The sequence below is a fragment of the Bos javanicus genome, chromosome 6 (assembly GCF_032452875.1).
Source record: "Bos javanicus breed banteng chromosome 6, ARS-OSU_banteng_1.0, whole genome shotgun sequence".
Taxonomy (NCBI): Eukaryota; Metazoa; Chordata; class Mammalia; order Artiodactyla; family Bovidae; genus Bos; species Bos javanicus.
In genome coordinates this window covers 7,230,117-7,341,394 of record NC_083873.1, presented here as the reverse complement: position 1 = coordinate 7,341,394, position 111,278 = coordinate 7,230,117, and the positions used below count along the sequence as shown (strand labels likewise).

General features: G+C 39.9%; 2 protein-coding genes, 1 long non-coding RNA gene and 1 other non-coding gene across 6 annotated transcripts; 2 read left to right on the top strand and 2 right to left on the bottom strand.

Annotated features, from left to right (window-relative positions):
- Nucleotides 1-20,140: 20,140 nt before the first annotated feature.
- On the bottom strand, nt 20,141-27,580 carry LOC133249223 (peroxiredoxin-1-like). Its single transcript, XM_061419298.1, has 2 exons — nt 27,283-27,580; nt 20,141-26,446 (listed from the first exon to the last, which is right to left on the bottom strand). Exon 2 carries the CDS (start codon nt 20,934-20,936, stop codon nt 20,343-20,345), a length of 594 nt encoding a protein of 197 aa, XP_061275282.1. The 5' UTR covers nt 20,937-26,446; nt 27,283-27,580; the 3' UTR covers nt 20,141-20,342.
- A 103-nt stretch (nt 27,581-27,683) lies between these two features.
- LOC133249224 (uncharacterized) lies at nt 27,684-28,725 on the top strand. The gene is made up of 3 exons (XR_009736877.1): nt 27,684-28,100; nt 28,348-28,392; nt 28,577-28,725. It is a non-coding gene; the product is annotated as an uncharacterized LOC133249224 (long non-coding RNA).
- LOC133250141 (small nucleolar RNA SNORA24) lies at nt 28,151-28,281 on the top strand. Its single transcript, XR_009737251.1, has one exon. It is a non-coding gene; the product is annotated as a small nucleolar RNA SNORA24 (small nucleolar RNA).
- Nucleotides 28,726-30,315: 1,590 nt separating the features above from the next.
- Nucleotides 30,316-107,399, bottom strand: PRSS12 (serine protease 12). 3 transcript variants are annotated; one of them, XM_061419297.1, is made up of 13 exons: nt 106,695-107,399; nt 91,648-91,786; nt 87,240-87,418; nt 82,725-82,875; nt 75,610-75,788; nt 72,856-72,997; nt 69,675-69,871; nt 63,699-63,840; nt 55,333-55,538; nt 52,282-52,360; nt 51,290-51,412; nt 34,521-34,801; nt 30,316-32,035 (listed from the first exon to the last, which is right to left on the bottom strand). In XM_061419297.1, exons 1-13 carry the CDS (start codon nt 107,182-107,184, stop codon nt 31,728-31,730), a joined length of 2,616 nt encoding a protein of 871 aa, XP_061275281.1. In that variant the 5' UTR covers nt 107,185-107,399; the 3' UTR covers nt 30,316-31,727. The 3 variants fall into 3 exon arrangements, with proteins under 3 accessions (XP_061275281.1, XP_061275280.1, XP_061275279.1); XM_061419296.1 differs by lacking the exons at nt 87,240-87,418; nt 91,648-91,786 and having other exon boundaries at nt 30,318-32,035; nt 34,521-34,648; nt 106,695-107,391; XM_061419295.1 differs by lacking the exons at nt 87,240-87,418; nt 91,648-91,786 and having other exon boundaries at nt 30,319-32,035; nt 106,695-107,389.
- Between the last annotated feature and the right edge of the window lie 3,879 nt (nt 107,400-111,278).

The window sequence follows — 111,278 nt, the reverse complement described above, 5'->3', positions numbered from 1 at the left end:
GAGAATTTAAGGGCCATTTCTCCCCATCCAGTGCTACTACAAGTTCCTGCTATTTTGTCCTCAATTTATTGTCTACACAGTTCTCTATATATTCAATTTCTTAACAAAAGTCACAAAAATGTATTCATTTATTTATTAGCAGGTGAAATTTATTCTTGCCCTCCACTTCCACCTTCTTCCTTTAATCCTGTACTTATCTTACTCATTGAGTTTCTATCATTTCTCAGTCTATTCCCGAAAGTTATAGACACAAAGATTAATAGATCACTAAAATTGGAACCTGCTATATTTTCACTATCCCCTTTTTAGAAAAAGAAGAATCATGAATAGTGTCAGTGTTTAAAAAAGACATCCACTAGCCAGATTCAGGTCAAATATTTTATTTGCCTATCAATTCCTTCCACAGAAGTTAAAGCAAATTTCACAAATTAAATACTCACAGTATAAAGTCTCCAAGATATTGCTAGGAAGAATGTATTTACCCACACTTTTTCATATAGAAAACAGAATTAAACTGAATGAAATGTGAAACATTTCCAAAGCACCCAGGATCTGTGACAAATCTTACATAAAACCGTCTATATCAAGCTGTTTCTTGGTTATGAGGGAATAAATTAGGTGTAGGAAATGCCTGCTGTCTGCATTTCTGATGCCAAAATGCTCTTCTTCAAATCAGTAAGTGAAATGGAAGGCAGATCTTGCTCTTAAATATTATGCATAATTTATACAGTTGGACCAGAAAGATTGGTCTTCTTTTCTCTATTTGGTAAATACTATTCTCAATCTGAATTTTTCAGTTTCAACCAGTTTAAACAGAAATGCAAGCTCAAAATGCGATATACTCTTAGGGCTACAGTGTATTTTTTTAGAACTTAATTTATGTCTTTCAAAGTAAACAAAACTTTTAAAAACCCACAAAACATATACTATCAAAAACAAAGGGTCTGCTTTACAGACATATAAATAAATTGACAAATTTAAAAGAAGTTAAAGACTCTAATTTTAAAAACAATAAAAAGCTATGAAAATGTAATACTGACCAATTTTCATTCCCACCTGGGACCAACTTGATGAAACCATGTTGCTTCTATCCCCAATTAAGGATACCCTAAGTACAACTGGAATCACAGACAGAATCGACTGGACTAATATAGATGTTGGCCCTGATATCGGTGCTTAACCAAAACAACACTGAGTCAGTCAGTTTTCCTTTAGGGCCTCAATTTCCCCATCCTTCAGTGGAAGAAGCCAAATGAGATTGTTGGTACCAGCTCCTTCCCTTGTTCCATTTTATCACCATTTATTATGACATGTGGCTCTCTCTGTCTCTCACATTCTGCTACAGGCAGGAGCCACAAATTATCTAGGTGGGAAAGCTGGAGGCAGGAGTGGGGTCTGAGTATTTCAATCCCTCCTCCCTCACTTCTGTTTGGAGAATACTCTGGTCTGCTTTTGGCCTGTGGTAAGTTCAGCAGAAATCTATTTTTAAATACATTATTTAAGGCCACAAACATAACCAAAGGAACAAAAAACAAAATATAAATACACACTTTAAAAAAATAGGAAGATGCCCAAGACAGTAAATGAGTTAAACATTTACACACATCAAAGAATAAGGGTCTAAATGAGCCAAACCTCTCGTCCTTCGTGTGTGAACCTACAGAGGATGCTTCAAGTTGACAAACCAAGATGATAAGGTGAATGATAGTTGGTATTATGGAGGCAATCAACACAACTCAGATATGAATGGTTACTTACCTTTCATAAATGGGGCTGGAGTGCAGGACCAGGGAGAGGCATTTGAGTTTTCATTTCCAAGTGCATGTACTACTTAGTACCAACAGTAACAGAAATAATCTATCAGTTTTTAAAAAATAAATATAAATATTCAGGCCCAACAGTAATTGGCAACTGATTTTAGCATCAGCTGGTGGATGTTATCCAGGAGACTAACTGGTAGGCAAGACCTCTGTGGCGATACAGAGCCTTACTTAGTGCTTACATGGCTCTCAAAGCAGAGTCTGTGGTCCCCCGGCAGACCCAAGTCCTTTTCAGGGAATCTGCATGGTCAGAACTATTTTCATAATAATACCAGCTTATCATATTCCCTTGTCATTGTGCTGATATTTTCACTGTTTTTGCAAGAGTAATAATGGGTCAAACTGCTGGTGCTTTAACAGAAGTCTCCTGGTCACTGTACTCCCCACCATCACACACTCATTTACAAAGTCAGCTTCAGTTAAGAAAACATGCAACAAGGCAGTAAGAATTATTAATACCATTCAGTTTCATCCCCTCAATACCTATCTTTTTAATATTTCTCTGTTCAAAATGTGACACATACCTGGAGTACCTCCACCATACACTGAAGTAGATAGCTGTCTCAAGGAAAAGCACCTGAGCCATTATTTGAGTTGCAAATTGAACTTCTTTTTTAATTTATTTAATCTGACAAAAACTACTCGCCTCACTCATAGAACATCATTTTGACTTAAAAGAATGGCAGGAACTACGATTATTCAAACTTGAGAATTTTAAGACTTTTATTAATGAAAAAAGTGAGCCTGTCACTTTAAGAAAAACAATTAACAATAAATAACAGTATTTATTGCCAATGATAAAATTTGAGCTTTCAAGTGAAAATTAGAATGTTGTAGATCTTGTGTCATTACTTGGAGCTTAACCACATACTATTATTTAAATACTTTCTCTGATGAGACTGATGGTGATATTAACAAATATGATCTTTTAATATTATATATTAAAATGTACCAATGTTTGGCAGATCTGAATAGTAAATGAGTATTTTCCAAACAACTGATGTATGAGGTTACAAAAATCTTTATATGTAGTGCAACCATTATAATGGTAAAACACCCATTCTTAGGCAAGATACCCTAATAGTTTTTAATGTAGCAGAGTGTGAAAAGGTCTTTGATTTGGTTTCAGATTCCACATTACAAATAGCCTCTAAGAAAATACCACTTGTCAAGTTTTAGCATAGTATCAAAGAAAAATATCCACAATTACCTGAAAGGCTATAAGCATACACTCCCCTTTCCCAAACACATATTTGGGTAAGCTTAGATTTTCTCTACACACTTCACCAAAAGCAACATCAAAACAGACTGAATGCAAAAACAGAAATCAGAATCCACCTGTCTTCCACCTAAACCTCTTCCAACAACACAAGAGAAGACTCTACACGTGGACATCACCAGATGGTCAACACCGACATCAGATTGATTATATTCTTTGCAGCCAAAGATGGAGAAGCTCTATAGAGTCAGCAAAAACAAGACTGGGAGCTAACTGTGGCTCAGATCATGAACTCCTTATTGCCAAATTCAGGCTTAAATTGAAGAAAGTAGGGAAAACCACTAGACCATTCAGGTATGACCTAAATCAAATCCCTTATGATTATACAGTGGAACTGAGAAATAGATTTAAGGGATTAGATCTGATAGACAGAATGCCTGATGAACTATGAAATGAGGTTCGTGACATTGGACAGGAGACAGGGATCAAGACCATCCCCATGGAAAAGAAATGCAAAAAAGCAAAATGGCTGTCTGAGGAGGCCTTACAAATAGCTGTGAAAAGAAGAGAAGTGAAAAGCAAAGGAGAAAAGGAAAGATATAAGCATCTGAATGCAGAGTTCCAAAGAATAGCAAGGAGAGATAAGAAAGCCTTCCTCAGTGATCAATGCAAAGAAATAGAGAATAACAAAAGAATGGGAAAAACTAGAGATTTCTTCAAGAAAATTAGAGATACCAAGGGAACATTTCATGCAAAGATGGGCTCAATAAAGGACAGAAATGGTATGGACCTAACAGAAGCAGAAGATATTAACAAGAGATGGGAAGAATACACAGAAGAACTGTACAAAAAAGAGCTTTACAACCAAGATAATCATGATGGTGTGATCACTCACCTAGAGCCAGACATCCTGTAATGTGAAGTCAAGTGGGCCTTAGAAAGCATCACTATGAACAAAGCTAGTGGAGGTGATGGAATTCCAGTTGAGCTCTTTCAAATCCTGAAAGATGATGCTGTGAAAGTACTGCACTCAATATGCCAGCAAATTTGGAAAACTCAGCAGTGGCCACAGGACTGGAAAAGGTCAGTTTTCATTCCAATCCCAAAGAAAGGCAATCCCAAAAAATGCTCAAACTACCGCACAATTGCACTCATCTCAAACACCAGTAAAGTAATGCCCAAAATTCTCCAAGCCAGGCTTCAGCAATACGTGAACCGTGAACTTCCAGATGTTCAAGCTGGTTTTAGAAAAGGCAGAGGAACCAGAGATATCCAACATCCTCTGTATCATCGAAAAAGCAAGAGAGTTCCAGAAAAACATCTATTTCTGCTTTATTGACTATGCCAAAGCCTTTAACTGTGTGGATCACAATAAATTGTGGAAAATTCTGAAAGAGATGGGAATACCAGACCCATCTGCCTCTGGGAATACCTGAGACGCATGGGAAAGAGATGGGAATACCTGACCTGCCTCTTGAGAAACCTATATGCAGATCAGGAAGCAATAGTTAGAACTGAACGTGGAACAACAGACTGGTTCCAAATAGGAAAAGGAGTACGTCAAGGCTATATTGTCACCCTGCTTATTTAGCTTATATGCAGAGTACATCATGAGAAACACTGGGCTGGATGAAGCACAAGCTGGAATCAAGATTGCTGGGAGAAATATCAATAACCTCAGATATGCAGATGACACCACCCTTATGGCAGAAAGTGAAGAGGAACTAAAAAGCCTCTTGATGAAAGTGAAAGAGGAGAGTGAAAAAGTTGGCTTAAAGCTCAACATTCAGAAAACGAAGATCATGGCATCCGGTCCCATCACTTCATGGGAAATAGATGGGGAAACAGTGGAAACAGTGTCAGACTTTATTTTGGGGGGCTCCAAAATCACTGCAGATGGTGACTGCAGCCATGAAATTAAAATAAAAGTGAAGGGATGGAAAAAAGATGCTTCATGGAAATAGAAATCAAAAGGAAACTAGAGTACCTACATTTATTTAATGTAGAAGACAATAGACTTTGAAATGAAGGCCATAATAAGAAGCAAAGAAGGGCATTACATAATAAAGGAATCAATCCAACAACAACAACAACAAAAAATAAAAGACACTCCTTAAGGAAAAGTTATGGAAACTTAAGGAAAGTTATGACCAACCTAGATAGCATATTCAAAAGCAGAGACATCACTTTGCCAACAAAGGTCAGTCTAGTCAAGGCTATGGTTTTTCCAGTGGTCATGTATGGATGTGAGAGTTGGACTATAAAGAAAGCTGAGCGCTGAAGAATTGATGCTTTTGAACAGTGATGTTGGAGAAGACTCCTGAGAGTCCCTTGGACTGCAAGGAGATCCAACCAGTCCATTCTAAAGGATATCAGTCCTGGCTGTTCACTGGAAGGCCTGATGCTGAAGCTGAAACTCCAGTACTTTGGCCCCTTCATACGAAGAGCTGACTCAGTGGAAAAGACCCTGATGCTCAGAGGGATTGAGGGCAGGAGGAGAAGGGGACGACAGAGGATAAGATGGCTGGATGGCATCATTGACTCGATGGACATGAGTTTGGGTAAACTCCAGGAGCTGGTAATGGACAGGGAGGCCTGGCGTGCTGCGATTCATGGGGTCACAAAGAGTCGGACACAACTGAGCGACTAAACCGAACTGATCTTCTACTAAGCCAAAGATTAAAGAGATTTACAAAGATGTAACACAACATCACCCTTTTCACTAACTTTTTTGTTTTGGAAAACAGTTATATTTTATTAAAACTATGACCTTGTTATGGGTTTGCTCTTGTTCTTAAACGAATTAATATTTTTGGTTCCTCAGTTTGAATTTCTAGTACAGTAAATATTGATAGATATAACCTTTATAAATTTTGGAGTCGTCAATAATTTTGTAAAATGTAAGGGCTCCTGAGACCAAAAAATGTGAGAATCACTGGCATAGAAGTTGAAAGTAATTTATGTACCATAAGCCAAAACTTATGCCATAAAGTAATAGGCTAGAAAGAAAACAGATAGAAAGCCAGACTATACCTTCTATCATCTTCCTATTCCACTCCCAGACTGGACGTTGCCTGGCTGGAGATGAAGAAATACTGGAAAGGGAGAAGAGAGGCAAACATGGGTGTGAGTTCAGGATGAGAGATTTTCTCTAAAACTGAGGCTCCAAGAAGAGAGAAAGCTGTGTCCTACTTTCCAAATAAAGGTTTGCCAAACAGCAACCTCCTCTGTGTGCTCTGCCCACTAATGGTTCAGGAACAAAACAGTGACATGGTGTTCTAGGCATGCAATCTAAGACTGCACAGGTCCCACAGTGGCTCAGGAGAATATATAAAAGTTCTCATTCTCCATGGGAAGCTGCAGAAATCACTAAGAACGGGCCTTTTGGATCCAAAGGGACCGTAAGCTAGGACCAGGAGGACATCTAATGACCTGTGCAGACTGATGACTGCAGGATATGAAGAGCCCAGACCATGGATGCCAGAGCCCACTCACCAAAGGCTAAACTTGATGAGACTCATCCAGTGCCAGCAGAAGACAGATACATCTGAGGCCCGGTGTCACCTTCTTCCTCATGTCCAAGATCACCCTGACGAGAAAGGAGAGAAACATTCTTAATTTGGTGTTTCTATTGCTGTCCATTTGCTAAGTCGTGTCCGACTCTTTGAAACCCCATGCACTGCAGCATACCAGGTGCCCCTATACTCTATTGTCTCCTGGAGTTTACTCAGATTCATGTCCATTGAGTCAGTGATGCTATCTAACCATCTCGTCTTCTGCCACCCCGTTCTTTTGCCTTCAATCTTTTCAGCATCAAGGTCTTTTCCAGTGAGTTGGCACTTTGCATCAGGTGTCCAAAGTATTAGAACTTCAGCTTCAGCATCAGTGCTTCTAATGAATATTCGGTGTTAATTTCCTTTAGGATTGACTGGTTTGACCTCCTTGCAGTCCAAGGGACTCTCAAGAGTCTTCTCCAGTACCACAATTCAAAAGTCTTTGGCTTAATTCTTCATTGTTTCTAAAACAGAATTAAAAATCCCTAAAGTGATGAAATAGATCTAAAATGGGACAGTCATTGAAAACTAAACAAAGCTACATTTCTGCACAGGTTGTAGATTATACCCACTGTATAAGCAGTCTATCCCAGGTTCAATTAGCAACAATGGAGATGCACAGAAGAACAAACAGCCAGGGTCAAGAGTACAGCTAGACTTCCTCAGTTAGGAAGAGGAGGGATAGGCATGGTGATTCACTAGGCATGAGTGTGCAGATGGAGCACACTTGCAGATTTTCATCTTCCTAAGAAATAAGCTGTTCCGTCCTATGGTGGACACACCTGGAGAGTCATGCCCTTGTGTAATATTGCCCTGAGTGTGGGCTGAACCTGTAGCTATGTTGGGACAATCACTCTCTTGATTAGCACACCCCACATTCAATCTGTCAAGACACCAACTCCTTAGCTGCTCTGAGATAACCTCTTCTTTAACTTGGATATCTTCCCTGCTTCCATCTCTGTCCTAATAATCTGTCAACTCTATACCCAAAACAACCTTTTTACAGATTAAGTACTCCTGTGTTAAATATCCTGCAGCAGCTCTCCTTTCCAGAGTTTGAGGTCTTCCGTGACCTGATGTTCATTGCCTTGGAGATGACGGTTCGCCTCGCACCTCCCTCCCTCTGTGGCAGCTGCACCGGCTTCAGTGATGACTAACATACAGCCTCTGTGCTGATGTTCCCTCAGTTGTCCACATGGTCAGCTCCTACAGTTTTTCTGAGTCCCTGCTCAAATATCATCTTTAAAAAAAAAAAAAGCCAGCACCAACAACCTTACAGAAAATTTCACTTCCCTCGGTTCTCCTGATTCCCATTTCCCTGATCTAATTTGTGTTTTGCCATAGTACCTATAATCTTATAACTAATTGTTTAGCTTACTGATTTAACAGCATTGTTGTCTTCTCCTACTCAAATAAACTTCATGAAGGCAAATGCATTTGTTTTCTTTCATCACTGTATCCCCACATTTTTGTGTGCCATCTCTGACATGTAATAGGCACTCAATAAATACTTGCTGAATTAATTAATTTAGCAATAAATGGGGAAGAATAAAGGCAAAGGATGATAGTTTTAACATGGCATATTTTCTTCCATTTAAGCCTTAGAAAAAAGTATAATTTTTACCAATCAATAAATTTGGTAAAGATATATATTTCTGCAATCATGCAAAGACTTTAAAAAAATGTCTCTCTTCTAAATAATAAAAAACAAGTTCAGATTTTAAATAATAATGAATTTCTAACAAAGAACTAAAATTAGCAAAGTAACTTTTTAAAATATAAGATGAAAAAACACCTCTAGCCTTTAAGTAGTGTTTTATATTTACTAAACTATTTGTATAAATTACCTGAACAATTATTCTAAAAGGAGATATTGCTAGCTTCCTTTATAGATGAAGAAACAGGTATGGAAAGGACAGATAACTAAACCAATGTCACACCAGAAGCAAAGTCAAAAATTTAAGATTTGAGCTCAGATTTAAATTTACCTTATACCTAATATCATTCTTCCTCCTTTACAACACATGGCAGTTAGAAATGGGGACCTCAGCGAGACTACACTCAAATCCCAGAGCTAACCTTGGGTTAATTATATTATTTTCCTGTGCTTCAATTTACTCATCAGTAAATGGAGATAATAGTACAATTTCATTCAATTGTTGAGACAAAGAAATGAGTTAATGAGCACATATAGACTCAATAAATATTAGTTATTACCATTATTATCACTATTATTATAATTATTACCTCTAGAAGGTGATAATAACAAATAATTGTTCTTTTCAGAATCCCTTTAGTGTCTGCTCATAGTTCCATCTTTAGACCTCCTCAGTCATTACTGTTCAGTACTTTAAAGAAAGATGATTGCTCATTATTAGAGAAATGCAAATCAAAACTACAATCAGATATCACCTCACCCCTGGTCAGAATGGCCATCATCAAAAAGTCTACAAACAATAAATGCTAGAGAGGTTGTGGAGAAAAGGGAACACTCTTGCACTGTTGGTGGGAATGTAAATTGATACAGCCACTGTGGAAGAGGGTATGGAGAGTCCTTAAAAAAACAAGAATAAAACCACCATATGACCCAGCAATCCCACTACTAGGGATTTACCTTGAAGAAACCAAAATTGAAAAAGACACGTGTACCCCAATGTTCATTGCAGCACGATTTACAATAGGTAGAACATGGAAGCAACCTAGATGGCCATCAACAGATGAATGAATAAAGAAGCTGTGGTACATATACACAAAGGAATAATGCTCAGCCATAAAAAACACATTTGAATCAGTTCTAAAGAGGTGGATGAACCTACAGCATATTATACAGAGTGAACTAAGTCAGAGAAAGATAAATATTGCATACTAATGCATATATGTGGTATCTAGAAAGATTTATTTGCAGGGCAGCAATGAAGAAACAGCAATAGAGAAAAGACTTATGGACACAGCAGTGTGGGAAGGGAGGAAGGAGAGGGTAAAATGTATGGGGAGAGTAACATGGAAACTTAATTACCACATGTAAAACAGTCAATGCAAATTTGCTGTATCACTCAGGGAACTCAAACAGGGGCTCTATAATAACCTAGACTGGTGAAATGGAGAGGGAGATGGGAGGGAGGTTCAAGAAGGAGGGGACATATGTATACCTATGGCTGATTCATGTTGATATTTGGCAGAAAACAACAAAATTATGTAAAGCAATTATCCTTCAATTAAAAAATAAATATTTTGTTTTTAAAAAGGAATGATGAGTATTTCAAAATTTTCATTGCTTTTATCAAATGTACTGAATTCCAGGGATTTCTTTCAGGACTCTTCTGATTTATAAGACATATTATCCATTTGTATAAATTACCATAGAAGTAAAAGGATTTTAAATTAAAGAAATACAAAAGCCATTTCTCTGATATTAATTCTACTTGATTTTCTATAAATTTACTTGGAAAGAATAAATAAACACCTACTAAAACATCTTATATAATAAACTGGGGTATTTTCATACCACGTAAATTCTTTCATTTTCATTTTTAAAAAGTGTTAAGATTTTTCTAGATTCAGCTCAAGCTAAAATTTTTCAGAACATTGCATGAGTCCTGTCAGTTATTTGAAGATCAAATCAAAGTTACTTAATATAGTCCTTAAAGTCTCAAGAAGATGTAAACCTCTGATATTGAGATTTAAGACAGTGAAGATCTATTTCAATTATAAACATGGACTAATAGCAATCAGTTCCAAAGTTTGTCACAAAATGTTCTCTGTAAAATGATTTCCGTTATAAAAACTTGAAATATATTGCCACAGGAGGGAAAGAAAACTCTCAATTTAAAACTTTTGGCAAAGACAGAGGTAAGATATGCCCCAAATCAAAAAATACATTTTTGCTTTAATATACGAGCTGGAAATTTTCCTTTTTAATGCTGTGTATAATCTCCAACAAATTTTTTTTTCACTTTTACCATCACAGTTTCCTCATTCAACAAACACTCACATTCACAGATCAAGTATTGCTATGGATAAGATGAATATGATTACATCCTTGTCCTCTGGTAAACTGAGCAAAAATACTTCATTTCTCCAAGAGAATAACTCTCCACTTCCATACAGTCCAGATTAAAAATGTATCAACCTAAACACTTTAGACAATAGGTAATAAATTAAATCTCTACTTGATTAATATAGTATTTTTAAAACCCATACATCAAATTTGCATATAAAAGTGCACAATATTTCAATTATATTCTTAGAATCTGCATCTGGGAAAAGTTGTTCCTTTTATAAGGTTTTTAACATTCAGTATGGATATTTACTGTATAAAACTGAAGTCCAGAGGGTAGGTTTGTAGAGCCATTATATATTCTGACATTTTCACATTATTATCCACACATTCAATAAATGTATAAACACTTATGTGCAATAATAAATGAATGTATTTAATTTTAAACATACTAATTCAAATTCTTTTCCCATCTAGGTTACTACAATGAGTAGAGTTCCCTTTGCTAGACAGTAGGTCCTTGCTGGTTATCTATTTTAAATATAGTCGTATGTATATGTCAATACATGTATGTATGTATATAACTGATCACTTTTGCTATACACCTGAAATTGAAACATTGCAAATTAACTATGCAGTGTATGCATGCTCAGTCATGTCTGACTCTTTGCCACCCCATGGGCTGTAGCCCGCCAAGCTCCTCTGTCCATGGGATTTTCCAGACAAGAATACTGGAGTGGGCTGCCATTCCCTTCTCCAGGGGACATTAACTATACTCCAATACTAAAAAAAGAAAAGAAAAAAATAAATAAAAACTAGTGTTAGACAGACTTAATAGGGTACCAGTGCCACCTAGTGGCCTCTTAAAAAAAAGAATGCTTGGCTTTTTCATCCTATTAAGTTTTACATAAACATAAAGCTTATCTTTTCACTGATACAGGTATTAATAATATTTAGAGCACTAGAGTAAATGTTTGACATCACAAACATCTATAAAGTCTATTATAAGAGAAAATAAAGGAAAACAAAGAGAATTTTAGCAAGTGACTATTTTCAACTTACATTAATGTCAAGTATATAAGCATTAGCTATTTTCTAAATATTAGCTTATATACTATAAAACAGTAATAAGATCTTTTAATTTAATATACTATATTTATATATTATGTATTAAATAATTTTATTTTGCATAAAGGCATGCAAGTAAAAAAAAATTTAAGGCCTTAATTAGTAAATAGATTAAACCATAAATCAAGGATTACATGTTGTCTGTCTGAGAAGGAAAGAAAAAGCTTTGAGATGTTAAATATTTAATAAAACAAGAGTGCAACATCTCACTGATATGCACATTTCTACAACCAAGGCAAGCAATCATTCTTGAGGTGATGGAGGCCAATTTAAGATCACTGAACGCCCAGCAACTCCAGTTTGTCATCCTAACCAAAAAACGTCACAGCAGGTTTCTTGCTAAACCTCCCAATATATGTGTGTGTTATAGATATTTCAAGTCATTTACTCCGGTGCCCCGCCTCCAAAATTGACTCACCGTCACCTCAAAATTCATTCATCCTATTTACACTTTCAGTGATCCTCACTCGGCTCATGTGTTGTCATCCCTCTTCACCTAGCTTAAATTTCATGGCAAATTAAGGTGATCTATTTTTTTTTCTTTGCCTTCTTATACTTTGTTTACTTTTTTGGCAAACCTCAACCTGAGTTAATTCCAACTGTCTGTCAGCTTTACACCTACACCTTTGCAACTAAGCTTGCTGTGGAAAAATACACAATCGTGCTAGTTTTTTATTTGTGCGTGCTAAGCCAATTCAGTCGTATCTGGCTTTTCTGCGACCCTATGGACTGTAGCCCATCAGGCTCCTCTGTCAGTGGGATACTCCAGGCAAGAATCAGAGAAGGCAATGTCACCCACTCCAGTACTCTTGCCTGGAAAATCCTGTGGACGGAGAAGCCTGGTGGGCTGCAGTCCATGGGGTCGCAAAGAGTCGGACAGACTGAGCGACTTCCCTTTCACTTTTCACTTTCATGCATTGGAGAAGGAAATGGCAACCCACTCCAGTGTTCTTGCCTGGAGAATCCCAGGGACGGTGGAGCCTGGTGGGCTGCCGTCTATGCAGTCGCACAGAGTCAGACACGACTGTCACAACTTAGCAGCAGCAGCAGCAGCAGCAGGCAAGAATACTGCAGTGGGTTGCCATGCCCTCCTCCAGGGGGTCTTCCTGACCCAGGGATCAAACCCAGGTCTCTTACGTCTCCTGCATTGGCAGGGGCTTTCTTTACCACTAGTGCAACCTGGGAAGCCCCCAGTTGTTGTTGTTGTTTTAATGCATTTAAATTCATTACAAGAACTGAAGTGAGCCCCTTGTGTGACCCAAGAACCCTGCTACATTTCTTAGTCTATTCACACTATCTCCTAACTATAACTTCTCCTCTCTCCTCAAATATCCAACACTCCCTCCCTCATCCTCACACTCCGTTGATGACCTTGCTTTGTATTACTCTGAAAAAAGGGGGAAAATGAATAGAAGAGATCATTCAAAAGTTCACACAGCACATCACTCACCAGTATCTGTACCCTCTTACTCCTGCTTCTATGGATGGACTGCTTGAACTACCATTTAAGCTATTCCTGCTTCCTGCACAAGATCCCATCTCATCAACCAGGTAATTCACCAGCTCTCTCTTGCATAACCAGTTTTCTTCATTTCTACTGGATCATTCCCATCAGAATACAAAGACACTTTCCATTCTCCCATGCTTATTCTCTGAAATACTGTCCTATTTCTCATCCCCTTTATAGTATAATTCCTCAGATGAGTCATCCAAATTCATGGTCACTGACTGTACTCCTTCCATTCTGAAACTATTCTTTTTTTTTTTAAATTTTATTAATGTATTGCTGATTTACAATGTTGTGTTAGTTTCTGATGTGCAGCAAAGTGACTCAGTTACCTATATTTTGTTTCTTTTTTTCACATTCTTTCCTATTATAGTTTATCACAGGATATTGAAGACAGCTCCCTGTGCTATACAGTAGGGCCTTATTGTTTATCCATTCTATTTATAACAGTTTGTATCTTCTAATCTCAAACTCCCAATCCATCTCTCCAATACCCACTCCCTGCCCCATGGCCACCACAAGACTCTTCTCTATGTCTGTGAGTCTGTTTCTATATGAAACTATTCTTAACAAGGTCCTATTCTTAACTGACCTCCACACAGTAAATCCGACGGTCATTGCTCAACTCCCATTTTACTCGTACCATGAGTACCATCACTCCCTTTTATTTGAAAACCTTTCTCAACTTTCAGGATACCACATGCCTCCTTACTTCACTTCTCAATCTCCTCACCTGGCTCCTGATAGTTTTCCTGGTAGATAAATGTGGACATGCCCAAGGGCTCACTCTTTGATACTATTTTCTGTCTATATGTTGTCCCCTGATATTAGCATCTTGTGGCTCTAAGTGGCACTGTGACAGTTCCCATATTTGTTCCTCCAGCCCAGATCTCTCCCCAGAACTCCGTACTCATATAGTGAACTCCTCACTCAACAATTAACAATTCTATGTGAATGTTTAAATCGCATCTCAAACTTAACACATACCAAACTATGTTCCTGAGTACACCTCCCCTCAAACTTGTTACTCCTTAGTCATCATCTCAGCAAATAATCGAAAATCTTGGAGCCATTTTTCTCATACCATCCCCTTTCTCTTATATCCTGTATCCAATCTGGCATCAAATACTGTCCACTCTACCATAAAAATACATCCAGAGTTGAATCATGTATTTCCTCCGCTAGTACCACTTGGCCAGCATCACTCTCATCTGAATCAGTGCACTAGCTTAACTAGTTTTTCCTGCTCCAACCCTATTTCCACCACTGCTCTTTCTCTGCTCAGTCATTGACATGACTTTTCAACAAGTAAATCCAAAGTCATATCATGTCACTTCTCTATTCAAAACTCTCCAATGGCTACCAAATTTCCTCAAACAGAAAACCTAAAAACTGAACAATGACTTATAAGGCACTAGGTAGCTTATTACCTTTCTAACTTCACTTCCTACTTCCTTACTCCACTCCAGCCAAACTGATCTTGTTTCTGTTCCTTGACTTTACCAAGTATGTGAGTTATTGATGGCTGAATAGCAAATTACCCCCAAACTTACTCACTTAAAAAAACCTCATCTCACACACTTTCTGTAGGTCAGGAAATCTAGGTATGGCCTAGCTGGATTCTCTGCTTCAGCGTCTGTCACAGACTGCAATAAACAGCTACAGCTATAGTCATCTCAAGGTTCAGCTTGTTTAAAGATTCATTTCCAAGCTTGCTTACCTGGCTGTTGACAGGATTCTGTGAACTATTGGTCTGACAGCCTCAGTTCCTTACTGGATGTGGGCCATAGGTCATTCTCTGTTCTTTGCCACATACACCTCTCCAATACAGGATTAAGAGAAAGAATGGGGCAAGACACAGGTCAGAGTCTTTTATTACCTAACCACAGAAGTAACATCTCAACTCTTCACCACTCCAGGGAAGGGAACTGCAGAAGGGAGGGAGACGTGAATGGGGCTCACTGGGAGCCTGGGACAAGGGTGTCCATTACACAGGTTTGGTGCCACTCAGGGAGCACTGGTCGCTGAGACCATTCTTCCAGATAGCAGCATGTTTCACTCCCACACCTCCTTCAAGTCTTTGACCTAATGTTACCTGCTCAGTGAGACCTTCCGTGAACACTCTTTTTAAAATTACAATTCCTACCCCTCAAAGACTTTTCATCCTCTTCCTTATTTTTCTCCACAGCACTTATAGACTTTAACATCCCATATAATCTACTTATTGTGGTTGGTTTCTATGCTGTCAACTTGGTTAAGCTGGTAGAACATTTTCACTTCCTTCCCTGCAGAGTTCTGGGATAGCAAGAGCCACAGAGGCGTTCTGCCTGAGATCTGACAGGTGGAAGCGGTCATATTCTTTTACACCAGGAGGGCCGGTGCAGGATACAGGGCATTGCTGCACATCGCGCACGCTGTCGCCTCTTCTGTCAGCTCATCTTGTAGGTGTGGGGCAGCAGCCAGGTCCCGACCTTCAGCTCCAGGGCTTCCCTTCCAATTCAGCAACTCCTGAGTCTGTGACAAAGGACTGGCTCCTCGGGCAGATCACCTCTGTCTTCAAAGGTGAACTGTGGGAATCAGGGAGAAAGCAATGCAAATTCCAACCCATTCCCACAGGTCCCAGCTCATCCTTGAAGTCCCCTCCACCTAACTATTTGTGATTTGAATTTGGGCAGTAGTCCTGCTCCTCTGACAACTCCAACATTACTTGGTATCTTTTTTCTGCCATTAAAATCTATAAGCTCTGCGAGTAAAAACTTGGATCTGCTTTGTTTACTGCTCTTACCCCAGCACCTAGAACAGGGCCTATGTATGGTATGTAGTAGGAATTCATTACACATTTACTAATGAACAATTCTTAAAATTATAAGGCACTAAAAATAAACATCAAGGGTGGCAAGAAAAGAGAGAGACTGGTAGATGTTCTAGAAGAAAAGCTCCTGTAAAAAATAAAAACTGAAATGTGTCTTAAAGGATGGATATGAAGGAAATATCATCCACAGTATGAAATAGCATGAAAAAAATAGAGAGGAGCATGCTAAATGTAACAGACATTGTATGCTGCCCAGGGATGAGGAAGTTGACCTGGGTAAGGCATTACAGTCTCTGTAGCAGGTGACTAACGTGGAGAAAACACAATTTCATTAAATTTAACCTCTCAGGAACATACTCACTTGACTGGAAAGGGGGAATTAGAAAAGTGGGGAGACAACACAGATATGTTGTCTTAGATTAGCAGTATGACAATAGAGAAAAGGTAGATGTAAAACTGTAAGAAAAGAAAAAAGGTTATAACATTATAACTATATAAATCCTTTAGTGCTGTTTGTTGACATATCTGATTCTCCTCCTAAACACACAGCATGGTTCCACTTGCCCACCCTTTTGAAGTTATGCATGGCCATGCAACTTGCTTTGGTCCCAGAAATATGAAGCAATGTGACAAGGCCCACTTCAAAATGGAAGCCTTTAATAACAAGTGTGATTGATTCTCTGCCTTCCCTTCTCCTTTCATGTTGCCTAGAAACATTACAAACGTGAAAGTCTCACTGGTCTGAGTCCGTAAATGGCCAAGAGCATGGCGAGAAACAAACCTTTCTGATTTTAAGCCACTGAGACTTTGGACTGTTTGTAACTGCAACACAGCCTCACCCATTCTGATTGTGGCAGCTTTAACTTAGGTTGACAAACACTTGCATTTCCCTCTTTAAGAGATGAAGCTTAATTTCCCTCCTTTTTTGTATGAGCTGAAGTTAATAACTCACTTCTAACAAGTGCATGCTTGTGCGTGCCAAGTAGCTTCAGTCATGTCTGACTTTTTGCAACGCTATGGACTATAGCCCACCGGGCTCTTGGGATTCTCCAGGCAAGAATGCTGGAATGGGTTACCATGCCCTCCTCCAGGGGATCTTCCCAACCCAGGGATCGAACCTGAGTTTCTTAAGTCTCCTGCATTGGCAGGTGGGTTCTTTATCACTAGCACCACCTGGCAAGCCCTTTTTAACAAGTGATAGGCAATGGCACCCCACTCCAGTACTCTTGCCTGGAAAATCCCATGGATGGAGGAGCCTGGTAGGCTGCAGTCCATGGGGTCGCTGAGTCGGACACGACTGAGCGACTTCACTTTTACTTTTCACTTTCATGTATTGGAGAAGGCAATGGCAACCCACTCTAGTGTTCTTGCCTGGAGAATCCCAGGGACGGGGGAGCCTGGTGGGCTGCCGTCTCTGGGGTCACACAGAGTCGGACACGACTGAAGCGACTTAGCTTAGCTTAGCTTAGCTTAGTGCTTAACTTCTCAGACTAGCTCATAAAAAAACATTGGGACTTTTTGTCTCTCGGATCACTCATTTTGGGGAGAACTGAACTGCTGTAACTTGAGGACACTCCAGCAGCCCTATGGAGATCCACATGCTGAGGGTTTGAGTCCTCCTGCCAACTGAATTCACTTGCCAAGCTGGAAGTGAGCTTGGAAGAGGATCCAAGAGGATCCCACAGCCCCAGCAACATACTGACTGCAACTTCTACAGAAGTTGCATGAGATGATAAGAACTCATTGTCTTAATCCACCATGCTTTAGGCTAATCTGAGACTCAGCAATAGATAACAAATATGTTGAATGATATAGAAACACACTAGAAATTGAAAATGGAGGATAAAAACAGGGGCTCTGTGTCAATCTACAAGGGTGGGATGGGGAGGAAGATGAGAAGATGGTTTGGGAGGGAGGGCACATGTGTGTACCTATGGCTAATTCTTGTTGATGTTTGACAGAAAACAGCAAAATTCTGTAAAGCAATTATCCTTCAATTAAAAAAAAAATACAGTGCAAAAAAAAAGTCAAAGATAACTCCTAGGCTTTGAGCTTGGAATAACTTGAGAAAATTGTGATTATCACTGACTGCAAGTTACTCAATTTTATTGTAGTTTTGAAGCAAGGGACATGTTTAATCAACAAACATTTGCTGGAATCTTATAAACATTTAGGGCTTCCCAGGTGGCGCTACCTGTAAAGAACTTGCCTGTCAATGCAGCAGACATAAGAGACTCAGGTTTGATCCCTGGGTCTGGAAGATCCCCTGGAGGAGGGCACAGCAGCCCACTCCGGTATTCTTGCCTGGAGAATCTCACGTACAGAGGAGCCTGACTGAAAAAAACAAATGCCCAGAACCGAAACCAATATTTCAGTAAAGATAACGGAGAGGGAATTCATTACATATTTACTGATGAAAAATTTTTTAAAATATAAGGCATTAAGAATAAACATAAGGGTGGCAAGAAAAGGGAGAGACTAAGAGATGTTCTAGAAGAAAACCTTTTTCATCTCCTCTTGTCTAGATACTATACATCTTTTACAATTTTGTTACCAGTAGTATCACACTGCTCGGAGAAGGCAATGGCACCCCACTCCAGTACTCTTGCCTGGAAAATCCCATGGACGGAGGAGCCTGGTGGGCTGCAGTCCATGGGGTCACTAAGAGTTGGACACAGCTGAGCGACTTCACTTTCACTTTTCACTTTCAAGCATTGGAGAAGGAAATGGCAACCCACTCCAGTGTTCTTGCCTGGAGAATCCCAGGGACGGGGGAGCCTGGTGGGCTGCCATCTATGGGGTCGCACAGAGTCAGACACGACTGAAGTGACTTAGCAGCAGCAGCAGTATCACACTGCTAGTACACACCACTTGCAAGTTTAAGTTTCCTAAGTATTTTAATGTGAAAATAGACTCACAGGCCATTTCCTGACCATATTTTCTCCCACTTATCTCAACATTCATATGAGAGATGTGCACTTATGTAAATTTTGTTTCCCTGATGATTACCAAAGTTTCTACACTAAAACCCTAAAAAGAAAAAGGAAGTAGTATAGTTGAAGAATGAGTATTCTATGACAAATGTAAATACAGTTCATGTATCCAATGCAGAATTTAAGTATTTTCCAACCATCATTTTACCAATCTAACGGCTCCACCTCCATTCTACCTTTAAAATCCTTAAACTTTACTTATAATCAATTTTTAATTCCTCTATTACCACATTCTCTCTCCTGAGAATTCATTCTAAGCCTCAAAGATTGAATAGCAGCTAAATTCATTAGGTGTGATCTTGAATCCCCTCAAATAAATGTAGAAATATTGCCATCTTAGCCACAAATTTCACACAGAGGAGAGAAAACATCACAAATGTGCCACTTCTTAAAATGAAAATAAAATAAAAATAAAGACTTTTTATCAAGCTTTATTGTAAAAATAGTTTCAGATTTACAGAAAAGGTTACAAAAATGGTACAGGGAGTACCCAGACACCCCTCATCCAATATCCCCTATTGTTAACATCTTATAATAGCATGTACAACTAAGAAGCCAGTATGCCTGCAGACTCAGTCACTAAGTCCTGTCCAACTCTCTGCAATCCTATGAACTGTAGCCCACCAGGTTCCTCTGTCCATGGGATTTCCCAGGCAAGACTACTAGAGTGAGTTGATATTCCTGACCCAGGGATTAAACCTGCATCTCCTGTATCTCCTGAATTGGCAGGCGGATTCCTGACCACTGAGCCACCTGAATGGCACATTACTAATAACTAAAGCCCACACTTCAAGTTTCACTAGTTTTCCATTAGTGTCCTTTTTTGGCTTGAGGATCCCACATTGCCTTTAGTCATTACATCTCATCTCTTCTGGTGTTTTCCAGACTTTGTTTTTCATGACAATGACAGCTTTGAGCACAGTTTAGGGAATCCTAAAGTATGTCCATCAATTTGATGTTTTTTCTCAGCTCAAGTTTAATAAAACTACAAAAGATCAAAAGTGATACCCTACTACTGCACACATCAGCTAGCCAGCTCCAGAACACAGCTCAGGCCTTCTTCAGAGGAAGAAAGGCTGGCCTCCCAACCCCTGCAGGAAAGGCCAGTGCTGTCCCACACATCTGGACCAAGTAAAGTGTGTTTTCATGACAACAGTACAAAAGAGGTTATGTTCTTATGGCCACCTACTGCAGCCTGGCCCTAAAATGGCCCAGCACTCACTTCTGATTAGAGAAATATTCTTTGCTCTGGGCATCAGGCTTCTTGGTATCACCACCAGGCTTCCAGCCAGCTGGCAAGTCCCCATATGTGTCAGAGACGCGGAAAGGCCTGAACTTTCAGTCTCAGTGTCTCATCCACAGAGCGGCCAACAGGAAGGTCGTTTATGGTAATCTGTGGTAAGATACCTTTACCATCAATAGTAAAAAGGTTCCTGAATGAGAAGCCCTCATCAGCCTTTAAGACCCCACAGTACTGAGCAACGGTGCGCTCGGGCTCTGATATCAAGGGAATGTGCATGGCCCCCAGCCTTCCTTGTTTCTTGGGTATGTTGATCCACGCCAGGTGACAGAAGTGAGAACCCAAAGAAGCACCAGTTACTTGGTAGTTGAGTTTCTTAAATTCTTCTGCCCTATCACTGAAAGCAAGGAGCTCCATGGGGCACGCAAAGGCGAAGTCAAGAGGGTAAAAGAAGAACACAACGTATCTTCCTTTGTGGTCAGACAGACTTATATCTTTGAACTGACCATCTGGCATAATGGTTGTAGTTTTGAACTGGGGGGCAGGATGCCCAATTTTCACATTTCCTGAAGACATATTGCTATCGGCAGTTCTCAGAGAGAAACCACACAGCCCAGTTAGGAGGAAGACACCCATCAATTTGATTTTGGCTGATGCTTTTCTCATGGATAGACTGAGGTTAGGGCTTTGAGGAAGAATAACACAGAAGGAGGTGAAGTGTTGTCATCATATCTTATGAGGGTTCACACTAACAATATGACTTATCAGTGTTGCTGACATTGCTTACCTGGCTTAGATAGTATTTACCAGATTTCTCTACTGTAAAGTTCAAGCTAGTTTTAGAAAAGGCAGAGGAACCAGAGATCAAATAGCTAACATCCGCCGGATCATGGAAAAAGCAAGAGAGTTCCAGAAAAACATCTATTTCTGCTTTATTGACTATGCCAAAGCCTTTGACTGTGTGGATCACAATAAACTGTGGAAAATTCTGAAAGAGATGGCAATACCAGACCATCTGACCTGCCTCTTGAGAAAGCTATATGCAGGTCAGGAAGCAACAGTTAGAACTGGACATGGAAAAACAGACTGGTTCCAAATAGGAAAAGGAGTACGTCAAGGCTGTATATTGTCACCCTGCTTATTTAGCTTATATGCAGAGTACATCATGAGAAACACTGGGCTGGATGAAGCACAAGCTGGAATCAAGATTGCTGGGAGAAATATCAATAACCTCAGATATGCAGATGACACCACCCTTATGGCAGAAAGTGAAGAGGAACTAAAAAGCCTCTTGATGAAAGTGAAAGAGGAGAGTGAAAAAGTTGGCTTAAAGCTCAACATTCAGAAAACGAAGATCATGGCATCTGGTCCCATCACTTCATGGGAAATAGATGGGGAAACAGTGGAAACAGTGTCAGATTTTATTTTTTGGGCTCCAAAATCACGGCAGATGGTGATTGCAGCCATGAAATTAAAAGACGCTTACTCCTTGGAAGGAAAGTTATGACCAACCTAGATAGCATATTCAAAAGCACAGACATTACTTTGCCAACAAAGGTCCGTCTAGTCAAGGCTATGGTTTTTCCAGTAGTCATGTATGGATGTGAGAGTTGGACTGTGAAGAAAGCTGAGCGCCAAAGAATTGATGCTTTTGAACTGTGGTGTTGGAGAAGACTCTTGAGAGTCCCTTGGACTGCAAGGAGATCCAACCAGTCCGTTCTGAAGGAGATCAGCCCTGGGATTTCTTTGGAAGGAATGATGCTAAAGCTGAAACTCCAGTACTTTGGCCACCTCATGCGAAGAGTTGACTCATTGGAAAAGAGTCTGATGCTGGGAAGGATTGGGGGCAGGAGGAGAAGGGGACGACAGAGGATGAGATGGCTGGATGGCATCACTGACTCAATGGACTTGAGTTTGAGTAAACTCTGGGAGTTGGTGATGGACAGGGAGGCCCGGCATGCTGCGACTCATGGTGTGGCAAAGAGTCGGACACTACTGAGCAACTGAACTGTACACTGAAAACTATAATACATTGATGAAAGAAACTGAAAACACAAATAAGTGAAAAGATTGTCCATGCTCATGGAGTGGAAGAATATTGTTATAATGTCCATACTATGCAAAGCAATCTATAGATTTAACAGAACAGAGATCTCAGAAATAACCCCACATATACACAGTCAGTTAATTTATGACAAAGAAGCCAAGATTATACAATAGGGAAAGAATAGTTTTCTTCAATAAATGGTGTTGAGAAAACTGGAAAACCATGTGCAAAAGATCAAAAGTGGGCCACTATCTTACACCATACACAAAAATGAATTCAAAATGAATTAAAGACTTGAATATAAGACCTGAAACCATAAAACTGCTAGGAGAAAAAAACAGGTGGTAAGCTCCCAGACATCAGTTTTGGTGATGATTTTTTGAACCTGACCCCAAAAGTAAAGGCAACAAAAGCAAAAATAGGCAAGTTGGACTACATCAAACTAATAAGTTTCCTCATAGCAAAGGAAACCATCAACAAAATGAAATGATAGTTTATAGAACAGGAAGAAATATTTGAAAATCATATGACCTGATAAGGAGCTAATATCCAAAATAAATAAAAACTCATAGAACTCAATAGAAAAAAAAATCCAATTAAAAAATGAGCAGAATATCTCAATAGATATTTTTCCAAAGAAGACACAAACAGCCTGGAGACACCTAAAAAGATGGTCAATATCACTAATATCAGAAAATGCAAATCAAAAATATAATGAGGTATCACATCACACATTAGAATGGCCATTATCAAAAAAGATAAATAACAAGTGTTGGTAAGAATGTGGAGAAAAAAGAGATGTCATGCACTATTGGTGGGAATGCAACTGGTGTAGCCACTATGGAAAACTACATGGGAATTCCTCAAAAAAATTAAAAATAAAGATGGAGTGTGATCCAGCAATTCCACTCCTTGGTATTTACTCAAAGTAAACAAAAACATGAACTCAAAAAGATGTACCGCCATGTTCATTTCAGCATTATTTTCAATAGCCAAGATATGGAAACAATCCAAGTATCCACTGATGTATTAATATGAATGAAGAAAGATGTGGTGTATACACACACATGGGATTATTAAGCTATAAACTAGAAAGAAATCTTTTCATTTGTGACAACATAGAAGACCTTAAAGGTATCATGCTAAATGCAATACATAGGAGAAAGACAAACATTGCATCATCTCACTGATGTGTGGAATAAAAAAAACAGATTCATACTATAAACTGCCAGTTATGAAGCAAGTCCTGGGGATGTAATGTACAACACAGTGACTATAATTAATAATACTGTACTGCATATTTGAAAGTTATTAAGAGAATAAATCTTTAAAAATTTCTCACTACAAGGAAAAAAAAAACAATTTTATAACTGTGTATGAGGATGATGATTAACTAGACTTACTGTGGTGATGATTTCACAATATACACAAATATCAGATTATTATTTGTACAACTGAAACTAATATGCCAACTACAGGAAGGAAAAAAAAAAACAAAACTAGATGGAAAGACATCCAAGATGGAGAAAAGAGCATAAACAAAATATAAGAGCTCTCTCTCATTCATTCAGTGTTTTTGCACCGTAACCCAATGGAAACATTCATTTTAAGATCTTCAGTAAATTTCCATAGCTTAGCATAAATGGGTGGTGCTTAGTCTCCCCAAAATTCATTATGCTGATGTCCTAACCTTTGGTACCCTAGAATATGACTATATTTGGAGATAAGATCTTTAAAAAGGTAATTAAGATTAAAAGAAGTCATCAGGACAGACCCTGATCCAGTATGACTAGAGTCCTTCTAAGAAGCTAAAAGAATACAGGCACAGAACAAAGACAGAACTATAGACCAATGGAACCAAATAGAAAGCCCAGAGATAAATCCATGCACTTATGGACACCTTATCTTTGACAAAGGAGGCAAAAATATACAATGGAGAAAAGACAATCTCTTTAACAATGGTGCTGGGAAAACTGGTCAACCACCTGTAAAAAAATGAAACTAGAACACTTTCTAACACCATACACAGAAATAAAATGGATTAAAGATTTAAACGTAAGAGCAGAAACTATAAAACTCCTAGAGGAAAACATAGGCAGTACACTCTGACATAAATCACAGCAAGATCCTCTATGACCCACCTCCCAGAGTAATGGAAATAAAAGCAAAAATAAGCAAATGGGACTTAATTAAACTTAAAAGCTTTTGCACAACGAAGGAAACTATAAGCAAGGTAAAAAAGACAGCCTTCAGAATGGGAACAAATAATAGCAATCAAAGCAACTGACAAAGAATTAATCTCAAAAATATACAAGCAGCTTATCAATACCAGAAAAATAAATAACCTAATCAAAAAATGGGCCAAAGAACTAAACAGACACTTCTCCAAAGAAGACATACAGATGGCTAACAAACACATGAAAAGATGGTCAACATCACTCATTATCAAAGAAACGCAAACCAAAACCACAAAGAGGTACCATTTCACACCAGACTGCTATCAAAGTCTACAAACAATTATGCTGGAGAGGGTGTGGAGAAAAGAGAACCCTCTTACACTGTTGGTGGGACTGCAAATTAGTACAACCACTATGGAGAACAGTGTGGAGATTCCTTAAAAAACTGGAAATAGCACTGCCATACGACCCAGCAATCCCACTGCTGGGCATACACACTGAGGAAACCAGAATTGAAGAAGACACATGTACCCCAATGTTCATCGCAGCACTGTTTAGAATAGCCAGGACATGGAAGCAACCTAGATGTCCATCAGCAGATGAATGGATAAGAAGGTTGTGGTACATATACACAATGGAATATTACTCAGATGTTAAAAAGAATGCATTTGAGTCAGTTCTAATGAGGTGGATGAAACAGGACCCTATTATACAGGGTGAAGTAAGTCAGAAAGAAAAACACCAATATAGTACATTAATGCATAAACATAGAATTTAGAAAGATGGTAATGATGACCCTATATGCAAGACAGCAAAAAAGACAGAGATATAAAGAACAAAGTCTTGGACTCTGTGGGAGAAGGCAAGGGTGGGATGATTCAAGAGAATAGCATTGAGCCATGTATATTATCATATGTGCAACAGATGACCAGTCCAAGTTCCATGCATGAAACAGGGCACTCAAGCCGGTGCACTGGGACAAGCCAGAGGGATGGGATGGGGAGGGAGGTGGGAGAGGGGTTCGGGCTGGGGCAGGAGGGTGGACACATGTACACCCATGGCTGATTCATGTCAGTGTGGAGCAAAAACCACTACAATATTGTAAAGTTATTAGCCTCCAATTAAAAATAAATAGTTTAAAAAGAGAGAGGCACAGGGAGAACAGGATGTCAAGAAACAGGGTCATCTAAAGCCAAGGAGAGATCTCTAAAGAAACAAACCTATGGATACCTTGATCTGACTTCTTGTCTCCAGAACTGTGAGAAAGCAAATTTCTGTTGTTTAAGCCACCCAGTCTGTGGCATTTTGTCATATCAGCCTTAGCAAGATAACACAGATGCTCAGTTACAGATTCTAAAAATCACACCCATTTTGGCAAAATTCCCCACTGTGATTTCTAATTTAAGCATTGTCATTTAACAGCTCTTTCTATGCAATAGTGACATGAAGAGTAAAGGTGAAAAAGTGATATAACGTCAGCCTTAGGAACAGCTTTAGCTCTTTGAAATTAAAATTTATTATGCCCTTACAAACTTGTCCATTCCCATCCCTAACCATAACAAGAAATTTTACTCTAGCAATTTCAAGAAGCCTCAGGGATCTCTTAGCACTTTACTCGCTAGGTATTGTTGTTATTTAGTCACTTAGTCCTAAATAAGGACTCTTTGTGACTCCATGGGCTGTAGACCACCAGGTTCCTGGCCATGGGATTTCCCAGGCAAGAATACCGGCGTAGGTTGCCACTTCCTTCTCCAAGGGATCTTCTCAATCAAGGGATTGAACCTGCATCTCTTACACTGGCAGGATGATTCTTTACCACTGAGCCACCTGCAAAGTTCAGACCTTTTGATAGCAGTATGCCTGCCAACTGCTGCGACATAGTGCTCCAACTTGGCCGCTTCTAAGTAAAAGCTTCACCTAGATCCACCTTTTTGTTTCACACCAGGTGAAAACTAAAAGGGAAAACAGAAAATAAATTTCAGTGGCATTTAACAAGCACAAGTGCTCACTCCGTCCTGCTGACTCTGGGATCCCATGGGCTGCAGCCAGCCAGACTCCTGGGTCCATGAAATTTTCCAGGCAAGAACACTAGAGTGGGTTGCCACTTCCTACTCCATGCACATGCCTAGGGCTAAAAGTATTCCTAAATATCTTTAATTTCCTTTTACAAAAAAATAGATCTATGCTTTACTTTCACCCTTAAAGAAACGTAAGTCACGGATGTTAAGACCCAAGTGCGCTCTTTCCAGAGTCAACAGCAGCTCTGGAGACGCTGTGGATCACAAACTGGGGGAGCGGGCAACAGAGGAAATGTTCACACACGCACGAAAAAGCGTCTCCCGCACGCTCCTGTTGTCTTCTCCTAATCTGTGTACAAATTCGTGCGGCAAGGCTTTCGACAATGAGTACAAATACTCCTAAGACATCAGACTCCCGAAAAAAAAAAACAAAATAACTGAGTGTAGGTAGACCATTGACACCCGCGCTTCAGAAACAGCAATTTCAGTGGAATAACGGAAGCTACGGGCTTCCTTTGTAGCTCAGTTGGCAAAGAATCTGCCTGCAGTACAGGAGACCCGGGTTTGATCCCTGGGTTGGGAAGATCCCCTGGAGAAGGAAATGGCTAACCGACTCCAGTATCCTTGCCTGGAAAATCTCATGGACACAGGAGCCTGGCGGGCTGCAGTCCGTGGGGTCGCAGAGTCGGGCACGACTGAGCAACTAACTTACGGGAGATACGAAGTTTTTAAGCAGAGAAAAAAATATAGTTCCACAGAAATCAACCTACCAAAAGGTTATGAAGAAGAGAACTATCGAACCTGGCGTTTTGGTAACAACAGCGACTTCTAAAGTAACTGTCCTAAAGTATACAAGAAACAACACAACCCTTTCACCTTCCTCACACAGTGGACGCGCGAGATCGGAAGGATTTCCTGGTCAGGCGAGAACTCTGTATGCGCATGCGTCAAAGTCAGAAGCCGCGCTTGCAGGGCAGAGCTAGAAGACGCGCGAGGAAGGCGGAGCACTGAGGAAGGGGCGGGGCCATCAGGGAGGCGGTGGCCAACGGAGCGGGCGGGGCCGGGGCGGGGCTGGGAAGGCGGGGCGGAGGGAGCAAGCGCGTAGGCTTCGCCCCTCGCGGCTCCTCCCCGGAATGGCGTCATCAACGGTATAAGAGGGCTTCTGCAGACGAGTCCAGCCTTTTTCGTCCGGTAAGCGTCCGGTTTAGGCTAGGACGGTCGGTTGTGGTTGTTTTATGAGGTAAAGTAACAAGAAAGACGGCTTTTCGGCCTAGTTTAAGATGCAGGAGATGCAGCGGTCTTGTAGTAGTAGATCGACGTTAGCTTTGAAAACGTCTAGGTTCAGAAGCTTGAGTGAACTTCATGTTCGTTCGTTAGCGGGGCGGCCACGTGCAGCCCCGGGCGCTGAGTTGGAAGCCAGTCGCGCGTGGGTCGTGGGCCCTCCGGCAGAGGTTAAATACCGCTGATGACCCGGGTGAAGAAGGTCATGCGTTGTACTGTCGGTGCCATGTGGCCATCTTGAATCTGTTACTCTGCCACTCTGAAGAGTAACACCGCATCCTGACGAGCCGCCAGTTTGATCCAGGTGGTGAGTAGTGTCTGTATTTGTGTTTGCTGGTCTTTTCTGGGATTATGAATCTCCATGTATCTTTGGGACCTGTCGGCTGTGGCAGTCTCCCTTCCTAGCCATGGAAGAGCATATTCTTGTTTATTGGCAAAGCTGTCACCATTTAATTGGTATCAGATTCTGACTTGCACAAGTAACATTCACTTTAAAAACCTGCAGTGTGCTGGGTTATTGGGCAAACATTAAACTACTGTTCAAATGTTTCTAGGAAGCTGAGCGAATTGTTCCAGTGGATGATGGAAAGCATAACGAGGTACGTTCCTGTTCTGTGTATCTCAAACCCTTAGAGCTAAGGATTTGGAAGGCCAGAATTAGCATTGTTCTGGCGTTTTGTAATTTAAATAGCCAAGTGAATAGACTGTAATTGCTTTAGCTGCTAAAATCTTAACACTATGTACACAAATCAGTCTTGCTGAGCTGATTTTCTTCTCTTACAGATACACCAAGAAATCCAAAGTGATGTGGGTGAAGTCTGAGCATCCTGCAGTACACTGCCAAATGTGATTTTAAATCTCGTGTATGGTATTTAAATAGAAAATAAAAGCGTGCTGCTTTTATTTATGTAATAAAATGCTTGATTTGTACATACAGTCTTCCAGGAGTGAATTGATTTATGAGTACAATGGGAATGGTTTAATCGCTAAGTCATGTCCAACTCTTTTGAGACCCCATGGGCTGCAGCCTGCCAGGCTCCTCTGTCCATGGAATTCTCCTTCGGGTCTTGCCATCCAGGGATCAAACCGAGGTCTTTTAAGTGCATAGGTAACTACAGGGAACAAGAGGCAGCCTGTTTTGTTAGGAGCTCCGGTGGTGGTAGCATGAGTTAAGAAGTGTATATGGTATTTAGGGAACACACAGCATGTGCTGTTGACGCTTGGATCTTCAAAAGTCATTTAACAAGAAAAAAGTTATAATAAAGGTTATATTTTATGAAGGAAGCATTCTACCTCAAGGTTGACAAAGCTGAAGGTAACCTGTTAACCTGACCTTTTAATTTAACCAGTCTCTGGTCTAGTTGTTGCAAGGAGGAAGCCAATTATGGCTCTTACGTTGGAAATTTTATTTGGCTTTTATTATGATCATACTCAATGGCTTGCCTGGAGGTCCTTGCCCACCTGTGAATAGAAGAGATTAACACACTTCTGAAGCCTGGATATTCCTCGGAGATGTTTTGTAAGACTGGGGACCTTACTTCCTCACTGTATCTCCCTCTCTGTTCTGCCTTTTGACTTTAGTTCCTAATTGCTTCCTTCTCTCTGATCTATTAAAGAACCTGGCATCGAGACCCCAATAAGATGGTTACTTGGAGGTTCTAGCCTGCCATCTCGATCTTTAAGTCTCTTCCTTGGCTCAACACCTCATTTTGGATGCACGCGGCAGAGCAAGGCTGGACTCAGTAACATAGAATTCCACTATGAATGCACCAGCACTGCAGTTTAATTACAAGGATGGCCCATGAGAAACTAGGAAGAATTTTCCTCACCTGCACAGTATGTTTTTCCCAGGCCCTCATGCATGTGTACACTATAGTTCTGTCATCTCTAAGTGCTTGTACAGTTATTCCTTTATCAAGTGTGTTTTGAAAAATGTTATAATGGCTTGGCATTGCAGTTCTGCAAAGTAGTAAATTATAAAGCACTTTCAGATTAGCACCAGCATTTACATAGCTCCATGTACAAAAGGCCACAAGTATGAAGCAGAAGAGAAGGGATAAAAAGGTCCCTTCATGATCAGCCATTTAAAAGGATTACTTAGTGTACTCACCTCTTCACCTGTCTTTATGCATCTATCCCTTGTATACACAGTTCTTTAAACTACGTATTGGGACAGGTTTTTGTGCCCTGTAAGGCTGCATAGAAAGAAAAAGACGGCCCCAAGTCGTGTCCGACTCACAACCCTGTGGACTAGCCTGCCAGGCTTCTCTGTCCATGGGATTCTCCAGGCAAGAATACTGGAGTGGGTTGCCATTTCCTTCTCCAGTAAGGCTGCATAGTAAGCAGCTATCCCTTACTCCTTTGAGAAACGGAAAACTAGGTGGAAAGAGACTCCCTTGTCTTCACTGTGACTCTCCTGGAGTTTGGACTGAAAACCCTACAAGTGTCTCATTGGCCTCTGCTTGTTAACCCATTTGGAAACTGGGGATACTAAAAATCTTACCTGCCTTTTATAAACTGTCAATGAAGTGTGTAGTCACTTGGTACATAACTGGCATATGGATTAAATACTGCAGTTATGTTAGAGCTTTCCTACAGTACAGACAGGAAAGCATTAAGAAAGCATTCTTAATTGTGTATTTTTATTAGGAAGAGAAAGATAGGTAAGCAACACTGCCACAATGGACATGAATTTGAGTGAGTTAGAGGACCAGGAGCATGGCATGCTACAGTCCCTGGAGTTGGAAAGAGAAGGACACAGCAACTCAACAAAATCTTTATTAGACTGGGCTAAATCAGAATGGCAGGCTTCCCTGGTGGCTTGCAACGCGGGAGACCTGGGTCTCCCCTGGTTCGATCCCCAGGTCGGGAAGATCCCCTGGAGGAGGAAGTGGCAACCCACTCCAGTACTCTTCCCTGGAAAATGCCATGAACAAAGAAGCCTGGTAGGCTACACTCAATGGGATCACGAGTCTGAGCACGACTGAGCAACTTCCAACTTAGGACAGTCAGGAAATCTGCAGGTTTCAGTTAGTTACCAGAAAGTTTCAATAGGTGGCGCTCTTACACCACGGTCTAGAAAAGAGCATGCTGCTAAGGAAAAGGCATTTTTGTTTTACAAAGCAGCAAATATGAAGTCATTAAAAGTAATCAGATAATGTTGACAAGTATGCGGTGGATGAATCAGGTTATGTATTAAACAATTTGAAGGTATTCTTAATGTCATCAGCCAAATTGTGCTAGCAACATACAAGGTAGCTAGAATGTTTTTCTCTAGTTGCCATAGTGACTTGGTATAAAGGCTTCATTCAAAAATGTATTGTGACATAATATTCCTAGTCCAGTCTGTTTATAATAGGATTGCTTTACGTTTTTGGCTTTTATGCTTTTCTCACTTGTGAAAGGCCAGAAAGATTCATATGTGGAGGCTGCTTATCAACCTTCAGGGGAAAAAGATCAGCTTAAAAATTACATGAACAGAAAACACTGCCACGTGTATTTTAAGTATAGTAAAGGGTATTTTTTTATGTCAAAGGTAGGCTCTTAATATGAATATATACCATACTGATTAAGTTACAAAGGAGTTCTCAATCCAAATACATGTAAAAACAGCCTTATTGCACAATCAATATACAATAATCTCTGGAGAATGCTGAGAAATTGAGACAAGACAGGATAACGAATGTAGTCTCCTGTAAAACCAATTTGGGTAGGCAACAGTGCTAAATAAGAAGTCATTACTACACTGAGGTATCTGTAACCAGAATGTTCACATCATTCTCAAGCAGCAAAGAGGTACATCACTTTTATCAACACAGAACACAAAAACAAAGATCTCCTCTCCCATTAGTTGGCATCTCTGGCTAAATGCCAATGTTGGAAATTTTCCAACATATTCTTTTAAATACTATCTTCTTGACATTTCCATGAATGATTACAGTTTGGTGACCCTTTTTATCCAAGGTACAAAGGCTGAGACTTCAGTATAAACACCAGGGGAATCCTTGACTCCACAGCCGTATCCCCAGGAGGTCACCCCATACACAACCCAGCGCTCTCCCAGTCGTTCACACACAAGCGGTCCTCCGCTGTCTCCTTGGCAACTGTCCACACGTTTGTGTTCATGGAGGTTTCCGGCACAGAGCATCCTTCGTGTAAACCGACCCTTATAACGATGTTCACAAAACCTCTTGGGAAGTAAGGGGATGGCTCCTTGTTGCAGAGTTCTTGAGTAGGCTGGTCCTATGCAGGCCAAACAACTGAATTAGATTCCAGCTAAAGATCTTAGAGCTATATTTAACAGTTAAATGAACATTTAGGAGTCTTGAAGATAGAAGCCCTATTGTGGCATTAGTGTAATTTAAATGAGTGATAACTATAAATGGTTTTTTTCTTCAGTGTTTGCAGTTGAAGTGAAGTCACTCAGTTGTGTCTGACTCTTTACAAACCCATGGACTGTAGCCCACCATGCTCCTCCATCCATGGAATTTTCCAGGCAAGAGTACTGGAGTGAGCAGTTAACCATACTCTAATCCTTCACTGATCTGTTTCTCAGTACTGAAGTTTTTGAAGAATAGCTGAGTAACATTTATGGATTTGCCTGCTAGAAAAGGGTAACCTACGGAAAGCACATTTGTGTAGGCTTTAGAATTTAAATTCTCTGTATTAAAATGCTGAGGGTGCAGTCGTGCTAGTTCTGTATTGGCATATCCATCGCTCTAAAACTCATCTACGTCAACTGGCAATTACTATCCTCAATATTTCATGAAGATGATTCAGAAACAACTTTATATACAGACAGCCATAAGTTTAACCTCTTGATGTTAAGGTACTGTATTTACTAGTAAGCCACTCATCTTTGTCTAGTGGCTAAAATGCATAATTGGTAGGTTCTCCATGATAGCCTTTACTTGCATCTAAATTCCACCATTATTGTCCAGTATACTCAACTGCAGTGATTCATTCATAATAAAATCATTTGGTGAAATTTACTTCCTGTGTTACCTCTGTTTAGATGTAGTGTCATAAGGAAGATGACTGAACTTTCCCTGAAGAAGTAATTTTAACACCTACACTTTAATCTTCGATTTGCATCACAGCTCGGCATAGTGTTTCCTTGAGAAAGCATTTACTCTGACCTGATTTTATTACATCATCCAGGAAATGTTTCCATTTTTTATGGCTTCTCTCAGGATTGGTCCCAGTATTCTATATCTGCTACAGGTGTTTCTACATTTTGCTGCTATGAAATAGTGTTGAATCTAAAGAAAGTAAAAGTGTTACTTGCTAAGTCTTTTCTGACTCTTCGCGACCCCATGGACTCCCAGTCTAAAGCCAAGATTTAATGGATAAAATGAACACTGAAATATAATAAATTTATACTAGGTAAAACCTTATTGAAATCATCACCTGTAGAAATATGTATTAGATGCTGTTTTCAAGAGTACAGTTAACAGTGTTAATTACTTTTAATGCAGAGTAGTTAGCCCGATCGTTTCTCCTTATTCAACAGTCATTTGTGAATCGAGTACCTGATCCAGGCGAGACTTAGGAGTTCTGTTTCAAAGACTATCCTGAGCAAGCACTGTTGTTGTTTAGGACGTCATGTCCCATTTTTTGTGACTCCATGGACCATAGCCCACCAAGCACCTCTGTCCATGGGATTCTCCAGGCAAGAACACTGAAGTGTGTTGTCATTTCCTTCTCCAGGGGATATTCCTGACACAGGAATCAAACCCACATCTCCTGCATTAGCAGGGGGATTCTTTACCCCTGAGCTCCTGAGAAAGCACTAGCTGATGTTAAGTCTAGCAAGACAATACAGAAAGCTGTTTGCCTGAGAAGAGCATAAGCTGAACACTATCTGTGGGAAGAATAGGAAGGGGAGAGTGGTGAAGGAGAAACCCAAGTAGGGTGGATCCCTCCTCTTGAACCTCAGCAGCTTTGTTTTGTTTTTTGGCTGTTCTTTATTTAAAAATCTCCATAAGATTTAGTTTGATAAAGGGCTCCATTACAAAAAAAAAAAAAACTAATACCAAAGCCCTTTCTGGGTTGTGTGTGTGTGAGTCTCCCAGTAGTGTCGGACTCTGCGACCCCATGGACTGTGGCCCACTAGGCTCCTTTGTCCATGGAATCCTCCAGGCAAGAATCCTGGAGTGGGTTGTCATTTCCTTCTCCATTTGCTGGGGTAGCTGCATCAAAGTCATCTGGGAAAACTTTGAAACAGAGACAGCCAGGCCCAAGTCCTAAGGTAGCGTCTACGTCCTAATGGAAACCATAGTACCCTCAGGATAGGAATCCAAGTTGCATGCAAGCATCTCACACTTGGTGGAATTTCCAAACAACTAAGCCTAAACCCCCTTTTAAGATGTTGCTACCCACTGTACTGAATGGGGTACTGATGCTGAAACTGAAGCTCCAACACTTTGGCCACTGATGCAGAGCCGACTCACTGGAAATGACCCTGGTGCTGGGAAAGACTGAAGGTGGGAGGAGAAAGGGGCAACAGAGTAGATGACGGTTGGATGGTATCACCAACTCAGTGGACATGAGTTTAAGCAAACTCCAGGAGACGGTGAAGAACAGAAGCCTGGCGTGCTGCAGTCCATGGGGTCGGAAAGAATGACATGACTTAGTGACTGAACAACAACCCACTGCACACCCAAATGGGTAATCCAGACGCAAGAAGGTGGCCATATCTTCACTGTTTCTTTGGGTTTTCTGTTACCTGTGTCTCCCCATCCCGTTACGTAGCAGTTGTGTGCTCTCTTCTGTGGCCTCTCTCTCCAGCGCGGCAAGCAGGCAGGCAGAACGTGGCTGCTGAGCCTGGCACACTGCTCCTCTGGTCCTTGTAACCTAACCAGGGCGATGTCATAGTCATTGCTGTGCGGGCGGTAGAGCCGGTGGGTTACGATCTGCTCAACTCTGATCTCTTCTTCGAACTCCTCCGGCACCAGCGTGTGATAATCCCCAACCCGAACCACGTAGTTCCTAGTACTGTTACCGTACCTGAGAGGCAGAGAGAGCTCATGGGAGGCTTGTTTCAAACACTGTAAACTGGTCACTGCCTGCCAGGAAGCTTAATAGAGATACTTGTAACCCTTTCTTCCAAATCATTAACTCCTTTTGTAAGTTTCCCCTTTCTTTGCATTTCTCTGACCCGACTGCTCTCTGTCTCCTACTCATGTTTTGTCTTCATTCATTTCACTGTTTAACCCAGGTTACTATCTGTTTTCTGAGAAGGATCAAATGTGGAGGATGAATGGAAAGTAATCACTAACCAGTCATTTTCCCACCATGCAAAAGGATCAAAACAGGAGCGAATGGAATAAGGCAAAATTACAGTCCTGCCTTTGCTGTCATCATTTTTCTGTCATTTCCAAGATGGTGACTTTCCCATGAAGTTCCATGAGGGCAGAAACCATGTCTGGTCTAACTCTATATCTCCCAGATAACTTAATTAGCACAGTCCACTTTACTCCCCTTTCCTGTGAACTGAATGTAAACCAAAACTGTTATCTTCAGGCAACATATATTCATTGTATGCTCTCACCTCTTAAATCTCTGTTCAGTGAGACTTGCTTTGACGCTCACTGGAAATTACAGCCCACCCTTGTTTGTCATTCCATTCCCCCAGCACTCCCACTATCCTTACCTGCTCTACTTTTTCCTTTTTAAAAAACTCTACTTTCTAGCAAACTATCTAGTTTACTTATATATATTATTCTCTGTCTCGCCCTGCTTAAACTAAAGGTACTCAAGGGCAGGGATCTTAGTTATCTGTGTTCACTGATGAGTCTCACACATCTAGTATAGCAACGCCAGTTAGGTAGAAATGCAGCATACATTGGTTGATTTAATGAATGAATGCAGATTTTTAATGAAATGTCTTTTTTCCATAGGAACTACTCACATAAAAAATAAGCATAATATTTACTCGATTGATAGGTCTCAGCCTGTTTTTCAGCCAACATACCTTGATTCTGATACATCTACCTAAAGCAGTTTCTCAAGCTCAGCACTACTGACATTAGGGACCAGATTATTCTTTAATGTAAAGGGGGGTCCTGTTCATTATGGGATGTTTAGAAGCATCCCTGGCCTCTCTGTTCACTAGATGTCAATTGCACACACACTCACATACACGCACCCAAGTTTGACAACCAAAAATGTCTCCAGACATTGCCAAATATTCCCTATGGTGCAAACTGTCCCCCATTGCGAACCACCAACCTACAATACAAGATCCAGTCCACCTCCTGATCACTTCCTCTTTCTCACTGAAGAGTACAGCACCTTGTTCACTTCCATCTGTGCATGTGTGCTAAGTCACCTCAGTTGTGTCAGACTCTTTGTGACCCTATGGACTGTAGCCCACCAGGCTCTTCTGTCCATGGGATTCTCGGGCAAGAATGCTGGAGTGGGTTGCCATGCCCTCCTCCAGGAGATCTTCCCAACCCAGGGACCAGACCTGTGTCTTAAATCTCCTGCATTGGCAGATGGGTTCTTTACCACTAGCCCCACCTAGGAAGCCCCCACTTCTCTGTGGCTACTTAAAACATTCTCAACAGGACTTCCCTGGTGGCTCAGTGGTAAAGAATTCACCTACCAACCCAGGAGACAGGGATTCAACCCCTAGTCCAGGAAGATGGACAACCCCACGTGCTGGGGCAGCCAAGCTGGTGTACCTGGACTGCTGAGCCTGTGCTCTGGGGCCCCAGGGCCACGATCATGAAGCCTGCTCTAGAGCCCGTGCTCCGCAACAAGAGAGGCCACCACCGCGAGAAGCCGCACACCACTGCTAGAGAGTGGTCCCTACCCACTGCCACTAGAGACAAGCCCACGCAGCAACACAGTTAAAAGTCGCTCAAAGACTCTAATAGCCCTAAGTAGGGCTCTGACCACAACACTTCAATATGTAAAGTGGTTTTCGTAACTATGTCACCTCAAAAACCTGAACAATGCAACAAAGATGATCACCTACTAGTGATGTATGAAACTAACAATTTCCTGAGATTGCTTGAAATTCTCCATTTTGAACCTTAAATTATCACATGTCTTTAAAGTACAGAAGGCTTTTCACATATTGTGCTTAGACTTCTTGTGGGTTCCACTTCAAATTTTAGGATTATTTCACATCCTGAAACTGTAAAAAGCAATAGTCATGAAGAATAATCAGATATTTAAATAACTCATTTCTACTTTCTGTGTATTGATACTGTTGTATTATAAAATTCAATATGTCTCATTAATATACAGGTTTTTAAAGAAAAACCCCAAGTGATTAACTGTCACTGCATCCTTGAAAGTGCTGTTGAAAGGCTGCCTGCATCTCTGGAGTAGAATTTAAGAAATTAATCTCAAGCTTCACTGTCCAGCTCAGGAGGCAGTGGCCACATGTGCTATCAGAACACTTGAAATGTGGATGGTCCAAAATGAGATGTGAAGTGGATGAAATGGGAGCCTATTATACAGAGTGAAGTAAGTCAGAGAAACACCAGTGCAGTATACTAACGCATATATATGGGATTTAGAAAGCTGGTAACGATGACCCTATATGCAAGGCAGCAAAAGAGACACAGATGTAAAGAACAGACTTTTGGACTCTGTGGGAGAAGGTGGGGGGGATGATTTGAGAGAATAGCATTGAAACATGTATATTACCATATGTGAAATAGACGACCAGTGCAAGTTCAGTGCATGAAGCTGGGCACTCAAAGCCGGTCCTCTGCGACAACCCACAGGGATGGAGTGGGGAGGGAGGTGGGAGGGGGTTCAGGATGGGGGGACACGTGCACATGGCTGATTCATGTCAATATATGGCAAAAACCATCACAATATTGTAATTAGCCTCCAATTAAATAATTTTTAAAAAAAGAAATATAGTGGTGAATATTTGCTATAAAAAAAGTAAAAATGTGCACAGGATTTCAAACATTTAATATGAAAAAGAATATAAAATATATTGTTTCTGTAGATAATAGGAATATAAAATATCTCAATTTTTATATAATATTTTGGATATACTAAGTTATATGAACTATATCATTAAAATTAACTTCACCCATTTAGTTTTTTAATCTTTTAAAGTGGCTACCAGGAAATTTAAAGTTACATATATGATTTGTATTTGTGGCTCACAACCTACTTGAAGTAGTGATGCCATTTAGCAGACTGTTGCAGTAATCCAGGCATGAAGTGACACATGAAGGCAAGATTATCCAAGACTTGAAGACTGGGATATTTAAAAAATAAATTTCCATGTCCTGTTTCTTTGTTCACTGGCTAAATTTATAGATAATGTAGGACATATTTATGTAGGTTTTTTAGATGCAAGGATTATTTTAGCTAAGTGTCAAAGCCCTCTTTTGAAGAACAGAAAATATTGTTGCAGTAAAAAAAAGTCTGGCAACAATATTTTCTGTTCTTCAAAAGAGGGCTTTGACACTTAGCTAAAATAATCCTTGCATCACTACTTCAAGTTTTAACTTTTCAAGCCATCTTTCACATTGCAGCCAGAGTGAAACAGAAATAGCCAGATAGAAATATCTGGTAATATAACTACTCTTCTGCATACCTTTCAAGGGGTCCTGACTGTCTACACAATAAAGTTCAAGTTCCTTCAGTAATACACAAATCCATCCAAGAATGGCCCTTGTCCAACACTCTGATACCACTTCCGTGCCACAGTCATTTTAGTGGCTTGAAGAGGTGTCTGACAAACCTATCTTTATTCAAACTATTTGCAGTATCATTCCCCCCTCCTTCACCCTAAGATGGCAAAAACTGATTTTAACTTTTAAGTCTCAAGATCTAGGATGTTCTTCCTGCCCTCCCAGAAAGCTGCCCAAGCCTTCCTTTGAACACTCCCGACAGCACTGTCAGAGCATTTACAACAACTTCTAGGACTTGGGCTCCCCAGTGGCTCAGCGGTAAAGAATCCGTCTGCAATGCAGGAGACACAGGTTCTATCCCTGGGTTGGGAAGATCCCCTGGAGGAGGCCATGGCTTATTCTTGCCTGGAGGATCCCATGGACAGAGGGGCCTGGTGGGCTGCAGTCCATGCGGTTACAAAGAATCGGACACACCTGAGGTGACTGAGCGTGCACACACACACTAGGACTTGCTAAGATGTCAGGTCTACTCTATTAAAGGCTCCCTGAGTGTAAGGCCATGTTATGCTCACGTTTGTGAGCAAAGAAGTCAGCACAGAGAAAGCTCTTAATAAATATATGCTAAATGACTTCTTTTGGAAGACACACACATACACTATCATCCCTAAATTAATGAAGTGAAAGAGACATCTCACCAATTGCTATGTTGTAACAACACCATCACAGAAGTTTTTATTTCTTTGGAAAAATAAACAAAGGTCCCCACAAAGATCTACTGTTCTCATTAATGCTGGTTGTTCATGAGAACCACCTGTACCATTTTTAAGACTACAAATGTCCAGGCCACACACACTCTGAGAACATAAAATCAACAGAGCTGATGTAGGACCACAGGTGATCCAAATTCACAGCAGGAATAGAGAACCACCAAAACAACGACTGAGAGGCACCGGCTTAACTCCCGTCCCTTCATGCCTGGAATTTCACTGAAATGAAGTGAGCCTCCTAAAAGATGGCTAATAGATTGCAATCACATGAACATGTACACATTCCATACACAGACACTGTTCTCAGACCAGGGAGATTTTAGCATGTATTTTCCTGTTTAGTCGCTAAGTCGTGTCTAACTCTTGCGATCCCATGGACTGTAGCCTGCTTCTGTCCATGTAATTCTCTAAACAAGAATACTGGACTGAGTTGCCATTTCCTTCTCCAGGGGATCTTCTCGACCCAGGGGTAGAACTTATGTCTCCTGCATTGGCAGGTGGCTTCTTTTAATGCCTAGCCACCAGGGAAACCCATTTTTGAGTATACCCCCAAATTAATATGCTCACCAATCAGGAGTTGATATTAAACTGAGAATAAAAACAAAATATTTTACCTGACAAGAAGGAAAATATGCACCACTCTTGTTAAAATGAAGTTCTTTATTAGTATGTATACTTTTAAAATCCTGATTTAAGAAATGGGCCAGCTAAACCCAAGAAGTGATTCCCACACTCCTTTCACTCCAGTTATTCTTAGAATAGATTTATGCTGGGAATTTGAAGATCATCTGACATAAGACTGGATTAGTTTGCTAGCCAAATATTTGTCTCCAGTGTTACCTCTCCTAGTGGGTATGATTATATACTTCACAGATAACACTTTGGCTGAGGTTACCAGTATAGTTTTGTGCTTAGAAAGCATTTTCTATGGTTCTAGACTTCTCAAGAAAACTTCTCAAGGAATTCTCTTTCTGAATGTATTTTAAGGTATTTCTAGTTGAACTTTTGTTATTTTGATAGATTATTTTCAAAATTTGCTTCTAAAACAAACATTTCAGATTTTGGCTGACACACTATTCAGTTGTTTGCTTTGCTGAAATGCCTTCCACTCCCCCTCAAATAAAAACTGGATGAAATTCCTAGACAAGTTTGAGCAAAAGAGGATCTAAGACAGGGCAGATGGTCTATTTCAGTTTTTCTGAGATTCTAGAATTAACAATTTTAAATTCCTAGAATTAAAAAGAGAAGAATTAATTTGGGTGGCAGGGTTATTTTATGTGTATTCTCTCTATAGATTTGTCTATTCAAAAAGACAGTATTTTACATCAGCCTGTACACATCTGCTGCTACTAGAATCTGTCCTTGTCTGCTGTCTGAAAGTCAAAAAGTGGCAGACTAAGTTGCTTGGGTGAATGATTCCAATTGCTCACGGAGAAGTGACCTTCTCTGTAAAATCTTTCACTGCCCTTTACACATGTGGTGTGTGTTCAGGAAATGATTTTAGCATGATTGATGCTATTATGTACATCACCAAAGACCTTGTTCTTAAAGAATTCTACCATGTTCCAGGTCATGCTGGAACACAGGTTTAAGTACAGGACACATTTTGTTTTTAAAAAGTAAGTCCCATTACTTCTGTGCCTCATCTTTATAATCTCTAATAATCAAGATATTTCTGATTTTCAGAGCACTAGTCTCTGACAATTTCCAGCTGCTATAGTGTCTCTAGGCAAACAGTCAAAAAGATAAAATCAGTTAAAGCTATAATTCATGATAAAATCAAATTTGTTGCAGAACTACAGAAATAAAAGAATCCTTTTATTGAAGTACATTCTTTCCTTAAAAATGGTGTTTGTTATCAGAACAAGCAATTAAAAGAAATTAGTTTAACATTCAGGAATTTTTCTCTCAATTATATTCCCATACTACCACAGAGAGAGGGTCATTTTATTGTATTTGAATAATTATTTAAAATAGGAAACAGCAAAAGCAAGCAATTTGTATCGTGTAAAATTCACAGGGTAATTGCAAAACAAAAACCTTATTTATCCAGGTTTCTGCTTCAAACTGCCAATGGGATGTTGAATTCCTATTAACACTAGGAAAAATGTGAAAAATGGGATAGAAGGCCTTTAAACAGTGATTCACTAACTACCTCAGTTACCCCTGTTAGCATAAAAGAATGTTTTGGACACCTCATAATATGTGAAAGCTATGAACACAGAGCTGGATTACTAAAATTTTGTCAGCCTGCCAATAAAGTAACTTATTATATAGAGACGCTATAGGAAATGAGTATAACAGGATGGTGGATATGAGTAATTGTGTTCTGATCTCATCATCCTCAGGCCATCATTCCTAGATTAGTCTGATATGAGGATTACATAAAAGAGTGAATATTCTACAGAGCCAAAAAAATAAACATTTAAGAAACTGTCATCCTATAGCATAAAATAACACGGATGGTGAGAGCAATCTATGCTGTATTGTTCAGAATGGCTGTTCAAGAGCACTGGCCCATATTATCACTGCAAGAATTAGCCACCAAAAAAGGCCCCATGAATAAGAAACTATAGTTAGGGCTTCCCTTGTGGCTCAGCTGGTAAAGAATCCACCCGCAATGCGGGAGACCTGGGTTCAATCCCTGGGTTGGGAAGATACCCTGGAGAAGGGAAAGACTACCCCCTCCAGTATTATGACCTAGAGAATTCCATGGACTGTATATATAGTCCATGGGGTCACAAGGAGCTGGACACAACTGAGCGATTTTAAAGAAAAGAAAATTTGGCTTTTGGGCTTCCCTCATAGATCAGTCGGTAAAGAATCTGCCTGAGGTGCAAGAGACCAGTGTTTGATCTCAGGGTCCAGAAGATCCCTGGAGAAGGAAATGGCAACCCACTCCAGTATGCTTGCCTGGAAAATCCCATGGACAGAGAAGCCTGGTGGGCTGAGTCCATGGGGTCGCAAAGAGTAGGGCACAACTGAGTGACTAACACTTCACTGATAGTTAAAGCAGTAGAAATACAAATGGAAAGGAAAAGGGTGTGAGAGAGCTAATTTCAAAATACAAAATCTAGGTCCCCTCCCAGTGGGCCTTAAGTTAGACTCCCAAGAATTTAAAAGGAAGTGAAAGTGAAGTGAAAGCCGCTCAGTCGTGTCCGACTCTTTGCGACCCCGTGGACTATACAGTCCATGGAATTCTCCAGGCCAGAATACTGGAGTGGGCAGCCTCTCCCTTCTCCGGGGGATTTTCCCAACCCAGGGATCGACCCAGGTCTTCCAACATTGCAGGCAGATTCTTTACCAGCTGAGCCACAAGGGAAGCCCTTAAAAGGAAGAGAACCTCTCAGAAGCTAACCACATTGCTTCCTCACTACAGTGTGCTGTGTGTGTGCTCAGTTGCTCAGTCGTGTCTGACTCTTTGTGACCCCATGAGCTGTAGCCTGACAGCTCCTCTGTCCACGGAATTTTCCAGGCAAGAATACAGGAGTGGGGGACTTTCCTGCTGGTCCAATGGCTAAGACGCCACACTGCCAATGCAGGAGGCCTGGGTTCAATCCCTGGCCAAGGAACTAGATCCCACGTATCACAACTAAGACCTAGGGCAGCCAAATAAATAAAAATATGTATATTAAAAAAAAAAAAAAAAGGAATACTGGAGTGGGTTTCCATTTCCCCCTCCAGGGGATCTTCCCAACCCAAGGATTGAACCCATGTCTCTTTCATCTCCTGCATCAGCAGGCGGATTCTTTACCACTGCACCAACTGGGAAGCCCCTTCTGTACTACAGTGTCTACAATTCCAGAGGAAAATTCTCTATTTTTGCACATTTCTGAATTTTTAATGATTAAAAGAAGGTTGTTTCAATCCAAAGTCCCTGAACCCAGAAGACAAAATTTGGAGTTTGTTCTAACCACTGGTCACTGTCCTCTAAACACTGGCTTTCAAAAAACTTACTGTAATAAAGATGTAAGTTGTAGTCTTCTTGGGCACTTCAAAACAACAGACCAAGTCAGATGGATGCAGAACACCTTTGCAAAACAGATTTCTCCCTATTAACATTAAGAGTCTTGCATTCTATCCAAAGCAAGTCAGAATGCTGCATATCATCAACTGCCCCTCTGCTTTTTAATCAACTGTCTTTATTTTATACTGTGCAGATAATGGGAAGAAATTCAGAATGACATATGGAAGGAATTATCCATTGATCTAGGTTTAAAATACCACCATCTTCTAAAGAGTCCAACATTCTTAAATATATCCACTATCTGGCAACTGATCCCCCACTTTCATCATGTAACCATCATTTAGGGGGTCTGTTTGTGCCAAGTAATATATTAGACACTTAGTTAATAAACACAAATGAGATGATTACTGACTTGAGGCAATAATCTAGAAGGAGCAAGCCAAGAGAGGAATAATGACCTTTAAACAAACCCAAACATGTACCTTAAAAAAAAAAAACCTTTGAGGGAACTCAAAAGTCAGATCAAAGTTTTCAACCTCAAGTGGAATTTTTGGACCATTTCCCTACTTTAATACTCTAAGCCTTGAACCCCAAGGTCTATAACTTTTAGCAGAGAGAGAGATCACCTTGAAAGACAAGGAGTCTTGAGCAAGAGGAGGAAAATCTGAACTGAACATACTGAATTATTTCGCTTAAATTCTTAGCCCAAGAATCCAGTTTCTCTGCAGTTTCCTACCTTTTTCTCCAGCAGTCAGTGGGATGAAACTATCTTGATTCTCTACTTTTGTTAATAATAATAATCTTTGATTCCTGTTTTTGAACCCTCCCATAATAACAACCAACATTTGTTCTTAATTTTACAGATACAAAAAACCTTTACATATTTTGAAGATGATTTGTTCCTTGCTGTGGAACATTATTGCTTTCATTTTACAGATGAGAAAACTGAGGCTGCTGTTTATTAAATTATTTTTTAATTATATTTATTATTATTTATAATTATAAATTGGAGAAGAAAATGTCACCCCACTCCAGCACTCTTGCCTGGAAAATCCCATGGACGGAGGAGCCTGGTGGGCTGCAGTCCATGGGGTCACAAAGAGTCGGACACGACTGAGCGACTTCACTTTCACTTTTCACTTTCATGCACTGCAGAAGGAAATGGCAACCCACTCCAGTGTTCTTGCCTGGAGAATCCCAGGGATGGTGGAGCCTGGTGGGCTGCCGTCTATGGGGTCGCACAGAGTCAGACATGACTGAAGCGACTTAGCAGCAGCATAATTATAAATAAATTATTACTTATTAATTATAATAATTATTTATTAAAATAATCTCCACAAAGTGCAACAATGACCAGTTGGAGGAGCTGGAACTGTAACTTTGGTCTTTTTTTCTTTTTTACTGGTGGTAATTAAGGTTGCCACTTATTTTTTTTTAATGTATTTATCTTTTTATTGAAGGATAATTGCTTTACAGAATTTTGTTGTTTTCTGTCAAACTGCAACATGAATTAGCCATGGGTATACATATATCCCCTCCCTTTTGAACCTCCCTCCAATCTCCTGCCCCATCCCACCAGTTTGATACAGAGCCCCTGTTTGAGTTTCCTGAGCCATACAGCAAATTCCAGTTGGCTGTCTATTTCACATATGGTAATGAAAGTTTCCACGTTACCCTTTCCATGCATCTCACCCTCTCCTCCCCTCCCCCCATGTTCATAAGCCTATTCTCTATGTCTCTTTCTCCACTGCTGCCCTGTAAGTAAATTCTTCAGTACCATTTTTCTAGATTCTGTATATATGCATTAGTATACGATATTTATCTTTCTCTTTCTGACTTACTTCACTCTGTATAATAGGTTCTAGGTTTATTCACTTCATTAGAACTGACTCAAAGGCATTCCTTTTTATGGCTGAGTAATATTCCGTTGTGTATATGTACCACAACTTCTTTATCCATTCATCTCTTGAACATCTAGCTTGCTTCCATGTTCTAGCCACTATAAATACTGCTGCAGTGAACAATGGGATACATGTGTCTTTTTCAATTTTAGTTTCCTCAAGATATATGCCTAGGAGTGGGATTACTGGGTCATATGGTGGTTTTATTCCTAGTTTTTTTTTTTTTAACTTTACAATATTGTATTGGTTTTGCCATATATCAACATGAATCCACCACAGGTATACACGTGTTCCCCATCCTGAACCCTCCTCCCTCCTCCCTCCCCCTACCATCCCTCTGAGTCATCCCAGTGTACCAGCCCCAAGCTTTAAAGGAATCTCAATACTGTCTTCCATAGTAGCTGTATCAATTTACATTCCCACCAACAATGCAAGAGTGTTCCCTTTTCTCCACACCCTCTCCCGCATTTATTCTGTGTAGACTTTTTGATGATGGTCATTCTGACCAGTGGGAGGTGACTCATTGTAGTTTTGATTTGCATTTTTCTAATAATGAGCGATGTTGAGCATCTTTTCATGTGTTTGTTAGCCATCTGTCTTCTTTGAAGAAATGTACGTTAAGGTCTTTTTCCCACTTTTTGATTGGGTTGGCTGGTATTGAGTTGTATGAGCTGCCTGTATATTCTGGAAATTAATCCTTTTCTGGTTGTTTCATTTGCTATTATTTTCTCCCATTCTGAGGGTTGTCTTTTCACCTTGCTTATAGTTCCCTTTGCTGTACAAAAGCTTTTAAGTGTAATCAGGTCCCACTTGTTTACTTTGTTTTTATTTCCATTACTCTAGGAGGTGGGTCATAGTGGATCTTGCTTTGATTTATGTCATTGAGTGTTCTGCCTATGTTTTCCTCTAGGAGTTTTATAGTTTCTGGTCTTACATTTAGGTCCCAGAGGTCTCTGAGACTATCCTCTGTTCTTTTCCTTCTTTTTACTTTATTCTGCTCTTAAGAAGCTATTTCCACCATTTTATCTTCCAGCTCACTGATTCATTCTTCTGCTTCAGATATTCTGCTACTGATTCCTTCCAGAGTATTTTTAATTTCAGTAATTGTGTTGTTTGTCTCTGTATGTTTATTCTTTAATTCATCTAGGTCTTTGTTAATTGATTCTTGCATTTTCTCCATTCTCTTTTCAAGGTTTTTGATCATCTTTACTATCATTATTCTGAATTCTTTTTCAGGTAGTTTGCCCGTTTCTTCTTCATTTATTTGGACGTCTGTGTTTCTAATTTGTTCCTTCATTTGTGTAGCATTTCTCTGCCTTTTCATTTTTTAAGTATTGTGTTTAAGCTCTCCTTTTCCCAGGCTTCAAGGTTGTATTCTTTCTTCCCTTTGGTTTCTGCCCTCCTAAAGTTGGTCCAGTTGTTTGTGTAAGCTTCGTATAGGGTGAGATTTATGCTGAGTTTTTGTTTGTTTGTTTTTCCTCTGATGGGCAAGGCTGAGTGAGGTGGTGATCCTGTCTGCTGATGATAGGATTTATATTTTTGTTTTGTTTGTTGTTTAGCTGACATGTCCTGCACAGGGTGCTACTGGTGGTTGGGTAATGCCAGGTCTTATATTCAAATGGTTTCTTTGTGTGATTCTCACTATTTGATACTCCCTAGGGTTAGTTCTCTGGCATTCTAGGGGCTTGGAGTCAGTGTTCCCACTCCAAGGCTCAGGGCTTGATCTATTCCTCAAGACTGGGAGCCCTGCTGCTCAAAGGACATCAGACCCACTGCGTACTGCCCTACTCACGCTTTCCAGGTGGCAGCTCTGACCCAATCCTGGATAAAAGTCCCCGGATGCCAGACAAAGTGACAACATCGAACCCTATTCCTATTCCTCCCTGTCTGACTTCTTCTGTATAAAATCCGTCAACAGGCACACCAGAGGACTTTAAAACTTCAGTGGCTTTCTAGATCAGTGTTGTTTTTCCAACCCCTGGGGACCCAGTCACGAACACGTGCCGGGCCATACTAAACTTGGTCTTAATGGCCAGATCTCATTCTCTGGTTACCCAGTACCAAGTTCTATTGATTTCTCTTGGGGTCTCTACCTTCTCTCCCTCCTCTCCTTTGCAACCTTCTACCTTTATTACAGTAGCCTTTCAACCAGTCTCCCTTCAGTTCCTACCACAATGGGTTTAATCACTTGGTAACATGGGCCAATTTGAATCACTCTAGAAAAAAGGATAGAAGCACATCTGCAAATATTTTTCATATAATTTGAAGCTTGTTCACAGATTCCTAGATTAATAACTTTGCTTCTCCCCCTCAGATCTATCCCATATATCTCTAATGACATATGTCCTAAAACTCCTCTTTGATCATATTTCAAGGCTCAAAAACCTTTAGTGATTTTGCACTACCGAGTAAATGAGACAGAGATCCACTACCCTGACATCCCAGACCATTCCTGCTTCTTTACTGTAACTCCACTATACACATTCTGGATCCATGATCCTAGTAACTGCCATCCTTCAAACTGCTTTATGCTTTCTCACCACTGTGTTCTCAACATTAGACATTCTCTGCCTCCAGCCTCCACCAATAAATGAATTCAGCCTCTCTGCTTGAACAGACTCCATAACAGAACCCATTCTTCCTCCCACATACATCCCACTCCAGCTTGGAACTGTCCTAACAACAGACCTCTTTCCTATGCTAAAATGAAAATTACCTCCCATTAGCATCTGTGGTATTTGAAGCAACACATAGTAAATTTAATCTGATTCCTGACGCTCGCCCCTTTCTGCTTGCCTTCCCTGGTGCAACATGTTGCTTTCTCGTAGGATGTCACTCAGAACTGAGCACCGTTCTCTCTGTTTTTGCCCCCGACAACAGCTTGAGCACAGTAGGACAGAAGAGCAAGGCTCTTCACTGCTTTGTGTTGGTGCTGTTCTGGCAGGGCTGCCCAAGGCTGATTAACTTTGTGGGCAACCGCATTACCTCACTAAATCTATTAAGGTTTCATGCGTGCTCAGTCACTCTTAGTCATGTCCGACTCTTTGCGACCCCATGGAAGCTAACCAGGCTTCTCTGTCCATGGGATTATCCCAATACTGCAATGGGTTGCCATTTTCTCCTCCAGGGAATCTTTCCAATGCAAGGATGGAACCTGGATCTGTTATGTCTCCTGCCTTGGCAGGTAGATTCTTTACCACTGAGGCTGCAGGTTACTAAAACCCATAAAGGTCTTTTTCACTTGTGCTGCATTTAAGTCATGGTTCCCGAACTAAAGGCAGCATTTTATTCTTTATTCCACGTTACTTGTTAGAACCAGCTTATCAAGATCCTTTGCCATCACGGATCCTATCTTCCAACCTGTTATGTGTCCCTACCAATCTCCTGGCATCAAAAAATATAATTAACTTGCCATCAGTGTCCTTTTTCAGCTTAGCTATGAATATGTTGAATAGGGCAAGGATAAGTATTCTGTTAACTCCATTATATTCTTTCTCATCATCTTTCTTCAAATGTCCAGACCATATGCTATTCTATCCAGGAGCAAGAGGGTCTTAACTTTTAATGTTCATAAGAATCATCAAAGATGCTTGATAAGAGTACAAACTCCTGGGTCTTAGCTCCAAAGATTCAGAACATCTAGGATAATGGCTCAGGAATCTGGGTTTTTAATAAGCGGAATGTATCTAAATAATATTATGGGGAAAAGACCTCATTTTAAAAATGACATTCTTTACTTTTTTCATCCTATATGTCTCCCTCCTCTGGGTTCCTATAGCTGCAATAAAACCTCATGCTAACAAGGCTGCTGTCTGTCTTATTCTCCAAGATATTTCTAGTGCATGGCACATTTCTGGGAATATTACAGGCTCAGTAATTTTTTGTTAAGTTAATAAATGAATCTTTATTGTACCACTTTATTGTTACATGAGTGTACTGTACCACTCATGTAACACATGAATATAATCAACCTACCAGTATATAGGTGAACTCTCAAACTCAACTATTACCCATGAATGACAGAAAATATGTAAAATACAAATTTGTGTCTTTTGCAGCACTTTGAACATGGAACATTAGTCCATAAGTATTTATCAAAATAGGTAAGAGGAAATGAATAGAGATTGTAGAAACAAAGATATATGAGACCTTAACAACACAATTGACATATCAGTGGGTAAAGAATGGAATGTTTAATTTTTAAAAGTACTGGAAAAACTAGCTATCCATAAGGAAAAATATAACATTAGGTCCCTTCCTTATACCATATACCATACACACACACACACACACACACACACACACACACAAAACTGTAAACAGATTAAAAATCTAAACAGGAAAAGCAAAACTGTAAAATTTTTTGTAAAAAACTAGTATAGTATTTTCTTACGGGGCTAAAGAAGGATTTTAAAAATAAAATATACAAAGCTTTTATAAAACTTCAGAAACTGACACACTTAAAAATATTAAAATTGAAATATCTTCATAAGAAAAAGACCTTAAGCTAGTGAAAGGACATGTCCCAGATTGGTAAAAGGTATTTGTAACACATAATAACAAAGACTCTGTACAAAGAATATATCCAAAAAATGTTAAAATCAATTATAAAGACAATTGAATAGAAAAATAAGCAAAGGATATAGACAAATAATTCACGAAAGAAGAAGACACGAAATCAGGAGAATAGAATTAAGAAGAAACCCAAAAACTCTTTAAGGCTGGCAAAAACTGAAAATGTTGACGATATGAGATTGAGATAGGGATGTGAGGAACAGGAATTTGCAAACCGCTGCGATATAAACTGATGCGGTTGCTCAGAACATAAACTAGCAGTGTCTAGGAAGCGTGAGGGACACCCACAATCCTGGACCCAGAACACTGCGCCCACAGGCGTGTTCCGATGAGAGCCATACATCTACTGCGGCACTCTCTCTTAGTAACGACAGAATGGAAGCCACCTAACTACCCACCAGTAGGAGAATAAATACACTGTGGTTGGCTGCGTGTCACAGTAGGACTTTACACACTCATACGGCAGTTAAAGCAAAGTCTACATGGATGGATTGTAAATACACCAAGAAGCCACAGTCTCACAAACGAAAGAATACAAAACGAATTTTTGGTTGTAAGAATGTTTTAACGCTATGGAAATCTTCTATTTAAAACATTTTTTTTTGAGTATTTTTATTTTTATTTTTTTAAATTTTATTTTATTTTTAAACTTTACATAATTGTATTAGTTTTGAGTATTTTTAAATACACAAAATTATAGTAGTGAAACCCCCTGTGTTCATCACCTTGCTTCATTCATCATTAACATTTGCCAAGCAATGGTACACATTTTTAAACACTAAAATTCATGCTGAGGAAATGGCCATTATCCAGGGCTACTAAAGAGCACAGGACATGGAGAAAAGACCACCAGGTCCTGCAGGTGCCGCCACCATGAGCAGTGTGACTCTGACACACTGAATTCCTCTGCAGGGCTTCCCCTCTGAACTGGAAAGACTTCAGAATGGGCTGATGAAATGCCTGGTGGTGGTTTAGTTGCTCAGTCGTGTCCAACTCTTCGCGACCCCATGGACTGCAGCCCGCCAGGCTCCTCTGCCCATGGGATTTCCCAGGCAAGAATACTGGAGTGGTTTGCCCTTTCCTTCTTCAGGAGACCTTCCCAACACAGGGATTTAACACATGTCCCCAGCGTTGCAAGCGGATTCTTTACCAATTGAGCCACCAGGGAAGCCCAAAATGTCTGAGACAACAGGAAATAACCAGGACGCAAACTGACAGGTACACACAGAGAAGTCTTTCTCTAGAAGACACAAAACACCAAGCAGACTCGAAGGTTCTAAAATTCAAATCAAAACACTAAACGTGGACTCCCTATTCCTTAGCATTCAGAAGCAAATAATTTGAGGTCTCTTCCAGCTCTGTGGGCACATGATTTCATCCTCAGACATGTTCTTGGAGAAACAATAACATAGCTGCCTCCCCTCCAAAGACCCATCTTCTCTTCTCCCTAAACCTAGAGTTTGCTTTAATACCAGGGTAGCAAGTGACTTCCTGAGAGCTCTCTTTGCTCCTAATGTTACCCCCTTGCTTCCACGGCACCGCTCAAGGAGATGAGGAATGCCTGTAGCCTGTCTCTGACACTCCAAGTATCCAGTATGCTGTAGAGCAGGAAGGGGTTGGAAGAACTGGCAAGCAAGGGCCAAACTGCATTATCTGGAAAGGTACACACATACCTCTTGAAGCAGTGTGCTGCTGTAAGGACCCAGCAGCTACTCAGGAGCGTGGCCCCACAAAGGAGCCTACCGTCTCCATGGGATGACTTCAGCCGGAGGGATACTTGCCAAGGCCAACTGCCCCTAAGAAGAAAGTAAGCCACTCATCAGAAAAGCAAGGCACATCATCCAGTAAAACAATGACTTAGGCGTGCAGGTAGGAGGAAAGGAGTATAAAGAGACTTGAGAATGTGAACTCCTTTCCCACTTTGAGAATGATATTCCTACAGCTTTGAGCAGAACACCCTGAAGATTTGCCTATAGCATCTGTGTGCATAGACCCTAACTCTGACATCCTTGGAAACAGTTTGTGTCTTCTTTATATTTCGTGATTTGAAGCGTATTTTCTCCCTCACTAAACACGCTAAAGAAGTTGGGCTTTTTCTTTCTTTATCTGTTGGTCTTGCCACATGGCTTGCAGGATCTCAGCTACCCAGTGAGGGATTGAACCCGAGCCATGGCAGGGAAAGCGCAGAGTCCTAACCATTGGCATGCATACTAAGTTGCTTGTCATGTCCGACTCTTCGAGACCCCATGGACTGTAGCCCGCCAGGTCCAGGGAATTCCCCTGAAGAAATATTTACTAAGCAAAGCACTGGTTTTCCATTTGTAAATTCAGTAAGCAACAAAATTATATTAAGAATGAGTCAAGTCCAAAACAAATATATTCTAAATTAAATAAATGTGTAGTTATATAATTTTCAGATTTCCTGGTAAATCAGTTTGTTTCTGCAACCCATCTATCTCATATATCAGGGGATAGTGATTTGAAGAACATGGTCTATATAAATAAATATAGGTCAAAAGGCAGTGAAATTATCGGTGTAATCTGTATTTAGTTTAGAAAATAAGACAAATCCACTATATAATAGTAGAAAATGCCCCAATTTGTAATCCCCTCTCTGTATAAATAATTCTGTAATATGGAAAATCACTTCTGAAGAAACTTTTACCTTAAAGAATTCTTCCCACCAATGATCCGCTTCTGCCGACGGGGCAATAATCTCAAACCACAAACAGATGAGAGGGACTCTGAAGCAGAATGAGGTTTTTAATTAAACTACCACATTGCTGATACTGGGGTAGAGATACAAGTGACACATTTCCCTGCAGCTGCTTCCTCTATTTTAAAGTGCCTTTTCTCTTCAAATTATTGGCTATTTTTCTTATCTTGGGCTTCCCTGGTGGCTCAGAGGTTAAAGCATCTGCCTGCAATGCGGGAGACCTGGATGCGATCCCTGGGTTGGGAAGATCCCCTGGAGAAGGAAATGGCAACCCACTCCAGTATTATTGCCTAGAAAATCCCATGGGCAGAGGAGCCTGGTGGGCTATACTCTACAGGGTAGCAAATAGTCGGACACAACTGAGCAACTTCACTTCACTTCACTTTCTTATAATAAAAATTGAACATTTTTTTTTAGTTAATGAAGGCAACAGTAATTCACAAGTAGACATGGAACTCGATGAGGTTTCCCACAGTCAGCTCTGAGGAGGTGTCATGGCCTGTTGAATGGTCTGCCCCTATGTAGTGCATTGTCCTTATGGTACCCACACCTACTCCTCTGCTGACTGTGGAGACTGTTCAGGAGTTCGGAAATACTAAACAAGAGGACTACAAAAAACAATGATGATCTGAATTATTTAATTTTCACAGACAACACTCTTCTAAGCCACATATACACATGTAACTCAGAGAAGCAAAGCACATTCCCAGGAAGAAATTCTGACACAAATTTACATGTATTTAAATAGCATATTAATATACAGAAAGGATTTACTAAGCCAGTTTAACTGGCAAATTGGATTTAAGGCTATGCAGTCAAACATCTCAAAATAACAGATTTCTGTCAAGAATATTAAAAAAAAGAAGAGTTAAATTGAAAATATATGAAAAGGTGGTGTATAAAAGAAGAGTAAATAAGGTATGACTAGTTTTAAAAATAATTTTAGAAAGTGTGTGTGTGTGCTAAGTTGCTTCAGTCATGTCCAACTCCTTGTGACCCTGTGGTCTGGAGCCTGGCAGGTTCCCTGTCCATTCTTTCCCAGGAAAGAATACTGGGGTAGGTTGCCATTTTTTTCTCCAAGGGATCTTCCCAACCCAGGGATGGTTAAGTATATATGTGTGGAATACAGTATATACTGTTTTTCTATCAGAGTAGGAAGAAAGGGTAGGAATTGTGCCAAGACCATGAAAGTCTAGTCAGCATTAATTTTCTTCCATAACAACCAGGTAAAAGGGAGCCAAACAGGATATCAGCACTAGATATTTATTCAGGGAGAAAGAGGTTCTGCAATGTGTACCAAGGTCACTAATTTGTCAAATGAGCTCAGAGACATGCCGTCAAACCTTAATCCTCATCTCTTATGATATGAGTCCTCTACATGACATTGTAAGGTAGAAGATACCAGAAAAACACAAGTTTCCAATAATGTTCCAAGTCAGGTCAATGCATATAATGCCAACACAAAGAATGATGTAATATTAAGCAAGCAAAACCAAAAGTTTACATCATTCTGGGGAAAAGTACCAGATTGCAAGAAAGTAAAATTTATTGAAAGCCATAAAATTCACTATTATAAAAAAGTTATAAAGTAAAAGGAAACTCATTTATTAAAGGATCCCATTAGATGACCAAAAACTGATGGCTTGAGTTTTAATCACCCTATAGAAGTTAATAGGTCTTGAACCTCAACACAAAATCAAAAAGTTAATAAGTCAGATTCAGTAATCCAGTTGGTCTAAGATAAAAACTTTTTATTTCAAATATGGTAGCATTGGGACCATGGAAAGGTATCAAAATGAGCACTGCTACACCTTTGGAAGGCATTAAAGCAAATATATTAATAATGATGAAATAAATATGGTATTTCATATTTTAAAATAGGTTTATTTTACATAAAAATATACTAAAATATTTCATAGTTACTGAATTTTTATGTTTTTCTACTGCTTAAGAAATTTTCCATAATCTAAAGAATTAGCTATGTTTACTTTGTAACTGTATGTAAATTACTGAAGGGAATTTAATTAAGTTACAGTCTATAGTCAGGAAAAACTGGCTTACCAATCATGTTTATTTCATGTAATATCTATATGTATATATATACCTATATATATAAAACAAAGCATAAAGGGTTGCAAATATTCTTCACACTCAAAAGACTCTCAGATAATGAAGAATCATATTAACAATATCCAATTTATTGGATTGTCTTTAATAGTTATTAAAAGATGCTAGAAAAAGAGGATTCTCAAGTATAGATACACCTGATTTTAAGAAAATCTTAAGTATCAAAACCATGAATTTTTCATCTACATAAATAAATGACTGTTCTTTTCATAAAACATAACCATAGTTTCCCCCAAAAGAGCTAGTTTTTCCCCTTCTTCACTTAAAGCAGTATTTGTTTCATAAAAATTAAACTCAGAGTTTCTATGAACTCTTCTATTTATATAAGTATGAACTACCCATCACTGTATTATACTGAAAGATTACTTCTCATTTTCCTTACATTCTTAAATTTCAGAAAGTAGAATCTACAAAAGATAATTTTCTTTTTGCAATTAATTTCAAAAACTATCCCTGTTAAGATATTAATAAGAGGGGAAGAAGTGCCCTTCTCTGATTCACCTTTAAATTTTCATTTCTTTCCTGCTTTTATGAAGCAAATATCATTTCTAAACCTTCAAGGATACCAGCAAATTTGACAGTTTTATTATATTCAAAGAAGGAATGGTTACAAATGGCTAAGAATATCAAAGGGGGACAAACTCAGAGATTACAAAATCCTCTAAACCCACTCCTGCCCCTGAACTCTGCCCTCTCTGGGAGTCCACACAGGAAAGTTGGTGAAGAACCACTGCCTCTAAATACTAGCAGAAGGAACAAGGGGTTGAATATATTCTTATGGAAGGGAGTTCATTACCCAAGTGCTGCTCAGAATAATGACGTGGGGATGAGTATTCTTTGACCTTCACAGACACGTCCCAGAAGGTGACATACCTTTACTACTATTTCCTGATGCTTTTTTCCCAAGATAATCACAAATAACTCCTGCGTCTTCACTGTGGCGGCAGTTGTGGTCTCCGATGTTTTGTCTGACACAGTCGGCCAGGGACCGTTCATTTCCTGTACACTTCACATTATCCATATGGATAGGTCCCTCCCCTTCCCCAAAATACGCCATGCTCCTTGCTCTGGCTGGGCCCCTGGAAACAGAGCATTCTTGAGGATGTGGAGAGTCAGTCAATCGTACATTTGAATAAATCACAACATACACTCTCATCCAAGTATATTTCTTAACTTTCATATATTAATATTAGCATCTATATGTGCTAAAAAATTATTTCATGACTATCAAAAAAACAGCTTGAGAGGTAATAAGTATACATTCTTTGTTATCATATTCCACGGCTTCTTGATTATATCTTAATTTCTAATAACAAAGTCGCATGTCAAAAATTTATGATAGTCTTAAACTCTAGTTAAAGCAGGAAAAAAAATCTTCTCAAAAATATCTACTCTCTTCCAGACCATAATACTCTCTTAAAATTGGTTTCCAAGAAAATTATGAGAATTAAATAATTACCTAGGGAGCTAAGAATTTTTAAAGCCCACTTTAGAAGTAAAAATGCACAATTTTCAACTGAGAAAGAGAAAACCAGGAACCAGAGTTAAGAAGGCAGAATTACTTTGGGTGTATCACTTTTCTTTGGTTTCTCTCTTTTTTTAATAATATATTACTTTTTATTAAATATCCAAGTACAAAATTTTCAGTGAAGTATTTCAAACTAATACCATATTCAAAACTCAGTTCCTGTTAAATTAATGACATGATTATGAATGACCAAGTTTTAATGTTTGAATTATAGGAAAATTATCCTTGTAACTTCAAATTAGGGAAAGATTTGTTAAAAAAATAAAGCATAGATGGTATACTTTAAATTAAAAGATTGATAAGCTCAACAAAAATTTAAAAATGCCACTTCACTAAAAACCACCAAAGGAAAGTGAAAAGATAAATTTTAAAGTTGATGAGTATGTATACTATATATGTGTGTGTGTGTGTTGATGAATGCATTCTCTAACAGAGGGAAATAGCATACCATATACAAATAACTCAAATTTCATTTATAAAATAAAAAACCAGCAACCAATAGAAAAGCAGGAGAGTTTTAAATCAAAAGAAACTGTCTTATTAAAAATGACAATATAGACCAGATTGCTAATATTAAAATACTTTCTACTTAGTTAGGATAAGGTTATTATACTTTCCTTATAGTTATGCAAGGAACTCAGGCAAAGTAGTTTATTGATACAGATTATCTGAGGAATTTGCTTGACTAATCCCCTTTCAGCTGAGACCTGGCCTCACAGGCTTGTAGCTGGCAGTACATTCATTTCAAAAATGTACCCTAAAATTTCTTCTGTATTAGTGATGGCTACTCTGACATAAATTGCAAATAAAAATAAGATTTAACCCATTAGAAATACTTATAGTCATGGAAGATCAAACAGGCAACTTTAAAGTTACTCTTTAATTCTTTCTACATATAAAACTTTCAATAGTTGTATAAGTAAAAAATGCTCATTGTATCAAGTTTGCAAAATAAAAGCATTAAAAAACCCCAACCACACACTGCTAGCATTTGGCACACATTTATGGGGAAAATATTAACTACAATTTTTAATTGTTAAAAAAAAACTCATTGTACAGACTATGCTAAGTCACTTCAGTCGTGTCCGACTCTGTGTGACCCCATAGACGGCAGCCCACCAGGCTCCCCGTCCCTGGGATTCTCTAGGCAAGAACACTGGAGTGGGTTGCCATTTCCTTCTCCAATGCATGAAAGTGAAAAGTGAAAGTGAAGTCGCTCAGTCGTGTACGACTCTCAGTGACACCGTGGACTGCAGCCTACCAGGCTCCTCCGTCCATGGGATTTTCCAGGCAAGAGTACTGGAGTGGGGTGCCATTGCCTTCTCCGTTGTACAGACTAGTGGATCTCAAACTAAGTGGACGATTCTTATGAAGGTGGTTCTGCATCAAATTTCAGTGTAGGGAAAAAAAAGTTTATTTTCTTACTGTTGCACATTTATTTTAAAATTTGTATAGGTTTTACAAGTATATACATTCTTATATATTAATCTTTGTGAGCAGCTTAAATTTCTTCCCAGAAGTGAAACTTTTTATTCAACAGATATAAACATTTCTTAAGATTCTGGATATATACATTGTTTCATGTAAGACAAGTCTTTGGAAAGCAAATTATGCATTTGAAATATGTATAATAAAATATAACTATTTAAAGGAAAGGTAGGAGAAGGCAATGGCACCCCACTCCAGTACTCTTGCCTGGAAAATCCCATGGACAGGGGAGCCTGGTGGGCTGCAGTCCATGGGGTCGCTAGGAGTCTGATACAACTGAGCGACTTCACTTTCAATTGTCACTTTCATGCATTGGAGAAGAAGATGGCAACCCACTCCAGTGTACTTACCTGGAGAATCCCAGGGACGGGGGAGCCTGGTGGGCTGCCGTCTCTGGGGTCGCACAGAGTCGGACATGACTGAAGTGACTTAGCAGCAGCAGCAACAGCAAAGGAAAGGTATTTTTCTGATTTATTTTGTACATCACAGTTCTGATCTGTCTGGAATTTATTTCTGTTAATATTAGTGAAGGATCTAGCTTTATTTCAGTCCCTAAAGTAACTGTCCTAATAACTCTTCCTGCTGACTTAAAGGGCATTTTTATTTCCTTATTTATCATGCTTGTAAGTACACAAGCCACTTCTCGGTCTTTATAGTTCAATAATTCTACATATTAAAATTACCTTGGGGCGCCTTTAAATTATAGCACAATCTGAACCCCACTGGATGTCAATTAAAGTAGAATTAAGACGTTAAGTAAAGAGGGAGTGGGCCCAGGCCTGGGTAATATTTTTTATGTCCCAAAGTGATTTCCATGCACAACCAAGGCTGTTAACCATCACTGACCTCTTTGCCTATTCCTGCGCCAATTTCACATAGACTTGATTTCAGATGAATTTGGAAGTTAAGCCCTTCTCCCCATCCACCATACACACCAAGAAAAACAAAGACTTCAATGAGGAGAGCATTTACTGTACAGATTAATTTCTATTTTGTCTTCCCATTCAGAGTTGTGGAATATCACGAAGCCTTACAGCTTCTGTAAAAATTTACTAATAGCTTTTTTACACATAAACCTCAATTTTTGTGAAGTTTATTCCTTGAACTTTTTTGAGTTTTGTACCTTTTATAAATGACATTTAAAAAATTTTTCTACTTAGCATATAGGAACATTACTGCTTTTTAAAAAATATTTATATTTCATATTGTTACATTAATAAACACTAGTTCTAGTGTTTTTTCAGATGATCCTCCTGGGTTTTCTAGGTGGACACTGCATTATTCATATACCAATTCTGGCTTTTAAAAAATTCCAATACCTCAGTTCTTAATGATTAGTGGAAACTCCAGATAATACTGAGTCATTGCAGTAAAAACAGGCACACTTATTTGTTCCTATTTCATGCTTGTTTGTGATAATAGAGTTAAGGTAGTTTTACTCTATTCTTAGCATCCTAGGAGATATGAGACAAGAATACTGATTTTTATCATGTAGTTTTTCAACATTATTATGATAATCATATATGTTTTCACTTATAGACAACACACCAAAATACATTAAATTGAATGCTTCAGCTGAACTACTCTCATAGTCTTATAGAAAATTTGAGTGATATTGTTCTTTTAATATACTGCTGATAAATTCATTAATATTTTGTTTAGAATTTTTAATATAGATTCATGAGTTTTCTTTTGTGTATGAATCCTTGTCTAGACTTAAAATCAAATTATATTAACTTCATAAAGTAAATGGAAAGATTTTCATTTCTTTTTTTTCTTTGCTGTAAAACAACTTTTATATTAATAACTCAGGAGCCATCTGTGTCTTAAAGACTGGTCAAAACTCTTCAGCAAAAAGTCAAGAGTCAGTTGTCCTGTCATTAGTAATTTATTTTAATTTATTTGGGTTTTCTATCTTTTGTATCAACTGTAAAAATTTTTTGTTTTGGCTCGAGTTTTTAGGTTTGTTTTTTTTTTCTTTTTTTTTTTGGCTATGCTGCATGGCTTGTGGTATCTTAGTTCCCCAACCAGGGCTTGAACCAGGGCCCCTACAGTGAAAACACCAAGGCCAAACCACTGGACTGCCAAGGACTCCTCTTGATAATTATATTTTTTGTTGAAATATACAGTTTCCTAGATAATTGTTCATTTCATCCAGATGTGCAAATTAATTAGCTAAAAGTAAGTTTATAGTGAGTGAAAGTGAAGTCGCTCAGTCGTGTCTGACCCTCAGCGACCCCACGGACTGCAGCCCACCAGGCTCCTCCGTCCATGGGATTTTCCAGGCAGAAGTACTGGAGTGGGGTTTTTAACCCTCTGTATCTGTGCTTATATTTCTTTTCTCTAATGTTTACTTATATTCTCTTTTTCTTAATCAGAATTGCCAGAAATTGTTATCTCATTAATCTTTTTTTAAAAACGGAAATAATTGCTGATAAGTGCCTGTGTAATGAAGAGCAATTTGAAATTCAAATAGCCATAATTTGAAGAAAATTGAAAATTAATAACATCCTGAAACTAATATCCAAGATGATTCCCATCAGTTTTGGGTGTGAGGATGACCAAAGGTAGAAAGCAAATAACAATAAGCTAAATGTCTTGATATTTTTCAAGAAGGGGAAATTACAGATAATTTGTGAAATTGGTAAGAAAATATATGAATATCTTTGCTAAAAATTTAAACAGAATTTCTAGTAAAACAAGAATGCTGAAATTTCAGACAATTAGAGACAGCAAAGAAAGAATATTAGATTGCTTGTGAATCGAAAGCCAGAAGGTCATACAAAGAACCAAAAATAAAGCATGATAGATAGCATAAAAGTAGATGACAGGTGGAAGTAAACACGTTGAAAATAAAATTAGACTCATTAAATAAACCAAAAGGATGATTTCTTAGCAATTTCCCAATCAATGCACAAACTAAAGAGAATGTACCATTTTAGATATATTAACAAGTATATTAGAATTAGAGAACATTTTAACTAATAAAAGTACATAATTAAAGACATTCTCAAAGATATAGTGAAATCTAATACATTTTTCTTTGACTTAAAAAATAATTAAAGACTGTGTCACTTATAGGGACTTCTGGATTACAAGCATGAAATAATTCATAGCTGATAATTTCAGGGAGACAATAGGCTCTAATACACGAGTCTTTAAACTGAGACCTGGGTTTGATCCCTGGGTTAGGAAGATCCCCTGGAAAAGGGAAAGGCTACCCTCTCCAGCCTGGAGAATTCCATGGACAGTCCATGGGGTCGCAAAGAGTCGGACACGACTAAGCAACTTTCACTTCAGTTCACTTCACTTCAACTGAGTATCAAGTACTCCTGGGAGTAGATGATGATTTTCCAAGAGATATGGCAACTGATATGTAGATCATCAAAATCCATGTGTATTCTCTCCTAAAACTGGTCTTGCTAAGTCAAGATCAACTTCTCTTTCAAAATTTCCCTTTTCCCACTACACAAAAAAAAAAGGCATGCCTTTCACTCAGCCAATCCAACCACAGTGCATTGCTCCAAGATTTAAAAGCCTCTGAAGTGGCCAAAAGAACAGTTCAAAACAAACGATAGCAATGAAGCCTCCTGTTATCCAAGGACCCAAACCCCAACCCATCAGTCTAGGAAATGAGAGCTTTTGTCAACTTTTCTTTCCTACGTTGAAAAATCATTTATCAAATTTGTTGTTTTTAATTAGTTGTGTACCAGAAATCATAAAATCCTGAGAGCATCTTGTTAGAAGAATTTAATTTTTCTCTATCTCACTCTCTGCATGTGTACACACACACAGTTTTTAAAATATAGTAACATTAGGATTCTGTGGGGAAAGAAAATTTAAACTAAAATTTCAAGGAGAAAAAGGAACTATGTAAAATTTGTGATGGTCAGAGAAGAACTTATTCATGTATTTTTTAAATGAATGTGAGTATCAAAACACTATATTTATGTTTTGTTGGATATAATTAAAAGAATGATGTAACTTCAACTTTTAAATGTCATATACAAATATGCCAGAAATTAAACTCTTTGCAGCTATTTAAACATAAGATTACAAATTAGATATAGTTAGTTTTAGGTCTCTATTAAGGCAATAGGGACGGGCTTCCCAGGTAATGTTAGTGGTAAAGAAGCTGCCTGCCAGTGCTAGGAAACATAAGAGACACGGGTTCAATCCCTGGGTGGAGAAGATCCCCTGGAGGAGGGCACGGCAACCCACTCCAACATTCCTGTCTGGAGAGAGGCGTGGTATTGCTGTCATGGACAGAGGAACATGGTGGGCTACATCCATAGGGTTGCAAAGAGTTGGACATGACTCAAAACGACTGAGCACACAGTCAAAGCAATAAGGACACGCCCTTTGAAAATTCTTTTAAGGGATATAACTCCAATAAACACAGAGTGCAAGAGCAATGTCATATCGAAGCATGCACTAATGGAATCACACAAAGTTCGAAAAGAATGGAATCTCCATCAGGGCTATTTAGTCCTAACGAGGTTAGCTGATCGCAAGACATTCTCTCTCAACCTTCTAAAAACAATGTGCTCTCATATGCTAGACTTTGTCAGACATTATGTAATACACCATTAAAGAGTGTGTTTTACTTTCTGTCACTCTAAGTGCATCTATATTAGTTACCACTCATGTTCCTGATTTTTATTACTTCATTTCTGTTTCTTACATTATGAAAAAGCTAATGCTATTTTGATTCTCAGTGTTTCCAAGTACTAACCCTCAAGTGCAATATAGATGGTGGGGGACAGTTCTCTGGTATTCTTATTAAGAAACCTCTCTGACATCTCCAAAGCTTTCTGGATTGATTTCTACAAATAAATGCTTTATTAAAGATTTTTAATAATTCAAAGTAGACATGGGGGAAAAAATCCCCTTTTCTAATCACATACTTATTTATAAGTTCTTATATGAAATTTTATCTCCTCTCACTGGGAAATTATAAAAACAAGTATATGTTCAAATATATGTAAACTGATCAAAAGCTAAATGATTCTCTTCTAAATACCATTTGATGGCAAACTATAGCTTGTACACTAGAAGACGACCATCCACTTTGTCATAGTAACATTAAATTACTCATTTATGTATTAAGCTTTATTTTAGAAACAACTATAAACTAAGGGGCTTCCCTGGTGGTTTAGTGGTAAAGAGTCTGCCTGACAATGCAGGAGACATGGGTTCGATTCCTGATGCCAGAAGATTCCACATGCCAAGGAGCAAATAAGCCCCTGAGCCACAACTATCGAGCCTGTGCTCCGGAACCCGGGAGCCACGACTGAGGCCACATGCTGCAACTACTGAAATCAATGCACTCTAGAGCCTGTGCTCCGCAACAGGAGAAGCCACCACCACGAGAAGCCCACACACCACTGCTAGAGAGCAGCCCCGCTCGCCGCAGCTAGAGAAAGCCTGCACCACACAGGCCCAGCACAGCCAAAAATAAATAAATGCTTTAAAAAATAAAAACTATCACTTTCACTTTTCACTTTCACGCATTGGAGAAGGAAATGGCAACCCACTCCAGTGTTCTTGCCTGGAGAATCCCAGGGATGGGGGAGCCTGGTGGGCTGCCGTCTATGGGGTCGCACAGAGTCAGACACAACTGAGGCGACTTAGCAGCAGCAGCTAGAAGCAATGGCTCAGTATTTCCTAACTTAATGTTCATCATGACTGTACAAATAACAAGAACTACTGCAAATAACAAGAACCAACCGTAATTTCAGTAACAGCAGAATCCCTTATAAGGCTACTGTGTTGCGACATAAATCACAGAGAAAAGGTTAATACGTTTGGCTGACAGAAGCATTGTTATGAATATTGTTGTTTTTGTTTAGTCGCTAAGTTCTGTCCGACCCTTTTGCGACCCCATGGACTGTAGCTGGCCAGGCTCCTCTGTCCATGAGATTTTCCAGGTAAGAATACTGGAGTGGCTTGCCATTTCCTTCTCCAGTGTTATGAATAATCAAGATTTATTGGATTATTTGTTATTAGATAAAAGCTACATTTCTTGAGTAACATCATGTATATGTCTTGTAAGAGTTTAGAAAAATTTAAACAGACTCCGTATTTCTTTACCATTCTCAATCAAGTCAGCATGCTGCCAGTATTTTCAACTGAATCATAAATACTAATTTTATACAAGAACAAGAGTAAAATAATCATAAATTCTGTAAAGCAACCATCCCAAATAATTAGGTTTTCTTACTTGTAGCCAAGCTGTCGACAGATCACAGTTGCATCCTTATCAGTCCACCCATCATCACAAACTGTTCCCCACTGGCCATTGATAAAAACCTCCACTCGTCCTTCCTTCTTATTTTCTCCATCCATCAGTCTGATTGGAAAACCTAAGTCGCGAGTCAAAAGTGATACTCATTATTACTTTTATAAGAGCCAAAACAAGCAAACTGATGTTAAAGCATCAGAGACTTTATAAAATAGTATTTGCTTTTAAAATGAGCTAAATATTAAATGGACAGTGAGAGAGAGGACATACCAATTTAGAAAAAAAAAAATTGTATCCACTTTTGCAATATCTTTTGAAGCCTTGAGGTCAGAGTGCTTATCTTGCTCAACTTTATATTCCCAGCACTTGAGACAGTGCCTGGCATTATAGAGTACACTGGAGTGGGTTGCCATTTCCTTCTCCAATGCATGAAAGTGAAAAGTGAAAGTGAAGTCGCTCAGTCGTGTCCGACCCTCAGTGACCCCATGGACTTCAGCCTTCCAGGCTCCTCCATCCATGGGATTTTCCAGGCAAGAGTACTGGAGTGGGGTGCCATTGCCTTCTCCGAGAGTACACATAACACCTGTTTATTGAATAAATGAATATATAGCACTGTAAAACTGTGTATGATCTTATTACCTCCAACTTCTAGTTAGTAAAAGACATTAACTTGGAATTGTTTTTGTTCTACATCTACTCACTTATCCATCAACATACCTAGAAATTATACTCCAAAGCTAGTATTTTTAAGAAGAATTTTTAGATATACTTTAGGATGCATGAGTAACTTGAAAGATGGAAGAGAAGAAAAAAAAAACGGAAGCAACTAATAAGGACAATTTCCATCTCAGGCTTCCTATTTACTATTGATTCCCAAGGAAGAGCTTAAGTCATAAAAATCATTAAAGATGTAAAAGTTGAGAAACTGATCTCTAGTAAATTGGGGATTTATCTGAATTATGCAAAAGAAATGACTTGTAGAGTTTTTCACACATCTGTATCTACACCAATAAATATGGTTTTGTTTAATTAAAAGCCCTCGTTATGGCTTGCATACTGCCTGGGGTTGAATTGTGAAGCCATTAGAATGGGCTCTAATCCAATTTGTACACAGAGATACACAGAAGGAAGATGTTGTGAAGAGAAAGAGGGAGAAAACAGCCACCTACAAGCTGAGGAGAGAGGCCTGGAACAGATCTTCCCCTTCCAGTCCTCAGAAGTACCCAACCATTGCGCATACCTTGATTTTGGTCTTCCAGATTCCAGAAGTGTGAGACAATAAATACCTGTTGTTTAAGCCACCCAGCGTGTGATCTGTTACAGTAGGCCAAGCAAACTAATACACTTTCTTTACATTATCTAGTTACTAGAAGTGTCTCCAGCTTGCGCCTCTAAGATTGATAAGGATTCAAAGAATACCATCCAACATGGTGAAATTATTAGAACCTAAGGAGGTGACGTAAGCAGCTAATAAACCAAGTATCATTCAATATGTGTTCAACCCCACGTATGTAATCACTAGACAACATTTTTTAACTGAAAGGAAACACAGTTGGCAAGATAGACACATCCTACTTTGATTCCTCGAATTCTTCTTTGTTGCCCCAGGGTTGCTGGCTCTCTAATCTCTGATCATACTCACTTCATGGAACAGGCATCATAGTGGAATCAATACAGCAAAGTCAAAATAACAACCTTCTCTATGCGTTGTTTACATTAGCTAAAAAATTTTTGTAATAGGCATGTTACAAAACACAATATATTTAAAACTTTACATTTCTTATTATTGTACCTTAAATTTAGGGAGTCTTTGCAAGAGGAAAAAGGGGAAAAGTGATTCTCAAAGAAAAACTTTAAAGAGATGAAATTCTTCTGTTTTTGATTTTTACACTTTTTAGATCTTTGGTGCAAAATTAAGAAATCATACACACATGGAATTAGATCTCCACATTCCATCCTAGTTGTTTTATGGGCAGTTTTTCACATTCCATAAAAATAAAAATGATAAAGTATTTTTAAAGCCTAAGTTGCATACTTTGTAAAAATAATATACACAATATTTCTGAACCTAATTTTAGCCACTCATTTTATTAAATCATTGGATTTTTGATGCTTGAAGGGAAACTGAATGACAGAAACCATTCTATTAATACCACCTCACTAAGTTCTTTTTGTTGTAGCAATAACATACATGATTTATTTCTAAAATCTTAAGATGCTTGGGAAAACTAAACAGAGTATACAGTACCTTTCATTATATATCTCAAACTCTGATTACAACAGAGTTTTCTTTATTTCAATTTTCCTATAAAACTGATTTAATACATTATTTTTAAGAAAATAATATTTTTCCTAAAAGATAAAATCTAGCATAAAAGTAGAAGTTGAACTTTATACTGTAAAATTCAGAGACAATGAAGTGTAAAAGATATCTCTGTTAAGATTTAATACTCTGAACTTTAGAATTAATGCAGTATTGGTGGAGAGTAGTCTTAGGGCAATCAGGGCAAGTAAGTTTGAGATAGGATGTGGAAAATTTGGTAATTAATAAACTTATTTAAATTTTTAAAAAAGAATGCAGTATTAAGAAATCTACATATTTACCATCCCACAAATTTTCCCCAACTAACATAGGCATTAACTAACTACATTTGTACTAAATCACCTTTACTGACCTAGAATATTGTTTTTGAGCATTCCATCTACCACACACCTAAAATTAGGAAGTGTCTACTGAACTACTACTAATTTTGAGAAAAGTTTCATTCACAATTAAAGTTAAGGTCAATGAGTTGCCTTCAAATAGGTGAATACTCTAATAGTCTAACAGCTCTTATCATAGTGCCAAAGAAGTGAAAAAATTAAATTGTTTTTAAACTGCACCATTCCATGATCTCTTTGCAGTCCTTTTTGATAAGTGGGAAAGTAATGATCTCTTTGGATGAATAAATGGTAACCTGATTCTATTGCAAAAGAATAATTTGGCTCAGATATAAGGTTCTTTGGACAAATGAATAGTTAATATATTACCAAAATTAGGACCAAAGAATTCATAATAATGATCTCCTATTTTATTAATAATTATCACCCTGAACTTTTTTAATTTTTTAAAAATATATCTATCAATATAATCTTAGAAAATTTAAGATTTTAAGGAAATTGAAAGGATTAGTTGTCCTAACTGTATGTGTATATTTAACCACACAGGTCTTCAGAGAACTGAGATTGTAGTATTTGGTATGCTTCCCGGGTGGCACTAGTAGTAAAGAACCCACCTGCCAATGCAGGCGAGAAAAGAGACGGGGCCAGGGGTTGGGGGGGTGATCCACCCCTGGGTTGGGAAGATCCCCTGGAGGAGGGCATGGCCAACCCACTCCAGTATTCTTGCTTGGAGAGCCCCATGGACAGAGAAGCCTGGCAGGCTATAGTCCAAAGGGTTGCAAAAAGTCAGACACAACTGAAGTAGCCTAGAACACATGCATAGTATTTATAATACTTCACATGGAGTACTGATGGATTATGCCTGAATAGATCACTCCATATTTCTAGCAAACAGGCTCTATCTCTCCCAACCACTTGTAATTATTCATCACATAATCCTAAAGGGTCATAAATCCTTTATAGGAAGAAAGCAGCGAGGGAGGAGATCAAACAGAAACAATTTAAAATATGACCTATGAGGGACAGGGTAAAATGCTGTAGTTCTACCTGGTATCATTAGTGCTAGATTAGTGGAGTACGTCACTATGATCCCCCAGGTCAGAGTACAATGGGGAATCAACAGACACTTTGACAAATTAAAGTATGCATGCTTAACTGCGTGCTCAGTAGTGTCCCACTCTTTGTGACCCTGTGGACTGCAGTCCGCCAGGCTCCTCTATCTGTGGAATCTTCCAGGCAAGAATACTGGAGTGGGTTGCCATTTCCTTCTCCATTTCCTTCCCAACCCAGGGATCAAGCCCACATCTCCTGTATACGGCGTCCTGCTTGCTCCTGTCGCTGAGGTAGCCTCTCGGGCTGAGAGGCGAGGACAGGGATTCACAGCAGGCAAACACCAGGGCCCGCCACGCCTGCCTTGCTGGGCCGAGGGCTCACAGGCGACCAGTGGTCCTAGTACGGGGCTCCGGGCCAGCACTGCGCCTGCAGCAGGCTCTCCATGAAGGCCAGGTAGTCCAGGTTCCACCCTGAGTCCCCACCCGAGGGGGCTTGGCGGCCTTCACCTCCTCTCCGGAGAAGACGCTCTCCTGTGGGGCCCCTGTGCTGACCGACAGCCGGGACCGGACCCTCTTGGGGAGCTTCTCATCCAGGGTGAAGATGTCACCACACTTCACCATCAGCTGGGACCCATCCTCGAACTCGACCTGGTAGATGTGACTGGTCACAGAGGAAATGAATTTGGCCCTGTAAAGGTTGCCGTTAGTCCACCGGAGCTCCACGAACTCGCCCTCAGGTGGCGGGCCCAAGCGGGCACAGTCTCTACTAGTGATGCTCTCTGGATACAGGTTGTCGCTGTAGGATCCGTCATCAAAGTTCACTTCCTAGAAGGTCTGCGTGGTGGTGCCGATGCCGCGGCACCGGTAGTAAAGCCCATTGCGGTTCTTGGTGATGACCACCTGGCCCAAGGACACGGCCCTCATGACCTGGACGTTATGGCCCCCCGACTTGTGCTTGAAGCAGGTGATGGAGACGACGCAGGGCCAGTCATCCGGCTCCATGAGGATGCTGGCGGCATAGGCGCAAGTCACGTGGAAGGAGGTGGCACATTACCACTGTGCCACCAGGGAATAGCTAATACTGTAGAAATCAACACATCCCAACACAAAACAACACATTGTTTTATAATATGAAGATTCCAGCTTCAGAGTCTCAAAGCAGGAAGATATAAAAGGGGCTGACTCAAGCTTGAGGTAAGACTTAAGGACCACCAATGGTTGTTTCAACATTTATGTACCAAAAAATACAATATAGATACAAACAGAGCTATGGTAAAGTCCTGGCAAGTCTTCTGAATATCTCCCTCTATACTTTTCATTCATATTTATTCTGGCCTCCCCATCAGATGTTAAGTCTGTCAAGGATATATAGTAGTTGCTCTCTGCTCACAAAAGGACCTTTACCTAAGAATATTTAAGGTCTTCCCTGTAGCTCAAATGGTAAAGAATCTGCCTGCAATTCTTTGGACCCCTGGGTTGGACCCCTGGGTCGGGAAGATCCCCTGGAAAAGGAAATCGAAACCCACTCCAGTATTCTTGCCTGGGACAGAGGAGCCTGTCAGGCTACAGTCCATGGGGTCGAACAAGTTGGACACGACTGAGTGATTAACACTACACACGAATATTTTAGACTGTTAGGTGAGCTAAGTACCTTTTATCTGACTATAAGTCTGAAGAAATTTGGAATGAGGGCCATAATAAGTGATGCTAATGGGTATTTTAGTAACAGGATATCTTAGAAAGATAGGTGGGCTGTTTACTCCAATGAATCCACCTTGGAGTCCAGTGAGAAACTTCAAAGATCTATGCTAGGACACAGCAGTGGCTGGCTGGCAAGCAATGATTGACAAGGCTCAGGACTAAAGACAAATGAATCATGGAGGTGGGAAAGAGACATATTGTTTTGTTCTGATTTATTTTCAATCATTTCTCAAATAGTTCGTTAGAATTCAAGCTAAATGAGAGGCAGAATAGGTAACTAATCAGTTGGGGAATGGACATTGCAGTTTCTTTCTTCCATCTTTCAGATACATGAGAAACGGAGGCTGATGGGTAGAGAAAAATTAGGAGTAAAATTTTGTAACATTGGTGGAAAGACTCAAAAGACTATTTTTCTCTGAAATAAAATTACTAAAAATTAGAGCATCTAGGAAAATAGACTTTTTGAAAAGCCAAAGACCAGTGGCTAAACGTGCAGTGGCTACTGGAATATGAATACTCAAGAGCTGTGGCAGGACCTCACCCAGGGAGAATCTGAATCCATTCCCGCCGGGGTAGCAGGAGATGCCAACATCTTCCCGATGGCTGCAGTCATGACTTCCCCAGGGTCTCTGCGAACACTGAAGGAAACTGGCTTCCTTTCCCGAGCAACTGACCCCATCCAGCCATATGGGTCCCATGCTCTCTTCAAAGTGGTTTGCAGAGGCTTGTTTGCCGTATCTGTGGCAATAAAACAAACATCATGCACACAACTGCTGTCTCTTGTTTCAAGGAACCACAAACCATAAAACAAGCAACCTCATTAAGTGTCATGACTTCAGAGGGTAAGTATTGTTCTTTCTCCTATCCTGAGAACTCAGTTCTAACAGTAGTATTCACTACATCACATATTTTCATGATCTTAACAATGTTTGATTGATTGAATGGGTAACAAGTAGATAATTAATCCTATTCCCCCAACCATTCTTGTGTTTTGTCTACAATTTAACCCACCATCCAGAGAGAATGCAGACAGATAAATGTCAAATTCCTGACCGTGGAAATAACACAGTGTACCAGAAAGTGAGAACTCTTATATCAGCCTCTGAAAGCCTTCTGAGTGCATTTGATTTCATTAGCTCTCTAAGCCCCTTTCCTATCCTGTCTTCCAAAATAAACCGTGTGAGGAATTTCCTGGAGGTTCAGTGGTTAGGATTCCACACTTTCACTGCCAAGGGTTGCAGGTTCAATTCCTGGTAGTGGAACTAAGATACTGAAAGCTGCATGATGCAGTCAAAGAAAACAAATAAACAAAAAATAAAAACAAAATGTATGTATTGGTTCAGTGATTTCTCAAGAATCATTCCAATCCATGATGAAACCTGGATTTTAACCCATCAAAATCAGAGTAATAACAGTGCTTTTTATAAGGTTACATAAATCTGACTTTTTAAACTTTCATGAATTATATTTGTGTTTCAATTGACTTTATTTGTAACACTGCCCTACTGAAAAAGCCTAAGTGTATTATAATATATATACACACTGTAGAAATAGGAAGGATCCACAAAATTAAAAATTAGCAAATAAGCCAATCTCTACCTTCATTCATCTTCTCCCCAGTTTGGTTCTTTTGTTCTGTAAAATCCAAACAAGCCTCCAGAAATCCCTGGGCTAAAAGATATCTGAAGTGTCTTTCAATTGGTCTATATAAATAATTAAACTCTAACTCATAAATTTTATGTTAGCCACTTCCATTCATTTTATTATTTCTGTATTAAGAATATGAAGAGATCTTTTGGTCTGAAAGATGAATGTTCCTAATTTTTTCCCATGCACTTATTTATTAAATTTACTTAACATGATGAACATTTCAATAAATTAAAACAATGCAACTTTCAATGTCATTCTAAGACTTCTATTTTTCTGACTGATCGGTTCTTAGCTAGAAAAGTAATTATCCTAAATTCCATACTGCTATCACTTTCAACTTATACCAGGTTTCCACAAAATGCAGCAATCTGATTACATCCGTTCATATCAATTATGTAAGAGACAGAAGAGGCCATTTTGCTTTGGGATTTCGTTTGTATGACGAAACCCAGAGTTCACCCTCTTTTTCACTCCAAAACAGCATTCTCTTTCAGAAACTCCTCTGTAAACTAAAATGTAACTGTAGCAGGTGCCTGTTCTACCTTCTAACACAATCATTTAGAATTTTAACAAATACTGAGAACACTTTCAGAACCATTAAGTTCTGGTACTCTGTATATGCAAGAAAAACTTAATGTATCTGTGAAACAAAATAAATAAAAAATGGAGGGAAAAAAATCAGCATTTATTCAATTGTTTTCACTAATAAGGAAAAATATGAGAACAGTAAACAACAGTATGTTTGAATTTTTCTAAACTTGTGAAAATGGGATACAGTTCTCAGACTAACAGAGATTTACTCAGATGAAATGGCATTTTAAAGTAATTCTTATTAATTAAACATCAATATTTATTTGGCTAGCATGTCATAGCCCTTGACCTCATAATTATAATTAACTGCACTGCCCATGAAAATTCAAAATATTTGTCAATCGCATACATCTATACCTTTTGATGTTTTTATTTACAACAGGAAAATTTAAACTAATTTAAATATTATGTAAATTATAGTATGAACATCATCAGTTATGTTATTAAGAATTATGACTACAGTAATATAAAGTTTAAAAAGTGAATAGTAAAATTACATATCTACTACCAGAGCTGTTACAAAGTTATACACAAGTTTTAATAACAGGAAAATTAGGGGTAGTTTTTTATTTTCTCTTTTTTCCAAATCTCTAAAATTTTATATTACTTTTACAACTTTAAAAACATGTTTAAACATAGCTTGAATGTTTAGCTTGAATGAAAGCATATTTTTAAGTTTTAATATTTGCAATTAATTCTATCTCAAGCTAAAATAATATAATTTTGCTTATTTCTTTTAAACATGAGACCATTACTTCAAGTATGACATAGAAATATGGAAAATAAGAAAGAATGGGCATTCATGGGCCTCATTCAGATATTAGCTCAAAGGCATCATTTGCAATTACTTCAAGCAACTTAGGTCTTTACTCTGGAATGCATTATGTGTGTGACATGAAATATATTGCTCAAAGTGTGAAACTCAGTTTTTAAGAGAATGAGGTCAAGGGTGAGTTCAAAAGGTCATCTCATGACAAGAAAGCTGTTTTTCTCAAATAAAAGTGATAATTATCATCACATTATGAGAAAGGAAATAATGTAATACCAAAGAATTTGACATTGGACTTCTCTGCAATTTTAAACACAGTGATGTTATTACTAACAACATCCAATAGTAACAATGCATCAGAATAAAACTGATCATTCACAGCACACAGTCTCACTTAAATAGACAAAACAGGACTTCCATGGCTCCAACCAGTCATTCAAGAAGAAAGGTGGTGGCAGGAAAGGCAAGTGAGATAAATAGTAAGATATGGATGGGTATTTATCATCAAAGAGAATGTTATTGTTTTTTAATTGCTGAACTTCCATATATAGATAGGTAGATAAGAGGGATAGGAAGGTAGGTAGAATAGACATGTAGATAATGTTTGAGAATATATATTGTTAGTATTATAGACATTCCAAGTAAAGGTAACAAAATAAGACTTCTAAAAATAGAGTTTGGCATTTAGCTATCTTGTATCAATAGATCTTACTTAAATCCCAGCTGTCGGCAAACCACATAGGTATTAAGATCAGTCCAGCCGTCATTACAGACAGTCCCCCACTGTCCTCTGTGATACACCTCCAGGCGACCCTCGTGGCTGCCTTTACCACCTGCAAGTCTGATGACGCCATCTGCGACAAGAAGGAAACACGGAGACTGAGTAAATAATGACCAGAAAAAGGCAGAGCAACATTTTAATTTCATGAGAAATACCATCCTACCCAGATCTCTCTCTAGGCCTTTTTTTTTTTAACTCCTACTAGAATTGTCCTTGGTAGCTCGGACAGTAAAGAGTCTGCCTGCAATGCTGGAGACCCGGGTTCAATCCCTGGGTCCGGAAGATCCCCTGGAGAAGGAAACGGCACCCCTCTCCAGGATTCTTGCCTGGAGAACTCCATGGACAGAGGAGCTTGGCAGATTACGGTCCATAGGGTTGCAAAGAGTCGCTCACAGCTGAAGCGACTAAGCACACAAGCATAGACCTGTGCTCAGTGATCTGAGGTCATTAACGGGATTGCTCTTGAACAAAGTCATAACACATATCTGTCCTAACAAAACACTTTCCCTTTTATTTGTACTCCTATGTCTAAGTAGAAAAATATACTCTGATATAATTCCAAAGTAATTATTTAGATTTCTCCAGATTAAATACTTGGGAAATTTCTTATAGGTTTAATCTCCTTAAGTATGAACAACATTTGTCATTTAAATTTAAAAAGTATAAAAACACAGTAACTTGGAAATAGCTGAAAAATTTAACTGTGAATGAAAAAATACTGAACTATGAAGACAGAATAAGCTATTCTGGTTGAAGAGTGATCAATCATGTCAAAGTATTTATTATTATTCCTTAGGCATTCATAAAGGATTCCCTGGTGGCTCAGATGGTAAAGAATCCACCTGGAATGTAGGAGACCCAGGTTCAATTCCTGGGTTGGGAAGATCCCCTGGAGAAGGGAATAAGAACTGGGGTGCAGGTTTTGCCTTTGTTCTTTTGTCGATAATACAAATCTAAATTTGAGTCTTCTGAAATTAAATGAATACTTAATTCCCAGAAAATCCTGTAAAAAGCGTCTAAGCAGATACACAATATAATAAATTCATTTCCCAGAAAGTGTAAGAGGCTATTTCCATCAAAAATAACCCAAACACTGTCCCTCCTCCCAAATGAAATACATAAATAATCTTGGGGGAAAGTCATCCTTTTCATGAATCTCTGGGATCATTCAAAGTAAATTAAGATCTCCTAGCAATAGAATGGGAGAAGGCAATGGCACCCCACTCCAGTACTCTTGCCTGGAAAATCCCATGGACGGAGGAGCCTGGTAGGCTGAAGTCCATGGGGTCGCCAAGAGTCGGACACGACTGAGCGACTTCACTTTCACTTTTCACTTTCATGCATTGGAGAAGGAAATGGCAACCCACTCCAGTGTTCTTGCCTAGAGAATCCCAGGGACGGGGGAGCCTGGTGGGCTGCCGTCTACGGGGTCGCACAGAGTCGGACACGACTGAAGTGACTTAGCAGCAGCAGCAATAGAATCATTATTAATGTAAAATTTCACTGTTTGCAAAGCATTGTTACACCTGTTACCTCATTTGACCACCCCAGCAACACTACAAGACTATCGTCATTTGAAAGAGGAGGAAATGGAGGCTCAAGAAGATGAAGTGCTCTGGCTTACAATCTGGTATAAATTTTCTATTTATTTTGTGTATAAATGTGTTATTCTAATAAAATAACAGAGTGTACAGAACTATGTAAATAAAAAAGTAGACCTTCGGCATTTCACAGTTTCTCAGAAGTATTTCATTTAACTTTTTTAAAGAAATATTAAAACCCTATTTTTTTTCTTCAAGCTCTTTTTGCTATAGAAACAACAGATTTGTGATGACCCAACTTCTCTTGCCCGTCCATTTCTCTCTTCTTCCCCCCAAACATTTAAGTACATAATACACTCATTTGCACTCAGACATGTCCTTGCAACACAAGACATAGCTTGACAAGCATGTTGTGATTTGGAAGAGTCTGAATATTCAGTACAGCAAAGGTTAATCTGGCTCTTTAATAGTGTTCTTTAATCAACAATCCCATCAAAATAGTTCACCAGCTATAAATACATTCTGAGAGTCAAGACAGGTTAATCAATGAATGGACTAAATATATAATTGTAATACCTAACATCCTAAATTTATCATTGTACACTGATTCTGACTGCTGCTGCTGCTGCTGCTGCTGCTGCTGCTAAGTCGCTTCAGTCATGTCCAACTCTGTGCGACCCCACAGACGGCAGCCCACCAGGCTCCCCCGTCCCTGGGATTCTCCGGGCAAGAACACTGGAGTGGGGTGCCATTGCCTTCTCCAATGCATGAAAGTGAAAAGTGAAAGTGAAGTCAATCCATCGTGTCCGACTCTTCGTGACCCCATGGACTGCAGCCTACCAGGCTCCTCTGTCCATGGGATTTTCCAGGCTAGAGTGCTGATTCTGACTACTGGGTACTATATATTGCAACAAGATTATATGTTCTTAATTACTTTATAGGATTGTGTAGCTTTCAACTGAAAAATTCAGAAATATCTATAAATAAAGAGAGCATTTTAATACACAGTATACATTCTTTTTATGTCTTATTTGGGGATTTATTTGTAAGTGCATTTAGTAATATTAGCTAAATTGAGGAGGGAAGTTAAAACCAAATAGGCGCGAAGGCAAGAGTGGCTAGGTTGACAGGGTGAAGTTCCTACCTGTTAGAGGGGTACAGGACACTCCAGCATCTTCTTTATGGTCACAGTTATGCTCTCCCCAGGAACTCTTTGGACACTGCTCAATAGAAAGCTCATTCCCGGTGCAGCGTACCTCATCCAACATTACTGGACCAGACCCTTCCCCAAAATACGCCTGATTCCATGCTTTGGCAATGCCACTGAACAAACATAAGAACATAAGTCAGATCAAAGGTTAGTCGGACCTGTTTCTTCTTTTGCCTCTGGCAAAGGTAAACTTATGATTAATTTACAATTTTCCTTATCAATTCATTCCACTGTAGCTATCTTGGTCCATAAAGTACCAAACTAAGAATGAAAGAGCTGCAAGCTAGAGTCTGGGGCCCTGATGACTGTGGAACCACCATACCAACCTTGAGTTGACTATCTCTGGTCTTTATGACCATTGCATCAATGATGCTGGCCAGCCATCTCATCCTCTGATGCCCTCTTCTCCTTCTCCCCTCAGTCTTTACTAGCATCAGGGATTTTCCACATGAGTCAGCTGTTCACATCAGATGACCAAAATACTGGAGTTTCAGCTTCAGCATCAGTCCTTCCAATTCAGGGTTGATTTCCCTTAAGATTGACTGGTTTGATCCCCTTGCTGTCCAGGGGACTTTCAGGAGTTTTCTCCAGCACCACAGTTTGAAGGCATCAATTCTTTGGCGCTCCACCTTCTTTACGGTCCAGTTCTCAGACCTGGACATGACCACTGGGAAGACCAGATCCTTGACTACATGGACCTTTGTCGGCAGAGTAATGTCTCCTTTTCAAACCTACTGTCTAGGTTTGTCACAGCTTTCCTGCCAAGTAGCAAACATCTACTGATTTCACGGCTGCAGTCACTGTCCACAGTGATTTTGGAGCCCAAGAAGAGGAACCTGTCACTATTTCCACCTTTTCCCCTCTATGTGCCATGAAGGAATGGGGCTCTATGCCATGATCTTAGCTTTTTTAATATTTAGTTGTAAGCCGGCTCTTTCACTCTCTTCCTTTGCCCTCATCAAGAGGCTCTTTAGCTCCTCTTTGCTTTCTGCCATTAGAGTGGTATATTCCGCATATCTGAGGTTGTTGATGTTTCTCCTGCCTATTTTGATTCCAGCTTGTAACTCATCCAGCCTGGCATTTCTTATGTCTTGTTTAAGCCACAGTTATTTTCAGTTCTCTTACTCATGGCCAAACATTTCTTCACTCAAATTTATTTGACTAAATTTACTTCTCTCACAATTCAAAGTGACACCATATTCTCTAGAACCCCAGATTTCAATGAAGAAGATCATGATTGCCTGTCAAAATGATAAATGACTTCAGAAATTGCATCTTTAGCCCTTTTCAGCCATTTAATTCTTAAACTAGAGTATTTATATTTTTAGTTTGCTTTTCAATGATACTGCATCTATTCCCCACTATTTAAGTTGCCCTTTTCTCCTTACATTATAACTATCTTGAGAATTTAAAACCAAAACAGGAAAGCAATTCTGATATATGTAATTCAAATTTTACTATCCAGAAATAAGGTTTTATCGGAACAAAACCACACTCATTCCCAAATTATTGTCTGTGGCTGCTTTTGCACTACACAAAAGCTCAGTGGAGTAACTGGAAAGTCTAAAGTACTCACTATCTGTCCCTTTACGGAAAATGTTTGTTGACCCTTGCTCTAGAGGAAAGAGATTAATGAAAGCAAATATGAAAACTGATTTAGAGAACACTGAAAGTCGCAGAATATAAGCAGAGGAGACAGGATGACTAATGCAGGTCATGGGGAAGCCAGATAGGAAAGCTTTGGAGAAAGGCAGATTAACCATCTCCTTGGATCTCTGCCCTGTGACAATTGCTAGAAAAGAAAAAGATCTGTGTCTGTTAAAGAAAATTTCAGTGAGTATAATTCCTTGAGGCGAGATTAGGTGCTAAAATAAAACCAGGGACCAATATGAGAGAAAATAAAATTTGATCCCAAACTCAGAAACAAAAAATGAACTCCAGATGGTTTAAAAATCTAAATAGAAAGAAGGAAAAAAAGGGAGGAAGGAGGGAAAAAGGAAGACAAGATGACTAAAAAGTTAATACAATGCAATGAAATAATAAGAACATAGTTATTAAACCCTTGATAATAAGGGAATTTCCTGAGCAAGATTAAAAAAAAAAAAAAAAACGAGAAATCAGAAAACAAAGACTATAAAAAGTTAAACTTATAAATTTGAACTATGTAATAAATAAACCAAACACATAAATTTGAACTACTGTATAGCAAAATACAGCACAATCAGATCAAAAGGCAAAGAAGGTAAAAGATATATTTGTAAAATATAACAGCAATCAAAGAAAAAAAAATTCTTAGAAGTAAATAATCATAATTTATTATCATAATGAAAGACAAAATGACCAACATCAAAAATAGGGTAATGGAGAGAAACAACCTATTTACAGAAGAAGAAATACCCATGGCCACTGAGCATATTGTAAGATGCTCAACTTACAAGGATCAAATTAAAACAGTAAGAATGCATTTTTACATATCTTTAAAATCCTTTGCACTAAAAGTCTAGGCTAAAAGATTAAAAACTAAAGGCTTTCTATTCCCAAGAAAAAAATAACAAAGGTAAAATACTCATTACTTGGGAGTGACTTGAGACAGGCTGGACAGAGTAACTGAAATACACTGCATTTCAGATATGTCAAAGATGTGGTAGAGGTTCTAGGAAAAAGCAAAAGGCCTGATTAATAGCCTCTAAACTGTGTTCCTACCTTAAGGGAGGACACTAGATGGGAGTTCAGAAGCCCCGGACAGTGACTCTGGGGAAAATCATCTATGTTACAATGCAGCCTTAAAACATCATTTGGGTGTTTTATTTTCTTCCTTATATATCTTCATATTTTCCATTGTTTACAACCATTATTTTAATGATCACAAAAATGTTTAATTAAAATAATCAGAAAAATTAATGCAACAAATTCAAGAACCAAAACAAAACAAAAAAACACTAACTAGGAAACCATGATGTAAAACAAACTAGGCTTCCCAGCTAATTTTTGAGTTTACTAAAAATTAAGATGATACTTATAAATACACACAGTCCTTCAGCCTATTTCCTGGTGCCCTGGACTGTACTGGCTTTCAGGGGAATACCAAAGAAATGAATGACTCTGCCCTTCAAGAGACTGTCTAATACCAGGGAGAGCAACATAAAACTCATGGTTTGTTAAAGGCTAATAAGTGCTATGTAAATTTGATAAAGTTTTGTGTGTTCTCTTCCCTTCCATTATGAAAAGTATGTCCACACCAGCCCTGGCAGTTCATGTGTAGTAACAGTCCCAGTTTTACTACTTTCTTACCATCTGACCGCCAAATAAATTTGTGGAATAGGGGATCTCTGGTATAATACATCGATTTATTAGGTTACTTTATGCAAAGTTGTTTGACCTACATAGCAGCAATCCCCAATAAACACTGAATTGATCCTATGTCTGATCCGTATCCAAACATTCCTAAACCTCTTTAGCTAATCTGATTGCATTCATATAAAATAGTCTGTTCTTCATAGAAAAATAGCAAATAAAAAGTACCACCTGACTAACTCAATCCCTGGATTTAGCTACTACTTTGAATAGATACAGAATTGAGTTAGGCAATTCTATTGTGTAAAAAGGATTACTTGTTAGGTTATAAAAGATTGGTTCTTTGACCACAAATATCATTTTGTGACACATAACATTTGGATGAAAAACTCATTTTTATGGTCAATAGTCCATATTTCTTTCTGGAAAACAATCCCCTCTATCTCCAGTAATGACATTTTGAAGTATACTGAATGATTACTGTATGCCAGACACTGGTCTAACAGCTTCAAATGTATTAACTCTTTCAATCCTCCCTACAACCCCATGATGTTATTATCCACTGTTTACAGATGAGGAAACTGAGGTGCAGAAGTTAAACAATTTGCCCAGAATTAGATGGTAAAATGTGTCTGGCTTTAGAGCAGACTCTGAAACACTTTGCTTTCTTTCAGTCTCGTGGGGCATTTTCAGTGAGGTGTCTGTGGCACATTAATATATAATCTGTCTAAAACATGCTTATCATCAATTTCCTCCTACAATAAACTTTTCTCTCTTGACTTCCCTATTTCTTTCAGCCTGTATTCATATTTATCCTTGTTAATACCTGCCTATTTTACAAACAGTGTAACATGAAAGGAAAATTCCTACTTTGGGAGCCATAAATTTCAAGATTCTGGTCCTCACTCACAGTATAATTTGGGAACTTTGAGTAATCTCAGGGAGCCTAACTTTCTCATCTGTTAAATAAGGCCTCCTTTCTGCTCAATAATTAGACATACCAATAATGTTTGTAAAATATTTTTAAAATTAATAAGCAATAAAATAATAGAACAAATAAATATTTTTAAAGAGTAGGAGAAGAATTTTTATTTTGACCACTGAATAATATGGTTCTGTAATATAATTTTATAGCCAAAAAAAAAACCTAAGGAAAAAAAAGTGTTCAAAAATTTACAATTCTTATGTAAATTATGGCATATCCACAGAATAAAATATGATGTCACAGTTCCATTAGCAGCTACGCTTTTAAGAGTTCTGAAAGACATAGGAAATGCTTCAATGTTAAGTGCACAAAAAGAACGCCAAGTAAAATGTCTCTACCTGAAACTTCACTGCATATGTATGCATTCTCAAGTTCAATTTTCTAACACTTGGCTGCTTCCTTTCCTGATCCTCATGTTTCTCTGAGTTCTGGGTTAATCAAATTTAAATACCTTAAGTACGGTTATTTCTTCTGTGTTTTAGGAAGCTTGCCAGCTACCAAAATCTACAGCCACCATTAAACGATGAGGGTCAACAAAGACAGCATCTCACAAAGAAATTGTAACCAGCACTCCAGGGAGGCATGATATAGTTTGCCTTTGGGAATTCAACAAAGCAAGTACCACTGAGATGAAACATGTAACATTAAAAATTATTTCATCTGAAAGTACTGTGCCTTTAAGTAAGCAAAACAAATTCTAGGGGAAGAGCAGTTGCAGAATACTGCTGTACTGCAAGTTTATGAGAGAAGTAGAAAACCAAAGGAAAGAAAAACAGAGCAAAAGAACAGCATCAGTTCAGAGACTAGGATACTTATAATAAAAAAAAATCTCCACCAAGCTATATTGTTGGTTATTACACAGGCCTGTGGAAGATCTTTGCTGTCTTGAATATTTGAAGGTATTTTCCCTTTTCATCACTTCTCTAAATATAAAGCTCCTCATACAAAAGATAGCAATGAGCAAATGCTTGAGAAAGATGTAAACACTTTACTCAACCCACACATATGTTCAACATTAATACAGTCTTCCTTGTGATTCTATCTCTACATTCTTTCCATGTAGTAGACTATTGTTTGTCAACACAGTCTTTGTTTAAGAACTGTTTATGTAAGTGAAAAAAAAAAAATCTTGGCTAAAGAAAGAACTCTACATTACAACATGAATTTTTAGAATCACTTTTAAAACTACAAAAGTGAAAGTGTTAGTTGCTCAGTGGTATTCAACTGTTTGCTATAGCAAAGTCCGACCCCACGGACTATAGCCTGCCAGGCTCCACTGTCCATGGAATTCTCCAGGGAAGAATATTGGAGTGGGTTACCATTTCCTCCTCCAGGGGATCTTCCCAACCCAGGAATCGAACCCACATCTCGAGTATCCTGCATTAGCAAGTGGGTTCTTTACCAGTAGGGCCACCTACTTGAAGCAAATACTTGAGTGATGTTTATCTAATCAAACTTTCGGATCTAGCCTCCCATTTCAGAAGTTACAAGAACCAGAGGAGTAAGCTCACTGACACCAGGAGGAAGAAATGAGACAAATCCAGAAGGTAGGATATTCTACAAAACAACCGGTGTTGTCTTTGGTCTCTGCAACAAGTCAGTGTTAGGAAAAACAAGAGAATGTTCTGGATTAAAAGACTTTGGGGATATAACACCCGCATGCACCACAAGGCCCTGGGCTAAATTCTGCTACAGAGAACCATCTGTCAAGGACATGGTGGGAACACGTATGGAAATTTGAACATGACAGGATATTAAACAATGTAAGAATGATTACCTCTTACATTAGTTGTGATGATAATTTGGCGTTGTAGGACAATGTTCTTATTTTTAAAAGGTGCACACTGAAGTATTTAGAGGTAAAATGTTGAAAAATCTTTATTTTGTTTTAAAATACTTTAATATTAACCTACAGTTTTGAAAAAGTTGGGGAGGGACAGTTGCAAAAACAATTGCAAAAAAATTACGGTTCAAGGTTCAAAAGTCACGCTCCAGCGTCAAAGACTATGCTTAACTGGACAAAGTGAAACAAGAACTGAGACGTTTTCATTTTGAGAAGTCTCCACATCAACCCACCGCTACCTGCCACAACATGCTAAATATTTTTTTTTCAAATTTAAAGTAAAATATCAACTTTCAGAAGATCTGCCAGTATAATTTGAGAGAAACTTTTAGGCCTTCTATACCAATGTTCACTAAAGACAAGGATCAGAGGATACAAAATTATAACATACTATTCCAAAGTAACCATAACTAAAGTAACATATAATATTGGTTTTCTGTCTTTATTCCACAAGCTTCGTTGCCATATCCTGCACAGGAATTATTTCCTTTGAACATTAATAAACATTCTTTGTTCTAAGCACAACCTAACAAATAAGGAAGCAATGGCCAAAAGTTTAGACAATATTTTGGGGAAAGAAGTTGAACTTCAGTTAAAGCCTCACAACTAGTTTCATCATATGACTTTGGTAAGTCACTGTGGTTGACCATGCTAGTGACTGCCTGGGAGTCCTGTAAAGGCTCCTGATAAAAAGTGGTAAAAGGCTTAAGATTTTTAAGAATACAAAGTCAGTTGAATTCAGATACAAACAGGTTAGATCTATAGGTATACAGACATTCTCTTCAAGGAGACTACAGCCAAATACAATGATCAAAAAGGTGGCTTTTTCTATTTGTTCAAAGAAATGTGCAATTTAAACACACCTACCTTTGGGTATGGAAGCAATAAACTTAGAAATGTAAGCAAAACAAAAGAAGAACAACCAACCTCAGACCCAGCTGCCTGCAGACCACTTCTGCATCTGCATCATCCCACTGGTCGTCACAGACTGTCCCCCACTGACCGGCATGGTAGACCTCCACTCGGCCCTCACGCACACTGCTCCCCCCAACAAGGCGCAGGATGGGGAACGCAGGACCTGCAATATGAAATTAACGACAAATTAACACCTACACATCTACACTGAGCTACAGAAGATCAGGTATATTCTATTTGTTTGTCATTCTCAATCATAAAGTTATATTTAATAAGTCACTTCAGCGATATGGACATACCCATGCATGTCTAATATATTTTATGATAATCTCAATTGATTAAAACCCTCCAACTTGAATTACACTCATATAAATAGCTGTCAAGAGGAAGCAGTCTAAATTCACTTTTCCCCGAGGACCTCAGAAACCAGCAAAGACACACTCAAAACTGCAGTTATTGGAAACCCATTTGATTTTTATGGTATTGTGGGGGGTAGCATTGATTTTTTAATTTACAGTAACTTGAGCATTACCAACATGTAATTATTAAGAATGGCACTTTTATCTATGACATACTTGCTTTCAGCATAGAAATATTTTTACATTTGTAGAGATCAAGTCAAAGTTTACATTATCACATTATAAGAAGCTGGTGGACATCACAGCCACTACCTTCAAAAAACAATACTGAAGATTCATTTGTGTATGAATCAATTCATTCTCTGTGAAGAATACCAGAGGCTTCCCCATGCAAATTCCTTATTATAGTCTATGATACCCTTATCTATTTTCATCAGTTTAATTTTTCTCTCTTTTTATTAGCCTAGAATTGAGGACACAGGGAATGCATTTCCCTTTCACTCAAGTACTTCAGATACCCAGCTATGTAGAAGGCAGGTAATAAATATTTGTTGACTGACTGGATTGGCAAGCGATGACTAAAAGCCTAGAAAGAATATCCCAAACAACGAAAAATAACTATCGCTATCCATTCCTTCAATTCTGTTTCTTAAACAGCTATTAGGCAGACAGGCACTGCACAAATGCTACCCCTTAAGCAGTATATTGCCTCGGGATATGGACAACATGAGCACAGACGGGAGACCACTGGGAAGACCCTGCAGGGGTTCAGGTGCAAAAGGAGCTTGCCCACCACTGGGGGGAATTAGGGCATCTCTTCTAAAGAAGCTGTAGCTAAGACGGCCAAGATGATGGATGGGACTTCATAAGTTAGACATGGGGATGTGCAGTTCAGACAAAATGAACCGAATGAACAAAAGCATAGAAGCACAAAGCTGTATGTGTTTGGGAAACAGAACAGCCCTCTAATTTTTCTGGAATAAAGAATGTGAGATGGTCAAAGGTTCAGAACAGGCTGGGTCCCTATTAGGAAATTTAGTTTTATCTTTTGCCAAATACTCATCATTTATCCACATGAAATATGCTTCTAATTCCTCCACAGTATAAGCAGCTATCAATAAATGGTATTTGGACATTCATATTTTTATTCAAATATCACACCAGAGAAGGGATTTAGATTAGTGAACATGTACATCTATTCATATTCTGATATTTGTAACACAGTTTTCTTATATAAGTCAACTAGCACTTGTAATTTGGAAAAGGATAAAGTTAGGCTTAATAAACATAACTGTTCTCAACATTATATAGCAGCTTATAATTAATGATTGCTCAATTATGATAAGAAACCTAAATTTACATGTTATTATGTTTATTTTTCTTTTAAGAAGCTTGGAAAATATAGAAACTAACCAATGGAAACAACATAAATTTCTTAAATTATTATATCCTTTTCTGCCTCTCCTCTCCCCACCTCCATGGTAAGCTTGGAAAAAACAGAAAAACAAAAAATTTTAAGAGGAAATTTAAAATTATCTACAACCCAGAAACATTATGGCATAATTACCTTACATTTTTTTAAATGTTGTGCTTTATTTTAAATGTAGTTTTTACACTGGTTATATAAGTATTTGTGAAAATATTAAGAAGCTCAAAGACAAAATTTAGTCAACATCTCACATCTTCCCAACAAATACACACAGAAAAAAAATAATTTGAAAGAAATTTCAGTGAAGTAGTTGACTCGTATTTAACTTACGGATAAATAAAACTCCCAGACATTTTCATTTATATCGATATTTCCTATGTCCAATACTCAGATACGATCTTCTACTTTTTAAGTGTTGGAAAAGTACTACATGCCAAGATGCTAAATGTAAATTACAAACTAAAAGAAAGTATTAACATTAAAGGTCTGCTGCTGTGCCTTAAGATAGACTCAGTGTTTGCTGATTTGAGCTGTTTTCATATTCTCATTTAATTTACCATAAAAGCATATTTTTTCACTCCCACTTCTAATTTATCTCAACCTTCGATATATACATGCTTACACCAGTCTTAAATTTACCTTTGCAGCCAGAGTATAAACAAGTGGATAGATTATAGAGAATGGAGAGCTTTTTTAAATAAAGAGTAGACAGAGATCCTGAAAAAAAGGATTGTTTTCAAAATTTTACTTACTTCACTACTTGAAAAACGTTAACATATTTTACCAGTTAGGTTGAACACAGAATACAAGCAATATCTACAAAAAGCAGTGCACTGTTGAGCCCGATTCAGAGCATCCCTGACGTAGCAAAGTGTAAACATGTATTTGCCAAAGGTAGGATTACCAAGAGGTGGAGAGGCAAAGGAAGAAAAGGAAAAACGTACACGACATAAAGATTTAGAATGCACCTTGCACCCACAAAAGGACTGCAGCTCTCCAAGCACAGCCTTGTATGAGATCTTGCACCATTTCCATCGGGTCTTCCTGTCAGTTCACAAGAACGACCCTAGCTTGGATTTTCCTATTTTTTCGGAGGGAGCAGGTCAATTCCTTCCCTGATACTTGTACTCAATCAGAAACCATTGCCCTCGGCTGTCTGCTGGCATTCTAAGACCTGGGACATCTGATCACGCTGCTATCTCCAAGAAAATCCAAAAAGGTGTGATAGCCACAGGTGTGGTCACACGTTAAAACAACCATGGACCCCAGAAAACCCAACCACCATTGCGAAACCAAAAGCCTAGAAAGAATATCCCAAACAAGGAATAATAACTAGCAAAGGGAGCTTCTCCCGCTGCTTCCATTCACATGATCATACACACATCTGTATACTGAAACCATATACTAATCACCAATGCTGCAGATGGTGACTGCAGCCATGAAATTAAAAGACGCTTCCTCCTTGGAAGGAAAGTTATGACCAACCTAGATAGCATATTAAAAAGCACAGACATTACTTTGCCAACAAAGGTCCATCTCGTCAAGGCTATGGTTTTTCCTGTGGTCATGTATGGATGTGAGAGTTGGACTATAAAGAAAGCTGAGCGTGAAAGAATTGATGCTTTTGAACTGTGGTGTTGGAGAAGACTCTTGAGAGTCCCTTGGACTGCAAGGAGATCCAACCAGTCCATTCTAAAGGAAATCAGTCCTGCGTGTTCATTGGAAGGACTGATGGTGAAGCTGAAGGTCCAATACTTTGGCTACCTCATGTGAAGTGCTGACTCATTTGAAAAGACTCTGATGCTGGGAAAGACTGAAGGCAAAAGGAGAAGGGGATGACAGAGGATGAGATGGTTGGATGGCATCACTGATTCAATGGAGATGAGTTTGAGTAAACTCCTGGAGTTGGTGATGGACAGGGAGGCCTGGCATGCCGCGGTCCATTAGGTCGCGAACAGTCAAACACAACTGAGCGACTGAACTGAACTGAATACCTAGACATCATGCATAGAAGGAGCCCTTATCCAAGGTAGTGATTTGTTTTATGGAATGTGCTATCTTCAAAGTAGAACACTAATAACTATGATTCGATTCGATTCCATAAAGTGAAAATATTTTGTTATAGTTTCTGTATTTTATTTTTGGTTTCAAGATGATTTTTAACTTGATTCCATCACAATTTTTCATTACCCAAATAAGTGTTTCATATACAGTATATAATAATCCTATAAACAAATTAGATTAAAACAGAAAATATGTGAAGTGAGGTCAGGGCTTCCCAGGTAGTCCAGTGGTTAAGAATTTGCCTTGCAATGCAGGGGAGACCAGTTCAATCCGTGGTCTGGGACGATCCCACATGCTAGGGGGCAGTTAGGCCCAAGCTTCACAACCACTAAAGCCGGCATGCTCTAGAGCCTGTGCTCCACAGCAAGAAAAGCCACCTCAATGAGAAGTCCGTGTGCTGCAACTAGAGAGCAGCCCCTACTTCTGCAACGAGAGAGAGCCCATGCACAGCAGCCAAAAAATTTTAATTAAAAAAAAACTGAGTTCAAATGTAAATCCAACTGTTAGATGAATTCCTTTGAAGACTAATTAGATTGTTGCTAAGTCATGATGATTCAGACTCAAGTCTGTATTTAAACGCTTAGGAAAACATTTAACTAAGACACGTTTTTCACCTGGAATGCTGAAAACAGAATAAAAGTAAAGCAAGAGAATAATTTTTTTTTTTTTTTTTACCATGGGAAAAGCTACACAGGACAGCAGCTGCCATCTTCTCAGAACACGCCCCGCCCTGCCAGATGTCTTTTTCACAAAGCAGTATATTTTCTTCATCTCCTCGGCAACGGACATTGCTCCAATAAACGGGAATAAGGCCCAGTTCAGAAAATGGGGTTTGTTTTGCGACTCCTTTTCCTCTGGAAGTACAATGCTCAAGATTACGTTGATCAAATGTAGGCTAACTTTTATCAAAACACTGCTGCTGCTGCTAAGTCACTTCAGTCGTGTCCGACTCTGTGCGACCCCATAGACAGCAGCCCACCAGGCTCCCCAGTCCCTGGGATTCTCCAGGCAAGAACACTGGAGTGGGTTGCCATTCCTTTCTCCAATGCATGAAAGTGAAAAGTGAAAGTGAAGTCACTCCATCGTGTCCGACTCTTAGTGACCCCATGGACTGCAGCCTACCAGGCTCCTCCGTCCATGGGATTTTCCAGGCAAGAGTGCTGGAGTGGGGTGCCATTGCCTTCTCCAATGCATGAAAGTGAAAAGTGAAAGTGAAGTCGCTCCATCGTGTCCCATTTTAAAAAATTTATATATATATATATGTAATAGTATTTGCTAGCAAGACTTTGAAATCAATTAAGATAACTCAGCTAGTCTACATATGTTTAACCTCTGATATGTACAAAACTGAAATTAAATTTTTAAAAAATTAAATGCTTATCTGAATAACATGATGATCTCTAGAACTGTCTCCATGCGACAGCTTCCATTAACCCAACAATAAATATTTGGGGTGTATCTAAAATATGAATCTGTCTTGACAGCAATAAAGCCAGGTTGCTCTGCCCTTATTTGAAATTCTCTTTTATTAATGGACTACTAAGAGATGACAGAAGGAATCAGATCTGAAATTTATGTTTGCAGAAAGGTAGTTTACATTCTTTTATCAATCAAGAGAATCTCTGTAATTCACATCTCCACTACAGAGCTTGCTTTTGTTTTTAAATTTTTTAGAAAATTTAATATGCATATAGTTGACTTACAATGTTGTGTCTGCTATACAACAAAGTGAATCAGTTATGCATATACACATATCCATTCTTTCTGCTGTACAAAGAAGTGAATCAGCTACGCATATACATATACCGATTCTTTCTTAGATTATTTTCCCATATAGGTCATCACAGAGCACTGAGTAGAGTTCCCTGTGCTATAAAATAGGTACTTATTAATTATCTATTTTACATATAGTAGTGTGTATATATGAATCCCAATCTCCCAATTCATCCCTCCCTACTGTTCCCTCTTAGTAATCATAAGATTGTTTTCTACATCTGTAACTGTATTTTGTAAATAAGTTCATTGTACCATTTTTGTTTTCTTGTGTCAGTCTCATAGAAAATTTCATTCTTCCCTGATTTTCAGGGATAATAAAAGCACAGGTAGAAAGGTACATGAAGGAAGACACTGACACCAGCCTACAAATTTGTTACACCTTCAGGCTGTCAAAGAAAAAGGCAATATACACCCACCAGCCAAGGACTATTTGCCAGACAAAATACCGGAGATAAAATCAGTAATTAACATGCTAACACCATAACTCTTTGTAGGCTCTCCCCTTCCTCTTGCTTTTATCCTGATTTATCCCAACCCTCATTGTAAAAAATTAGTGAAGTTGTTGCTTAACCTAAATAATTGTTTAGTTAACTAACTTAACTAATCGTTGTTTAGTTGCTAAATCATGACTCTTTGTAGTCCCATGGACCGTAGCCCACCAGGTTCCTCTGTCCATGGAACTGCCCATCAAGAAAACCAGAGTGGGTTGCCACTTCCTTCTCCAGGGGCTCTTCCTGACCTAGAGATAGAACTTGCATCTCTTGCACTGGCAGGTGGATTCTTTACTGATAAGCCACCAGGGAAGCTTAATTAAGTATTGCTGTTGTTCAGTCGCTCAGTCGTGTCCAACTCTTTGAGACGCCAAGGACTGCAGCACACCAGGCTTCCCTTTCCTTCACCATCTCCGGAAGCTTGCTCAAACTCATGTCCATTGAGTCCGTGATGCCATCCAATCATCTCATCATCCACTTCTCCTCCTGCCTTCCATCTTTCCCAGCATCAGGGTCTTTTCCAATGAGTCGGCTCTAGCCAAAGTACTAGAGCTTCAGCTTCAGCATCAGTCCTTCCAATAAATATTCAGGGTTGACTTCCTTTAGGATTGCCTGGTTTGATCTCCTTGAATCTAAGGGACTCTCAAGAGCATTCTCCAACATCACAGTTGCAAAGCATTACTTAAGTATTACATTAACCCTATTTGCTACTTTAATAGAATCAAAAGTCTGAACAAAACTTAAGCCCTTAAGGTTTGCCTACACTAAATATAATTTCCCACCTTTCGAGTGAGAAGACAGGAAACACGCAAATTAAAATTCTTACTGATTTGACTGCAGTGGACTAACCTTTTCATTTGTGTCATCACATTAGATATTACCACTCATTGATGATTAATCTAAAATATTTGCAAATGGAAAGTTTTTCTTTCAGGCCTTTTAACCCTTATATTTTCATAACAAGATATTTTCCAAGCTTTTTAAAGATCCTTGGTGATAAAGGTCAAGAAAAATATAGGGCATGTATACTTGGAAAAAAATAAATGATACACAAAAATAGAACGATAACAACAAAAACAAAACCATTCATTCCAAAATGGAAACTTCTGCTCCTGGGAAACCCCTTGAAACAAAGCATAAAGGTACTGGCCATGGTAGGAGTCAGTGTACACCTGTCCATTTTAAGAAGAGTGCCTAGGGTCAGCCTGAAGGCAGGAGGAGAAGAGGGTGACAGAGGATGAGATGGTTGAATGGCATCGCTAACTCTATGGACATGAGTTTGGGTAAACTCCGGGAGTTGGTGATGGACAGGGAGGCCTGGCGTGCAGTGGTCCATGGGGTCACAAAGAGTCGGACACGCCTGAGTGACTGAACTCAACTGAACTGAGGGTGGGAGGAAGGGCCAGCAGCTTCTCAGGATGATGGGTGCCGCCGGGCCGAGGGAAGTTGCCATTTCTTACAGAATCTTCTCAGTGCAAAAACCCATGTCCCAGGATATTACACCTTACCCAGCAAGGGATGAAACTGCAAATGAACTTCACCTCCTACACACACACACAGCAGTGGAGTTTGTGGGTGACTCAAGGCAGAAAGATAAAAGCAAATGACAGCAACCACGGGCTCTACAGGCTGCTGGGAAAATAAAAATCTTAGGACCCAATTCTTTGTTTCCTGGCACTGAAGAATCCAATTGTTCAATCAAAGACCAAAAGATGCTTTTATTTTTGTACCACTTAGCTTCTGCCCATTTCCTAGTCAATTCAGTTCAGTTCAGTTGCTTAGTCATTACTCTTTGCGAACCCATGGACTGCAGCGCACCTGGCCTCCCTGTCCATTGCCAACCTCCAGAGTTTACTCAAACTCATGTCCATTGAGTTGGTGATGCCAACTAAGCATCTCATCCTCTGTCATCCCCTTCTCCTCCGGCCTTCAATCTTTCCCAGCATCAGGGTCTTTTCCAATGAGTCAGCTCTTTGCATGAAGTGGCCAAAGTATTGGAGTTTCAGCTTCAGCATCAGTCCTTCCAAAGAACACCCAGGACTGATCTCCTTTAGAATGGACTGGTTGGATCTCCTTGCAGTCCAAGGGACTCTCAAGAGTCTTCTCCAACACACCACAGTTCAAAAGAATCAATTCTTTGGCGCTCAGCTTTCTTCACAGTCCAAATCTCACATCCATACATGACCACTGGAAAAACCAAAGCCTTGACTAGATGGACCTTTGTTGGCAAACACGCCTCCACTGAAGACTCCTGGACACTCACAGCCAAGTCTGGGTCAGTCTCTTGTGGGGTCACTGCTCCTTTCTCCTGGTTCCTGGTGTGCACAAGGTTCTGTTTGTGCCCTCCAAGAGTCTGTTTCCCCAGTCCTGTGTAAGTTTTGGTGGTTCTATGGTGGGGTTAATGGTGACCTCCTCCAAGAGGGCTTATGCCACACCCAGGGTGCTGCACCCAGAGCCCCTGCCCCTGTGGCAGTCCACTGCTGACCCGGACCTCTGCAAGAGACACTCAAACACAGCCTGTCTCGGTCTCTGTGGGGTCTCTGGGTCCTGGTGTGCACAAGGTTTGTTTGAGCCCTCTGAGCATCTCTGGCAGGTTATTTCCTAGTCAGCAGCGGTAGTAACAAGTGAAGTGCATTTGTATGTAAAGGAACTCACTCCTTCCATTAGGGGCCCTTTCTTAAAAAGTCTTCTGAGAGAAGTCAGTGAGGAACATGACGGAAGGAGAAGAGGAGGTAACCTCTCCAAGGTAACGGCAGGGGGCCAGCACCCACTTCAGGTATCAGCAGACAGATTCGGTCAAGGACGAACAAACTCACCCCAGCTGCAGCTGGTGACAAACGACTGAAGCATCAGCGTCGTCCCAGTGGCTGCTACAAACGACGCCCCAGACTCCATTCTCATACACTTCTACTGTGCCTTCAAAGGCGCTTTTGCCACCATGAAGCTGCACTGACCCTAAATGGAAAAGAATCCGCAAATCCTTGGGTAGAACATAACCGTTTGAACATACTGAACAAGTCCTCGGGTAACATGCTGAGACAGCCAGGCTTTCACTGTTCACAGCAAGTCCTTCTTTCTTTAAATGAGGATTTAGCAGGCTTTTTTTTTTTTTTTAAATTAACATCCTGATGTCAATGCTAAGGATACTTTCTTTTTTAACCCAGGCAAACAGAAGTCCCAAGGGAAAAAGTGGAAGACTGTGACTAATGGCTGATACTGCATCCCACATATGATTACATCATATATGAAGTTCTTATCACTTATTATCACTTTCCATCTTCACGAGAGGTCACAGATTTTTTTTTTGAGGTCACAGATTTTTAAAAAAGAAAAACAAACAAACACAATGCTGTTTATAAGTTACCTGTTATTGGCTGTTGTATCTTCCTTCTATCTGTTCTTCCACTGAAGAAGAATAAATGTTTTTCCCCTTTTAGCCTCTACCGGTAGTTGTGAGAAGGCTAAACATAATGTCTAAAATTTCAGAAAGGTGTTAAGTGTCAGAAATATTGTCTAATGTTCGGCTTAGGGAAACTGCCCCTAGGAGAGTGGTGTGGTATAACTGAATGGCCCTTGAACTTCACTTCTCTTTACCTAGCATCCCCACTCAGCTGCTCCACAGTCCATAATTTGACTCATTCTTCTCAGTCTTAAAAGAGTCAAAAATTTAAATTAGAGCATCCCTGAGAAGATAAAATTTTAAGTCTTTTCCCTTAACTGTGGATCAAAGTGGTTACTAGGCTTACTGTGGTGATTATTTCATAACATATGCAAATTCCAATCACCATGCAGTACATCTGAAACCAACCTAATAGCATACATCAAATATATTTCAAGTTTTTTTTAAGTGTGCATCAAAGGACTACATTTCTCTTCTCACTGGCACTTATTTTTAGAGTCAGTCCTGAGCCTGCAGTTGAGACATGTGCAGAGGTAGAATCAAACTCAGACAACACTTAAAAATTTCATAAAAGTCTGTGAAAAGTCACTGAAGATGACCTTTATTTCATAGGTAAAGAAGTTAAGAAATTAAATTTTACTAAAAATTTCTGGCACATTCCACGTATTTCAAAGTAATCTATGGCTTTATAATTATTTTCAAAAATAATAGATTCTAAATCATCCATTCATTTCATTTGCATTAGCCTAGTTTTCTATCACTATTATTTTCCACACAATCATCCTTAAAAAATGTAACTATTTAAGAAACACATATCCTGTCTCTCATGATAAACACAAAGCGTCATTTAATTCAAACAAGAGGCAAGAACAAATGGAGGCAAAGTTGCACTGCCAAATCCTGATTACTCAAGAGAGAACGTGGGTGTGCATCATTCATACGGCAGATAATCTAAAACTCATTCATATATATTCTCAGTTCAGTTCAGTTACTCAGTCATGTCCAACTCTTTGCAACCCCATGAATCACAGGATACCAGGCCTCTCTGTCCATCACCAACTCCCGGAGTTCACTCAAACTCATGTCCATCGAGTCGGTGATGCCATCCAGCCATCTCATCCTCTGTCATCCCCTTCTCCTCCTGCCCCCAATCCCTCTCAGCATCAGGGTCCTTCCCAATGAGTCAACTCTTTGCATGAGGTGGCCAAAATATTGGCATTTCAGCTTTAGCATCAGTCCTTCCAATGAACACCCAGGACTGATCTCCTTTAGGATGGACTGGTTGGATCTCCTTGCACTCCAAGGGACTCTCAAGAGTCTTCTCCAACACCACAGTTCAAAAGCATCAATTCTTTCACACTCAGCTTTCTTTATAGTCCAACTCTCACATCCATACGTGACCACTGGAAAAACCATAGCCTTGACTAGACGGACCTTTGTTGGCAAAGTAATGTCTCTGCTTTTGAATATGCTATCTAGGTTGGTCATAACCTTCTTTAATTCAGACCAAGCAAGAGGAAGCCCTGTCTAGTTCGGAGAAAATGTTAGGGGGAAACACCAACTGAAACCACTTGTCCTGGCCAGGCACCACAGTAACCTTCTACATGATTTATTTTATGACAGGAGGTCCTGGTAAAGAACAAGCCACCACCAACCAGAAGAATTTGGGAAAGTTCCAAAGGAAACACCAATCCCTATGTCTTACCAACTTCCCAGAATCCTCCTCTCTGGAATCCATCTTGACTGAGCAATGCTTGTACCAACAGGAAGGACCTGAGTCAGAATGACTGTCCAGAGACAATCCGGAAAATAATCTCACCAGAGATCCCAAGACTGTGAGCCATGGGGCAGAGCAGTTCTCCTGGATTCCCTTACATTACTGCTCTCCACCCACGTACCCCTTCCCAATAAAATCTCTTGCTTTGTCAGCCCATGTGCCTCCTCAGACAATTCATTTCCTAGTGTCAGACAAGAGCCCACTCTTAAGAGGTCCCCCTTCCTGCAACAAAAAGTGTGAACTATAGAATATTTTTAAAGAAATATGTCCAAAGAGTTTAACTGAACTTTAATGATTTTTTATAATCACAAAATGTCTTCTATAGAGTCCCACATAATACTAATATCATGCACAGTAAAAACGTGCATTTTTTTCAAATCAAAGAATTTATTTGTTCACCTCTAACACATGTTATTTGAAATGATATTTAATCTGAAAGTGAAAGTCGCTCAGTCGTGTCCGACTCTTTGTGGCCCCATGATTATACAGTCCATGGAATTCTCCAGGCCAGAATACTGGAGTGGGTAGCCGCCTCCTTCTCCAAAGGGATCATCCCAACCCAGGGATCGAACCCAGGTCTCCCACATTGCAGGCAGATTCTTTACCAGCTGAGCCACCAGGGAAACCGTTTAATCTGTTATCTGTTTATTAATTCACCACCACTACAAATACCACCACCATCAAATTATTCATATCAAAGGGTTGGACAAAAGTTCTAGTAATGAAAACAAACTGGAACTCTACTTTTGCATTTAAATAATCACAATAAAATGCAAAATATTGTCCCAATCACTAAAAAGCTTTCGAAGAAAAAATGATGCAGGCATATTATCTAAATGATTAAGGCATCTACAAATGAGGAGGAGAAAAGTCTGCATAATGTGTAATTGTTACCATAACATCATTATAACAAAAATGACAGCACTGGAAATAATTTCCAGGTCAACTATCAGTTCTACCATCATTTCTCACATGCGCCAAACATGCTGTGAAAACCTGGGTTTGTTTATCTGTATTTGCTATATGGCAAGAAATGTGGAGTGCTCATCCAATTTTCCTTTAATAAATGGATACAAATATTTGCAATTCTGGAAAGGCAGTTTGCATGTCAATGACTAGCAAATTCTCTGGCAGAATCCATTCTCAACACCAACATCCCCAAAGCACACACCTGCCTAGCAGTGCCCCTCAACGTAGTTTATCCTTTCTTTATGCCATAAAAATTTCCAAAATATCTGAGTAATCATCTACCTTGAATTCAGTGAGTATTTCTTACTGGTATGTAATTCCAGGAAGTTTATACTTCTACTAATTTTTTTAAAGAATTTTTTTTAAAAATATCAGTATGATAATATGCCTAAGATAGTAAAAGCATGAACACACAATTCATACTACATACATTTAAGACAGGCAGTAATTTTTGTTTGGTTTTGGTTTTACTTTGTTCTTGCTTCACTTAGCTCTCTTAGAATGCTTAAGACGGTCGAACTGTAATTGGTTTCCCTTAATTTATGGATGCACCCCACTCCAGTACTCTTGCCTGGAAAATCCCATGGACAGAGGAGCCCGGTAGGCTGCAGTCCATGGGGTTGCTAAGAGTCGGACACGACTGAGCGACTTAGCTTTCACTTTTCACTTTTACACATTGGAAAAGGAAATGGCAACCCACTCCAGTGTTCTTGCCCGGAGAATCCCAGGGGGAGAATCCCAGGGACGGGGGAGCCTGGTGGGCTGCCGTCTATGGGGTCGCACAGAGTCGGACACGACTGAAGTGACTTAGCAGCAGCAGCAGCAGCAGCAATTTATGGATGAGGAAGCTATGGAGCCAATCAACTGAGAAGTTGCAGAGCCATGACAAACTGCCTCCCAGATTCCCTCCCTTGCTACCAGTCCCTTGCCTCTGAACCTGAGCAAAGACTTGGTATGCAATAAGTCCCTTTCAATAGTTCAGGTACCACTTTATGCAGTCTGCCATGTTGGCTTTCACCAGCATGGTGAAATATTACAAATCTACCAAGCATTACATGGGAATAAACTAGCCAGGCAGATCCATAAGACAGTCTTAAGAGTTTCTCTATACTACACAGTACCAGAGAAGTGGCTTTCTGGTGATCTATGTTTGAGGCTAATCCTCCAGTGGAGGCTGATTTGTCCCATGGGCTGTATTTCTAGGGCTATACATTTGCACAAATTTATAGGTACGCAATTACAAGAGGAAATACCCTTAGCTCAGCGAAAAAAAAACAAAAAACAAAAACAGAAAGAGAGGATAAAACAATAAAGCAATCCACAAAGGCCAGAGCCTGGTAAACTCATTTCTATTACTATCTTACTAACAATAAAATTCTTCAGACAAATTCCAAACCAGATTCTTTGGTAAATATTGCTCCACTGTCACAGCCTCTTATTACCAAAAATTGATGTCTTCCTTGGTCCATATTTTCCTACTTCCACCCAGCACTTTGTGATGTTCCTCATAGTCTCAGCTCATGTCTCTCAGCAACACCTCAGTGAATCCAGGGTTGCATGGTCTTAAAGTCTCTCATGTGCCAATTTGATGGAAAATATTCTATTCTAAATATTCCTATTTTTAAAAAGTGTTAACAACAGTAATCGAAAAGTTGAAGTCTCAGCGGTTTTAGATCAACTATAGTAGTCATTACTAATTTACAGACTAAACCAGTAATAGAAAAAAGTCTGGAACTATAAAGCAATGCATGATGGCATGTCATGGAGAGGAGCCCCTAGAATTCATTTAAAGAATTATTGCAAAAAACAAAGAAAACTGTCAGTTGTACCAGCCTCTTGGTATTAACAACTACCTGAAGGCAAAATGTGCCAATACACAACAATGATCAGAATTCTGTTACCTTAATTCCCTGCCAAAAATGTTGAACTTGGGGTACGATGGGGTGGGAGGTGGGAGGGAGGTTCAACAGAGAAGGGACATACATATACCTATGGCTGATTCATGTTGATGTATGGCAGAAACCAACACAATATTGTAAAGCAATTACCCTCCAAATACACTTTTTAAAAATGTTGAAATCACTGTCATTTTAGTTTACTACTATTTTTTATTATGTAAACATATCTCCAGTTTTATAAAGGAAAAGGAACATAAAAGATTTTTGTTACAGAAATTGGCTTTATGGATAACTTAGCTAAAAAAAAAAAATAGGGATTCCTAAAACAAAGAGACATTCCAGAGGGGTTCTCCTCTGCCATGTTATCAGTCTCACTCAATACAAGGTAGTCTAGAGAAAGAGAGCTAACTAGATTAAACTTCTCTTCACAAGGTTCATTGGTTCTCAAGGCTATTGCAGTGGGCTCAATTCTTTCCCCTCAAAAGATGCGGAAGCACTGACCTCCAGTGACTGTGAATGAGTGAATTTATTTGGAAATAGGGTCTTTGCAGAGGATCAAGATAAATGAGGTCATTAGGGTGGGCTCCAGTCCAGTATGGCTATGATCTTATAAAAAGGAGAGATTTGGACAGACACACATAGGGAGAATGCCATCCGGAGGTTGCAGTTACATTTCCACAAGCCAAGGAACTATCAGAAGCCAGGAGAGAGCCCTGGACCAGATCCTTCCCTAGTGTCTTGAGAGGAAGTATGGCTCTGCTGACCCTGATCTTGGACTTCCAGCCCCCAGAACTGTGAAATAACAAGTTTCTTTGTTTAAGCCACTCAGTTTGTGGTACTCATTACAGCAGCTCTAGCAAACTAATAGCCCCATTCTGGCATTATCCCTCCGTGGACAGCTGGCAAAACCTCCCTTCTCACTGTCCATACTTCAAGAAGGCCTAAAAGAAATATCAGGAAAGGAACCAAACAGGTCAGTTATCTTTGTTCTCTAAATCCAGCTCATTCCAAAATTAGCCAAATGAAAAGGTATGCCTATTTAGTTAACTCCTTAAGATATACAATAGCACTCATGTGACAGAAAAAACAGCAAAAACAAAGATCCATCCCAGTAGTATTCTGAACAGAATTAAAAATAAATATTTCTGAAATTGTAAAAGTCACAGTTTGATAAATAAGTAATAGAAAATTAATGTTATCACCCAAATCCTTTCTCATCTATTACTGAACTTCACAGAGACACAAAATAATTAATTTTAGCCAGCCCTATTGTTCTGGTGGAATCATAAATTCATGCTAGTAACATCAAGCTATTATTCAGATCTTTGACAAAAAGTATACTTAAAGCTGAAAGTGATGTAGAAATTTCAGTTTATAAACTATTAAAAAAAAAGAACAAAAGTCCATTACATATTGGACAATTTAGTACACATATTTGACAATGAATTAAATATAATCTTATGCCTTCTACCAAAGGCAAAACTGGAAAAATATACTAAATGATCATTTTCTGTCTTAATTATAAAATACACACACAAAAATCACATTGCCTAAAAACAAGTGAATAGAGCAATAGTTAGTTGAATTTTTCAAGTACAGTTGAGGAGACTACATTAATTTTTATGTTTTGTTTTTTTTCCTACAGCTTTTTGATAGTATTCAGGTATTCTATTTTGTCAATGATTACACTTACCCATAACTGAAATCAGTTTAGCATTGTGAAATAATAGATTTTACTCAAATCATGCCATGTCAAAATGAAATCATCTTTTAACATAGGAAGTTCAGTTCAGTTCAGTTCAGTCGCTCAGTTGTGTCCAACTCTTTGCAACCCCATGAATTGCAGCACGCCAGGCCTCCCTGTCAGCATCCCCTTAAATATCCAACTGAACTATACTCACCCCATTAGTCCACATCTATTATTCATATTAATTGTTCATCTATTATTTATGCAGATACCTTTCATACTGAGAAAAATATGAACTTGTCAGGTTCAAAATGAAAGCATATCTTTTGAATAAGCAATTCTACCCATTTACATTGGGCTTACATAAATTTATAAGCCCATCCAGGAGATGGTGAAGGACAGGGAAGCCTGGAATGCTGCAGTCCTCGGGGTCCCAAAGAGTCGGACACGACTGAGTTACTGAACAACACCACCACAAATTATTCATGTGTTTAAAACATTATATAATATTATGCAAAAGAAGAAGACAATATATGCATTTAAATAACTTGAGCAGAAATTTTTACAAATTGTGTCTGAACTACCCACTGTTCAGTTCAGTGGCTCAGTCCACATTTAAACACATGGTGTGGGTATTAACATTTTATTGCACAACTCTAAGTGATGAAATTAAACTACACTTAATAGTAAGTTTATCTGTCTCCCAGAGTACATATCACAGGAAAGGTAATAAAAGATGCCTAGTATTATCTTAACATTTCAACCAGAGAGTGGGCTTCCTTAACCAGAGGACTTAGGTGATTTCTTATTCATCTTTGTAAGTTCTGTTCCTGGGCTTCTCTGGTGGCTCAGCAGTGAAGAATTCGCCTGCCATTGCAGAAGCCATGGGTTCCATCCCTGGGTCGGGATGATCCCCTGGAGATGGAAATGGCAACCTACTTCAGTATTCTTGCCTGGAAAATTCCACGGACAGAGGAGCCTGGCGGGCTACAGTCCATGGGGCTGCAAGAGTCAGACACAACTTGTCGAAAAAACAACACCTACACCTTATAACAACAACAGCAAACAAAAAAGAAGCAACTAATCTTAGGAAACATCTTGCTCAGAAATGCACAAAATAAACAGAAAAAGCACAGATGCTCCCAGACTGGCGGCGGCTGGATGCTGATATACTGAGTGCAGTTCCTGGAGAAGGCGCTTGGGGGCAGCACTCTCTCTTGCTGAGGCGGGTGTGGGCCGCCTCTCTAATATTCAGTTGCTAAGTCTGTTCAGCTCTGTGACTCCAGGGACTGCAGCAGACCAGGCTCCTCTGTCCTCCACTATCTCCTTGAGTTTATAATGGCTCTCAGCAAAACAGACGCTGAAAGCACTTTTCAATTTTCACCATTTTTCATAAAAGTGAAAATTGTCTTTGGATTTCTTTTGGTTAGCGAAAACAAGTACTAATGTAGGTCTTTCTTAAAAGTGAAGCAGCATAAAGCAAACTTTTCAAAAAGTGGAGGATACCAGTATAAGGACTGTAGGGTCAGGCCATCCCAGATAGAGTCCCCTTGCTCTCAGCACATCCCTCTGCTCCATCGGTCCCCGCGTTACCTACACCCTACTCATGTAACTGACCTTCCCTCTTAATCACAGAGCCTAATCAGTAAACACCTACATACCTGCACCAACTCCAGCTAGGGACTGTGTGAACTCTTTGAACAGAGCATCTCCACTATGACAGCTTATCAAAGGGGTGGCGAGAGGTGTGCTCCTCTGCTGGCTTCCCTGGTAACCAGGGAGCCAACCTGCCAAGTCAATTCCCTCTATAACTGGTAACCTCCCTCTCCACCTCCCAGCTCGAACTCTCACCTGTATTCCTCCTACCTCACACCCTCTACACACACACACACACACACACACACACAGCAAAGACTACTGACATGTCCTACCCACTGCCTGCCACACCTGGTGAGATGCTGCTTCAGGAGCTGGCTGCAGACATGTAAGGTCCCCGCATCCATTAAACCATGGACGTAGGACACTGGGCAGGTACCAGGGCTTGCAAGTTTGTGGTGTGCAGCCCAACAGGACAAACCTCAATCACGCTTTTTGACAGACTCTGTTGGTTCTCTTGAATAACTACCTGCTTCTCCCTCCCCATGTGTTCAGAGGTCAATCCTGACTAATATCGGCAAAGCATGGTAACTGCATTTTCCTTCCCAGAGAGTGCCAGGAAGGTCTGACCAGTGAAATACAGGAGGAAATCTGCAGGAGTTCTGGGAAGGTCTCCTTGCTCTTTCAATGGGTCATACATGAAGAGGGCGCCCCATCTTGCTTCTTCAAGTTATTCTATCCCAATATGAAATCTGGAATAACCATTAGTCTAAGGATAAAAGCCACACTTTGAAAATAATAGAATCAAGAGAGTAGCAGAGAGACAGAGATGTACTATGTTGGAGCCCGACATCTTGTAACATGAACCACAAACCTCCTTCTTTCCTCAGGCATTTTGAATTGGGTTTTCTATTCTTTGCCACCAAAACTACGTGAACTGATCGAAGCCACACTCATATCCAAGTTCATAATCATCATCTGTTTTCTCTCCCAAACTTTACACAGCCATCTTTATTTTCAGTTAGTAAACACATATATACATTTTGTGTCAATCTTTTCCCTTCAAGCTTATCATGAGCATTTTTCCATCTTCTATAGACAATCTTTGCAATTATCACTTAGGAGCTGCACCACACACCGACTCTTTGAGATCCTATGGACTGTAGCCCACCAGGCTCCTCTGTCCATGGGATTCTCCAGGCAAGAATACTGGAGTGGGTTGTCATGCCCTCCTCAGGGGATCTTCCTGACCCAGAGATTGAACCCACGTCTACATCTCCTGCATTGGCAGGTGGGTTCTTTACCACTAGTGCCATCTGGGAAGCCCTTAGGACCTGCACTGCTACTGCTAAGTCACGTCAGTCATGTCCAACTCTGTGCGACCCCACAGACGGCAGCCCACCAGGCTCCCCCGTCCCTGGGATTCTCCAGGCAAGAACACTGGAGTGGGTTGCCATTTCCTTCTTCAATGCATGAAAGTGAAAAGTGAAAGTGAAGTCGCTCAGTCGCGTCTGACTCTTAGCGACCCCATGGACTGCAGCCTACTAGGCTCCTCCATCCATGGGATTTTCCAGGCAAGAGTACTGGAGTGGGGTGCCATTGCCTTCTCCAAGGACCTGCACAGTATACATCAAATAAAGGGATCTCTGAGTAATACATTATTGCTGCACATTTAGGTTTGCCTTCACAGTTATAAAACCAATTATTTTTACAAAGGTTACCTTCACACACACACTGTATAGATATAAATATATATGCTTCATAAATATATTCATATTTATATATGAATAAATATATATTTCATAAATATATGTGCAATAAGAGAGTGTGTTTATGTCTGTCTGTGTAGTGTGTGTCCAGGATAATCACTCATAAAAGGCAACAGTAACTATCTAATTTTCTTCTTAAAATTTTTTTTCACATTAGTAAAGAGTCTGATAATGCCTCCAAATCAAAGTATTTTATATCTGCCTTAGCCTGTAAAGAAAATTGAGCTCAATATCTAAAATCCAGCCAGGAAATGTATCAAATCTGTTATTGCTAATAAATGATTTCAGCACCTGCTACATAGAATCAAGATGCAGCATTAAAAAAAAATTTAAAAAGGGACAGCTTTCAGCCAACTTTTAATTAACCTTCACTTCAAACACCAGATGGACTTCAAAGAGCACAGCCTGTAAACAACATCATTTATCCCACAAGTCCACTATCTCTATTTGAATCAGATTTGGGCGAACAGATCAGCAGGACATGACAAAAAGTCAGATTTATGAATCATTTCTTCTGGTAAAATCTCAGATATTAGAGCACTATTGTTTCTCCTATCTATTTCACCCATCAGTCACTTAAGGTTGAGTTCCATTCAGCTGCTTGTAACAGAGAGGAGTTCCCAGCACAGTGCAAGCAAGCTGCCCCACCTGCCAGGGCCAACCTGAGACTAGAAAAGGGATTTCTCTTTTTAGTCAGGAAGTTGTAAATTACTGGGGTTTCCCAGGTAGCACAGTGGTGAAGACTCTGACTGCCAATGCAGGAGACGCAAGAGATGGGGGTTGGATCTAGACGATTCCTTGGAGGAGGAAATGGCGACCCGCTCCAAGTATTCGTGCCTGAAAAAGTCCATGGACAGAGGAGCCTGGTGGGCTACAGTCCACGGGGTCGCCAAGAGACAGACACAACTGAGCACGTTACTGGAGGTCATCAGTTGCCTGTTAATTCTTCCTGTAGAAATGTAAAAACTAATCTGGCTCACATTCAGTTAATATATCATATTCTAGTGAACTAAGTTGGTGCTATCCCACACTGGTCAAATAAAAAGTGTGGTACCATTTTCTAAAAACACACAAAAAGTTACCCTAGGCCTGCCATGTGTGCAGGCATGCTAAGCTGTTTCTCCTTGCGATCCTACAGTCTGTAGCCCGCCAGGCTCCGCTGTCCATGGGATTCTCCAGGCAAGAATACTGGAGTGGATTGCCATGCCCTCCTCCAAGGACATCCTGACCCAGGGATCAAACCTGCATCTCTTATGTCTCCTGCATTGGCAGGAGGGTTCTTTACCATTAGTACCACCAAATCTAGGAGGATTAAGTCACAGAATGGCAGATACAGCTGACCTGACCACCCACCACTACACAGCTTAGGTGGGTTCTGACGCCCTCCCCTGGTTTTCCCTGACTGTGGCAATGAGTTTTCAGTTTCCAAATGACCTTGACTGCTCATTAGAAACACACATTCCTCAGCCAGATTCCTGAGATTACTTAAACAGGGTCTCAAGGCTAGAGCCCAGGTATCTGCATTTTAATAAGCCCACCCCCACCCTCACTCCCCCACTTCCCATGCCACGATTCTAATGCTTATTATAAGAACTAACTCCCAGGGCTGATTCAGGGTATTACAATCCCCCAACGATTCTTTTATCACTAATTTGCAAGTTTCACAGACCCAGGGCCCAGGCCTTCATCTTCCTCGTTCTCAGACATTTGAGCCACTGGAGTGTCCACGCCCTGCCCCGCTCATCTGAGACTCCCCTGCCACCCCTTCAACTGGGTTTCAATCAACTTTCCACCTTGGAGGCACCAACTTCCTCATTTCTCTCCACTCAACCAGGGACATGGAAATCTGGCCTCCAGTGTATTTCTCAAAGGAGGGATTCCATTACAATTAATCTTCTTTCCTTTTGTTCAAGCTGTTTTTTGTTTAAAAAAGAGAACGAAAACCCTGGATATTTTCAAGTCATAAGAGACTGGAAATCATGTGCATTGGGCCAAACATAGTTTCCTTTCTCTTTCCTTTAAAACTGGTCTTTAAGCTAATAGAATCATTAGACTAGTCTAATAGAATCATTAGACTTTTCTACAGGCTTCCCAGGTGGCTCAGTGGTAAAGAATACACCAGCAATGCAAAAAGTGAAAAGAAAGTGAAGTCGCTGAGTGGTGCCCGACCCTTTGTGACCCCATGGACAGTAACCTGCACCAAGCTCCTCCGTCCATGGGATTTTCAAAGTAAGAGTACTGGAGTGGGTTGCCATTTCCTCCTCCAGGGAATCTTCCCAACCCAGGGATCGAACCCAGGTGTCTCACACTGTAGACAGACGCTTTACCGTCTGAGCCAGGAAATTTGAGTTCGTTCCCTTCGTGGGGAAGATCCCTTGGAGAAGGAAATGGCGACCCACTCCAGTCAGTGTTCTTGCCTGGAGAATCCCATGAACAGAGGAGCCTGGCGGGCTACAGTCCATGAGGTCAGAAAGAGTTGGACACAATTGAGCAACTGACCACACAGACTTTCTACGTGTTTACATAATTAAAGAGGAAAATGAGCTGTGGAGTGAAATGTGCACTATCTCATAATGTTCCTATGAGAATTAAATGAGAAAACTGATATATAAATTGCTTAGCTCAGCATCCAACAAAGAATGAATCCTCAATAAATCCTACCTGTTACTATGAGGCTGGGCTGTTCTGGTTCGTGCTCAGTGCTAGGAAAGTCCTTTGAATAGTCTATCCCAAAACTGCCTTCCTCCAGATAAGGAAACCAAAGCTCTAGGGGTTAAGAGTCCTATCCAACACTATATAGTTACTGGCTGAGCCAAAGTGGACACCAGTGTTTTCCAGAGCACAATTTCATGTTCTTTTCACCGCACCATGTCAGCTTTGTTTACACTCCTAAGTGAAATGTAGAACCAAGAAAGCCATAGTTTCAGAACATGTCAGTCATTTTAAGGCATGACTATGCTCAGTCAGAAAGTAAGGGGTAAACGGCACACTGAGCCTGTGAGAGTAATTAAATTATTACATAGCCAGCAGATTGTTTTCCTGTTTCTTTTTTTTTTGGGGGGGTGTATTTATCTCCCATCTTGGGGGGTTTCTTTTGTTTCTCTTGTGTTCAGTCACTTTATTTCAGGAAGTACACACTATTATGCAGTGCTTAGAGGTTTGTCTGGTGAGAATGAGCTATCAATATAAAGATATCCCAAAGAGTCTGTACTGATGTTAGGTTTAAATTTCTTTTCACCACAAGAGGGTGGGGAGAATGAACCACCAAGCTATTTCGAATGTAAAATTTTAAAAATTATATGTTAAACAGAGAATAGATCACTACAGTGATTTGACTTTGAATTCCACTTATTTATACATATATATGTATACACAACAAGAAATATGAAATATAATAATACAAAAATGAAAAAAGTCTCAGTGTTTGCTAACCATGAGCTTTTACTACAAATAATTTCATAGCAAAGAGTAAAACAGCACTAGGGCTCTCTGCTTGATATCACCTCAAATTTTTTATAGCCACATTGGCATTCTGTCTGTGTAACAAGTATAGGGATGACTTCATTCTCTAGGATGAAGGACAATGGATCTTAACCTTCCTATCACTTCCCTTTAACTCAAAGCACTAATGCAACTGAAGGCACAGATAAATAAAAATTTCTGAAGAGAAAGAATGGCCCTGTGAAAGTTTAACCTCCAAATCACCAAAAGGTACAAAGTACAATATATCTCAGAATCACAATTAACGAAGCCCCTGCCACAGACCTTGGATGGAGAGTTGCCAAAAAAAATTTTTAAAGGAAAATCCAAACTTTGAAGAACTTTAGGTTTTTTTTCCCCCACAATTATTAAAAAAAAAAAAGGCCTAATAGTAAAAAAAATGCCACCAACTCAAAAAAAGTACTGTTCAAAGGCAGATGATTCACTTACATTAAATCTATTAATGCGAACTTTTACATTAATTAATGTGAAACATCTTACCAACTTTATCTCTTTACCAACTAATTTCGGTTTTCTACAAATAACGTATACAGTTGAAAACTGGCATTCTTGAAAACAGCACTTGACTATATCAAGTTGCTTCTTCCCTAGAATAGTTACTATTCCTATCTTTTCCCTTTCTTTCTTCCCCACTCACTGATATTTACCACGCTGTGCCCCAGAACATGAACATCATTTGACAAGTCGCATTTTGGCCCAGAAAGTTTGCAAAAACTTTTTCAAATACATGTCAACTGCGGGCAGAAATTGGGGGTGGGGGGTGGGGAGGTGGTAATTGATTGTCATATTAGATTTAATATTTCCCTTTCCAAAACAGGTAATTAGAAACTATATTCTCTTTTGCTTTGCCACTTCTACGTAAATACGGTACCATTCTCAAGGCAAAGCTGATGCAGAAAATACACATCCACGCCACGGGCGCGCGCGCGCGCACACACACCCCCTTCCCCTCCCCCCGCACACATCTCAGTGGCCAGAGACAAGCCCGCAGCCCGGAGCCACGCCCTCACCCAGAAGCCCGAGAGTGCAGCACCTTCCAGAGAGGCTGTCACCCCAGGTAACCACACACAAAGCGCGCCTCGCTAGTTCAAAGTTACGGTGCCAAGGTACTCGGACGTAAGTCCGTGGCCGTCCACCTTCACACAGAGCGAGGCAAACTCAACCCCACCCGCTCTCACTTTCTCCTCCAGGAGCAACCCAACGCGCTCGCCCACCCAGCCGGGCTCCCCACCGGTCCCCGGTCGCCGCCGCCCCGCGGCCACTCACCCCGTCTGCAGTCGCAGTAACCCCAGTCCACCTTGCCGCGGGCGTCCCCGTAGAAGCACCAGGGTCTGCCCGCGCCGTCCGGACTCCGGCAAAAGTTGTGGCGCTGCCCTCGCAGTTGCGCCCAGCCCGCCGGGGGCGACCGCGCGAGGAACGGCGGCACGTCTGCCCAGCGCAGACAAGGGGCGCCGGAGTCTGTCACGTTGGCCCCGGGCGCGCCGGCGGGGCAGTCCCCGGGAGGCGGCCGGGGCGTGCGGAGGCCGTGCGCGCGCGAGGCGCGGAGCGCCGGCGCGGGGTGCAGGGTGCGCGGGAGTGGGGGCGGCAGTGTCTTCTGTGGCCGCCGCTGGATGGTAAGGTAATAAGGGTCCTGGGGACTCCGAGAGGGCGCATGGTGATGGCGGTGGTGGAGGGGATAACCGAGGACCGAATCAAAGCTGACCACTCCGGGGAGCGCCCCGAGAATCAGAGCCACCGCGAAGTGGGGGAGCGTCATGGTGCCGGAGCCGCGGCGTCTGGTCCATGCTCCCCAGCTCCGCCGCTTCTGAAGGGGAGGCGGGGGCGGCGCTGCGCGTCCCCGGAACCCCCGCGCCTGCCCCCTCCCGCCCTCCCGCGCGCGGACCGCCTCCCGCCGCGGGGCCCGCGGCCGCGCCCCTGCTCGCCGCGCTCGGGAGCGGTCCCGGGCAGGGAAGGCGTGCGCTCCGCGGAGCCCTGGCTCGTGGAGAGGACCCGCCGAGAGAAGGCGCGGACCCGGGCACTCTGCCCCCTGGTGGCCGGCACAGGCGCGCGGTCTAGCCCCGGAGCCGGGCTCTGCGCTGTCCTTGCCCGGCTCCCGCTGTCAGCGCGCCCGGCCGGACCAGACCAGCTCTCTGGCACCCCGGCGGCCTCGGGGTGCCCGAGCCAAATCCGAGGGTGCCAACGCGGGGGACGGTCTTCGCTGCTCCTTGCCAGCAGGCGACACCACCACAGCCCCTCCGTCTGGCGGCTGCCAAACCTGCCGCCAGCCCCTGCAGCCCACCTCTCCTCCACCCCCTTGCCGCGCCTCATTTCCTATGTTTTGAAATATTTACAAGTGTAGATGGGTTTAGTCCCTTGATAAGTCCCGCGATAAAAGTTATCAAAGCCCACTTGGAATGCCGAAGCCATTTTCCTGAGCTGTGATCTCCTCAAGGACAAGACCACGTTTCGTTTCCCTTTGTATCCCAGTGCTTAAAACTTAAAACCGTGGGCAGCACTTATTAGGCTCCAATAAACATTTGCCGAAATTAAATTCCTGAACCGACCCAGGGAAAGCAGGTCGAGCCTTTCTACTTCCTGCCACCCACTCTCCACCGGAGCCCTGAACAACACCAGTTGTTTGGTTATTATTGGGATTCAGTGAAGCCCTCTTAATACCAAATTTCCTTTCTAACCAGGGAAGACTTCATCCGTCCGGGTCTCCATCCTATCCAAAAAGCCCATCCCTCTAACACCTGCCTCGTTTTGGCCGAGCATGGGACTTGAGTTAAGCCTACTCATTTGCCTCTCCACAGTGGACTCTGTCCACCGGCAACTTTATAGCTGTTGGCTCGACCTTAGCAAAGCCTTTTCAACAGCTCCCCCGACTTGCACCGCCCCACCTCTCCGGCCAGGAAAAAAAAAGTTGGTTTAGAATCTTTTTAAAAATCCCCGAAGCTGGATGTTTTAGGGATTTCCCCTTTCAGTTGTTCCTGACTATGCCACTGAAGTTAAACAAGAGACGAGGAAGGCCAATAAAGAAGGTAATGCTTTGCAGCCTGGCATTATCCTGTTGAAGTGTAGGGGAGACCGGCTGTCCCACAGTATACTGTTTAGTCGCTCAGTCGTGCCTGACTCTTTTATGACCCCATGACTCTTTTGTAGCCCACCAGGCTCCTCTGTCCATGGGTTTTCTCAGGCTAGAACCCTGGAGTAGGTTGCCGTTTTCTTCTCCAGGGGATCTTCCTGACCCAGGAATCCAACCTGAATCTCCTGCATTGCAGGCAGTTTCTTTAGTGCTGAGCCACCTGGGAATCCCATAGTACACTGTACTCTGAAGAAAACTTGAACGTGACTTAAATGTTTATTGTTAAAACCTAGTTTCAGTTAGAAACTGAGTTAATTTCCTACACCCAACTCAAATAATCTTAGTTTAACCATTCTGAATCATCTTACTGTTTTCTTAACTTTTCACTCCTGTTAATGAAATATCTGATTTTTACTTAGAGAAGTGGACAAATGAACAATATTAGGCATCCAGTAATGTGTTTATCAAATCTTTATTCGATATGTTTTTACTCAAGATGCTTTTACCCACTGTTTCATTTTTTTTAAACTTACACTTTTCTGACTCCAAAAGCATAGTTAAAACTGTACTTGGCGAAGAAGAGTAAAGTTAAAATACATATTTGGGGGAAGTTGATTTACTTATTTTAGTAGGGGTCAGCAGAATTCATCAATCGCAGATTCTTTTTTTTATTTAACCATTGATTTGTACAGTTTATTTTTTTTAATTACTTCTTTGTTTTTATTTGTTTGTGCCGGGTCTTAGTTGTAGCACATGGGATCTAGTTCCCTGACCAGGGATTGAACCCAGGCCCCTACACTGGGAGCATGGAGTCTGAGCCACTGGACCCTCAGGGAAGAATCACAGATGCTGACAAATCATAGATTCTTTGCCTATACTAGGTGACAGTTCTAAAAGGAATCACCCTTTTTCTTCAAAACTGAGTCTCCACCTTCTGCCATTCACATGATCGTCCACGAAAGGCTCACCTGGGGATTCTGAGTGGCCCGCTTAGCCCTGCTGCCCTTCTTTTTCTGCGAGGCACCTACACCCAGGCTTTCACACTTCCTGGGAACCCGGAGGCAGACCCAGTCCCAGAGCACCTATGCACCTTGGAGAGAGGAAAATAACAAGAAAGAAGTGAGTAGAAGAGAAGATGGTTGGAACTGAGCTCAAAAGAGGAGGGACCCTGGTGTGGCCTCTTCTCCAGCTCATTTTACACCTAAGAGGACCTGAAGATTTTCCAAGGTCTACTTAACATTAACAGGTTATGAAGCTGACACATACAAAGTGGAGTTACCGCAGAAAATTCCACATTTTAAAGCTTCCATTTTAAAGCGTACCCTTTCTGAAATGATAAAACAGCATGTCTGTAATTGGACTGCGAAGTCAAGGGCCTCAATTTGGGTTTTGTCCTCTATTTTACAGGGAAAGTATGGCTTAAACAGACCTGCTCTTTACATATTACTCCCCTCCTCTGCTAATCTCTTCCTTCCTTCTCTTCTTTCATTCCTCCTGGCTGCTGCCAACATGCAGATGTTTAGGATTTCCAATTCCCCGTCCGATGGAGTGGATTCCCCATTCCCTGACACGCGTTTCTCGCTTCTGCCTCTGACACATTACGGTACCTGTGTTGGGGGCTAGAGGAGAAGTCTCCCTCCACCCCAGAGAGGCCCCACCCAGCCACCGCTCTCCCCTCAGACGCTCCTCACCCTGTCACACACGGCAAAGCCGAAGGAAAGGGGGCAGCAACTCCATCGTGTTACAGCTGCTAGAAGCCCACTGTGGCTTCTTTCTCTGCCTTCCAATCGCTTCAGCAGCACTAAAGGAGCAAGGAGAAGGAACAGAAGGAAACAGATGACACTCGGCAGGCCGTTCCCAGCAAAAGCCTTGAAAGCCTCGTGAGGTCCCCCAGTCTCTCTTGTCACCTCTGCAACCTCTAGCTCCATCGAGCAACCTGGGTGACAAAGGCTCAAGAGCTCAACTGTCCCCAGCCTCCCAGCCAAAAACCTAACAAGGGAAGTGAAGAGGGGTGTCTCCCTGCCCACTTCACAGCAGGGAGGAGCTGCAGCCTTGGGGGTGGAGCCGAGCGCGAGTACTGAACACAAGTGCATACCTGTACTTTACTGCAGCAACTGTTATACAGGGACATTTGGTTTCACAGTCATTTAGGGGATCATTATGCTTTACCTACTTAATGGACTGAATATACAGAGTTCTAAAACCAATACACCAAATAACTTTTGGATAAGTTTCCATGTACAATTTGGGTACTGCATATATTTGGAAAAGCTAAAAGCAGTATTTACTTGAACAATTCCAAGTGCAAAAATATTGTTAAAAAAAAAAAACACTGGGCATTGTTCTTTCACATAAAAGCAAAAATATATTAAATAATATCAATAACATAAGTCCCTATCTAGGGACTGTGGAAGATTTAAAGTTATAAGACATTATCAGGCCTTTGGTCAAGGGGAGTGGATACAATAAAAGAACATATAGTATTTAGTTTAAAGTTCTAGGAAGTGAAAAATCCAGAAAACAAGTAATGAATTGCTAAATGAATGGCAAAGTGGTTTGGGCAAAGGGCCTCTGTTGGTAGGAAGTCTCTGGCAGTAGAGATCAGGTTCATACCTCTTCCTTGTATTGGTCACACTCTTCTTTGCCGGCCCTCTGCCATGAAGATGTCTGAAAACCCACAATTGCAATAGCTGTTCCGTATTTAACCATATATACCCATGTGTAAGGGCTGTTGCCCTTACATATGGTGGCCGAGAGCCAAAGAAAAGTTCTGCTTGACTCATTGT

Coding starts and splice junctions, on each gene's coding strand:
- PRSS12 (XM_061419297.1), bottom strand. CDS start 107,184: ATGACGCTCCCCCACTTCGCGGTGGCTCTGATTCTCGGGGCGCTCCCC. Junction 75,789..82,724: donor TGCAGGCAGCTGGGTCTGAG/GTTGGTTGTTCT, acceptor ATGTTTGTTCAG/TGGCATTGCCAAAGCATGGA. Junction 63,841..69,674: donor TGGATTCAGATTCTCCCTGG/GTGAGGTCCTGC, acceptor CTCGCGACTTAG/GTTTTCCAATCAGACTGATG.
- LOC133249223 (XM_061419298.1), bottom strand. CDS start 20,936: ATGAGAAAAGCATCAGCCAAAATCAAATTGATGGGTGTCTTCCTCCTA.